This window comes from Delphinus delphis, chromosome X (genome assembly GCF_949987515.2).
Source record: "Delphinus delphis chromosome X, mDelDel1.2, whole genome shotgun sequence".
Classification (NCBI taxonomy): Eukaryota; Metazoa; Chordata; class Mammalia; order Artiodactyla; family Delphinidae; genus Delphinus; species Delphinus delphis.
The window spans coordinates 36,725,067-36,869,245 of NC_082704.1; the positions used below are offsets into that span (position 1 = coordinate 36,725,067).

At 41.8% G+C, this 144,179-nt stretch overlaps 4 protein-coding genes, 1 long non-coding RNA gene and 1 pseudogene across 8 annotated transcripts; 2 read left to right on the forward strand and 4 right to left on the reverse strand.

Annotated features, from left to right (window-relative positions):
• Nucleotides 1–5,769: 5,769 nt before the first annotated feature.
• On the forward strand, nt 5,770–56,457 carry MORC4 (MORC family CW-type zinc finger 4). 3 transcript variants are annotated; one of them, XM_060003068.1, is made up of 17 exons: nt 5,770–6,099; nt 6,218–6,290; nt 12,279–12,411; nt 17,980–18,197; nt 18,951–19,098; nt 21,390–21,522; nt 21,857–21,985; nt 24,700–24,819; nt 26,228–26,328; nt 35,125–35,223; nt 38,931–39,059; nt 40,985–41,053; nt 41,450–41,501; nt 42,885–43,060; nt 53,939–54,632; nt 54,937–55,220; nt 55,554–56,457. In XM_060003068.1, the coding sequence occupies exons 1-17, from the start codon at nt 5,998–6,000 to the stop codon at nt 55,705–55,707; spliced, it is 2,814 nt and encodes a 937-aa protein (XP_059859051.1). In that variant the 5' UTR covers nt 5,770–5,997; the 3' UTR covers nt 55,708–56,457. The 3 variants fall into 3 exon arrangements, with proteins under 3 accessions (XP_059859051.1, XP_059859052.1, XP_059859053.1); XM_060003069.1 differs by having other exon boundaries at nt 54,937–55,182; XM_060003070.1 differs by lacking the exons at nt 17,980–18,197; nt 18,951–19,098.
• Nucleotides 56,458–61,480: 5,023 nt separating this feature from the next.
• LOC132419040 (uncharacterized) lies at nt 61,481–66,705 on the reverse strand. The gene is made up of 3 exons (XR_009518068.1): nt 66,445–66,705; nt 65,675–65,887; nt 61,481–63,471 (listed from the first exon to the last, which is right to left on the reverse strand). It is a non-coding gene; the product is annotated as an uncharacterized lncRNA (long non-coding RNA).
• Nucleotides 66,706–68,778: 2,073 nt separating this feature from the next.
• Nucleotides 68,779–72,394, reverse strand: CLDN2 (claudin 2). Of its 2 annotated transcripts, none has more exons than XM_060001835.1 (2): nt 72,206–72,394; nt 68,779–70,345 (listed from the first exon to the last, which is right to left on the reverse strand). In XM_060001835.1, exon 2 carries the CDS (start codon nt 70,161–70,163, stop codon nt 69,471–69,473), a length of 693 nt encoding a protein of 230 aa, XP_059857818.1. In that variant the 5' UTR covers nt 70,164–70,345; nt 72,206–72,394; the 3' UTR covers nt 68,779–69,470. The 2 variants fall into 2 exon arrangements, with proteins under 2 accessions (XP_059857818.1, XP_059857817.1); XM_060001834.1 differs by having other exon boundaries at nt 72,169–72,394.
• Nucleotides 72,395–92,692: 20,298 nt separating this feature from the next.
• RIPPLY1 (ripply transcriptional repressor 1) lies at nt 92,693–95,246 on the forward strand. Its single transcript, XM_060001999.1, has 4 exons — nt 92,693–92,835; nt 93,707–93,782; nt 94,398–94,462; nt 95,000–95,246. Exons 1-4 carry the CDS (start codon nt 92,693–92,695, stop codon nt 95,244–95,246), a joined length of 531 nt encoding a protein of 176 aa, XP_059857982.1.
• A 17,519-nt stretch (nt 95,247–112,765) lies between these two features.
• Nucleotides 112,766–132,252, reverse strand: TBC1D8B (TBC1 domain family member 8B). Its single transcript, XM_060002434.1, has 11 exons — nt 131,183–132,252; nt 129,956–130,241; nt 128,877–129,006; nt 128,240–128,338; nt 124,358–124,426; nt 123,938–124,178; nt 123,092–123,157; nt 121,117–121,200; nt 119,585–119,641; nt 118,131–118,228; nt 112,766–116,306 (listed from the first exon to the last, which is right to left on the reverse strand). Exons 1-11 carry the CDS (start codon nt 131,295–131,297, stop codon nt 115,911–115,913), a joined length of 1,641 nt encoding a protein of 546 aa, XP_059858417.1. The 5' UTR covers nt 131,298–132,252; the 3' UTR covers nt 112,766–115,910.
• An 891-nt stretch (nt 132,253–133,143) lies between these two features.
• Nucleotides 133,144–134,221, reverse strand: LOC132419042 (cytochrome c-like; annotated as a pseudogene).
• Nucleotides 134,222–144,179: the final 9,958 nt, after the last annotated feature.

Here is a 144,179-nt window from a genome sequence, read left to right on the forward strand (position 1 = left end):
GTGGAGCCACAGTGATGGAATTTGTACAGATTCCTTTGCTGCTTCTGCTTATCGCTGTACAGTGGCAGCAAGGCCCAAAGGAGACCAAACCCTGGTCTTTCAACAGTTCCCTGGGCCCCTCCGGATCGCGCCTCTGTCTTGGGGAGCTGGAGAGGGGCTGAGAGAGGCCTCTGACCCCAGTTAACAATCAGGGGGCCAAGTACTTGGGAAGACACAAAGCTTTTGTTTAAATATCAAATCCCCCAAGTAGTAAACAGGCCAATACTTAGGGCAGCGTTCACAATGCCCCACAGCAAGCGAGACAGATGGACCACAGGCCTTACAAGAAGGCCAGGAAATGGGCATTTTTAGAAGTTCCAAGACTTGAGCCAAATAAGAGCGAGGGCCAAACAAGGCTTTCACAAGCGTTGTGCTGGGCTGAGAGGGAGAAATGGCAGCAGGTCACTGTGCAAGGAAGATTACGGATGCTCGGTCCGGACAGAAGGGTGCTGGTTAAAACCTCACCAGAACGGACATTTATTTATTTATTTTTAACATCTTTATTGGAGTATAATTGCTTTACAATGGTATGTTAGTTTCTGCTGTATAACAAAGTGAATCAGTTATACATATATCCCCATATCTCTTCCCTCTTGCATCTCCCTCCCTCCCACCCTCCCTATCCCACCCCTGTAGGTGGTCACAAAGCACGGAGCTGATCTCCCTGTGCTATTCGACTGCTTCCCACTAGCTCTCTGTTTTACATTTGGTAATGTGTATATGTCCTTGCCACTCTCTCACTTTGTCCCAGCTTACCCTTCCCCCTCCCTGTGTCCTCAAGTCCATTCTCTAGTAGGTATGCATCTTTATTCCTGTCCTGCCCCTAGGTTCTTCATGACCATTTTTTTTTTAGATTCCATATATGTGTGTTAGCATACAGTATTTGTTTTTCTCTTTCTGACTTACTTCACTCTGTATGACAGACTCTAGGTCCATCCACCTGACTACAAATAACTCAATTTCGTTTCTTTTTATGGCTGAGTAATATTCCATTGTATATATGTGCCACATCTTCTTTATCCATTCATCTGTCAATGGACACTTAGGTTGTTTCCATCTCCGGGCTACTGTAAATAGAGCTGCAATGAACATTTTGGTACATGACTCTTTTTGAATTATGGTTTTCTCAGGGTATATACCCAGTAGTGGGATTGCTGGGTCGTATGGTAGTTCTCTCTGTAGTTTTTTAAGGAACCTCCATACTGTTCTCCATAGTAGCTGTATCAATTCACATTCCCACCAGCAGTGCAAGAGGGTTCACTTTTCTCCACACCCTCTCCAGCATTTATTGTTTGTAGATTTTTTGATGAAGGCCACAGAATGGACACTTATTGTCCCTGCTCATTTATCCTTCCCCTAGGATGCCACGTCCTACTTATGGTTTCCATAACTGCACTTCAGGCTCCTTGGGCTTCTCCACCAACTTCTCCACCAACCTCTCTGCCGACCTTGCACTCATTATGATAATTGCACCCACCTGACTTCTGATGGTTACGCTCAGCCATAGGGTCTCTGTCTTTTCAGAGCTCTACAATGACCACTGCCATAGTGAGCCTACTGTCATGGCCTCTCCTCTGGACAGGCTGAACCTACAGAGGAGAACCACCACTGAATTTCTTAGTGGTGCCAGTAGCCCTCTCAGCCGCATGCTTCTCAGAGCCGTGGTAAATGGTGTATCCTGTGCCTTTCTGTTTGCGTTTTGCAGTCTTTTCAGTATGTCCACTCCAATATGCTCACTTCTGAATCCTTTCATCCCTTATTCCACTATTTCCATAGCAATGCTGGCATTTCGACCTCACTTAGTGTGGATCATCATGTTTTCTATACCTGTAGGAGCTGTCCTAGTAGTGAGTTTGCACCACCTCTTGTGGTCCTTGCCAGGGTATTAAATCCTATTTTCCAGGGGAGTGTTCCTACATTGATAAACTCTCCTCTTCCAACTTTATAGTCTAGCTCCCTTGATCAAGCGATCTCAGAATCCAATGTTATGTGTACTTTTCTAGGTCCTGCCGATCTATGCAGGCTAGGCCATGCAGCTCCTGGGGGCATAGTTACTTTCCTCCCTTATCAAGCCTAGCATGTTCATGCTATGCCTTAACCCTTGTTATAGGCCTAGTGGCCAAAGGGGAAGTGAAGGTACATTTTGTCTTGTGGTGAAGAAGCTCTGCATCATCTCCAAGTAAGGGGTGGGGAGACTATTAGTAGGGAAGTCAGGCCAATTCTACAGGCTCAGAGGGTTCAGGGAAATCTGGGGATTCAAGATTTTTGTGGCATCCATCTAGATATCCCCAAACTGTATGTCAGGGTCCTATGCTTTCCCAGGAAGCATCCTGACTTTGGCACAGCAAACCTGTCTCCATTGGGAATTTAATCTTCTTTGGAGCTCAATAACCACCAAATTCAATTGGTCTTATAGCTACTCTTTCGCCCTGTTTCTCAAATACTTGATATATCACACCAGATCATATGTTCCCCTTCTACCAGTATACCAACCCAATTCACCACCCGGTGAAAGTCTTAACAGTAATAGGACTGCCACCTTGTGGCAGGGGGCTATCTGTGATCCACCTACCCCTCTGTGATGCGGTCCTCCTTGCCAACTGGGCAGTGAACGATCTAGCTCCCAAATCCCATCTAAGTGCTGACTTTCCCGGATAACACCCAGTTTCAAGTGTCGTAATTTGAGTTCCCCAGGAAGCCAACTCTATGACAGAATGTAGCATGCAAGAAGCCTATTAAGAGATGTCTTTTGGAATAACACCTGTGGAAGGAGCAGTCCTGGGCAGAGGGGAAAGTTGGGCTGCACCGTAGGCCTAACAGCAGCCTCTGCCAGCCCCACAGAGAGATCTGGAGTTACAATGACCCTTCCGAATTATCCCAAGTTGAGCTGAGATGGTCAAGCCTCTATAGTCTTTCTCTGGTCAGTCACTGCTGTGCGCTGCCCCAGAAAACTTTGTGACCTTGAGTGAGGCAACTCTCTGTACCTGCGGCAATCCCTGAAGGGGCTAACAGAGGCAGCTTTCCAACAGTGCTCTCTGCACCTCAGGCAAAAAGTCCTTTATTGAAATGGGCGATGGGCTGGCACATCACAGTATCCAACACAGGCACCAACTCTTTAAGAACTGTCAATTAAAAGTAAAGAATTAAGCATTTATCCTGCCCTTCCTATGGGAATTGTATTTCAGAGTAACCAAATAGCCATGGTTGATGAGGAGAAATTCTGTACAGAGGGGTACAGTTAATAAATTACAAGAAATGATGAGATTAGTTTATCATTGTTTTGCAGCCCTAATAAAATATTTTTTTCAGGCAATGAACATCAATTGATGAAACTACAAAGTAAAAGATCGATGGGAAACTTTATAATGGACCGTTCAAGCTGCCTCTGCTTGAACCCACTCATCAATCTGAACACCACTGACTGTTAGACAGTCTGTACTTTCTGATGTGTTGCAATAGGAAGTACATAACACCATCTCTGAGCATTCCTGTTTTAAAAAACTTTGTACTGGAATCTACTGAAGGCTTTAGAGCCAACTTCTGGTTTATAGTTATGTCAACTTTATTCCTCTAATGAGAGGAGCAACCTAAGTAACAACAAAAATAAGTAAACAGACAAATGATTATGTAGGACATTCAACAGTACAAGGGACTTGATTTCTTCAACAACTCAATAGAATGAAGGAAAAAAAAGAGGGGAGACTGTTTTAGATTAAAGTAGATTTAAGACACATAACCAAGTACAATGTGTGCCTCTTGTTTGGATCTAGATTTAAACAAACCAAATGTAAAAAGACATTTTTTGAGATAATTGAGGAAATCAGACTATGGCTGGGTATTAGAGAACATCAAAGAACTGTTATGAATTTTGTTTAGTGCAAAAGTGGCATTGTGGCTGTATATCTTAGAAATGTCCATATTTTTAGAGGACTATGAAGTATATAGGGTAAAATGACATGCTGTTTGAAATTTGCTCTAAAATACAGAAATAAAAAAATAAAAGAATATATAAAGCAGATAGAGAAAAGCCCTGATAGTTTTTTAAAATTTTTTAATTGAAATATAGTTGATTTACAATGTTGTGTTAGTTTCAGGTGTACAGCAAAGTGATTCAGTTTTTGAATTTGAGTAATAAGTACCTGGGAATTCATTTTATCATTCTTTGTACTTTTGGGTATTTAAAAAAAATTTAAGACGCCAAAAAAAAAAAAAAGACAAATTCAAAGGACCCAATGGGGGAAATAATGCTCAAAGGGTATAAATATACAATAAACATTTGAGAAGATATTCAACTACACTGAAAGGGAAATGCAAATTAGAACAATAAGGAGATAGTATTTTTTTATATTTATTTATTTATTTATTTTTTGCGGTACACGGGCCTCTCACTGCTGTGGCCTCTCCCGTTGTGGAGCACAGGCTCCGGACGCGCAGGCTCAGCAGCCATGGCTCACGGGCCCAGCCGCTCCGCGGCATGTGGGATCTTCCCGGACCGGGGCGCGAACCCATGTCCCCTGCATCGGCAGGCAGACTCTCAACCACTGCGCCACCAGGGAAGCCCGAGATAGTATTTTTTATTCAAAAGATTGACAGAAAGTTGAAAGATCAAAGCTATGTAGTGCTATGAATGTGGCAAAATCGCTAACTGCTTCTGGGAGGGCAAGTTGCCTCCATCTTACAGTATTCGTTAAGAGTAAATCACACACATGCTATTAGACACAACAATATTCTGTAGAAATAATTGCACCAGAAATTCATGATCTGTACATGAGGATGTCTGAGGCAGCACTTTTTTCATTGGCCAAAAATAAATAAATGGAAAACAATATGAAATATCACAAAGGAATGGTCAAATAATGGTTCATCTGTACCAGGGAACATTATATTTAAAAAATAAATAAAAATCTCTTCTCTGTAATCAAAGTGTATGTTTAATAGTACAAAAACTAGAAAATACAAACAAGAAAAAAAAAGGGAAAATATTCATAATTCCAGACCTGGAGATATCATCTTGAAATATATCATTTCAGGTGTTTCTCATTGTAGGGTGTGTGTGTGTGTGTGTGTGTGTGTCCACATATGTATGTATAAATGTACTTGTTTTTCCAATAAAAAAGGTATCACGTTACACAATATGTGGTGACCTGTTTCCTTAATTCCCTCATGAATATTTTCCACATGAATAAATTTTCATCCACAAATACGGCCTTTAAGAACTGCATAGTATTCCATTTTATGGAAACTGCATAACCTAACCCATTCCCTACTTTGGGGTATTTAAGTGCATTCCAATTTCTCCTTTATAAACAGCCTCCCTGCGCGCTTGCAAAGCTTTGAAGTGGATTTGCCAATTGCCTTCTGGAAAGTTCTGGCTGTTTCTGGAGGCATTTGAGGCAAAATAGTCCGAATGCTTGCCCATCACGCGAGCTTGCTATCTCCCCAGATAGCAAAACTATAGTCTTTAGAACTTGTAAGACTTGTCTTATCCTGCCCGTTAGTCATACCGCCGAACTGGGACTCTGTTCCAGAAATCCCTGCACCCTCTCCCTCCCCTCGCCTCATTCCCGCCCCTCCCCACGCGTCCGCCCCCTCCCCCCCGCTTTCCCGCTCGGCGGCCTGGCCTATGGCAAACGCCAAGAATTAATTAGGGGCGGGGATCAAGGAGCGGCTGTCAGGAGGTCGCCATATTTCTGTACGGCCCCGCGGCCGGCCCAGCAGTCGCGGGTCGGGAGAGGTGCTGACAGGGCGGGGCCACCGCGCGGCGCTGCCGGCCTCACCCCTCCCGTCCCGGACAGGTGGCTGGAGCGCGCCCCGCCTCCGCCAGCTGCGGGTGGGAGCGAGCGAGGGCCAGTCCCGGACGGCCGCCGCCAGCTGCGAGCGGGAGCGAGCGAGGGCCAGTCCGGGACGGCCGGGCGAGGAGTCCGGCGGCGGCGAACGAGTATCGTGGCGGCCAAAAAAATGCTCCTGTACCGAGGGGCCCCCGCGGGCCCTGGCGCGCCGGGCAGCGCGCTGGCCCGGCCGGGCGGCGGCCCGCAGGCCTTTGGGATCCGCCTGAGTACGGTAGGTCGGGGGCCCGAGGGGGCGGACGCGCGCGCGGGTCCTGGGGCTGCGGGGGGCGCGCGGGGAGGGCCCGGCGGGCCGAGGCCTCACGCGGGACTGGACCTTCTCTCGCCCCCAGATGAGCCCCCGCTACCTACAGAGCAACTCCAGCAGCCACACGCGACCCTTCAGTGCCATCGCGGAGCTGCTAGGTGAGTGGCGAGGGCGGGCCTGGCCGCGATCGCCCGAGGCAGCGGTGCCAACGTGGTGCCGCGGACGCAAGAGGAATGTGCGGAGCCGCGCGGGGCGGGCGGGGGTTGGGGTGGGGGCGTCGGGACCCGCCCCGGCTCCGTCGCCAGGGACGAGGTTCCGCGGATTAAGCTGAAGAAACAAGGTGTGTCCTAAGAGTTAGGACTCCAGTGTGGTTTTTCTCTCTGGCTCGTGATGTTCCGGGCACTTTAGGATAGCGTAGTTAATAATCAAAAGGAGATGCATAAAAATATCGGGCCCTGAGGCAGCTGGGCTCCACGGGGGCCGGCGACAGACGGAGGACGCCAAGCTAGCAAAGGGGCATGAAGAAAGGTCTGGAAGACGGAGTTATTTAACTTTTGGGACCAGAGAGTCTGGGAATGATGGGACATCTCTTAGGAGATGACACGAGTGCATTTGGCTCCCTGCGACTGCGGAGGGCTGGGTCCGCGGTCCACGAGCGCCCTCACACCGCTGGAATGAATACTGAGCACTTAACCTCTCGCTCCACCGATGTTTGCTTTTAAAGCGTTTTCAGTTGATCCCTTGAAGCCAAGTACACCAGCTTTTGCAGCAGTGTGCTAAATACTGTGTGGAAAGCAAAGAAGAAAAACATTCCTGGACAAAATGCAGCACATTGCAAATGTTTCAAAAGCTGAAATTAGGGAGAGATGTTTATGGGGCAAGATAGCACAGAACAAAATCTTGAAAATGGTTTCAAAGCTCCCCAGATGAGCCCCAGTTACAACTTAAGCAATCGCTGTGACCATGCAGTGTGGATTGCCTTGGGCGAGAAGTCAGTGGGCAGCAGGAGGAGATGGTCAGGAGAGTGATTTGGAAGGGTGATGGGGAGCTTTGATGATTAGTTTGACCATAACACAGAATGCTCACAATATGTATGTTCATTAGAAGGTGAAAGGGGAAAAGTGACATTGGCACGTTTTGAATCCTGGAGAACAGGGACTATATTTTTAAGGTTTTGCACCATGCCTTGAGGGAAACTCATAGTGGAATGCGATATAAGTGCATGCAACTTACAAAAAAGAGGAAAAAGTAACAATTTGCTTAGTGGGAAATGAGAGACAGAAATGTGTTGTTCCCTCACAGTGGCACTGTGCAAAACCATATGCACTTATGCTGTACTGTGTACTGAACTTTATGGGTGATTTAAAAAGTGTTCCATTTGTAATTTTGAATATATATGATTTTTGCCTTAAGTATTAACTTAACCTAATTCTAGCCTGAGCTGACCCGTATAAGTGCAAGTATACACGTGTATTATATATCAATACATACGCACACATCCCTGCACACATACATACAAACACAGAGATTTTAAAACCAAATCACAACTATTTGTGGTCATGTTAATAATAGGGAAAAGGGAGAGCAAAGTGTTAACAGGTAATCCGAAGCTTTCATTTTAGGTTTTCCTTCATAGTTTTCTCCTCCACTTATGCATTAATTTTCTGGTGAACCATTCATTCGATAAATATTTATTGAGCACTCACTGTGGGCAAGGCCACTGTGGTGGGTACAAAAATGAATACAACATAGGTTCATCTTCTAGTAGGGGAGACAAAACATGTACAGAAGGTTTATTCTTTGTATAACTGCAAGATAAAAAGTGATATATCAGCAAAGATAGACACATTGGGTGCTGTGGAAGTTCAGAGGAAGGAGGGATGACTTCCAGCTTACCAGGAAGAGGAGGTTTAGGAAAGGCTTTGGAGAAGAGGTGACATTTGAGCTGAGATTTGAAGGATTGGGACATGTGGATATGGGTGTGGGGAGGGGAGGGCATTCCAGGCAAAAGGAACAACTGCATGAACAAAGGCATGAAGAATACTGAGTAGTTGAGTTTAATTGGAGCATGGAGTTCATGAATAGTCAAAGCTATAGGTCCTTAGAGAGTTTACATAGAGCTTTCATAAATACATTTTTAACTATACCTTTTGGGGTAGACAGCATCATCATCATTATTATCATCCTGCAGATAAGAATACAGAGGCTCAGAGAATTTAATTGACTTTTCCAAGATTGTGTGTTTAGTAAGTGGCAGACCCAGGACTCAAACACAGACATTTTTACTCCAAGTACCAAGCGGGGAATGAAGTTAGGAAGGTGGGCTGGGACCGAAATGTGACTGGGAGGCTTGGGTATTTGAGCTTTTAATCTGAAGTTTTCTGAGCAAGGGAATGTCATGATCAGAACTGTGCTTCAGGAAAGTTAATCTTGCAGCGTTGTATAAGATGAATTGGAGAAAAGAGAGACGTGGCTTTGAAAGACGAGGTAGGAGGTTATCGAAATAATCCAGATGAGAGGGAATAAACTCTGTAAACTAAGAAAGTGTCAATGGGAATAGTAATATTCAATAGCAAGGTGTAAGAGAGCCTAAGGATGTATAGGGTAAGAGAGAGGGAGCACAAAAAAATGACTGAAATTTCAAACTTGTGGTCATTTGAATGCTGACACTGTGTGTGTGTGTGTGTGTGTGTGTGTGTGTGTGTGAGAGAGAGAGAGAGAGAGAGAGAGAGAGAGAGAGGGAGGGAAAACAGGAAGAAGAATAGCCTTGTATCAGAAGATGATGACTTTAATTTTAGACAAGAACAGTTTTAGATACTTGCAGGATGTCTGTAGGGCTGCAGCTTGGCCCTGACAACCTTACAGGATCCTCATAGGCTATTCCGCTGCAACAGGAGGGCATGGGAGGAAGCGCTGCGTCAAAGCCATCTCCCACTCGCCATCCTGTCTCTCCAAGGATTCTGTCATGGGACACTTTCTCATTGCTTCCTGGGTTATGATGAGCTATGAAGCTTCAGTTACAATGCTATTTTAGAAGATCAGGGGTCAGATGGTTAGGGGATAAGATAGAGTCCCTGGGGTCTGGTTTCTCATGCTCTTGCCTAAGTGGTGGGTGAGGGAAGTTAGAGTTCTCCCACTGAGGGTAGCATGGGCCAGGTTACAAGAGATAAGACTACTGGGATCTGGTAGCACATGAGGTTGTGTGGGCCAGGTTAGGGAATAAAGACATCCCAGGACCTGGTAGTGTAGCTCTTGTTACCAAGTCCAAGCTCGCTCTGCTCGCCGCACAACAGGCCAGTGAATCAGGAGACGAGGTGTTGAGACAAGGAATATGACTTTATTCGGAAAGCCGGCCGACCGAGAAGATGGTGGACTAGGGTGTCAAAAGAACCATCTTATCAGGGTTTGGATGCCAGTATCTTTTATAGAACAGAAGGGGGGAGGAGATGAGGAGGTAAAGTGAAAAGGCCATAGGTTTTGCAAATATCCTCTAGAATGGCCAGTCTCGGGCAAGGGATGTGTTAATTTCTTCTTTCTTGCAGCCATCCACAGGTGGACTGGGTCAGGATGCTTCCCTGAACAAAGGCACTTTGGTTTAACATTCAGGCAGAGAGGCAGGATTCCCCAGGCAGCCCATTGTGTATAGACAGTATCCTTTTAGTGAACAAAAGCAGTGGAAAGCAAAGGTTAAAGTAAAAGAAACAGATCCAACATGTAGTCAGATTTGGGTCTTCCCTGTTACCCTCTCACCTCAGTGGTGGGCCAAGGGAGAGGAATAGGGGTTCTCTCACTGCCCTACCTGTTCACAGGCTAGATGGGCTGGGCCATGGGAGAAGATAGATTCCCTAGGATTTGATAGCATATGCTACGTGTTGATAAATTTTTGGAAGGTTAAAAGAGGTAAGATTGAAGCCAGCCACCGGATTGGTGCCTTATTATTATAAGTTCATTTATTGAGGCCAATCTGTTATTATTACAATTTCATTTGTTGAGGCCAAGTGAAAGGCCACTTAAAACTGAAAGTAAGTGCAAAGCTGTGCTTACTGCTGCTGGCCTGTCTGCTGATCTCTCTTTCCCTGCTGCTTCAGCTGACCCTGGCCTCTGGCATGCCACCCCCATACTCCACCCGCTTCCAGCCAAGGAGATAAAAGGTCTAGCTGCTCCTGGCCGTTACCTTGTAACTCCTGAAATGCCTGTATTAAAACTCTTTGGTATGTTTCTGTAAAAAAATACCTAGTAAAGTTTGGGTGAAATTTACAGTAAAAAGGGAAAAAATAAAAGTGATTTTTTGGTGAGAGGCCTGCAAGCTGGTTCATTGAATGTACAGTTTTATAAATGCAGAATTGGAATTGATATGTATTATATGTTTGAATTGTGAATGTTCATTGAGTGTTAGAAAAAAATTCCTCTATGTCCAAAGTTTCCAAAGTAGAAATGATGTCCTGTTGGTTGACAAGTTAAAGGTATCAGTCTCAATGGCCTTGGCTTTCTTCCAGTAGGAGTGATTGATAGGTTCTAAAACAATTCAGGGCCTGCTTGCCAAGTAGTTTCTTGGAACAATGTAGGCAGCTTCACAATGCTGAATCCTTCTGTCAGTTAAAGAAAAAAAAACCTGCTGCCTCTTATTACAAAGTAAAACACTGTATTTCTGATAAAGCCACTATCGCATGTCAGACTTAAAATTCCTGCCAGAAGTTGACCCACTCGATTTACCACGTGCCACAAGGCTTGGCACCACCTAGTCCTTAAAGATTGACTATATCAGACCTTTTAACCCCCTTCTGGGGCTATCGGTGATGCCTTTCTGCTGTTAAGACTTTTTGGTGACAGCTTTATCAGTGACTCTGGCAACACCATTGTGGCCCTTGAAATTAATCTGTCTTGTTTTATTTGATGGACATTCCACACATTTAAGTGGTTGTAACTGATACTGTTAATCGTGTTATAAAAACTGATATTTTGAATATGTGCGATACTTCTCTTGCTTGTAAGGGATGTTCCCAGTAGAGAAATGCCATGATCTGAACATTGGTAGTGGGACGAGTACACAACCAGAACCCTACCCGGATCCCTCAGCCCAGCCACATGGTATTAGTAAATCAGTGTAGGATCCCAGGGAAAGGGGAACAGGTGGAAGGGAAGGTCTTTGTCTTGATTAAACAGCTAGTAAAGACAGGAGTGCTTAAGGAACCTATCCAACAGATTGCACAGACTGCCCTCCCACTTGGGCCAGTGAGCCCTAATGAGACTTTTGTACCACATGTGTTAGTGACTGACAATTATGTAAACTGGCACCTGTGGCAAAAAGATGTGGCTATTAGACAATGGCACCCCCTGGGGTTGTAGACATGGCACATATGTTAGAATATGGCTATATTGGATGTTTTTGGAGTCTTAAATAATTAACCTATTGTGAAGACCTAACTCAGAAAGAATCATGAAACTTTCTGTATTTATATTTCCTACTCTAATTCTATGTTCTCCATTTAATGAGGGTAAACAGCCTCACCTTCAGGACTATTACAGAGTGCCTAAGCAGAATCACTCCTCTAAGCATGCTTACTACGATCATTGGGATTTAGGCAGGCAGTTAGTGTTTTGGTTTTTAACCTGTAACTCTTTCAGTGCCTCTTAGGCTATAAACAAGGATGGTGATAATATCTGTGTTCTTCAATGGAGGAGGTGATGTAAAAAGAAAGTAAAAGATAAAATCTTCACAATAAACTCTAACGCGTGTGGTATGTATCTATTTGTACCAAAGCTGCAGGTTCAACTCTTCTCCATAATCACCCCTTACTGTATACGTTTGTGAGCAGTAAAGTGGCTGAAAAGACAAGAAGGGATAAGACGAAAATGGAGCAAAATGCTTGGTATATGGAGGAGTTATTTTTCCCACAATCTCTGAAGTTTGAAGAGAGAAAGCAGATTGCACATCAGTCATCATATGAAATCTAGAAATCAGCTTCATAAACCCATCTGCCATCATACCTATTTTTCCCTATACCATTAATGCTCCCTGCTCCCTTCTGGGACATTCACATGAAGGGAATAAAGGACAGTTTCTATGCCTTAGGGGCACTGAACTAGAGCTTTTAATAGAATATTAGAAAAAGAGATCTGATATCACAGATTTCTACCTTTTGCAGATAATGCTGTAGATCCAGATGTATCCGCCAGGACGGTCTTCATAGATGTTGAGGAGGTCAAGAATAAATCTTGTTTGACCTTTACTGACGATGGATGTGGGATGACACCTCATAAACTACACCGAATGCTCAGGTAAAGATGTCTTCATTCTTTTTCTCTTGTCTTGAGTTCATGAACTCTATTTAAGGCTTAATAATTTTCCTTTCCCTTTATTCATTCAACAAATATTTATTGAGCTGCTGTTATGTGCCAGGACACAGGTTATGAAATAATCACTCTTCTTGCCCTCACAGAACTTAGAGTCTAGCTGGCAATTCAGACAGTCAAGCAATAATCATAACAAAAAATGATAGAAAAGTATAGGATGCAATGAGATAACTCATCAGGGGAGCCCAGTCTGATCCAGGAGGTCAGGCAAAGCCTCTTAGATTAAGTGATATTTAAGCTGAGATCTAAGGGGTGAGTAGTAGAATTCAATGAGGTAAAGAAGCAGGGGGGCAAGGGATGAGAGTCCCCGCAAAAAGAACAGCATGGGTAAAAACCTGGAGGTCTTCACTGGTCTAAGACCTTTGCAAACTTATATTAACTTAAATTCACTCTTAGTTCAGGAGTATTGGCGTTGGAACAATTTATGGATTGAACCATGAACATGCCTGGGTATAATCAAGCCCCACGAAAGATAAATAGAGGACATCATACACATAATCTTTGAAAGTTTTGCAGTAGAATTACAAGGTTAGGAAATTCTCTTTTCTAACTGCTGAAGCTGGTGATAACAGATTTCTCTTGCCACTGTCAGTTCATTTAATTACTTTAAAAGGTTTGTAGTTAAGAATGTAAGTTTGTACTTTATCATCTTCACATATCACTCAGTAAAAGATGAGTGTTTCCTCAACTCCTTCCTTCTCTCTTCCTTTTTTTAGCAGATGAGGTTGATTACTCTCCATGAGGCTTCCTGAACTAGCGTGTGAAGCATGAGTACCAGTGGAGGGGTTCTGTGGAGGAGGGAAAGGGCTCTGAACTATAAAAACGGAAAAAATTCATTTGGTTGTAGTTCTCTTTGAAGGTATTCTAATTCTATAACCCTGTTTGTAGGGAAATCCCTTTGATCCACCAAAGAAAAGAAGTGAAATTTGGACATAACCAATTATAAATTTGGTTATGTTTTACCACTCAGCAATCTGTGTACCTTACGTCTCAGATCCTTATAATTAGAAGAATATCTGAGGAAAGCTTCTAGAAGTGAGATAAGAATGCGGCCAGTATGTTGATGAAGGTATGGAGTTGGCCCTATTTTTAAACTTATAGCCTCACTTTTATCTCCTAAAATTAATATTTTATATAAAGAAAAAGAGGATTTTAGATGGGATGGAACCAAAATATTTATGTGTCTAATTCTGTATATACTAGTTTTTTTTTCTAAAATCACTTATCCTCTTATTGGTTCCTTCCCCCCACACCTTATCCCGGTGACATGGGTGTCAAATACTGGGCCCGACAAATCTTACTACCTTCTATTTTGTCTGTAGAACTACATCTGTGAGATTTGGTGCTTACAATTACAAGGCAAGAGGAAGGAGGAGGATGGTTTCAAAATAATTGCAGCAACTTTTGTTCCAGATTCTTTCAACAAATTTTTACTGAGCACTTTTGTGAGAGTCACTGGAGATAAAGTGGTGAACCAGACAGACATGATCCTTATTGCCAAGGGGCTGGCAGTTTAATGAGAAAGATATAAAATAATTGACTAGTAATACAACTACATAGGTTATTCCACTAGTGGTAAGTGCTATGAAGGAAGAGTATAGTTTCTATGAGGGTATATAGCCGAGGGATCTAATCTAGTCTGTGGAATCATAAAAGGCTACCATGCAGCTCGGTGCTTTGTGACCACCTAGAGGGGTGGGATAGGGAGGGTGGGAGGGAGACGTAAGAAGGGGGGGATATGGGGATATAGGTATATGTATAGCTGATCCACTTCTTTATAAAGCAGAAACTAACACACCACTGTAAAGCAATTATACTCCAATAAAGATGTTTAAAAAAAAAAAGGCTATCATGAAGAAATGACATTTGAGTTCAGATACGAAGGATGTTTTGGTCCCAAAAATCAGGCAGGAACTACAGCAGCCATAGGGTTTTTTGGCATTATCATGCCAAATATGTTTCCCACTAATTTAAGCTGGGCCGTTGTTCCTCATATTTGAAAATTAATTTCAGAGAATTTTTAAAAATTTTGTTGAAGTATAGTTGATTTATAATGTGTTAATTTCTGCTGTACAGCAAAGTGACTCAGTTATACATATATATATATATATATATATATATATATATATATATATTCTTTTTCATATTCTTTTCCATGATGGTTTATCACAGGGTATTGATATAGTTCCCTGTGCTATACAGTAGGACCTTGTTGTCCATCCATTCTATATATAATAGTTTGCATCTGCTAATCCCAAACTCCCAATACTTCCCTACCCCTCACCCCCTTGGCAGCCACAAGTCTGATCAATTTTAGAGAATTTTTAAAATGAGTCCTGGATTATGTATAGTTATATGTGTTGGATTTTATTTCTGATCATATCTTAAAATAAACTTGAATCTGTTAGAAGGTCCCATTTATTTAAAAGAGATTATTTAGTCCAATTCTAACTTCCAGCCAGGGATTCCACTTACCACAATTTGTTTTAAAATAGTTGAACTTTAGAGGTAACTTTGAAAATTATTATTAAGTATATTAATTTTTCTGTTTGTGGTTTGGAGGCATATTATTTTTGTATTTGGAAAAAAATAATAGGTAACTATGCAAAATTATTAAGCCTACAGAAATTCTATTTGACCTGTAACATTTGTTATAATCTTATTCACATTTTCCAACTTTTTATGCTACTCTTATATTTTCAGGCTAATAAAATAGTTATGTAACTGAAACAACAGTTTCTCCCATAAATGCAGAATCCCATGAAAATCAAGTTAAAAAGAAAAAGCCTATCATTAAATTTCTGTAAGGTCCATAATTAATTCTCTTTAGCTTAGGGGGATAGGGTGTGAACCAACTAGTCTATATATTCAGCTGCCTTTTTCAGCAAGTTGGAAAAGGTCAAGGATTAAAAGCAGCCACAGATCCATGGATTGAAGGTATTTGCTACCTCTGATCAGAAGTGCATTTCCTAGTAGGTCTGTTCTTCTAAAACAACAGCCAGAGAATAACAGTGTGCTTAGCATTCTTTCATTATTTTATACGACATATTACATCACCAGTATATTTAGGGAGCAGCAGTACCTGCCCTTGTATGTCCATGAATTTGCTAAGGTTTTTTTTTCATGGATCAGAGTCCCAATTTAAATTTACCCCTCTAGATTCTAGAATCGTGACATTTTAAGGAACTTGGGAGCAAGCTGCTATTTTCCTGGATTCCACTCAAGGAGCCCCCTTGGTGTGTAAACACCGTTATCTATTACACGAGAGGATAGAATAGGACTTACTTAATGAAGAGAAACCACCTGTCTAACCAAACTATATAAGATACGTTCCTACCATTCTGTTATTTATTGTGAAGGCTTTTATATTAGGTAGTTATTTGATTGGTATCTGGCATCTATTCTGCGATTTTCAGTTAAATAGAATACCTAATATGGGAATGCAAGTGGAATAAAAGAACACACGGGAAGAGTTAAGGGTAACATAACAACACCAACATACTGAGCTTCCAGCTCCTCTCATCTCATTATTCTCATCCTTTTCCATTTCTGGTTCTGGCCCTGCCCCACTACTTATCTTCTCAACCTTATATAGTCATTTAGTCTCCCCAAACCATAACACAATGAAAGTTTATAGTTACAAAGGAAAAAAGAGACGCTAGATGGCAAAACAGGCCAGAAAGGTAAGGAAATTAAGGGAGTAATATAGTCTCCCTATTCTCACCACTTCTCCTTGAGCACCTAATTGAAGCTTTGGTGGCATTAGAGTAGGTTTAAGTCCAAATAACCTTATAGATCCATTTCACATGGTAGGTAACATTACTGTTTATGAAGAGCCCTGAGTTTTAGATATGACATTAGATCTCAAGTAGAGGTAGAGGATAGCACATGACAATTCTCAGAATGACTTCTAGAGTTAGTTTAAAATTAAAGTTTGAATACTACTTTATAAGTTGTAATATATTGTACATACAGTGTATCATTTAACCCTCCTAACGACCCTATCGTTTTTAGGTAATTCTTCCACAGGAGGAAAAGGAATGCCTGAATCTTACCAACTTCTTTAAGTTTACTTCCTGGAATGCTAAGACCCATAGACTGCAGAAGCCCAATGCTCTTTTGGTATTTTCAAAGGAACTACTCTCCTAGAAATTACCTTTTTATGTGGTAGGATTTATTTGTTGGATACACAAAGCTCCTATAAAGTGTCTGCTCTAGAGGGACACAGTGATGTTATCGTTTAACACTTTGAAATAGAAAATTAAAAGGTGGTCCCCCTTCCTCAGGAAGTGAACACAAACCCTGGCCTCCAGGAAGTTGAAATCAGGCACCTCAACCCAATTAAAAGAATAAGAGCCAAGGCCAAGCTGCTCAGCCATGGCAGGTAGAACATCTATTTTATTGATGTTGGAGAAGCATCTAATCTGTAATATACGAAATCTTTCCTTAGACTGTAAAACATGCGGGCAAGAACCATGTCTCTTTTACTAACAGTTGTGTCTCCAGTGCTTAGCATGATGCACAGCACATAGTAGGTACTCAGTAAATATTTATTGAATGAATGGTAGTGTACAACATTGTAAACTTAGTCCATCTAGAGAGAACTAATCCTTAAAAAATTAGTTTCATTTGTAATGAGAGAAGATACATGAAGATAATAATCATTTTCTAGATGTCATATCTTTAATTTTTTTTTGGTTCGGTCATTTTGTTGTGTGTTTGAATGGAAAATATAAGAAAGGGAAAGGATCTGGCTCCCAGATTAAGCTGATCATAAGGGGCTACAGAGATTGTTGAGGTGGCTCGGTGAAAGGCCCTTAATAAAACAAGGGAGACTTTATACTGCAGCTGTTTGCTGATATTCACAGGCAGAACTACCTATTTTTATCCCTTGGCCACATTCCAATGAACTGTCCCAGCAGATGGAGCAGAGGGTAAGAACTGGAAGTGTTATCCTTTGAGTGAATAGTTGAAATTGTCAAGATATATAACCTCTGACTTTCAGATTTCTAGAGAGTGATATGACCAGGTTAGGGATGCCTAGCCTAGTACCTCTAACTAGTGCTAGTGCCAGTTATCTGGTACTCTTGTTACCCTCTCTAGGGTGTACTCTGAGATAACCACCCTTTTCATCTTCCCCTAACTTTACTATTAGCAATCACAGCTATTTTATCTAGACAAGAAAGGCAGCTGCCCCATGGCCTTCTCCAGCTCTCTCTGTGAATGAAAAGAGGCCGCCTTTACGTTTTATAAAGTGTGACTCTAATGTAGCGGAAGCGTTTATGTACACACAGACCACACAGGAAAATCGGTCCCATTACCCTGTAGTTATTTCCTATGTTTTTAACTTAATAATTTTGCCCAGAAATACCGAAAGGAAGAAAAAAGGAAGGACTTTTCATAAGTGTTCTTCATTTGAAAGCCAGACATTCTGCCTACCTATCTTAGGATGCTTTTTACCTTTCTGATTTCTTTTTTCTTGTATAATTACAGCTTTGGCTTTACAGACAAAGTAATAAAGAAGAGCCAGTGTCCCATCGGGGTCTTTGGTAATGGTTTCAAGTCAGGCTCCATGCGACTAGGAAAGGACGCTCTCGTCTTCACCAAGAATGGGGGTACTCTCACTGTTGGACTCCTATCACAGACCTATCTGGAATGTGTCCAGGCCCAAGCAGTTATTGTACCAATTGTTCCATTCAACCAGCAAAACAATATCCTTTCTGGAAATGGAAAATGTTAGTTAAAAATTAGTCCTATCTGACTATTCTGATAGAAACCTCTTTCTACAGGTCGAATCCAGCTATCAAAAGTTTTCATATTTAAAGAGGTATTCAGGTGTCTTAAATTTAACTGGAATTTCACCCTATTAAATATTTTTTAAATAAATGGATCATTGACAGAATCTTAGAATTATATTGCAGTTTTCACTGTTAGGCGATTTGATCTATATACTATCTCCCCACTCCCACCACTCCTGTGGTAAAGTTCCCTAGGGCCTTCTCTTTTCTTTCCCCCTAAGGGTAGTTACATTTGCGTCACTCTCCTAGAAACATACTATTTATCAGCTTATCTGACAGCTGAATAGCTCACTTTTCTATACCTGGACAAGCTATTATTTCTGTTAGACACCAGGTGTCTTTACGCAGGCAGTATAGCAATAAAGTTTGAACTCATTGCTTCCAAAGAGTTGAAAAATTCAGCCTTTGAACTATTTCTTAAGTATAGGACTGTCTTAATTTATATTATATCTTTGAAGCTATATTCTGCAGGCGTAACTGATTTTGGTTTTTGTCTCTACAACCTTTCTGCATTTCCCCCCTTTCCTTTCTTCTGTAGCAGTAACACCCATGCTTTATATCTATATGTCTATATTTTGTCTAAACTGGCAACCCAAAAGGCAGATCTTCCTGACTGATAGCATCCTCTTAAGATATTAATTTTTCTTTGACTATACTTGGTTTTACAAAAAATGATTATTACTGAGGATTCCTTGCCCAGCCTAGAAGCCATCTTGAACTATTCAATTTTCAACAGTGAAAATGACCTGCTGTCCCAGTTTGATGCCATCCCAGGCAAAAAAGGCACTCGTGTTCTCATTTGGAACATCCGCAGGTATAGTATTCCAAGAGTGATAGATTCTAATAAGCAAAAGCAGTATGATGAAGCATATTTTAATAAATCGCTCTAGAGAAACAGAGTAGATAAATTTTGATACATGTTTGTATATCATTGCAAACCTATCCTTAACTTTCTTAGAACCACAGCTCTGTTTGAGACAGTGCTTCTTATTGGTAAAACGTGGAGCTTGATAAGGTGGAGACCTACATACATATCCTGAAGCTATTACCATCAAGACAGTTCAACATTATTCTAAAATCTTCAGAATCCATTATAAATATCTATTTTATATTCACGGACACTGTTTTGAGATAGGCCGATGGTAGTTATTTTACCTATTTGCAGTGAAAATGAAGTAAGAGAAGGAGAAATTAGGGTAACAAAGCACAACACAATCTTTAAATAATAAGGACCTCTGTATAAATAATAAGGACCTCTGTATTACTGTTTTCAGAGTAGCTGGATTAGAAGTGGAAAAATCTTCAAAGCAGATACATTTGAACTATAATGAAGCTGGCTTCAGGTTATGTATTTAGAGCTAATAAAATAACCTAGAAATACTTTGGGGTATGTCATTTGTTTAACTTTCCCATGTTAAATGGAACACAGTGTCCACTGAAACCTAAAAATCTTTAATATAAAATAGAGGTGTTACTCTTATGTTTAATAGAACAGAGGAGCAGATATATTCATTCTTCTTTTTTCTCCATAGGTCAAGTATTTTGCCTCATTTCTTAGTTGGGTAAAACTTAGATAAAAACCATGCTGGTTTATATAGAAAGTACTTTCCATTAAAAAGAAAAAAAGTAAGGTAATTTACATCTTCCTGTGTCCTACTGCGAAAACCTCAAGTAATATAATTTATATTATAAAGGATCATTTTCATGAGCCATTTCCAATGATTTAAATACAATAAGCAGACTTTTTCTTTGCATATTGTTTCTCAGTTATATGGTACTAGGTGTTATATAAATAAAGGATTCTGTGGTCCAAGAACTTTGGAAAAAGCTGGCTTAAACAAAGCTTACCATGTTGCTTTATTGCAGGACTTCTCCGAGGCTTTAATATGCTAATATTATTTCAAAATACATTGAAAACGTTTAAGAGAGCAATGTAGAATGCAATGTTTCCCAATTTCAGAAAAAATGTTTCTCCAGACCTCCTTTCCTTGGATGGTGAATGGTGAGCACCAGAGAGGACAGGGAATCTCCTCAGAGTACATGCGTTAGAGTGGGGTGGGGTAGCAAGAGTCAGGATTATCCTGCAAAATACAGGATATACTATTATAGTGACATGAGCTTTAGACAGGATACGTATCATAGTGGCTCTGGTTCAGCCCTGAAAAAGGAGCTACATTTTCAACACAGCAGCTCTGAGCTTCTGAAACCTCCAGTATGTGGGAGGTATCCCTAGAGCTTGAGGTGGCTCTGGGAGCCAGGAATTGTTTCTCAATTTTATTTGATTATACAGGCTTTATTTATCTCTTTATTTCTTATTTAAGAGTATCTTGGGGGACTGCTGTCCCACAGAACAAATTTGGGGGACCATTGTTCTGATATGTATTTTTTCTCTGTAACCTATCATTTGTTTTGCATTTTTTCCAGTAACAAAGATAGGTCTTGCCTTTTTTCCCTGGCAGTTTTTAGTGATGTAGCCCAGGGTCTTGGAATGGACCATATTTAGGTGACCCAAAGGGATTATGAGAAGAAGAAATGGTCCTAAGGAAAACAATATGAGTACTATTATATTTAAATGATAATTCTAGAAGACTAACAAGTATATGCTGTTCCTGTCGCAACCTTTTTTTGTCCTTCTAAGAAATAGAATTAGATCTGGGGAAATCTTAGTAGTCCTTATACTATTGCTAAAGTTAGAAAGAGTAGGTTTTGATTCATCTGTCTATTCATTTGGGGGAAATGATGTTGAATGACCTACCGAACAATACCCAGAAAGTTGAGATCTGTTTTCAGATCCTGCCTTGAGGATAGCTGGCATCCATTTGATTTATCGGATCACAGACATTCCCACCTTCCTTTTTTTTCTTTCCTTCTGTGCTTTGTATCACATCTCTATGAAACTTAGTAGATTTTTTTAGGCTGGAAAGGCCCTTAAATATTGTGTGATCTTCAAAGCAAGTAATGTGTAGTTCCTTTGAATTGGTAGTCAGGGAAAGAAATAGGTATCTGAGTTTTGGCTCATGTTGTTTCTTTTCTCTTGGGTTCCTAGTGCTTTTTTGTCCTTTGGAGCCAGTTTTTGTTAGATTGGTACTTGTCTCTTTTACCCAGAAATAAAGATGGAAAGTCTGAGTTGGACTTTGATACAGATCAGTATGATATCCTGGTATCAGACTTTGGCACAGAAGAAAAAGAGACTGGTGGCATTACCTCTGAGCTGCCAGAAACAGAGTATTCTTTACGGGTGAGTAAGAGTGGTTTTTCTTCAACAATGAGAGGTAAGATATCCTGTAACATGAAAATATTATAATACAAGATCTCACTTTAGTTATATAAAGATGACAACCTTTTGACCCTATGCTAGGATTCCTTTTCACTGTCTCCACTGAAACAATGTAGCTAATATAGTCAGCAGCACTTAGTGTGGTAGTTGATTTAGAATAACAAGGTATAGAAACTGAGTCAAGTATTTGCCCAGATTAGATCTCAGTTGCTAGCAGAGTCAGTAGATGGTAGCAACAGGGATGTCAGTAGAATTGGCAATATTGTGTAATAACTTTCCCTTCACTGTTCCATAGGCATTTTGTGGCATTCTATATATGAAGCCACGAATGAAAATTTTTCTGCGTCAAAAGAAGGTGACTACCCAGATGATTGCCAAGAGCCTGGCCAATGTAGGATATGATATATATAAACCTACCTTCACAGTATCCTTACAACTACATGAAGCTGACCTCTTTGTTTCAGGATTAGATTTCCAAGTTGGCACAGAAAAACAGAAACCTTTCCTTTTCCAATTCAAAAATATGTGTTATAGTACAAACCCTATTTTAGGTATCTAAGGAGGTATTTCTTGAATGCCAATCTGTGTGCCAATTTTGTCAGAAATCAACTAGAAATTATTAAAATAATACAGTATCCTGAGACTTTAGAGATTCTGGTTCAGTAGATTCTGAAATCTCTTTTTTTAATAAGAAATATTTATTTATTTAAATGAATAGCTAGGTTTGAGAATCTCTGCTATAAGGAATGATTCACACTGTTTGGTTTGTACTGGAATTTTGTTATATATATATTACATTGATTGAAATAAGCAAAATGTTGACTAGAACTTGTTCATCTTTTGGACATACTATGATTTTTGCTGTAACAAGTCCAGACTTATGTTGATAAAAGTTAGGAGATTGGAAATTAAAAGTTGATTTTCTAGGGTGAGATAAATCTTCAACAGATTTGACATGGATTTCTTGGTACTTCTCATATTGACAGCCACTCAGAGAAGTAATTACTCATTTTCACTTCTACCCTCCACCCCACCCCATTGCCCTGGGAATGGATTTCAGGCACTTGAGGAAATCTTAAGATGAGCTTTGGAAATTAGGTCCATCTTTGTTGATGGATTTTGGGGTCAAAAACGTCTTTGAAAGGGTGAGAGTTCATAAGCAGTTATGAAGAATTGCTCTTGTAATTTATTCTCTAGTAATAAGCTCAGCTCTTGGCCCAAGAAACATGTTCACACTCTGTTTGCTTTATCAAAGTCATTATCTAGCTTACTTTGTCTTTATTCCCCTGACCAAAAATTAGAAAATGCCATTCCCTTTTAAATAGCCATATGGTTGTTACTCATAAGCAGATTGATTTTCTCCTTTTGAAGAACACAACCCTTGTCTACTGTGAAAGTTTTTTTTAAAGCCCTAAACAAACCTAACTTAACAAAGCCAGAGCTAACATTGTTAGCATCTGTAGGTAAATTAGTTATAATATCACTGTATGTAGCTAGGATCTTAGTGCCATAGTTTTAACAGAGCCAGTCTAAAGTGTCTTTCAACTACTGTCTCAGGATATACCACATTTCTACCTCCAGCTTCTTTCTTCTGTGGGTTTCTACCAGGGTACCTCCTATGCATGCATTCTGTATGTACCTGAGCTCTTCTCAACCTCCCTTCCCATTAAACTGGTTACCTTTCCCTATTAGAATTTGGGCTAAACGAATTCACTCTAGGCATGAGTAAAATGAAACTTCTAATAAAATTTCCCCTAAAGTCACTGAGGGAAAAGATTACTGATGCTGACTTATTTATTCCTCAGTTCAGTTAGCAAAGGCGTCTGCTCTCCTCTTGTCCTTTCTCCTTATTCTAATTTGGGGAATCTCCTACCCCAGTGTACTTCCACCCCATAATTTAGAATTTAAAAGTATACAACAGAAAGAATTTGACTATCTTTATCTTTAAAATGTTAACTTTATGGTGTAGAATTTTGGGTTTTTGTTTGGGGCAGTTTTGCCCTGTTTTGTTTTTTCATTGGAATAGGGTCTTATTTGAGATTTGATTTGAGCTTCTGGAGCCCAGAACATTATATGTTCTGAGCCAAACATTACTGAGTTATGTACCCACTCGTATTATGTCTTCATATCATACCTGACCCACTTGTCACATGGATTTGATGCAGGTAGCTTGTTACTTAGAGGGGGTAATGGAGATCAGTTTTTGGAAAAGTAACAAAAATAAGTTTTCATTTAACTCATTTGGACATGAAGATTTCTTAGTATTTGTTTTAATGAAAATCTCAGTTTCTCTATCTCCTTTATCTTTCTCATTCTATTACCTTGGTTTTTAAATCAAATAGGAGTTGCTAAAAACTCATAAATTATTCATGTTTTATGTATAATACTTAGTTCTCTTTGTTTCATTTATCCAAGCTTGTTAACGTCTTCCCATGAAATATATTACAACAGGACTATTTATTGTCCTTTACCTTTAAAAGTGGTTTTGTTCTTCATGGTTTTGCTTTCATTGTGTTTTGTATGATTAGCCGGACTTACCTTATTGCATGTAATTGTGTGAATCTGTGTTGTACCATGTATCTTACCTAGCAGCAAGTTAAGCAGTTAGCAAGTGTTAAGAAACGTTTTGTGATTTATGAATTTTTAGATCACTGATGGTATTTTGATATATTTTCTTATAGTCTTTTCCATGTATACATTTATAGTATATATTTTTAGATGAAACTTGTTGTTCTGAACATTTCCTAATGTTCCCAAATACTTTTCAAAGACATAATTTTAAGAGCTGCACAACAGACCATGTGGATACACCAACATTTATTTAGTCATTCCCTTATTGTCAAACATCTAAATTATTTATGTTTTTTTAGCCATTACAAATCACTGATAAATTTCTGTAACTCATAAACCTTTATGGTCTTCTCTGACTGTTTCTGTAGGATAAATTCCTGAAAGAGAATTACTTGTTCAAAGGTTAAGAATATTTTTAAAGCTGTTGCTACCGATTTTTAAAATGCCTTCTAGAAAGGTTATACCGGTTTACATACAATGGTGTTTGATGTGTTTTGCTGTAATATAGTGCAAAATTTTGTGTGCTAAAGCTCCTGGTGTTTGTCTCCTTAATGATTTTCTTCTCAGAATAAGCAGGTGAAAATAACTTTTGGGTTCTCTTGCAAGAATAATAACCAGTTTGGAGTAATGATGTATCATAACAACCGCCTCATAAAGTCTTTTGAGAAGGTGGGATGCCAGGTGAAGGTGAGTAGTTAATGCTTCTCTGTCATAGAGGCTGAAAAGAGTAGGAAAAGGATTTAAATTTTGCAAAAGGGATAGACTAATGAATGGCTTTTTACTCATCTTGAGATAGTTGTTAAATCTGATCCTAGAATTCTATGTTACCAGTGAGCTGTCTTATGTTCAAAAGCTCTTTCTACTTCTCATTCTTCATAGATGTCAATCAACCCAGGAGTTTTACTGAAGGCATTTTCTAGGTAGCTGTTAATAAGAGGTAGAATTAGAGCACCAGCAACTCTGCCATGCGTATAAGTTTATTAATGTTTGAGGTAGCTCTTTCCATTTTCTTGGGGAGACAGTAAGGCATCGTGGAAGATGTATAAAATGTAGTGGTTTATGACCAGGATTTGAGGCCTGGCTCTTCCACCTAAAAGCCATGTAATCCTGGCTACATTGTTTAATTTCTCTGAGGCTCAATTTCCTTACCTGTAAAATGGAAACAACGATAGTAATTTTACTTGCTCTGCCTACCTTACAACTTGCAGGGTTGAGAGATTTAAATGGGATAAATTATGCAAAAGTACTCTATAACTGAACTATACAAATATTACCATCATCTTAAAATTTTGATGACAACTTAAAGTAGTAATATCTGCAAGTATCCCATTCATTCCTATTTTACAGATGAGATTGCTAAAGCACAAAGAATGATAAACTGCTTTATATTACACAGTAGGACAAAGTTACATATGACCCAGGAGAGCTAGTTTTCAGCCTATATTGCTTTTCATTGTTATATCATCTTTATACAACTTGTTTGTTTGCCAGTCTAATTACACTCCGACTCAGCTCCTTCCATTAAAGTATACAAAAATGATTTTAAATCCAAAAATCTCTTGTATCAACTTGTAATTAATAATACTGCAAGTCTGACTCTCTTTAGCAGTTGTTTGGTGGCATACATATATAAAAATGGTTTATTTTAATGGAGTGTGATTTATATAGCATCCTTAATTTTTTTTCAGATGGAGTTTGGTTTTAGTTCCCTAGAACAGAAGTATATAACCTTGATTTTTTTTTTAGCATTGTCATTCTTTGTTCAAGTGAAATCTTCTGGCAGTCCCATAATATAAAACAGATGAAAGTGGAGGTAGTGTGGGTGAAGTAGAGATGGCTATTAATCCCTGGAAAATCCTAGGAAATCTATGGATCACAGTTTGAAAATCTCTGCCCTGTAATTTGCCAGAGGTTCCAGTTCATTGTAATACTTGCAGTCTATTGGCGTACATTCTCAGTGTTTCTCTAGATATTACTGGCCTCTCCTTGCCCGTGAACGTTATGTAACCTTTCTATTATTGTTTAGAATCAAAAGGAAGTGCCTCCAGGCAGTCAACAGTAATGTAAGTGTTGAAATTAATATTTTTCTTGTAAGCCAACTCATGGAGAAGGTGTGGGAGTAATTGGAGTCATTGAGTGCAATTTCTTAAAACCTGCCTACAACAAACAAGACTTTGAGTACACCAAGGAGTACCGGTGAGTCACTCCCAACCTGAGGTGTTTCTGATGGTTTGTTCAGATATGATTCTATTCTCTGAAACCTCTAAAATCATCTCTAAAAGCCAGCCACATAAGTTAACTGAGAATCCTTTCAAATCTATTTTCCAAGATTAGAGATAAAAGGATTTGATTTTTAAATTAAAAGCTTACTGATACATGATGTATGGAGCCCAACTGAAGTAAACCTTAACTTTAAAAATTAGGGAAAGAGCATAGGGGTTATTTAGTAAAATACTTTGGTGAAACAAAGAGCCTTGGAATTGATCTTAATGAAAAGAGATGAGTGGATCTGAAGTTATTGAATATGTTGTGGGGAAAGCAGCAGTTTGAAGTTTGTTCCGAAAGATTTCCTTGAAGCCAGTGAACAGATTGAGAGGAAAGTATTGGAGCAGCAGGAAAAACGTGTGTTTTTCCGGAAGCATCTAGATTTAATAGGTAAGACCAATAAAGAATCAGAAAGGAACTTGACATTGAGGCTGAACCAGTAAGGATATTTTTAGGAGGCAAAGAAGGGAGTTGTTAAAGCCAGGATATAATAGTTTGTTTTAAAACTTGTGGGGAGGGATGGATCATACATTCCTTCTTTCATCAAGTATTGTGAGATATCTCCTCTGTGCCAGGTATTAGGGACATAAGAATGAAAGTTAAGAATCCTTGATGCCTATGAACAAATGGGATGAGATATATGTAAATAAGAAACTTAAATACCTATAGAATAATTGCTTTAATGGGGGATGTATGCCAAATGGGAAGAAGCTTTAAATATGCCTAAAGGGATTCACAGAGCAGAATATGTTTGAGCTTAAACTTCAAGGAAAAATTGGAGTTCGCTAGGTGGATGAAGAGGGGGAGGACATTCTAAGCACAGGGAAGTATTTGAAATGGCAAAGGGTGTTCTGGGAGGATGGAGAAAGAAGGCATGAGGACATTTGGTGTCATTTTTCTGGAAATCTCAGTAGCAAATCTTTTCTTAGAGTGGGGGAAAAGTATTTCCCCAAATCTCTTTTTTTTGGTGTCCAAAACTGTAATAAAATTAGTTGAATGTTGTGCCTTAATTTATATGAAACCATAAGAATTTTAGGTTTAGTATTTGACAGAGAACTATTTGGATGACAACCCCAGATTAATTTCAAGGTAATTGGTTCTTGGTCACTCGGGCTGCTCAATGATTATAATAACTACCTGCCCTTAGTTTAAGTAAAATGGTCTTTTAAATATGAGTCTGGCACATAATGGAGATCTTTGACTAGGACTTGAGTCACAAGAGTGAAAGTTTAGGAATGACATCAGTTTGACAAAAGTCTCAGAGCCAAGTCATTCTATTTCTCTTGAGTGAAAGGAATAGAGAATTTCTGGTGATTAACCAAATAGTTAAGATTTGTGAAATCCAAATGTTAGATATTAAAAATTATGTAACATCCTCTTAAGCCATCTCCACCACCCCCCAATCTAGCTTTTAAAGTTTAGAGGTATTAGATGCTTGGTTTGTGATGTTTCGTTTCAGTATGATGGGTTTGAGGTGATGGCAGGGGAACCAAATGGAGGTATTCTATAGAGAGTAGGTTTATTCAGCTAAACATATGGGACTTCTGGCTTAAGTAGCTTAATATCTGCTACACATTTTATTAAAAACAGAAAACTAGTATACTGTCCTGCATACAGAGTCTTCTGAGGGTAATAAGTGTGCATAACTCATCCCAATTCTGGCAGCATTTCCCTTTTTACTCAATTTATTTTATGTTAAATGAAAAAAGTCTTTAGTTAAAATATAAGGGAATTTGAGAGGGCGATTAGAGAAGGTTGTCTGCTATCACAAACTCATCCTAAGAGTATTTATTATACATTTCAAAACCGCTATAAGAGATACCAGCCATCATACTGCTGGAATGTCTACAAATAAATCATTTGTAATATCACTTTTAATAGTTGTAGATATCAGATTTCAGCTACAACTATCAGGGCTCAAACTTATAACATTTTTAGAGTGAATTTCAGCTGAAGAAATGCAGTCAATGCATACTAAGTGAACACCTCACTGGTACATGGCACAGTGGCTAGATTTTGTGGAGTTTTCCAGAGAAATTCGAGACATGGTTGCTGTCTTTGAGGAGCTCACAGTGTAATTGTAATGACGGATTGTCACAGACACGAAACAGTTTAGAGAGCAATAAACTTGCTCTTTGATCAATCAAAACTAAGTGGTATGGTATAGGAAGCATTCCCTGGTAGAACAGATAGGGAAGGTTTTAGGTAGAAGGTATGACTTGAGATTTGCTTAAAGGATACAGGTTTAGAAAAGGGAGGGAAGGGAATTCCAGGATGGAATTATAGCGTGAGCTAAGTGACAGCAACTCAGAGTGGGAAGAATATGAGGAGTGGGGATAAGGGGATGTAAGTAGAGTGAAGGGGAGTGAAGTCAGATGGATAGAGTATGGCCCTGTCCTAGGGCAGGGGTTGGCAAATTTTTCTGTGAAGGGGCAGGAAATAAATATTTTAAGCTTTGTGGGCCGTATGGTCTCTGTCACTACTACTCAATTCTGCTGTAGTAGGAAAGCAGCCGTAGACAATAAGTAAAGGAATGAACGGTGTCTGTGTCCAATACAATTTTGTTTACGAAAACAGGCAGTGGCCCGGATTTGCCCTACAGGCTGTAGTTTGCTGACCCCTGTCCTGGAGCCACAGTTCCCAAACTGTGTGCCAAGGTGCACATAATGAACTCACAGAGGAGCCACAGGATGTTTAAAATTTTCGAGGGGAATACAGTGATATTGACTCTTGCCTATAAGCAATAGAAATTGTTTTCTGTTGCTGTCGTAACAAATTACCACAAACTTAGTGCCTTAAGACAACACTGGTACATTGTCTTCGAGTTCTGTAGGTTAGAAGTCCATCATAGATCTCACTGGGTTAAGATCAAGGTGTTGGCAAGGCTGCATTTATTTCTGGAGGCTCTAAGGGAGAATCTGTTTCCTTGGCTTTTCCAACTTTTAGAGGCTGCCAGTACTCCTTGGCCCATGGCCCTCTTCCTCCATCCATATTCAAAGCCGTCAGTGGTGGGTTGGGTCATCACATCATAACACTCTGATGACCTTGCTTCTGTCATCACTCTCCTTCTCTGATTCTGACTCTTCTGCCTCACTCTTCCACTTTTAAGGACCCTTAATGATTATGTTGGTAATTCAAGGTAATCTCCCTATCTTAAGTTCAGCTGATGAGTAACCTTAATTCCATCTGCAACCTGATTTCCCCCTTGACATGTAATCTAATATATTCATAGGTTTCAGGGATTAGAACATAGACATCTTTGGAGGACCATTTTTCTGCTACTACAGTCTGCCCTCTGGCCCCTTAAGATCCACTTACATCACACATGCAAAATACATTTACCCCATCCCAACATCCCCAAAAGTCTCAACTCCTACAGCAGCTCAGTCTAAACTCTTAATGTCATCAGCTCAGAACGCCCAAATCTTCTCATCTAAACCAGGTATGGATGATACTCTGGGTCTGATGCATCTTGAGGTAAAATTCCTCTCCATCTGCAGATGTGTGTCTTTTTTTTTTTTTTTTTGTATTTACTCCCAAAATATAATGGTGGGACAGGCATAGGATACCAGTTATAGATGTTCCAGTTCAAACAGGGAGAAAAAATGAAGGAAAAAGGAATCACAGATTCCAAGCAATTTCCATGCTAACTCCATTAAATTTCAAGGCCTGGGAATACTCTTCTGGGGCTTTCAGCTCCACCCTCTGGATTTAAGGCTCTGTTCTCTGTCCTCATGGCTCCACCCACAGACTCATTTTTCCTTTTTTTTGAAAGGTAGCATGCATGTATTTGTAGCTGAGTAGTTTCATCAGCCTGTTTCTTAACTCTCGAGTTTTGGGGGTCTAAATGCCTTCTTTCATTTATACTCTCTCTGTCCCTTTCAGTCCAATCTAGCAGTTTTGTCCTTGTATACCATTCTCAAGAACCTTGTGGGTCTCAAGTATGTATCATGGATATTCACTCCATCAGACAAGCGACTCTTGACATGTCTTTCCTAGATAATCCTATTTCTGTTCTTGGCTTCTGCTGAGATGGTGGTGGAGATCTGATTCACGTGTTTAATCTTTTCAGAGAGCTTTTTGTGTGACTGAATACTTTGACCTTTTGATCTTCCTGAGATATTAGCGAAAGGTTGTCCAGCCACTGCCTTGGCTTTTTCTCTAGAGCATCTTTCTAAATTTTAGCATCTTTTGCAGTCTGGATAAACTGAGAATTTCCAAAATCATTAAGTCCTGGTTCCATTTTGTTCAACAGTTCTTCCCTTAATTTATTTCTTTCCTCTCACATTTTATATAAGCAGCAAGCAACCACCAGGCCACACTTTCAACAGCCTGCTTGGAAGTCTCCTCAGCTAAATTTCCAATTTTATCATTTACAAGTTCTGCTTTCCACCTAACTGTGGGACACAATTCTGCTAAGCTTTCTGCCAGTATGTAACGGGGATCACCTTCCCTCAAGTTTTCCAATAACATGTTCCTCATTTCCTTCTGAGCCTTCACCAGCCACAATTTTAACATCCATAATTCTACTAACAGTCTGTTCACAATGATTTAGATATACTCTGAGGAAATTTGTGTTTTCTCGACCATGCTCTGCCCTTCTGAGCCCTCACCAGTGGGGTGTTTAACATCCATATTTGTACTAACAACAGTCTATTCAAGGCAATCAGGCAATTTCTGTAATGCTCCTCCAATTCTTCCACCCTCTGCCCACTGTCCAATTCTAAAGCCACTTCCACATTTTTAGGTATTTGTTATGGTAGCACCCCACTTTCAGGTAAAAAATGTTTACATTCCTCTTGATTATATCATATCTTTGTGAATCTGGGTTTTTTATGATTGCTGTGATAAAAAGCAAGTATTACCAAAAATCAATGTTGAATAAGAAATGAGGGAAGTTGTGTCCAGTTTGACTCCAAGGTTTGAGTAGTTGTACAATATCCAACAGGCGTACCCATTCCATTATAAGTAATTGTGGCTATTTAAGATTGAAACAGAAATATTTTTAAAATATATACATATATTTTTCAAATGGACCCTAAATTTTAGTACATAAATAGTTATTAAGTTGTTTCGACATAACCGTTTAATAGTAATTGGAACCAGTACATATTTCTTTAGACCTAAGGGTGCCATGAAAAACTTGGGACACTAAAGGTACCATGAAGCGAGATAGTTTGAGAACTTCTGTCTTAGAGGGACATTGGATAGAGTAGTTGATGCTTTAGGCAATGAGAATTCATTGTGTATTCTTAAGTAGAGGGGTGACTTGAAACAATTCTATCTTAAGAATATAGTACATTACACTTATATACTGCTTTATGGCTTATAAAGTGCTCTACATGAATTATATCAGTTGATAAATCTGGAAAGAGGGTGCAGGATAGATTGAAAGAAGGATTATATGTTATTTGAGTAATCTAGGTGTGGGGTGAAGGTGTGAAATAAGAGTAGCTGTGAGAAAGGAAGTATGTGACAGATACTGAAAAAAAAGATCAAAAAGTTTGGTGAGGGCTTCCCTGGTGGTGCAGTGGTTGAGAATCTGCCTGCCAATGCAGGGGACACGGGTTCGAGCCCTGGTCTGGGAAGATCCCACATGCCGTGGAGCAACTAAGCCCGTGAGCCATGGCCACTGAGCCTGCGCTCTGGAGCCTGTGCTCCGCAACAAGAGAAGGACGCGACAGTGAGAGGCCCGCGCACCGCGATGAAGAGTGGACCCCGCTCACTGCAACTAGAGAAAGCCCTCGCACAGAAACGAAGACCCAACACAGCCAAAAATAAATAAATAAATTTATTTTAAAAATTGATGATAAATTAATAATGGGATAAGGGAAATAAAAGAGAGGAAAGTATCAAAGATCACTTCAAAGCCTCAAATTTAGTAGACTGGCATATTGACAGGATCGTTGATAGAATAATGAGGTTGGGGAAAGGAACAGTTTTGTGTAGTGGCAATGGTGGAAATTAGATTGTACGGGATTAAGACAGGAGAATGAAGAGGAGATAGTGGGTATAGACCACATACCAGGATTGGGGAAGTAAAAGGAAAGAGATTACTGGAACAGTGGAGTCAAGCCAGGTTTTTGCAAGAAGGAATGGGGTTTCAAAATACATGAGAATGGTGTCTTGATTGAGGTGGTGGTTACATGACTGTATGCATTTGTTAAAACCGATAGAACTACATGTTAAAAAGATAAATTTTACTCTATGTAAATTTCACCTCAATATTTTTTGCCCGAGTACATGAGAACAGAGATTTATTTTTATTTTTTAAATTGAGATATAATTCACGTGCCATAAATGTCACCATTTAAAAATGTATACTTTAGTGATTTTAGTATATTCACAAAGTTGTACAACCATCACCACTATCTAATTCCAAAACATTTTCTTCACCTCAGAAAGAAGCACCTTGTCCATTAGAAGTCACTCCCCATTTCCCCTCCTCTCCAACCCCTGGTAACCACATAATCTGCTTCCTTTAGTTTTCAATTTTTTTGTGTGGTAAAATACACATAACATAAAATTTACCATCTTAACCATTTTTAAGTGTACAGTTCGGTGGTATTAAGTACATACATATTGTTATGCAACCGTCACCACCATCCAACTCCAGAACTCTTTTCATCTAGCAAAACTGAAATTCTGTACCTATTAAACAATAACTCCTCATTCCCACCTCCTCCTATCCCCTGGCAACCACCATTCTACTTTCTGTCTCTATGAATTTGACTACTCTAAGTACCTCATAAAAGTGAAATTATACAGTATTTGTCTTTTTGTGACTGGCTTATTTCACTTAATGTAATGTCCTCAAGTTTCATCTATGATGTACATATGTCAGAATATCCTTCCTTTTTTAAGGCTGAATAATATTCTATTGTATGTATATACTACAGTTTGCTTATCCATTCATTTATCAGTGAACACTTGGATTGCTTCACCATTTTAGCTCTTGTGATTTATAGTCTATTTTGTCTGATATTTGTATAGCTACCCTTGCTCTCTTTTGGTTACTATTTACATGGAATATCCTTTCACTTTCACCCTATTTGTGTCTTTGTATCTAAAGTTAGTCTCCTGTAGACAGCATATATTTAGGTCATTTTTTAAAATTTTACCCATCACTCTGTGTCTTTTGATTGGAGAGTTTAATCCATTTACATTTAAAGCAATTACTGATAAGAAAGGACTACTGTCATTTTGCTATTTGTTTTCTATATGCCTTATAGATATTTTGTCCTTCATTTGCTGTATTACTATCTTCTTTTATGTTTAGCTGATTTTTTTTGTAGTGAAACATTTAAATTCTTCTCATTTCCTTTTGTGTATATTTTATAGCTATTTCCCTTGTGGTTACCATGGGATTACATTATCCTGTGATCAGGAGCAGCAAACAGAGATCAGAGCACAGATCCCCAATATTTGGAGGACAAGGTCTTTTTTGCCTACCCTGGCTCCTGCAAGCTGGTCTTGAAATGTGTGCACAGCTGCCTGTCACAGGGCTGGGGTAGGAGATGGGTAGCTAAGAGCTGAAATTTGCCAATCTATCATCCAAGCATTCCCCTGGAAATTACAAGTCTTCAGTAGACTCTTGAGTTCCAAATAGTTACATTAGACAGATTCTGCCAGTGTAATTGTTGTCTAGATGGGAAGGCAGATTCCTGGTGCTTCCTACTCCATCACCTTTCCAGAATCCCATGTAATCTTTTTTAAAAAGTAGATTTAAAGTAAAATTTTAAGAGAAAACAAGAAATAGTTCTTCATCTGTGACTTTAGGGAAGGATATAAACATAGAGGTAGGAACATTGGTAGGTTGGAGGGGACTAAGGGTTTATAGGGGAACTCATATATGATTTAATCTTCTCTGTGTAGTCAGAATATAATTTAATATGAGTAAGGTGGAGTTAAGGAAGAATTCCTCTTAAGGAGAGAAGAGGTCTACAAAACCTTTGGGGAATTATCCGGGGAGTCAAGAGATCTAAACACTAAATTTGTAGTGTTTCAGGTGTATACAGCTCTACATTAAGTTGTAATCCTGGGTTGTAGAATTAAATAGGAATTAGTCACTAGAAATTGGCAGTTTTTAAAAGTAAAATTCAGGTTTTCTACACATTATATTGTTTAACCCTGGGTCTGCTGTTGTTCATTTGGGAAGAGAGATAAAGGAGAAAGGGCAAGAGCCATAATTGGGGCATAGCCTCCACTAACAGCTATAGAGTAGAAGGTTGAAGGGGACTTTGTTGCCTGTTGTTGCTATAACTGCTGTGATCAGCATTTAGACAAAGAAGAACCATATAGACATTTTTAAGTTAGTGTTTGATTTGTAATAGATAGGGTGCAGTATTTGATCCTCTGCCTTTCAACTTGGTCCTCAATTGTTTACCTGTAGTCATCTGACAATTGAATAACTCCCCAACAACTTATCTGCAATTTAGTCTTCTATCATTGTCTCTAATGTCAGCTCCCCTCACCATGATTCTAAAATTTGGAGAACACAGTACTTTTTAGGACTTGTGACCATCTTACCTTTTCAACTGACTTCGTCATTTTGACATGTAATTTACAAAGGCAGTACATTCCCATCCTAGTTTCTGAAAGTGTAGATGTTCAGACCTATCCTGAATATTCTAAATTGCTGGTTTCTGTTAAATGGGAGCATCTTAAAGATTGCAGAATTATTCAACAGATTCTCAACATTGACATGTTTCTTTCTTTTTCTTTCAGGTTGACAATAAATGCCCTTGCCCAGAAGCTCAATGCTTATTGGAAGGAAAAGACCTCCCAAGAGAATTTTGAGACCTCAGCCATAGTCAGGCCAATACCGTGAGTAGTAAATTTAGAATATAAAAGTATTAGGGGTAATGTCTATGGAGCAAATGGAAGGAATGGGATAAGATGGTGCTTTTCACATAAGGAAGTTTAATTAACTAAAAATAGGAAATCACAGGTACTAATTTCATCATTCTCTAGACCTCTTCATTCTGGTTTGACACTTCTGTGATTTGGATCATAAATATGAAGAGTTTAGTACTGTCAGTTTATCCTGCAGGCAGCATGATATAGTAGAAGATGATGACCATTTAAATCAGCCACTCCTGGGTTGAAAATCTAGATCTTTTTCTTCTTTTTTATTTAATAAACAACTTGAAACTTTTATTGTATCAATATAATATCTAATGTATTACAATTGCTTTAAGGTTATAAGTTCTATAAATATTATGAATATTACTTAAAACCCTAAATAACTCACTAGTGTATTCTCTACTTTCAAATAATTAGGCAAAAATCATGAAATTAAATCATGGATAAATGTCTGTTAGTCTTTGTTTTTAGATTTTATTGAAGTATAGTTGATTTTAAATGTTGTGTTAATCTCTTCTGTACAGCAAAGTGACTGAGTTATACATATGTATATTCTTTTTCATATTCTTTTCCATTATGGTTTGTTACAAGACATTGAATATAGTTCCCTGTACTATACAGTAGGACCTTGTTGTTTATCCATCCTATACATAGTAGTTTGCCTCTGGTAATCCCAAACTCCCATTCTTTCCCTCCCCTACTCACTCCCCCTTGGCAACCACAAGTCTATTAGATCTGCTTCTTAATAGTTGGTTGAGCTTAGGTTAAGTAAGTCACTTCACCTCTCTGAATATATTAAGTTAGATGACATAACCTTTTTTGCACAGTACCTGGCATATAGTAGGCATTCCGGCGTTCAGAAATACTAGCCAATTTCCCTTCTCTTTATTACTAGCGAACATTGTTGGAACTGTACCAAGAAATTTGAGACTAGAAGTAGAGAACCCAGGATGTCAGAAAAAGATGTAGAATTTATTGAATCTAAGAGAGGAGATTACACACAGAATGGTGGATCAGGATGAAATGCCTTAGTAGGCCAGGAAAGGAGCATAATATAGAGGATAGGATGCGTAACAACATGTATACAGTCAATTATACCATCAAGACAAAGATTAGAGGTTCATTTTGGGGTAGGCACCCATGTTTTTTTAAAAATGGAAGTAATCAGGGCTTCCCTGGTGGCGCAGTGGTTGATAGTCCGCCTGCCGATGCAGGGGACACGGGTTCGTGCCCCGGTCCGGGAAGATCCCACATGCCGCGGAGCGGCTGGGCCCGTGAGCCATGGCTGCTGAGCCTGCGCGTCTGGAGCCTGTGCTCCGCAACGGGAGAGGCCACAGCAGTGAGAGGCCCGCGTACCACCAAAAAAAAAAAAAAAAAAAAAAAGGAAATAATCAGACAAATGTTTGATATAAAATTTTGTTTTAAATGCAACATGATTGCTGTATGAATATCACTATATCTTATTCTAAAGATCTCTACTCCTGTCCAACATCCATGGTTTTCAAAGAAATGCAAATTGAGATGCCTTTTTTTGCCTTTTAAATAAGCAGTGATTAATGCAGTGAAACAGATGTTCATATATTGCTGGAGTGTGTTTATGTATGTTATACAACCTTTTCTGTAGGCAGAATGATGATTATCTATTGAGTACTTACATGCCGGACACTGGTCTAAGTTCTTTACATGTATTTATTTAATCATCACAACAACCCTATGAGATAGACAGATGATATTATTACTTCTTTACAAATGTAGACACTGATACACTGAGAGCTTAAGTAACTTGTTCAAGATTGGATAAGTAAAAAGTGGTAGATCCACTTATGTTCAAATATAGGCAATCAGGCCCCCAAACCCAGGTTCTCAACCACGACACTCTTCTGGGAGGATGCAATGAGAATATGGCATAGCCCCTTCAACTACCTACTTATTGCAAGCACAAGCTAAAAGTCTCTCCTATCTGCCTGGATGGGAGGATCTACCATGGTCTGCATGTAACCTGAGGGAGGGATTTACCGTCTCTAATGCTTGTCCCCAAGGGAGTAATATTGGCACGCTTCTGCACGAGACTCTTCTGTGTGTGTGCACGTAAAACCAAAGCTACTGTGACCTTTCCTCTCCCCTTCCACTACGGCTGAAACTCCTTTCTCTGGCTCTAAATAAAACGGTGACTGTACAGAAATATTTAGACACCAGAGGTCAGGCCTGAGCTTAGAGTTTAGAGGTTGCAAGGCTGGAGCAGCCTGTAGCTAGGAGATAGGAAGCTATATATCCAAGAATATGTATGAATTCTCTTTGTTAAAAACAGTTTTGAACAAGAAGAGGGCATTGTATTTGAGTAGTAGACTTATGGGCACCTTTTACTTCTTTTTTATATCTTTCTGTATTTTCTATATGAGCTTATATTGCTTTTATAACTAGAAAAAAAGCACCATTTAAAATAGATAAGAAAAATATTGAACTAAGGCATAAAAGAATCATACCACTCTATTGAAATGTCTAGTATACTAAAGAGCAGTGTAAATGTAACATACACAAAATCTTTTAGTCTAAATTACATGTTTTTCAAATTGGCCCTAGGTGTCCCTCTACCCTCTTTCTGTCTTTTCTCCAGCCTTCGCCTTTCCCACCCTGGTCTGCCTTTCACATATTAGATGCTGACTACTTCTATTATATAATGATCATCTCCTCTTACAGAGAAACAAATTTACTCTAAGGTGTAGGTGACTGGGTTACACTTCCTAGAGGAGATGGGAATGGGCATGTGTTTTAAGAGTAGAACTCTGGAAGAATTTTCTCTTCATAACTTAACCCAGTTGTTGAACTGGAGCCACCATTTCTAGTTACGAAATTTAATCAAATTTATGTTACTTTTTTTTTTTTTTTTTTTGCCGTACATGGGCCTCTCACTGTTGTGGCCTCTTCCGTTGTGGAGCACAGGCTCCGGACGCGCAGGCTCAGCGGCCATGGCTCACGGGCCCAGCCGCTCCGCGGCATGTGGGATCCTCCCGGACCGGGGCACGAACCCGTGTCCCCTGCATCAGCAGGCGGACTCTCAACCACTGCGCCACCAGGGAAACCCAAATTTATGTTACTTTTTAAGGTTAACTTTGGGAATATCAACCTAATATTGATTTTGATTTAAGTATGAACAAAGACTTCTTGAAAGGAAAATAAAAAAGGGAGGACTAGGGAGCCTGCAGGGAAAAGGGGGAGTCATTTTAATGACGGTGCTTCAATGACTCTCACAAATGCATTTCAAATCTATCACGGGATTGGATAGAAGCAAATAAAATGATTCTATCGATCTTATTTTTTAGTAATATTGTAATATATATAAAACTTTTTGCTGATTAATAAATTTTAAAGTTATCCTTTTGTTTGCTTAAGGATAAGATTCCAAGGTAAGTACTATGGACCTCTGTAATATGGTAGCTCACCATGTTAAAACTTGCTACTAGTTTTCATATCCATATCTGGTCTAGTCCTGTCATTATTTTATCTGTGAAGTTTAAGATATATACATTTTAGACACCTGGACGATAACATTTCTAACACATTTCATATATAAAATCATGCTCTTTCATTTTTAGGTTATGCTTTTCTAATGTAAGACAGAGTACAGAGCTAGGATATACACAGTCATACTTCTGTTTTCCTTCATTCAGGAAGATTCCTGACCAGACATGGGTACAGTGTGATGAGTGTCTTAAATGGAGGAAGCTTCCTGGCAAGGTTGATCCATCTACATTACCTGCAAGATGGTTTTGTTACTATAATTCCCATCCAAAGTACAGGTAAGGTTAAGACTCAGTATTATGTCAGAGAGAACTCCTGATTTGTCTCTGTATCCTAAAACACTTTTCATCTCAAGTCCACACTCTTCACCCTGGCATTCAAGCCCCTATGCTAACTGGTCCCACTCTACCTATTCATTGTATCTTAACACAAACCTTCTGCTTTAGCAGGCCTGTGGCTTCACTCTTCCCCACACATGCCATACGTATTCCCATCTCCATGACTTGATACTGTCATTCCACTTGCTTACAGTGACTTTCTGTATTCCATCTGCCTATCTAAATCATATCCGTCTGGTAAGCTTAAGTATTTTGTGTGATACTTCTCCAGTTGACAGTAGTTTACAGTTATTTTACTCTGGCTTCCTGTGGTATTTAATTCTTCACATTTGTTCACGTACTGTTTGAATTTTTTGGATGTTTTTCATATATATATACTTGGGCCCTTCAAGAGATTATAAATTATTTGAGAACAAGGGATTTACATTTCAGGTTGAGTTGACAGTTTTCTTCATATGCTTCCTATACTTGCATCTGTTGTAGTACCTATTGTACATTCAATGCAGGTTGTTTACATGTTTGTCTTTCTAATATACCATGTGTTTCTTGAAGCAGCTAACATCTAGATAGTGCCTGTCATATCCATGGGTATTCATTTCAATTTAACAAATATTTTTTATATGACTTAGTCACATATGTTGATAATAACTCAGTTTGCTTCAGTTCAGCTGTGACTTTCTTAACTTTTTTCTGCAGAATAAATGCTGATAGAAAAAAGGTACTAAACCAGAGTATGCTTTTTAGAAAAAAATTTTTTAAATGGAGGAAATTAAATAAACAAAGTCCAGGTCTGTAATGAGCAAGCATTTCCCCGTAGTCTCCAGGTGTGCCTAAGTACCTCCTAGGGTTGTGTGATTAAAATGTAGGACTGAGGGCTTCCCTGGTGGCGCAGTGGTTGAGAGTCCGCCTGCCGATGCAGGGGACACAGGTTCGTGCCCCGGTCCGGGAAGATCCCACATGCCGCGGAGCGGCTGGGCCCGTAAGCCATGGCCACTGGGCCTGCACATCCGGAGCCTGTGCTCCGCAACGGGAGAGGCCACAACAGTGAGAGGCCCGCGTACCGCAAAAAAAAAAAAAAAGAAAGTAGGCCTGAGTGCTTAGAAGTCTCATTTTTGAATCCTGTATATGCTATCAGTCTATACTTAGTCCAGGAGACATAGCCTTCCAGGACACTTTGTGCCCTAATAAAATGGGTATAACATAGGGTTTCCAATTATTATTAATTTTTGTTTATTTCTAGGATTGCTTTTGTCCATTGAGTACATTTTCTAGTACTCCTTTCAGCTTTTACTCCTAAAATTCTCTTCCTCGTGCTTTACATCTAGTCTTTTCATTTATAGAATTCTCTTTTTTGTCTCTTTGCTGGTCTCTGTTCTGTCCCTTTTACAATGTCAGCTCCTAGTCTCTTCTTGCTGCTCTCTATCATAGCCTCTGATTTTCCTCTTCAGGTATCATCACATAGTCTAGGGATGCTCCTGCTTCTAGATGGCACCTTGGGAATTACTTTCTTAGTACACGAGGCAAAAGACCTCGGTTCTAGTCTCAGCAATATTCTCTTTGTATGGAACCTCAAGCAAGTCTCTCTTGTGCTTGAACTTCACTGTGTAGAACTAGAGATTATGCTTCAGTACTTTGAGTGTCTTGGGAGAATGGTGATATATACACCAAAAATAATAATATGATATGCCTTGAAAAGAGAATTGCTACATGTTATCCTGCACACAGGTTTTGTAATGTGGGTGGAATCTGAACTCTGTAATGTTAGAGGGGGGTTAACCTGCCTTGTCATAGTCGTGAGGAAAGTTAAGGGTAACAGTGAAGGGCACATTTTGTTTCTGAAAGATGATTTCTTCTCTGTACTGCAGGAGGTGCTCTGTTCCAGAGGAACAAGAACTCATTGATGAAGACCTGTACTTGAGCAAAGCTAAGAAACAGTTGAGTATACCCGAGGTGGTGCTCTATATCGTACGGTAGAGGAGCCTGACCCTTCCTAATAGGACAGGGGAATTTTGAGAAGAGAGATGATTTTTTTTAAATGATTTCCCTATTCACCTCTCTGGTCTTCCAGTTCTTTATTCTTTCTAGTCATCTCCTGTATGTCTCAACTAGTGATTGACTTTACCCTCTCTCCCTCTTCCCCCCACCTTTTGATAGGGCATTTGAAATCCCTCTTCAGTAGCAGAGTTCAGGAAGGAACACTTAGTTACTCAACAAGGCTCACACTATTTCTAGTTTAGAAGGAACATTATAACCTAAGTCTATAATTGGTAATCCATTTCAGACTGAGAAATTTCATGAGTGAACTAAATATCCCTTTTATCTTCTCCTAGAGATCAAACTGTTGAGAAGAAGAAGGTACCAGTGGAAAGTGAGAGCCACCAGGTGAGAGACAGTCCACCCTCTTGCTTTTCTTACACAAAATTTTCCCCAACAGAGGACATAGGTTGAAGGAAGCAGCACTCTTGAAAGCTGCATAGCAATAACAAACCAGTTGTTCTGGTGGTCTTTTTTTTCACTGGATCTTTTGATTTTGCTTTGATCTGCTGTTACTGATGTTCAGATCACCAAAAATAGAAAAGCCAAATCATTTATTGTCCAGATTTGGATTCAGTACTGATTCTGGACAGTGTGAATATCACATTCGGTGTCACAGAATATTCAGGGTTATGTTCCATCCTCATACAGGCTGCTCCTGTTGAGTGTCTGGTTTTCCTCAGTCTCCTTTCTTCCAGGATTCAGGGGTGATTCCTTTCTCCTTCCTCTTGGGAAGAAGGGGTGGTTCTTTGTGCCCCTCCCCATCCCTGCTTTCAGGCTGGCTGGCTTTATAAAGACTCTGCTGTTTTGAATTTTCAGGAGCACTGTCTCTCGGACATGGTTGCCCAGCTCCGGACGCTGAAGGGTGCAATAAGGTTGGCCGTCCTTTCAGGGACACTCCTTTCCTGACAGCCACCATAGCACCCATATATCTTCCCCACCCAACCTTGCCTTTCTGCATGATTTTCCTCTTGACCCTCTTTCCCAGAGATACCTGCTAGTAGCATGTTAGATTCACCTTCCTCCCACTCAGTCAGGGTAGGTCAGACTGGTGAGGATAGAGGCAATTAAATACTAATTCTTCCTCTGATAGCCTTCCAAGACCCAGGTGTATTAATAAACAGGTTGCATACCCTCATGTCTTGGCTTAATAGTCTGATCTAGAGATTGGGAGATTTCCTGGGACCGCCCTGTCCTCATTCAGTTTACCTCCCCTTTATACTCCTTCACCTTCATCATTCATACTATCTTCATAAGCTGGCTCTCCCACAAGATCCCAGATGCATGTCTCTGTGTGTGTGCAATACGAATATATATTAGTCTCTCGCATGCATTTCTCCAAGACCAGCACAGACCCTTGCTGCAGTGCTTATTCCCTTCATCCCTTCCCTCATCAGAGAGCTCAGAGGAGTGAAAACCCAGCCTTAAACTGGGTCACGAGAGAGAATTAGACAGTGACTAGGGGGCCTGGGTTTGTGTTGCGGATGGGATGACTCTAGGAGCCAATAAGTGAGTTGGGGAGGTCTGTTGGTGTCCAGTTGATAAGGTTATAACTGAACGTGCCTGGGGTCAGTGTTCTAGTGTACATTACTGCGCGCTGTTTGTTTTGTGTAGGAAACAGTTTGTTTTTATTTGGCCAAGTGTTCTTTCCTAGCATCAGAAGGATTGACTCATCCTTTGGTATTTAGTTTGAAATTGGGATTTTTTATGAGTTCTTTCTTTCTTTGCTAGGTATTCACTAATCCACTCAAGATCCCTTCTATTCAAGATATGGACGACTTGAATAATAAGACGATTGAATATGAGGGAATTGATAGCCCTAGCCGGCTTTCATCTGTTGGAGAAGAAAGCAGAACACCTTCTCTTCAACTTAAGCCTCTGGATTCCAGTGTTTTTCAGTTTTCCAGGTGGGTAAAAAAACAGACTCTCTTCAGTAATAAGCCTCAGGGTTTTTTTTCCTATAAAATAAATTGGTATGGTTATAATGTTTATGTTTTTCCTAAGGCCTGGCATGGAATTCAGAAGGAGAAACACCATTTTGGGTTGATAGAATTGCATGTTGCATGTATCCCCCATTTTTCAGCATTATAACTGTCATGTCAAGTTTGTCGATCTTTTTTTTTTTTTTACTTTTTGGAGGTGATCATCATCTGACAAATGCTCTTTTATGGATTATGTATTCACATTATGTTGGGAATTGTGTAAGTGAAATAATGGACATGAAAACCCTTTGAAAAGCATAATGTACTATACAAATGTAAGGTAACATTACATAGATAAGCATTATTTCTTTCCTTAAGTTTAGGAATATTGAAATCCTGTGCAGCCCCGTAGGCCTAGCACATGTTGGCCACATATAAAAATAAGTATCAGAAGTTTGTGCCATTAGGTAAGCCTTCTAGTTCATTGTTTCCTAGGGTAAATTTTTAGTATAAGTTTAGTCTTAGGATTTACTTGTTCATCTTCTAGCACCTTATCAATATTATTTTGTTAGTCTTTACAACAGAAATTTTCTTAAACATCAGGAATATTTGAAGCACTAAAAGGTATGACTGCCCCTATGCTTCCATGAGACTGGAACTCAGGACTGCTATTTATGACTTGCTTTCTCCTCGCCACTGTGCTTCTCACTTCGGGCAGGGCCAAGCCATAGGGAAGGTACAGAGTTGTTCTCTAACAGTAGAAACTTCTATAGTCCTCAATAATATGACTGTTAAATAGTAGGTTGTGAAGTTTTCATTAACCCTTTTCCGTTTGGATATTTTCCTAACATACTGTAGGAAAAAAACAGTGGAATATATAATAGGGTAAAAATGATTCCTGCCCCCGCCCCTGCCAAAGTTACTGATTCCTTTCCTTCTTTCTTCTTAGGTGGGTCTTTTCAGCTTCTTATACCTAGACAAACATCTCTTTATGTGTGCAAGTCCCCTCTTCAGTGATTCTTCCACAGTTAAGCCGTGTAGATACTGAAGGAACCCCATGTCACCCCGAGCATGAACAAAAAGTCTCAAGAAGAAGTAAACTGTTAGGAGAAAAACTAGTAGAACTCTAAAGGAATTAAGTGAGAATCTGTATGAAAGCATCAAGAATAGTGCCTTGGAAGAGAGTAGGTACTCAGTAACTAATGGTTGAATCGAGTCATATTGAAGGAGCTATTTCTGAGATAGAACTATGCAACAAGGGAGTAAGAAATATAGCCTAGTCGGTCTCAGGGATTTGAGTCTAATTCTACTGTTTCCATCCACAGTTTTCCAACTCCCCTTTTTGGTTGGGAGGGGTGTACAGTAAAGTGCTGTGTTTTTTCAAAGCACATTGTTACCTCTCTACCTCGATCTCCTTGAGATGGTCATGTATCAGAATTGCCACTGGAGTATCAGGGTGTCATTGCTCTTGAAGGCTGTCCTTTTCCTACTGTGACCACTTTTCCTTTCTCTTCAGTGTTTCTTTTGGTACTGTCTAGTGAATTTTGGTAACCTGGAGGAGAAAACAAATGCTAACCTATGTATGTGTGTATTTTATGAGTGCAGTATGGCAGTACATCCATTGGGTGGCATACTTCATCAGTCTTAATTAGGATTTCTATATGAGTCTTTATAGAACTGCTGTATCCAGAGTTGGGTTTTGGCTCTGGAGGACAGGCAAAGTACTGTGACTATTTACGTGTAATTTTAATTCGAGAATAGTGTTCTTTCAAGAGATATGTGATAATCGATGCTGCTAATGTCATATATTTTATGTAAGGTCAGTAAATGATATGTCGTTTCAAGCTACACATATAGGGGGATTCAAATTTTATAGAGGAAAATTAAGGTGCCCAAGAGTTTAATAAAATATACAAGGTTTTCTGTTAAAACCATGTTAAGGGAATAATAAGTTTAGTCCAGGGTTGCAAAAGTCTCCTTCGTTATCAAAACCTGAAGCTGGTAAGGGTCCTTGGGTCATGTAGTACAGCTCTTTAACTCTAGATAAAATAAAGCCTACACCATCCAAGCATGTTTTAAAAATTTCTAGTGGAGTAGGTTATAAGACCTAGAAGGTGTTCCAGAGGTGTCATTGGAAACAGCTCTGTGAGTCTCACGAATCTAGCAAGGGGAGGGGAAGACCTGCAATAAAGAGTAAGTTTAGCTAGTATGTAAGCAAGCATAACCTTTGAGGGGAAGACAGCTTATATCTGTTAAAGGGAATAGTCCCCTTTCTGTTCATTCATTCTACATACATTTGAGTGCTTACTATATGAAAGCAGTGCTCTAAGGCAGTGATGGAATCAAAGATGAAGGAGCTTATGGTACTCAGAGTTATATATGTAAGCATCCCTGGTACATGCTAGGTTTCATATGAGTGGTATAAACTAAGGTCTAAAGTAGCCATAAGCATACAGACAAAGGTGAGAATTAGTGGCTGTAATTTATTTAGATATTTAGAGAACCTTTGAGTAAGCTATATGTCAAAGGCTAATTATTTCATGTTTTAAAAAGATAACCCAAAAAAATCCAAATTACATCGTAATGGTGGAAGGAGAGGAGGGAGACATTGTAATATAGTTAAAGGAATATTTGAAACAACAAACATGAGGTAGAAATAGAAAAACAGTTTTGCAAATGAATAAGATTGATTCAAGAGCCAGTATTAACATTTTAAAATATGATCTTTGAGAAAGACTTCCAGAATGGCAAAATGAGTAGTGTGATGAACTCTTTCACCAACAAGTACCCATTTAACTGGAAAAAAATATTAAACAAAACAAAGCAATCATTCCTAGTTCCTAGAAATTGTCCTAGGGGCATACAGCAAGTACAGAAACATTCATTCAAGAAAATCTATTAAATCTCAGAAAGAACAGCAAGAGTCTTTGGCATTCGCCTGCTCTCATCCCCCTCCAAGCTATGTAACTACTCAAGAAGCTCTAATCCAGGTAGGTGTGGTCAAGAAGTTGGGGGCTCCCTCTCTTCCTAGCTCCTAGTCTAGAGCTATGGTTTCACCTGGGGGGTTAGGCCTCTGACATTTCTCATATCCCCCAGGTCTGTCTTGCGGGAGCTCTATTCCAAGCAGAATCAAGAGGACTGGGTCTCTCTTCCCCCACCCAGCCCCCATTCAAAGCGTGGAAGCACTCACCTAGGGACAGCATGCTGACAATCCTGGACTCCTATTGCTCCAGCCCTAGCTTACTTATAGGGCAGAGTTTCATGCCAGAAGGAGCAAGCCAAAAACCATCCCAGCACCCATTTGTAAAGAAAAGTTTTCCCTCTTAGAGAGTGGACCACTCACTGTCCCTGCCATCAGCTCTTGCACAGTGGCACAGAGGTTCTGCTTAGGGAGAACTGACTTTGTGTGGAACAGATCATGAAGAATTCCATTCCTAAGGGCATTGTCACAAACAATGGAAATCTTAGTGGCGAACAATTAAAAGGGCACTCGAAGCTCCTTGATGCAAGTTACAACAAGCAAAATGGCTGCATAATCATAAGTTTGGTAACAGAGAGAATCAAGCAAAAAGATAGCCAAGAAGAGCACTCCTGGGATCATAGTCAACCCTGGCGGTTAGGAAGGCTGTGCATAAGCACAAGACCGCACTCATTCAGGACACAAGGTGGACTTGAATGCAGTCCCCAAGCCTCACACAGATCAAACAACAGAGAGCAGGAGCCTCACTGGTAGTAGGGACTTAAGCACAACCTCTAATCAACCACTGGATGAACAGTAAGCTACTCTGACCCAGGGGTCAGAGGTGATTGGAGAGGGAAAATCCAAGCTACTACTACCTGGCTGAATGTGGGGTAGAAACATGAATTCCTTGAACTGTGATAGCAGCCTCCAAGCCACACATATATCCAGTGGTAAAGGGTAAAAATCTAACTGGCTAAGAGGGCTTAATTATAACCTTTGGCCTATGCTGACTCAGGGTAACTCCTAGATTGCCAGGTAAAAGATAAAAATCAAGAATAAATCTGAGCAGAATACTCAGCATACTACTGGGGAAACAAATTTCATAGAGTCACTTCAGCCAAGTCACTGAGAAAACAACCCAGCAAACAGTGGCGACAACCACTCAGGGAAGTGGGAGTTGCTATACTGTTATTATCTAAAATATCAATTGTCAACAAAAAATTATGAGACATGCAAAGAAACAGGAAAGTGTGACCTGTACATAGGGGTAGGGGGAAAGCAGGTAATAGAAACTGCTCCTAAAGAGACCCAGATGTTGGATTTAGCAAACAAACACTTCAAAGCAGCCATTATAAATATGTTCAGAGAACTAAAGGAGACCATGTTTCATCAAGTGCAGAATATTAATAAAGGGACAGAATTTATTTTTTGAAAGAACCAAATGGAAATTCTTGAGGTGAAACGTGTAATAACTAATGTGAACATTTCACTAAAGGGACTCAGCAGCACATTAGGGTTGGCAGGAGAATCAGCAAACTTGAAGATACAGCAATTATAGATTATGCTGTCTGAAGAATAGAGAGAAAAAAGAATGAAGAAAAATGAAAAGAGCCTCAGAAAAATGTAGGACACCATTAAGTGCACCAACATATGCAAATTAGGAGTACAAGAAGAAGAGGAGAGGGAGGAAAAGAGGTATAAAAAATATTCAAAGAAATAATGGCTGAAAACTTTCCAAATTTGATGAAAAACATTAATTTACACATCCAAGAAGCTCAAGTAACTCAAAATAGGATAAGTGCAAAGGTATTTACAGCTATGCAGTGAAAATATTGAAAGCCAAAGACAAAGAGAATATCTTGAAAGCAGGAAGAGAAAAATATTCATCATGTAAAAGAGAACCCCAGTAAGATTAACATCTGGCTTCTCATCAGAAACAATGGAAACCAGGAGGCAGTGGGATGACATATTCATAGTACTTAAAGAAAGACTTAACCGGGAATCATAAATCCAGTAAAACTATTTTTAGAAAATGAAGGTGAAATAAGTATATTCTTATGTAAACAAAAGCTGATGGAATGTGTTTGTAGCAAAGCTGCATACGAGAAATACTAAAAAGAGTTCTTCACCTTGAAAGCAAGTGACACCAAATAGTAATTCAAATTTGCATGAAAAAACAGAGTACTGGCAGTGGTAACTGTAATTAATTGTAAAAGACAATACAGTGGCATATTTCTTCCTCTTTCTGTTCTTAACTGATTTAAAGAATAATTGCATAAACAATGTGTATATATTTGTATATAATTTTATATATGAATATAATTTTATTGTTGGGCTTGTCTATAGATGTAAAATATTTGCCGATAACAGCATAAAAGAAGTGGGTGGGAGCAAAGCTGTATTAGAGTAAGGAATTAACACCAGATGGTAACTCAGATCCACAGTAAGAAGTGAAGAAAATTAAAAATGGAAAAAGAAGGTTGATTTAACAAACTCTATAAATATTATAAATATGTCCTTGCTCCACTTTCTTCTCTTAGCTTCCTCAAAAGGCATAACATTACATAAAGTAATAGTTGTAGTAATGTATTGTTAGATTCATAAATGTTAAACTAGAAAATATCCACAAAACATGAAAAGAGGAAAAGTAGAGGAAGAAAGAAACAAAGAAGGCATGACACATACAGAAAACAGAAAGCTAAATAGCGGACGTCAATTCTGACATAACAGTAAAAACGTTAAATGTGACCAGATTAAACAATCCAACCAAAAGATGGAGATTATCCAATTGGATTTTTTTAACATACACAAATTTAGTATCTATACACTTTAATTCAGAGATACAAATAGGTTGAAAATAAAAAGATGAAAAAAGATGTACCATATAAATAGCAACCATAAGAGAGCTAGAGTGGCTATACTAGTATCAGGAAGAATAATAGACTTTAAACAGAAAATGTTACTAGATATAAAGAGGGACATTTCATATTGATAAAGTCCATTAGGAAGATATAAAAATTATACCCATATATGGACCTAACAACAGAACCCCCAAAATGCATGAAGCAAAAGCAGACAGAATTGAAGGGAGAAACAGATAATTTAGCAATAATAGTTGGAAACTTTAATATCCCACTTTCACCATAATTCGAAAAGAGACATGTACCACAATGTTCATTGCAGCACTGTTTACAATAGCCAGGACATGGAAGCAACCTAAGTGTCCATCGACAGATGAATGGGTAAAGAAGATGCGGCACATATATACAATGGAATATTACTCAGCCATAAAAAGAAATGAAATTGAGCTATTCGTAGTGAGGTGGATGGACCTAGAGTCTGTCATACAGAGTGAAGTAAGTCAGAAAGAGAAAGACAAATATCATATGCTAACACATATGTATGGAATCTAAAAAAAAAAAAGGTTCTGATGAACTGAGGGGTAGGACAGGAATAAAGATGCAGATGTAGAGAATGGACTTGAGGACACGGGGAAAGGGGAAGGGGAAGCTGGGACGAAGTGAGAGTAGCATTGACATATATACACTACCAAAGGTAAAATAGATAGCTAGTGGGAGGCAGCCGCATAGCACAGGGAGATCAGCTCGGTGCTTTGTGACCACCTTAGAGGGGTGGGATAGAGAGGGTGGGAGGGAGACACAAGAGGGAGGAGATACGGGGATATATGTATACGTATAGCTGATTCAGTTTGTTATACAGCAGAAACTAACACACCATTGTAAAGCAATTATACTCCAATAAAGATGTAAAAAGATATATCTCACTTTCAGTAATGGGTAGAAGATCAACAAGGAAGTAAAACAGTTGAAGAATGCTATAAACCAACTGGACCTGACAGATATGTGCAGAACACTTCACCCCCAAACAGCATAATACATATTCTTCTCAAGTGCATATGGAATATTCTCCAGGATAGACCATATGTTAGACCATAAAACAAGCCTCAACAAATTTAAAAGGATTGACATCATACAAAGGATGTTCTCCAACCACAGTGGAATTAAATTAAAAATCAACAACAGAAGGAAATTTGGGAAATTCACAAATATGTAGAAATTAAATAACACTCCAAAATAACAAATGAGTAAAAGAAGAAGTCACAAGGGAAATTAGAAAACATCTTAAGATGAAAATGAAAATAAAATATACAAAAAATTATGGATTGAAGCTAATAAGGTATTCAGAGGGAAAATTATATTTGTAAATGCTTATATTAAAATTGAAGAAATATCTCAAATTGGTAACAAACTTCCGCCTTAAGAAACTACAAAAATGAGAGCAAGCTAAACCCAAATCAAGGAGAAAGAAGGAAATAAAGATCAGAATGGAAATGAAATAGAGAATAGAAAAACAATAGGGAAAATCAGTGAAACCAAAAGTTGGCTCTTTGAAAGGAACAACAAACATTAAAACAATTAATAAAATAATTCTATTTATAGTAGATTCAAAAATAGAATCTTTGGGAACAAATTTAACAGAAATTAAAGCTAGACTTGTACACTGAAAACTACAAAATACTGTTAAACGAGATTAAAGAAGACCTAAACCAATGGAAAGACATTTCATGTTTGTGTATCAGCAGATTTAATGTTGTTAAGATGGCAGTACTCCCGAAATTGAGTACTCAATGCAATCCCTATCAAAATATCAGCTGACTTCTCTGCAGACAGCCAATGGAGGAATATGACTGAAAGAAAAAGGAAAATAAGAAGAAACTATGTAGTTGGAAAATAATTCCTGCTATGTAAACTCTAAATTAATCTCTACTGAATCAGTGAATACAGGTCTGGAATAAGATTTGATTCCTAGAGGGAAGAACCAGGAGTATTTACAGAACCAGTAAGTAAAATCCACTCACTGTCTCTCATTAACATAATAGTTCCTTTTTTGATTGCCTTTTATTTGCAAAATTTTGTTCCCTCATCTCCATGTAGCAAGTTAGTTAAACTACCTTCTGTTAAGGAGTTTATACTTTAGTGGGAAACCTGCAATACACACACACACACACACACACACACACACACACACACACGCACACATGCACACACACACACACAGTAGAAAGTAATATATATTATACAGAGAGTGCTAAAGTGCTATAGGAATTCAGAAGTGGCATTTGAACTGGACTTAAGACCTGCAGTGTTGAGGAGGAGAAGTGTATTCCTTTCAAAAGAAGCAGCCCGAGAATTTGTGGGGCATTCTGTTTGGCTGGTATTTTTGAAGGGAAGTAGTGAGAAATAAAGCTAGGGCCAATTATATCCCAGCTCTGCCACTCACTAGCTACATGACCTTCGGAAAGTTATTTAATCTCTCTAGGCCTGAGCATCCTCTTTTTAAAATGAAGATAAAAATACCTCCTCCCTCAGGGTTATTGGGAGAATTGGGTGAGACCATACACATTAAGAGCTGTCTGGCACAGAGTAAGTGCTCAGTAAATGGTTCCTGTGTTTTGGAAGGGAAAAGCTTGAATACCAAGCTAAGACATCTGAGCTTTTCTGTTGTGGGGAACAATAACTAAAGATTGCAAATAGGGAGGTGACATAATCAGAGCAATGCCTTAGGAAGATTAACTTGGCAGTGGGTGATCTGGAGGTGTGACAAGGGGAGACTGGAGGAGGCCATTGCAAGAGTCCAAGAGAGGTAATGAGAACTTGAACTTGGGTATTGATAGTGGTAGAACTATATAAAATTACTGAGAGTTTGTTGGTGTCATAACACAAATAGGAAACATGGGAGAGGGAGCAGGTTTGAAGGTGAAGGTGAAAGGTCAGTTTTATATATACTGAGTGAGATATCAGTGAGACCTCCAGAAAGAAATGTGTAACAGGCAGTTTGAAATTCAGTACTGGAGATCAAGGCTGGGAAAATGACTTGGAAGTTATCTTCCAGAAGTTAGAGCCAAAAGATTGTATGAGATTACCAAAGAAAAAAAATGTAGGGGGACGTCCCTGGTGGTCCAGCGGTTAAGACTCCGCGCTCCCAATGCAGGGGGCCCGGGTTCAATCCCTGGTCAGGGAACTAGATCCCACATGCATGCCACAACTAAGAGTTCGCATGCCACAACGAAGACCCAGCACAGCCAAATGAATGAATGATTAAATAATTAAATGGTTAAATAATTAAATAAATAAAAAGAAAAATGCAGGGATAGAAGAGAGGATAATTAAAGACAGAATCCTTAGAGATGGGAAAATGAAGAGAAGGCAGATAATTTGACTTTAATTGCCTTTCATAAAACTTTGTTGTTGCTATCTAGTATCATGTACCCTTCCTTTATACCTGCAAACTGCTTGTTTTACTATCATCCTCATTACCACCGCTAAATGGACCGCCTAGAGTGGCCCTACGCATGTTTAAAGATGGATACATTCGTTCTTACATAGCCCCTAAGTCCTTTGCTTTCCCCCTAAGGCCGACACAACAAGATCTATTAAGATGACAGACCAGTTTTATTTCTGGGTGAACACCAGTTTTGAAGAACATTCAGGGCATTCTAAGAAGCTAAGGTTTGAGATGTCTTAACAGATATTCTCAGAAATTACAGAGAAATACAAGCAGCCTTGAGATATGGTGGCCAGTAATGTGCCTGGCTCTTTTCTCATTGGAAAAAAATTTTTTTAATTAATTAATTTATTTATTTTTGGCTGTGTTGGGTCTTTGTTGCTGCGTGCGGGCTTTCTCTAGTCGTGGCGAGCAGGGGCTACTCTTATTGTGGTGCGTGGGCTTCTCATTGTGGTGGCTTCTCTTGTTGTGGAGCACGGGCTCTAGGCGAGCGGGCTTCAGTAGTTGTTGCTCGTGGGCTCAGTAGTTGTGGCTCGTGGGCTGTAGAGCGCAGGCTCAGTAGCTGTGGCGCACGGGCTTAGTTGCTCCGCGGCACGTGGGATCTTCCCGGACCAGGGCTTGAACCCGTGTCCCCTGCATTGGCGGGCGGATTCTCAACCACTGCGCCACCTGGGAAGCCCTCTCACTGAGAATTTGAAAGTTAATTTTCACCTTGAAATTTCTTGGTTTTCTGGAGAGAGAGCACAAGAGTTATAAGGATAAAAATGGGGGTCCCATGGTGCTGCATGATATAAACTTGCATATGGATTTCGTTGGCATCAGTTTTCTTGGTAGTTCCTTCAACCGTTAGTATAATATAGCAGCTACAAATAGAAGGTGATTTGAGGTCACTGTCCTGGGCTTTCCTGAAGAACTGAGGGAGTGCCTGTTTGCCCTGACAAAGGGGAATTCTTTTGCCCTAAGTGGGGAATGACTTGAATTGGCCGATTCAGTTTCTTTGTTTCTGACTAGGGCCCTGTGTTTTAATTAACTTTTACAAGTGGATAATGGGCAATAGCCACAATCCAGTTGGCTGGCAAAGGCATTGTGTATTGTTCCATAGCAGTATAAAAAATGTGCATAAGTCATTGATACTGGAAGGTCTTTGTGACACTAACGATCTGGCTCGGTCTCCTCTGCTTACTCCACTAGGCTTTTTATGACCTTTTTTCCCATTCTCGTGTTAGGGGATTTTGAATGTGTATTTTTTTTTGTTTTTCTTCCTTTACTTGCCGTTCGGAAGCTTCTAAGTCAGGCTAGCTTCAATCCTATTTTCAGAAATCTTACCAAGGTCAGCCTGGTCCTGTTATATCCAGATGCTGACTCTTCGTACCTTTCAATTTACTCTGTCTCTTAAGACACATTGCTGTCTCAGCAAATTGCATAAGTGAAGGGTTTGGGGTTTGGAGGTAAAGACATATTCCTAATCTGAAATGATCTGTGAATAACAGCTAGAGTCAGTTTTAATATGGGAAATTTGAAGAGGGGCTCCATAGGATAAGAATATACTTAGCTTGTATTGTGACAGCTTAAAATTTAATTTTCTCTTCTTGCAGTAAGTACAAATGGATCCTAGGTGAGGAACCTGTGGAGAAACGAAGAAGGCTCCAGAATGAGATGACAACACCTCCTCTAGATTATTCTATGCCTGGCCCTTACAGGAGGGTAGAGGCAGCAGTTGCCTACCCAGAAGGGGAGAACAGCCATGATAAATCGAGTTCTGAGAGAAGCACACCACCATACCTTTCCCCAGAATACCCCGAAGCAATGAAGAATACCAGTCAGAGTAGGGAGGTCTCAGTTCTGTATGCAGGGGCCCAAGACCAGCACCAGGGCTCCCTGCTCCCTGAAGAATTAGAAGATCAGATGCCAAGATTGGTGGCAGAAGAATCTAACAGAGGCAGCACACACCTAAGCAAGGAGGAAGTAAGCAAGGGACCTTTTGTAGCTGTTGTCGGTGTTGCAAAAGGTGTTAGAGATTCAGGAGCTCCCATTCAGCTGATCCCTTTTAACAGAGAGGAGCTTGCTGAGAGGAGGAAAGCAGTTGAATCCTGGAACCCGGTGCCTTACTCTTCTGTGGCCTCTGCTGCAACTCCTGCTGCAGCTGTTGTGGAGAAAGGAAGAGGCTCTGAGGAGAGCGGAGGTCGTCATACACCAAAGATGAAGAACCAAAGAGAGCTAGAGGAACTGAAGAGAACCACAGAAAAGTTGGAACGTGTTTTGGCAGAAAGGAATATGTTCCAGCAAAAGGTTAGAGTAACACCTTACCACTAGGAATGAGAGGCCATTGTAACCAAGGAACCAGAGAGATGGAACTCCAATGATCTCATGTTCTGTGGCCTTTAAACAGAATAAGCCATTGAATGATCCTGTGGTATATCTCAGATTGAGTGAACCCTAATGGGCTTCCCTCCTATATTTGGGGTTTGAAAAGGTCCATAGTAGAATATGTTTAGAGAAATCACAGGGTGAATATATTCAGGAAAATTTGGGGCACTCTCTTTAGCTTTCACTAGTATGTGGGGTCATTGAATTTCTGTTTCTTGGACTGCAGGTGGAGGAGCTGGAACAGGAGAGGAATCACTGGCATTCTGAATTCAAGAAAGTCCAACATGAATTGGTGACCTATAGTACCCAGGAGACAGAAGGCTTGTACTGGAGCAAGAAACACATGGGCTATCGCCAAGCTGAGTTCCAGATTCTGAAAGCTGAGCTGGAAAGAACCAAAGAGGAAAAGCAGGAACTAAAAGAGAAACTGAAGGAGACAGAGACACACCTGGAAGTTCTGCAGAAGGCTCAGGTCTCCTACCGGACCCCAGAGGGAGATGACCTAGAAAGGTTAATTACTAGGGTTTAGTAATCAGCTTGTGAGTGCTAATGGGAAGCCTCCCTTAGGACCCCTCCCGCCCCCCCCCCCCCGCCCCATTACTGGTCATAGATAAGGGAAGAAGCCTTAATTAATTCCTAGGCCACCAAGGATTGAGCAATCGCTTCTTAGAGAGCTGCAGCCAACCTCCCAGTGCTTGGTGGCATTGTGCTTTCTTCTTTCTTTCTAGCTAATGGAAACGTAATTGTTGAGAAATGTAGGCCTGTTTTGAAGGAGCTTCATTTTGTTCTGTTGGCTAACGACTTCATGTCATCTCTTCTCCTGTCCCTCACTCCATCATACAGGGCTTTGGCAAAGCTTACGCGGCTGCGTATCCACGTCAGCTATCTCCTTACCTCTGTCCTCCCTCACTTGGAGCTTCGTGAGATCGGGTTTGACTCAGAACAAGTGGATGGGATCCTGTATACGGTGCTGGAGGCAAATCACATACTGGATTGAGCACCAGATACTCTATATCCCCTTTTCTACCCTATTCTTTCCTCCCTCCCTCTCAACACCTCTCTCTCTCTCTCTCTCTCTCTCTCTCTCTCTCCCTCTCTCTCTCTCTCTCTCTCTCTCTCTCTCTCTTTCTCTCTCTCACTCTCTCTCTCTCTCACCCTTATGCCTTACGTGGAGAATCTTTGAGTAAATCCTGGCTCTTAATCAGTCTGCTTCTTATTCAGTCTTGGTGTGGAGAAAGAGGCTAGTTAAATAGGCTTTCAAGAGTTCCAGGAATGGAAAAGCAGTAGTCACCAAACCAGGTGACCGGAAAGCTTTAACTTTCATGACTCAGATACTTGGCCAATTTCATATCCTTTCTGAAATGATTTGTATTCATTTAGGTTAAATCAGTCAGCAGATATTGGGTCCAATGTACCAGGTGTTTGGGTTCAAGTGAAGAAGTATAACTCATGGTTTCAGCCTTCAAGGATCTAACAATCTAGCTGGAAACACAAGACATACACCAGGTTAACTGACTTGTACAGTGAGTGGTACAAACATGATAGAGAAGTTCTGGGGGAGGAAGGTCAAGGAAGGCATCACATCAGAAATGGGAGCTAAACTAAGGTTTGTTTAAAGAATGGGCATAACAGCACAGTTAACAACGGTTGTTCTTTACATGGTAGGACTATGGTTGATATTTTTTTTCTTCTTCCTATCTTCCTGCCTTTCCAAATTTTCTATAATAAACCTGTTATTCTTCTTACATTGGAAAAATAAATCGTTTTTTTAAAAAAATGAGTAGGCTTGGATTTAGATATCAAATGAAAGACTGTGTGAAAATATAAGGTAATTTTTATATTTATAATTTATGTTGTATTTAGCATTACCTCTGGAAGAATAACATGAAAGAAAGCATGGAAAAAGCTGGAATGTAAAAAATGTGTCTGGTAGGAGTGATGGGTTAATGTAAAGGGAACTAAGGTTAAATCATGACCCACCTACCCACCTGCCTCTGTGGTATTTGCATTTTAATGAGGAATTCTTGAAAAAGAAATCTTCAAGGCTCAACATTTTTAAATGTGTATCAGCACAACTATGGGATTTAAGGTAGTGGTGGGGGAGGTATTTTAGAGCAGCGAGATCTATTTGATATCCCTCAGAATGCACCTCCTACCTACTCTTCAGGCTAGTGCTGATGAGGGGTAGATCTTACATTATCAGAAATAGTAAAACTTACACTCTTTTAAAAGTAGACATTTTATTTATTCATTTCTTTATAGTATTTATATAGTGCATACTCTCCGGAGAGTTCAAGGTACTCTTCAAAAGGCTTTGACCAATGAACACATAAAAATATACCAGCAGTGAAAAATAGGAAGTAATGGAGAAAAGGGAGGAGGTGGGATCAAGCAGTCGCAAAAGGATTAGCTAGTCCGGAGGGATGTTTTGGGTGGTCGTTTTATTTCTCCTCTGCAGAGTTACTTCAGAAGACTCTCCCAAACTTACTTGAACTTTTTAAAAAGGAGGCCCATCGTAGATATTCCAGTGGGACTGCAAGGGAGTAACGGGGAGGCTAGAGCCACGCTTCACCAGTAGAATGAGTGCTGAGAGATAGCCCCGCCCCCTTCCCTCACCTCTCTGCTGGCTCTTGCCTGCCATGTGATGAACTCTCACGTCAGACAGACCATGATACGGAAGGCCCTGGTTGTCTAAATGTAAGTTTACTGAGAGAAGGCGGGTAGCACATTCAGCCATTCTCTCTGGGATACTTGTTCTCCAGATGAGAGCTATGAAACGGTGGGACTTTGCACAGATAGGGACAACGTGGAGGGGAGGGTGGTTCCGGGGGAAATTCAGAGCATTGGAGATTCAGCCTGAGAGAGATGATGTGGGCGGGGCGGGTGCTGGGTCAGCGGTGGAGCAGAGTAGGAAGGAGGTCAGGCAGTTGGGCTTCAAAATGAGCAAAGGGGAAACAGTTTAACTCAACTCTACTTGTGCTTACTCTCAGCCCATTTCCTAGTCTGTGGCCTCAACCCCAAAGTGCTCCTTCCAGCGAGAGTTAGCTGTGCGAGTTCATTCCCTGCAGTACCAGAGCTACCTCTCTGTTACCTGTTTACAGTGAAACCTTACCAGCGCGAGGTCCCTTTAAGCAAAGTTAAATGCAGCAGTGGAGCAATTGAAAAGTGTCACCCAGCCTTAGCAGAGGTTATGACGTAGCGTGGAGGCAAAAGAAAAAAAAAGTTGGGTGCCTCGTTCTGGCTATCCTGTTAGGTTAACATAATCATAATTCTCCTTCAGTTTTTCATTTCCACAGTCAACACTTAGGTCCTTACTACCTCATGCCTTCCTAATTGAAAGATTCCTAGCTGGCCTCCCTTGTCTCCAATTCTCGTTCATTTAGTCTACTCTACTCTCTGTCACTAAATTGCTTTTAATGACCTCATCAAGTTAGGCCTCTGCTCAACGACTTGCCAGCGCTTTCAGTTGTCCGCCGAGTACAGTACGAATTCCCATCTGGCTTCAACCCTGCTCTCTAGACTCTTCCAACATTCCAAATGCCAACCGTGTTCCATCCAAACTGAACTAGTTTTCAGTTTCTGAACCTGCCTTGAGATTTTCTCCTTTTCCATCTTTGCCGTGTTCCATCCCCTTTGCCTGGAATATTTTCCTTCATTATCCTTCCTTTGGCTCTAAAATCACTTTTTTCCTGAAAATTCCTCCGATTAACCTAGCCAGGTACGACATTTTCTTTGAACATGCAAGTTTTGTGTCACTTAGGCTCTTATCACAAGTGTCCTTATCCTGTGCTCCCCATTAGAAAGCTCCACATTCAAATAAATTCAACTGCCTACTTGACATGTACACTTCTATGTCTCACAGACATTTCAAATAAAACATGTTAAAAAACAGTGACACACACACCCTGGAACTGTTCCTTCCCCCAGTTTTACTCATTTTATAAAATGGCACCTCCACCCACCCAGTTGCTTAAGCTAGAAACCTGGAAGTCATCCTTAATTTTCCTCTTCTAGTCCCACACATCCAGTCTGTCAGAAAGTCGGTCAATTCTGTCTTCAAAGTGTATCTTGACTCCACTCATTTTTATCACATCTACCTTAGTCCAAACTACCATCATCTCCCATAGATAATTGCAACTCCTAACTGGTTCCTTGTTTCCGCTCTTGTTCCCACGATTGTCTTATCACTACAGCCAGAGTGATTTTTTTTTAAGAAGTACACATCAGAACATGTGACTCCCCGCTTAACGCCCTTCCACTACTTCTCATTGCACTTAGAATAAGATCCACACTCCTTACTATGTCCTACAAGAGCCCTGCCTGTTTCTTCTACTTAGTCTCCTGCAACTCTTCTTCATATCTCGCTTTTCCCCTTGCTCACTGTGCTTTTCCCACAGAAATAGTTCAGGCTCTTACTTAAATAGAGACTTTCCCCATACTGTTTCCTCTCTTGGAATGCTGTGTGTCCAGTCTTGGCATGGTGGACTCTTCCTCATCCTTCAGGCCTTAGTGTTACCAACTTTTCTCAGACAGGCCTTCCCCAGCAGCCATTTTTCTCCATCTACCCAATTCTATCACTTTTTCCTGTTTTGTTGAATCCATAGCACTTCTCACAATTTGCAGTCACATATTTGGCCGTTTAATTTCATGTATTCAACAGATATTTATTGGGTACCTACTGTGTGCTGTGTGATATACAGTGGAGAACACAACACGCGGTTTCTGTCTTCCCTCACTTCCATGAGGGGAAGGGCCACGCCTGTTTTTTCCAATCACTGTACCCCAGAGCTTATCATGGTACCTGGTATATAGGAGATGATCAATGGTTGTTACTGAACAAGTTAATGATGGAAACTGTGTTTTGTTCATATCTGCATCTCCCTCAAGAGCCTGAAACAGTGCCTCGTTTGTAGAAGGGGTTGGATAAATACAGTATGAGTGAGGTAGATAACAATCCTGGGCATTAAATTCTGAAAATGAAAGCCTGAGACAGTAAGTGCTACAGGTTATGGGAGGCCTAATGTTTCTCTTTAGCTGATCTTTGATTTGGATAATTAGAAAGGCTATCAAGGAGAAAGGGAGTATGGGTGACAAATATTTGAATATTGTCACAAGGAGGCTCCCTAGATTTCAATTTTAAAATACTGAAAATTACAGAATGTAATCAGAAGAAGTTTATAGAGACCAGATCTTGAGAATGAGAACTCAAAGGGAAAAAAATTCTGAGGAATCTTCTGCTCATTTTCCCAAGAGCAGTGATAGTTTATTTCAAGGGAAGAAAGAGGAGCTATCCTCTTTCAAAGGACAGACAGAACACACCTCAAGGAAATACAGTCATACCTCGTTACCTCGTTTTATTGCGCTTTGCAGATGTTGCGATTTTTTTTTTTCTTACAAATTGAAGGTTTGTGGCAACCCTGTGTGGAGCAAGTCTATCAGTGTCATTTTTCCAACAGCATTTGCTCACATCATGTCTCTGTGTCACATTTTGGTAGTTCTCATGACATTTCAAACTTTTTCACTGTTATTTTATTTGTTACGGTGATCTGTGATCAACAATCTTTGCTGTTCCTCACTGAAGGCTAAGATGATGGTTAGCATTTCTTATTAATAAAGTTTTTTAATTAAGTATTTTTAATTAAGGTATGTACATTGTTTTGTTAGACCTAATGCTATTTCACACTTAATAGACTACAGTATAGTGGAAACATAAGTTTATATGCCCTGGGAAACCAAAAAATTCCTGTGACTCTCTTTATTGAGATATTTACTTTATTGCAGTGATCTGGAATTGAACCTGAAATATCTATGAGGTATACCTGTAAGTTCCCCACACAAGTTAGCAAATCAGTACAAGTACAGTCAACCCACCAAATCTGTGAGTTCTGCATCCACGAATTCAACAAACCATAGATTAAAAATAGATTTTTTTAAAAATCCAGAAATTTCCAACAAGCAAAACTTCAATTTGCCTCATTCAGGCAACTGTTTACATAGCATTTACATTGTATTTACAACTATTTACATGGCATTTACATTGAATTAGGTATTATAAACTGGAGATGATTTAAAGTATACGGGAGGATGTGTATAGATTTTATGCAAATTGAACACCATTTTATCTAAGGGACTTGAGCATCCTTGGATTTTGGTGTCCGATGGGGATCCTGGAACCCATCCACCACAGATACAAAGGGACAACTGTATGTACATGCTTGTTGGATGAACACATGGGCACCTACCAGAGGACTAGATCAGAGACTTTGAGGCCCCAGGGGACAGGAAGATTTGCTTGCCCAAGTCCAGTGACTGCAAATAATCTGGGGTAACAATTTAGAGAGAGGGGCTTAATTGGCAGGCTCTCAGTTCCCAAGAGTAATCTCCAGATAGAACATGTTTCAGAGTTCTGTACTATGCATTAAAACCTCTTTCTGTAGTATTGTGTTAGGAGTAAAGCACTGGGGTATGCCCAGGAAAGCTAGGGGTGAGCTCAAGCTAAGTCAAGTGTAATTTCCCCAAAAGAATAACTTGTGCTTGGTGACAAGGACATCCCTAACTCACAAATTACCTTAGGCAGAGAGGAAATTCAGGAACCATACTTTCTGATTCCAAAGTCAGGGCACATGGTTGGATAATAAACTACACAACTGGAAACAATTGACTTAGATACTCTTGGGTATGTTAAAGCTTTAGTCATTAAGTGAGACATAAAGAGCATTCATTTTCTAATGGAAAATAAAATCTGCAAGAGTAATGTGTTTTGTTAATTGCCTCTATACCTAAACCCAAAGTTTTGATGTGAATCTCCAGAAATCCCCAACACACTTTTAGATAGTAGTTCAAATGTTTCGGTGCCACGTTCCATACATTTGCCCGTTGAGTCCTCAGGGACAGGCAAGATGACTTTAGGCAGAGGCTCAGGAAAGTGTTCACAAAGGCCTGATCTTCCAGATGGGCTATGGAAACCTGTAAGGATTGGAAAGGTGGAGGTGTGTGGGGAGGGTTTTCCAGGTGTAGGGAATAGTATAAGCAAAGTCACAAGACTGGGTGTGGGGTGAATAAGGGAACGCCCAAGAAGGTTTGAGGAATAGTGAATTATTCGATTTGGAGCATAAGGAACAGAATGGACCAAGGGCTTGGAATGCCAGCAAGAGCGGGGGCTGCCCTAAATCTGTTTAACAACGGAGCCTCCGTAGGATATGAATTAGGAAAGTGGCTAATGGAATCTCCCCACTTGTTGAGTTTGGGAAATTAAGCCTAGTTTGCAGTTCCCCTGGACTAAGCTTTTCTCTAGCAGTGGGACGTGATGGGTTATGATTCTGTTCCACCTCAGATTTTTACAAATCTGGATGAAGGTCAAAGAGCCATCACCACCCCTTTCCTCTCCAACTTCTCAAGTCTGTTTTGCCCCTGGCTTCTGTTAATGGAATCTGATGAGTAGAAGCCTATTCAAAATCTTCAAGGTATTCATTCAGACTTTGGGGAAGAATCTTAAGAAGTTTTGTCCTGGGAAGGAATATCCCCTTGCTAATGCAGATTCTGATCTGTGGTAGAAAATATACTTTGTCTGCCTCCTTCCCCCAAAGACACATACATTTTAGTGTGACTTTGGCACAACTTTTTAGGTCACCTATGCTTAGAATACAGTTAACCATTTGCTGAGGACCTACTATATGCCATGACCACACTGAGAGGCAGGTATAATCCCCATTTTACAGATGAGGAAACTAAAGCGTGAAGAATTGAAGTGACTCTCCGAAGACTACACAGCTAGAGTGCGGCTAACGAGCCTCCAGGCTCTTTTCCCACTATACCATACTATCTTGAAAACGATCAGTCTCGTCTTCTACCTCTTGATAAGAAAATGCTACAGCCAGCCCACACTAATAGGAATTTCCAAGGAAGAAAGTTCCACAATCCCACACAATGTTTAACTGCCCTCATGATCAGGAAATCGTTCACTCTGTAACGAATATCCCTCTAAACAACGTGGAAATTCATTTCCTCTTGACTGGGTTTTTCACTCAGGGCTGTCGCTTGGCAGCTTTCCTGATATCAAAACAGCCACCAAGATCCTATTCTTACACTCCAGGAGGTCTTGGACTTGTTGGCCTCTGCCTTTGAGTGTTCTCACTGGCTCCTTTGCACCACCCCCTCCAGACAGTGCTGAGTTGGGCAAATCTCTTTGGGAGTGAGAAAGTGACACTTGAGAACATATTGGTTTATTATTACACATGGAGGAGTAAAATTAACCACACGAGGTGCCTCTGGAATTGCCGAGGGGAAGGTGGCACCACCTTTCTCATCTTGTCTGCCTTTCTCTTGAGTCCTACCTCATCTCCATTCTTAAAGCTGTTGAACCATTTAGTTGAAGGGTGTGTGTGTTACTCAGAGAAGTCCCCTGGTCCCCCAAATTCCAGTGTCCGTAGTCTCTGAATTAGTGTTCCTTTTTTTTTTTTAACTCACTAGACTCATCTTCTCATTCTGGCTCCTTCAAGAACGAAACTGAGAAACTAGTGCAAGTTCTGGCGTTAATGGTCAATCTGTGGCTGAATGTGTGTTTCTTCCCAGAAAATATACTTGCTTTTTAATCAGGGCGTTCAGTGCCTTTAAAACCAAGGGAGCAGGATCTTCACCGTGTCATCAGATATCCTTTGTGGGGCTGCTGATCCACCTTCTTGCATCCAGTTGGGTAATTCCAGAAACAAATTCAAGTCAAGAGCGTCTTCTCTTTGTACTTTTGGTGTGACTGGCCTTTCTCCTGAGCAACGCAAACAGAACTTTGTCAAATATCACAGACTCTGAAAGTGCTATTGGAGAAAAGGGATTAACCACTGAACCGCTGGGTTGCCTGCCACACTACTCACACTCCTTTGGCATCTAGTTGCACATCCCGTTACACTCCCTAATATGTGTTTGAAAGCACGTGAGTTTTCTCAGTGTTTTCTCCACAAGGCCATGTCTGCGAAGAGAAACTTCTTCAAAGCCCTCCTGGGAAGTGACTTGTGAAGCGGTGAGAGGGTGCTGTTCTGGAGGAATGGGACTTCCAGGATAACAGAAAAGCAGCACCTGATGATTTGCCCTTGCATGGTGACTTCCTGCTTCGTCAAACCCTAAGAGACTCCTGCTTCTCTTGTGGAGAAGTGAGGCCTAGAGCAGGGAAGTGTAGGCAAGTTTTAACTAGGAAACCCTGAGCTGCAATCCTCAGGAAGGTGGTAGGTTGTGTGAGGTGGAGGGGTAGTCAGACGACAGCTTCTGTATTGCTGTGCCTGATAACAGCCTGTTAATATTTTATCAGTGATCACATCACAGCATGTGGGGAGCCACCACTTAGGGCCAAAGAGAGAGATAACCTGCTGGACTTCCTGTTTGAGGTCTCCCCTGCTCCTTCCCGTTGAGATAACAGAACTTCTCATCAAAGCTGGGAGCCGCTCGCCCGGGGAAGCGAGACCAGGCTAGGCGAAGGCCAGGCTTCAGCCAGTTGAGGAGGAGCCCATGGGCTTCCCAGCCCGGGGCCTCCATGTCCCGGAGTGGGCAGCTACAGGCATGAAAGAATACCCCGTCCGTGAGCCTAGGGCTGAGTGGGAGAGAACAGTTGTCCCTGCGAGGCCTCAGTTGGCTTCCTTTAGCACTGGGCCCCTCCTCTCTCCTCTCTCCCTTCTCCCACGTCTGTGTTTGTCCTCTGTGCCAGAGCCAAAAGGCCTCAGGTTACCTGGATGGGCACTGCCTCTGCTGCCCCCAGCAGTTTCCGGGAGCCCTGCCCAGGAGAAGGAGATGAGGGGGGAGGGGCTGAGCCCCAGTGTCAGTCTTGCCGTTAGAGCCACTTAGGGTGTCCCAGGAGCTCCTAGGTTCGCTGTGCATTGTAGCCCTGCTTCCTCCTTAGCACTGCCCTCTCCCCTATTTCTCTATTTCCCATGGCCCATCAGCTGGAGGAAGCAGTTTCTTTTGATCATCCTTCCCCCAGAAGCTCAAGTAGTTGCCAGACCCTCATTTCCTATGGGCTGGGATTTGAGGGGATTCACAAACCGTTTTTAACTAGCCCCTGACGCACCCCATCTTACGACGCCTTTTCCTTATCTCTCACAGGACAGACCATATCGCGCCTGGTACCACAGGTAGGTGTGCATGTCTTATGTCTCCCTTAGATCAACTGCAGCCTCCTACGAGGCACAGATTTTACCTTGTTCACCCTTGTCACCCTCAAAGCCTTCAGCACATTGCCTGCCACCAGGTGAGAGCGCAGTTAGTGTGGGCCGGCTGGTAGCTCGCCGGCTAGAGTGCTAGCTGAATGGCTGTTTGACTGGCTGAATGCAGGTCTCTCAGAGAGCTGGAGTTTGTCTTTCCACCAAGAAGCCAGTTTCGGCCTCCTCCTCCCCTATTAATGATCACATAGCAGTGGGTCACTAGGGCCCCCAGGGGGAGAAAATATGAGTCACGCCATTATCAGAGGAATGAGGGAGGGCAGAAACATCTCTCCTTGTGCAAGGGTCAGAACCATGAGGCCAGGGAATAAACACAATGGCCTTCACTATCCCCTGGGTCTGTGGCTAATCTAAATTACTTTATGATGGAAGGCAATGGGGTGAGCTGAAAGCTGTTCAACTTGGACCCAGACTCTGGGAAACTATCTAGAGCAAGGCTTTTCTTGCTCAACCAGCCAAAGAGAACAGTTGATCTTTATCAGGTCTGCCTTAGTTTTTCTACTTGAGGATGAACTTCTAACTCCTTCCCTAGAATCCTCCCAGATTAAAAGGAAGGAGGACCTCTCTCAGCCAGCCTCAGCCTAAGAGGAAGGGAAGCTCTGTGCCCTATTTTCCTCAAAAGCCCCTACACTGCAGTGACAGACAGGGGCAGGGGGGCAGCAGCAATCTGAAGGCAAAATCCCAGACCCGTGTTGCTGTGCGAAGAGTTTCCAAGCTTATGTTCAGACTCTGACACTCTGTGGCTTCAGGGAATTTACTCACCTCCCCGGACCTCCGTTCTGTCTCCTGTAAAAGACCTGCTTCACTGGGGGTATTTGGAGGATGCAGTGAAATCGTGGGTCTGAACGCGCTTTGGCTGCCAGGTGGTGGGTCATCAGAGCCCGTATCAGACTGCTGCCCACTCAGCACAGCACAGTCAGGAAGGCAAATCCATTTTCCAGCCTCCGTGGCCCCCAGTCAAGGACTCCGGGTTTCCTGGTACCAGAGCAGAGGCATGACCTCTTATTAAACTTCTGTCCAAAGAGCCCTTTCTCTCCACCCTCACCCCTACCTGCCACTATTCCCTCTAAATGGGCTTGGATGCTGCGGTCCTAGCGTCTGCAACAAAAAAGGCCCACCTCAGGAATGCAAGTGTAGTGCCTCTTATAACAGGCTCCTTTGCGTTGAGGCCCGCTAGGTCTGGGGACTGGGGAAGCTGAGACTTGTAGGGCTCCAATCTTGTCAGTGTAGCCACAGTTAACATGTTTAAGAATCAAGCTTGGTTAATTCCCAGTGAGGTTAGAACAGGGCCAAATCACTGGCCTCCCAAACTCCTACACCTCCAGAGGTAGAGGAACTGGAGCTAAGGTGTCATGTCTTCTTCAAATGTAAGCCTGGCATCCCTGGGATGGGACAGCTAGCTGGGCCAAGGCTGGCCCAGTGGCCAGCACAGCAGGAGGGGCAGTTCCAAGTGGTTCACTTGGTGAATTGGGTCTGTTCTCCCAGACTCCCCTCACGGGAGACCCGGAGAGCGTATGTGTCCCCGATGTTACCTTGCTGGCCACACACGTTGTTTTCCTCAGACAACGTGGGACCCCTGGCAGACTCTTCGTTTTGGCTGTGAATATTGTTGGATCGGCAATGTCCTGTTTTGGGAGTCAGGAGACTGGGGCACTAACACCAGCCGTGTGGCCCTGGGAAAATCTCTTTACTGATGTGGGCCTTAGTTTCCCCATCCGCCAAATGGAGATTTTCTGATCTATTTCACATTCCTCATAATGGTGGCTCAGAGCTGAATGGAATAAACACATGGCCTTTTTTTTTTTTTTTTTTTGCGGCACGCGGGCCTCTCACTGTTGTGGCCTCTCCCGCCGCGGAGCACAGGCTCCGGACGCGCAGGCCCAGCGACCATGGCTCACGGGCCCAGCCGCTCCGTGGCACGCGGGATCCTCCCGGACCGGGGCACGAACCCGCGTCCCCCACATCGGCAGGCGGACCCCCAACCACTGCGCCACCAGGGAAGCCCAACACATAGCCTTTTAACAAATAAATGAAACAACTGTTGTGAGACGGGAGGATCCCTGGACGTTATGAAAAGGTTAATGTTTCCCTGGGAAGAGGGAGGGTGTCCTGCTTTCTTTCTTTTTATTTTTTTTATTTTAATTTTAATTTTTAAAATTTACTTATCTTTGGCTGCGCTGGGTCTTTGTTGCTACACGTGCGCTTTCTCTAGTTGTGGGGAGCGGGGGCTACTCTTTCGTTGCGGTGCGCAGGCTTCTCATTGAAGTGGCTTCTCTTGTTGTAAAGCATGGGCTCTAGGTGTGCGGGCTCAGTAATTGTGGTTCGCAGGCTCAGTAGTTGTGGTTCGCGGGCTCTAGAGCTCAGGCTCAGTAGTTGTGGCTCCCGGGCTTAGTCGCTCCACGGCATGTGGGATCTTCCCGGACCAGGGATCGAACCCGTGTCCCCTGCGTTGGCAGGCAGATTCTTATCCACTGCGCCACCTGGGAAGCCCTGTGTCCTGCTTTCTTAACGTCTCCAGTAAAGTCTAGAATTTTCTATCCACCCAGTGGGGAGAAAGGCCAATTTCCATTCTACCCTCCCCTTCGCCCAATTCCCTCAGTCACACCTGCCCTGTCTGAATTAATTTGTATTAATAAAACAGTTACTCAATCAACAAGTGTTTATTGATCGCCTACTGTGTGCCCAGCACTCTTACAGATAGTCTTGGAAATATAGACAAGTCTGAGATATGGCCCCTACCCTCCAAGAGTTTACAATGTACTTGTGAAATCAGTTACATGCACATGGAAATATAAGTATCCATCAAAAATTGTGAATGATAAGCATCAAAGAGTGAGTTTTACACTGAGGGTTAGAGGACGGAGGGGTAGGATAGGGACGGAGTGGTCAGTGGAGGCTCAGTGAAGGAGGGGTGCCGAGCAACTTCTCCAACATGAGGAAGACTTGGCTAAGGGGAGAGGGCCTTCCCACTTAGGGCAGGAGCTTAAATATAGGCAAGAAGGTAGAACTGTGAAAGGCATGTCACAGACAGTCACTGGGCCCCTCCTGCTGGCACTGAGGTTTGGAGAGGTGTACTGGAGTTTGTCAGAAGCTGGTCATGGTCAAGCTTTCGGTTTGTTCGTGACTCCCACCCCGCCCCGCCCCCACCCCCCCAGGGGAAATGGGGCATTTTTAGACCTTGGAGCTGGAACCGGCTGCCTGGGAATCATTCTTGACTCTTCCATCTCAACTGAAATCCCAAGCAGCAGCTCAGCTATCACTCAGATGAGGGCCTTCTAGCAGCTCTACCATATCTGGTGAAGGATGGTGGAGAGAATATGAAGGTGGCTGACAGGGGGCCCATCTGGGGCTCTGGTCTGTCAGAGACTCTGCAGTGCTCTGTGGGCAGACCCCGGGGGCCTGATCTCAGCCTTTGGGCTGATTCTCCGTTAGGCCTGAAGACTCTCTGGGGGCTGCCTCTCTGGCCCAATAGAAATACCCACTGAGGTTCCCACACATGTCCACCCAGCTTCTTAGATACCCAAGTTCTTATTCTCTCTCGGGCAGCATCAAGGAGTGGTGCCTTCCTGAGTCCCCACCTGCTCCCATGCTGTCATCCCCCAGCCAAGGGCCATCTCTACAAAAACCAGTTTCCTGTTCCTAAAGAAACCATTGGGTAGGCCCTTTAACCTCGTTGTTAGCCAGGTCAAAGGGAGGCAGGGGCTTCAGTGAACGTTGGAGCTGGAGCTTCTGAGGGAGTTCCTCAGTAGAGTCAGAGTCTGCTGCCACCTTGTGCGTCCCACCACAGTTTCTTTCCTTGTGCTCTCCTCTAGCCGGGGGCTAGAGCCCTGGGCCATGATTCTGCTCTTTTTTTTTTTTTTTTTTGGTCCTCGGCTTCTTCTCCGAGGCTGCCCTCCCCGTCTCATTCTACACCCAGCTGCTCTCTGTTCCCTCCATACTGTGGGATGGCTTTATTTCGGTTCATACACAAACCAGTCTAGACACTGTGGAGTCATAACAAGAGTGGGATGGACGAGGCTCCAGGGCCCATTACTGGCCAATCAGTTTCTCTGCAGGGAGGCTTGAGAAGGAGGTTAGCGCCATGCCCACGGAACCCGCCACTTCTTCCCACCCACCCCCATCCCCCAGCAATGAGCTAAGAGCCAACCTCAGCAAGAGGAAGGGTCTTTGATCACAGAGAGGGTCAGTCAGTGGCATGTGATTAGTGGGTTTGGGGATGGATTCCCAGGTAAAGCAGAAGGTAAAGGGGAGACTCTGGGGCCTGGCCTCAGGGGGGAGTGGAGTGGAGTTGAGGGTTGGGGACTCAGGGTGGGAGATGGGGAGCCAGGATGAAGGAAACAGAAAGTCTGACTTGACAAGCATCTTGACAGTTCAGCCTGCACGCTGTCACACCAGCTCCCATTCCTGCCTTTGCTCGATCCAGTGGCCAAAGTCAGTCTATCCTCAGCAGCACCTTCTGACACGATCCAGTGGCAACGTCCCTCACCTGTGGCCCTGGGGGAGGCTGTCTACTGGTTTTCACAGACCCAGCCACCCCCGAGCTCTGGCCCCTGGTCCTTCACACATACCCTGTCAGGCTGTAGGAGTTAAACTCACTCTTGCCTTTGGGTGGTTGACCAGGCCTTGGAGAGCTCCTAGTGGCCAGGGGCTGGGCCTGGTAGGCATCGTAGTAGTTGGACCGATTTCCCCGGGGCGAGCAGGAAAAGCAGAGGATGATTCCAGCTACCAGGGAGAACAGGGAGGAAATAATGCCCAAGTAAAGAGCCTCTCCGATCTCAAATTTCATGCTGTCAGGCACCAGTGGGGAGTAGAAGTCCCGCAAGATCCCGTGAAGATTCCAGACAACAGGGATGAAGCCCAGGAGGCCTCCAAGGATGAAGAAGACTCCGCCCACCACCGCCACTCTGTCTTTGGCTCGGGACTCTTGGCAGAAGACTGTGCATCTCATGCCCACCACAGAGACAATGCAGGCCAAGGAGGAGATTGCACTGGACGTCACCATCATGGCCTGGGCAGCCTGGATGTCAGCAGGCAGGCCCAGCATGGTGCTGTAGATGTCACACTGGGTGATGCCTGTGCTGTGTGTGGCACACTCCATCCAGAGGCCCTTGGAGAAGCCGACTGCGGTCACGATGCTGGCGCCGACGTAAGAGCTTGTTCGCCAGCTGGGGAGTAGCATGGCAACCAGGGTTCCCAACAGCCCCAGCAGGCCCAGGATGTAGCCCACAAGTTGGAGGCCAAGAGAGGCCATGGCAGACCTCTCAGTAGATGCGTCTTCAGGGCCTGCTCCCTCGTCTTCTGGCTGTAGCTCTTCCTCCTTGGATCCCGGGCTCTAATCCCTCATTTCAGAGTGTCTGTGCCAGGCCGACTTCTCTCCTCCTTACAAGTGTCTGTGGGTGGCCACGGGCAGGCTCAAGAAGGCATCTAGAAGACCTAAAAAAAATCCATAAACCAGATTAAATATTGACCAGAAGCTTATGAGAAACCAGAAAATGCTGGATGCCTTTTGACCTTTGTTATCTTCTTTAGAAATAACACATGAGAAAGAAAAAAAAAAAAAACTTTGAAAGTGGAGCCAAAATGTCATCGGCTCCTGCGTAGGTACATGCTTTAGATTGGCAGCCAGACAAAGCCAGGGGCCAGACAAGTGGCTGCTTTCCGAGAAGGTGGTGATGCCATTGTCGGTTGTGGTGACCGTGTTAACTCCAGGTCAGGCTGTAGGCTGGCTCCGCCTCCAAGGCATGCTGTTTAACGCATTACCTGGCAACAGTGCTACGGGGCCCCTCAATTGCACACAGGTGCCAAACCCCAGGAGACTGGAGGAGGAGAAACAGACCCTAAGGTATAGCCTTGGACTCCAGGTTCTTAGAGGCCTCTTGAATCTCCAGCAGCCTAGAGAGCAATGGTCTAGCCCTGGGTCATCCTGCCCATGATGAAAGTTGACTCCAGGGCAGGTTGAGGCAGGCAACGAAGCATCTGTCTACACTCTCAGAGTTCAAGTCCTCCCAGCCCTGCCCAAATCCCCCTCCACAGGCTAGCCTGAGGCCTCCCACGTGTATAACACACCCAGACATTTCCTGTCTGCTCTCCTAATAGTTGTGCCACCACCCCTAGGCCTCTCGGGTGATGTGGGAGGATTCAGGATTCAGAAAAGGTTGTTCCAGGGCCCGGAGGGAGCCCTGACATTCCCTAGGCTCTTTGTTAGGGGCACTGAGACAAAGGAAAAGGTAGCTGCTCTAGAATAAGGGGACTTGGTAAGAGGCAGGCATGTGAGTCAATCCTTTAGAATCTCAGAGCTGTTCAGGATTTTGCAGTGTTCAATAAGCGTCCCCCTCTCACCGCCCCCAACACTTATCAAGGTTCAAGACACTAAAGGTCAAGGGCACATCCTTCTCTCCATCCACTACAAGGCCCTCCAACCCACTAGTTTTTCAAGCCACCACAAGCTGGCTATTCCATTTTAGCCTTCTTCAAGATTTCTCTTTCTGTAATCATCTCTTAAATGTGAGTATTCCTCAGAAATCCATCTTTTGCTCAATGTACATTCTGTCACTGAGCAAACTATCCACCCCCATGACATAACCTCCTGCCCACCCACTGGCACTCCCAAATCTGCATAGACCTTCCTCCTGAGCTTCGAGACTTCCAGAGCAATCACCTATTTAAAATGGCCACCTGGGGGCTTCCCTGGCGGCGCAGTGGTTGAGAATCCACCTGCCGATGCAAGAGACACGGGTTCGAGCCCTGGTCCGGGGAAGATCCCACATGCCGCGGAGCAACTAAGCCCGTGCGCCACGACTACTAAGCCTGCGCTCTAGAGCCCACGAGCCACAACTACTGAGCCTGCGTGCTGCAACTATTGAAGCCCACACGCCTAGAGCCCTGCTCCGCAACAAGAGAAGCCACAGCAATGAGAAGCCCGTGCACCACAACGAAGAGTAGCCCCCGCTCGCCACAACTAGAGAAAGTCCACGCACAGCAACAAAGACCCAACACAGCCAAAAATAAATACATAAATAATAAATAAATAAAATGCATTTAAAAAAATAAAATAAAATGTGCACCTGGAAATTTCACAGGCATCTCAAATTGGACATGTTCAAAAGAAGACTCATCACCTCTCCCATTGTACCCCTCCCCAAACAGTTCTTCCGTGGGTTCCCTGTGGTCACTGAGTGATACCTCTATTTATCTCCTTGCACCAGACCCAAATCCTGGAAGTGATTCTTGACACCTCTCTCACACTTACTGCTCACCTTCTACTGTCACAGTCTCACCAATTCTTGAAGATACCTCAAATCGATGTCATCCTTCTCTCCATCCCCACTGCTACCTCCACAGTCCAGGGCTTCATCATCCTCTCTCCTCTGGACTATAGCAACGGTTTCTTAACTGGTCTTATTTCCAGTCTTGCCCCCTCCAATTCGTTCTCCATGCTGTTGTTAAGGTGATCTTTCAGCACTAATCTAATCAAGTCTCTGCTCTACATACAACATTCCAGTTGGCTCCCCATCGGCTAAAGGATAAAGTCCAAAACGTGTCTGGACTCTATGACCTGTCGAACTTCATCTCTTGCCATTGCCCTCCGCATGTTCTATGCTCTTGCTGAACTAAGTTACTTTGAGTTCCTCAATCATGTCCTGTTGCCTTTTGCTTCCAAACCTGACCACAGGTTGTTCCTACTATGCAGAATGCCTGGCATTCTTTTCTCTCTGTTTAGCACCTTCTCATCCTTTAGGACTCAGATGTCTTTTACTCTAGCCTGGGTCAAGTTCCCATCCTCTGTGTTCTTATGGTATCTTGTCTTTACTTACCTCCATCATAGTAATGCTACTACTACTAATACTACTAATAAAATGGCAACACTAACATAGTGTATCCTATGTGACCATTATAAGCACTTTATACATGTTAGTTCAATCATCACAACAACGTCTTGTGGTAGGTACTAATCCCTATTGTATAAATAAGGAAACTGAGATACAGATAATACTTATTTCACTATGTTGCACTCTCCTCTTTATATCCTTATTCTTCCCCACTAGTCTGTGAGCTGCTTGAGGGCAAGGACTGTATCTTATTCACTTTGTATCTCCAGTGCCTTGCACAGTGCATTACCCACCCATTACACACCCAAAGCCAGTGTTCAAAAATGTCCTCTTAATGAGTAAATAAAAGTGATAAAGAGGTTTCAAGGACTATAAGATATAGACTTTCTAAATGAGTCAATGACACTTCAGTGTAAGAGACCAGGGCTGTGCAATTTTGGGAAAGAAGATTGAGAGAGAGGATCAGAGGAAAAGAAGGGAAATGAAGAGGGAGTGGGGAACACAGGAGAGAAAGAGAGAGAGGGAAAGAGAGAGAGAGAGGGAGAGAGAGAGACAGAGTTCCACCATTTTATAGGTTTGTGCATATGTTGACTATCTTGTCTCTTCAACCAAATTCTAAACAATTTGAGGGAAGCAATCGCATATGAAACCTCTGTTGTGCCTCCATAGCATTGGGCACGTGGTTGATAGTCAATACTACTCATCAGTGATGGACATGACAATGCCAGTGTGGATGCCAAGCAGTGCAAAGCAGGGGCAAGAAAACACTTGACGGGAGGTATGGAGGGAAATCTACTTGAATCTCATCTCTGTCACTCATCAGTGGGGACACTGCAAGTCTTTTCCAGCCATTGGTTTTCTTACTGCTAAAACGGGCACAATTCTACCTGATCATGATTGTGCATCTCTGTGGGGCCTTCAGAGCTGCTTGGAAGTCCTTCTGCTTGTCCCTGGTGAGCATCTGCTGGTGACCACTTCAAATGCCTACCACTCTCTTTGAGCTTCCTACTCTACCTATGCGGCTATCACCCTCTCCTCATCATTCTCTTTGCAGCCAAGGTTCTTAAACAAGCCATTTAATGCCGATGTCTCTACTTCTTCCCCCTCCCACTCACTGCTCAACCCTCTGAAGGCAGGCTGCTGCGGTTAGCCCTCCACTGAAAATGTTCTCACTAAGGTTACCAACAATTTCCTTGCCCCAAATTCAGTGTTCCTATCTCTGTCATCTCACCTTGTCCCTCTCCTTCATAAAACTGTCTTCTCGTTTTCTGTAACATCCCTCCCAGTTTTCCCGGCTCCTCAAAATGATTCCTCCAGGGTCTCCTCTATAACTTCCTACTTTTCTACCCACTCTATAAATCTGACTATTCCCCCACCCCAGGGTTTCAGCTAGAGTTCTCTTCTTATTCTTTACATCTTCCACGGGTGACCTCATCCACTCCATCTCTATGCCAATGACTCCTGAATCTATATAACTGGCACAGATCTCTCTTCTGAACTCAAGATGTGTGTATGCAACTGCCTTTGGAATGAGCCCATCTGAACGGTTTAATGGCACCTCAGACTCAACATTTTGCAAAGTTGAAATCATATTCACTCTTCTCTCTCCACTCCCAAACTATTCCTCACACAGTGTTCCCTATCTCAATGGGACTATCACTCATCCAGCAACCCAAGCCAGTCGTCCTTATTTCCTAACCTCTACTTGACCTATAACCAGTTATGAAGTCCTATCAGATCTACCTTCAAAATACATCTTGAATGCATCCACTTCTTTCCATCTGCACTGCCTAGACTTTGGTTCAAACCCTGTATTATCTCTGTCCAGTTGGAAATCTCATAGGCACCTCAAATTGGTCTCTCTAATTCTACTTCTGCCCCGCCCCTGCAATCAATTATCCATCCAGCAAACAAGGATCTTTCTAAAATGGAAATCGAATCATTAGTATCACCCCAGCTCTTTGCCATGCTTAAAAAATTTCAGGACCTCTTCACTGCTTTCATGATGAAGTTCAAACTCTCTAGCTCTGGAAACCAGGAAAGCCCTCCAATGTCTGACTCCTGCTTTTTGTTCCAGGCTCATCTCGCACGAATAACCTCCACCCTCATGTTTTATGCTCCAATGTGCATGCGCGCGCACACACACACACACACACACACACACACACAATCTAACCATACCTGAACATGTGTCCTTATCTGAAGTTGCCTTTCTCTGTGTCTCCAAACCCTTAAGCATGCTATTCAACCATCCAACATTTGCGTGGGTAATTGCTAGTCATCCTTCAGGACTCATCCTCTCCTTGAAACCTTCCTTTAACCACTCTTCCCACCCAAGCTGGCTTAAATACTTTCCCTTTGTACTCCCTATCCATATCTGAGCTCACCAATCTGAGGGTTGGTGAGCTGCCCTGAGGACTTGGGATGGTGACATAAGAGCCCAGCTTAGGTTTCCCATGGGAGTCGACAGTGACCCCAAGAGGAGAGCCTCTCCCCAGAGCCAATCCTGACTCGATAGGAGGAAATAGGAAAGTGGTTTGGGGCAGGGGGAAGGCAGAATTTTAAAAATGCTATTACTGAGGCTTAGAATCTCTAAAGAGTCTGACGTAGCAGAGCTGAGCAGGAGGAAGAACAAGTCTTTGGAGCTTATTCAACTGGGAGAAATGGCCCAATGGGGTCAGCTTTCAGCCAGGGTCAGGAAGGCAGGGGTGGACAAAATAGGTAGTGGTTGAGTGATGAGCCAGTCTACATTCTGCTTTGATTTGTGTGATGAGCAGTAGAGGGTTTAGAGAACCAGTCCTGGCCTGAGAACCAAGACTAACTTCTCATCTCGGTTCTGCTGGGAACCTGTTGCGGAAGTCCCCTCACTTCTCCAGGCCCTAGTTTTGATGAGAAAAATGTCTCCCAAGTTTTGAGTCTCAACTAAGGTAATGGGGACAAGAAGCCACTTTGATAAATATGGAAGACTGAACAGTTGTTATTAGAAGCAGGCAGCTTTGAAAGAAACTCCTCTCTCTGAGGGGTCCTCCTAGAAGTCAAGCCCTGGTGTCTCTGGAGGGAGAGACAGAGAACTCTAGGCCTGGCCAGCTGAACTTGTCTTCTGGGCATGAGGCCAACACACTCCATGGCCCAGGGGTTGGGCAAGAAGGCTTCATTTAGGATTCTTACTTAATCTTCCTTAGGGGAGGGATTGGAACTGCAGGAGAGGATTAGGAGGGTCAAGACTGACAGCAGCTCCTGAATTAACCCCTCCTTGCCCTGCTCTTCCCCACTTCTTGCTCCAAGAGTCTTGTGCATGGTACACTTTCTTTGAGGGTACTTTTCATATGACTCTGTGGGATCAGATAGGTGGGGTTCTCAGGTGCAAGGAAGGATCTGATGTGCTGCTCTGGTGGTGACGGAGGCCACCACAGCCCTCTTCTGTCAGCCAGTCTCATTGCTCCATCCCTTGGTCTCACAGACATCTGAGATACTTGCTTTCCTCTCCACACCTCACCCCCAGCTCCCAAGGGCTCTAGCAGGTGGCAAAGCCATTCCTTTGAAGCCCTATTTTCTGGAAAGCTTGTCCTTGGAGCAGTTCACCTCTCCTTCTGCATCAGTTGGTTGATGACAGCTCAGGGAACTACAACTGGATTGAGAGATATTCTAATTGCTTTAAAAAGAAGTTTCTTTTTGTCCTGATCATCAAAGTAAAGCACTCTCACGTTAGAATGCTGGAAAACACAGAAAGGCAGAACTTAGAAAACAGACATCACCTACAACCTCTCCAGCTATAAGTGCTGGTAATGTTTATGGTTCCAACTCCATTTTCAAAGAGGCCACTTGAAGAGAATAATGTCTCAGTCCAAAAAAAGGAATTTCTTTTTTCTTTATTGAGATGTAATGGACATATAAAATTGTATTCATTTTAGGTGTACAACATAATGATTTGATATATGTATATACTGCAAACTGATCACCACAATAAGTTTGGTTAGCATCCATCCACACAGAGCTACACATGTTTTTTCTTTTTTCTTCTGATGAGAACTCCCATCATCTACTCTCTTAGCAACTTTCAAATATACAGTACGGCATTGTTAACTATAGTCACCATGCTGGACCTTATATCCCCGAGATTTACTTATCTTATAACTGCAAGTTTGCACCTTTTGACCCCCTTCACCCATCTTACCCACCAATCCCCATCCCCATTTCTGATAACCATCTGTTCTCTGTATATATGAGCTCTTTTTTTTTTTTTTTTTTTAGATTCCACATATAAGTGAGATCCTACAGTATTTGTCTTTCTCTGTCAGACTTATTTCACTGAGCATAATGCCCTCCAGGTCCATCCACGTTGTCACAAATAGCAGGATTTTCTTCAAAGAAGGAATTTCTGCTGACAGACTTGGAGACCAGTGGGAGAGAGTTACTTAAGGGCTTAAGGGGGAGACTTTAGGACTTCACTCGGAAATCCATCTTCCGTCCTCCTCAGCTCTCCCACCACCACAGTTAAGCAGAGGGGTAAACTGTAGCTCCTTTCCTCCCATCCCTTTGTCTCAGTCCTTTTGCTCTCAAAAGCTCCATCCAGAAATTATCATCTGACTTGGAGAGTGCTTCCTCTGGCCCTGCAGTTTCAAAGACTGGAAACTTCGTGGTAGCCTTGAGGAAACAAATACTACCAACCCAAGTGCCTCCAGAATTTTCCCTCCGGTACCCTCCCCTCAGAAACCCAAGGTGGCCCAGCCTGGCTTCACCATGGGCCAAAGCGATAACAACTAGGAAGCAAGAGCCCACCTAGGTGAATTTAAAAACAAATCAGAATTGAGACACTTACGAAGCAGTTCTTTTGTAGAGCCTTGGAAGAGATGTATGGCCCTGGAGAGGAAGGAAGGGATCCTGAGGGAGGGAAGTAAGGTGCAAGGGGCCCCAGGCTGAGGTGATAAAGGATTTCTAATTGTTAGCTGCAGCTTTGCAAAATCCATGTGCAAATCTCAGCCTTGGGTCAGAGACTTATTACAGATCAGAATTAAACCCCTGGAGGCTGTGGAAGATTGAGGTACTTTAAAAAAAAAACTTTGGTGAGTTTTGTGTTTTTCCTGTCAAAAACTCCAGCTGAGCTTTTGTGAAGTGACCTCTGTGAGCCCAGGAGAGATCTTGGGGGGAGAGGGGTTTGGCCCAAGGAGGAATTCGGAACATTCCAGCTTTGGGGTGGGGAGAGGAGGGGGCTCTGTTAACCCCCATTAAGTGTTCCTGGCTAGCGGCCCTGAGGCCCAGCAGGAAGTAAGCCTCACAAACACGGCCCTGGTGAGCTAGTACCTCAGCAGCCCTGCACTGCCTACAGCCCTGCAGACTCGTCCACCCAGCTTCTTCTCCAGCGAACCCCCAGCCCTACCCCACCCCTAAGATTGAGTCCAAGGGCAGACATGTGTACTGTAGGGTCAGACTCTGGTGGCTTCAAAGCGCAGGACCTGGTCCCTACAAGGTGAGACTGAGGCAGCCATGATAATGGTGGGCCTCCCCTTTGTACCACACACAGCAGTACCACATAGACCACAGTCTATGTCACTTGAGTCTCTCCAAAGTTCTGTGGAGTGGATTGCGGCAACTGGGTTTCCTCTCCAAATGGAAAAAAAAAAAGCTTTCCTGTTGTTTTTTTTTGTGTGTGATTAGAAACATACTAGATGCGATTGCAAAGAATTCAGAAAATTGTAAAGTATAAAGAGGAAAATGGAGGTCCCCGTAATACCACAAGCAAGAGGTATAGTTTTAATCACTGTTAACATTTTGATGTACTGTAGAAGACATGACTAGAACTTTTTTTTTATAAAATGGAATCACATTATTCCCTACCATTCTATAACCTTCTATCATTTCTAAATAATATAATGATAAGACATTGACAGGGTCCATTGACATGGCCCTGTTTTCATGTCAATTAAAAAAACGGATCTGCATCGTTCTCTTACGGACGTGCTGCATTCTATCATAAGGAAATATAATTTAACCATTAACTATTAGACATTTTTGTGATTTCCATTGTTTTCACTATTATAACCTAGCATCTTTGCACATAACACTGACAAATTCCTAGGATTAGAACTGCTACGTCAAAGATTGTGAATGCTTTAAAGGCTAATACGACATATTACAGAAGTAGGGCAGCTATTACTATTTCCAGATGAGAAAGCCTGGGCCCACTGAGATGAAATGAATGACTCACCCAGCGTTTCACGTTGAGCAGGAATAGTTAGACCTGGAATCTAGGCCTCTAGATGTCTGGTTCAGTAAGCTTGCCAGTGTACCACACCGACTCCCTCCCAAGAATTCCTCATTACAAATGGTAAGGCCAGTGGCCGCTATTCACTGAACACTTTCTAGGTGTCAGGCACTGTGCTTGAGTGTTTCATGTACATCGTGTGACTGAGCTACTGCAGAGCAGAATCACGCTCTACTCCATTTTGGAAGCAATATCAAAGCAAACAGTCCGATTTGTTGCCTAGTGTGAATTCAATGAAGCAAATCAGAAATCATCCTCCTTCCCAAGGCGGCCTATAACTGTCTTGCAGGTGTGAGTGGGGTACTGATCCCCGGGCAGTGCTCCTGAGCCAGGGTCTCTCCAGGGGGCTACCCCGTGGCTGGCTGGGACAAGCTAAAAGGGCAGCCGTGCCTGAGCTCACGCCTGGGGAGTCTTTGGGCATGAAAGCAAGAAACACCGATGGCGTGGAAGGAAGAGCGGGCTAATCCTCTACCCTGCTGTGTGACCTGGGGCAAGTCTTCCTACCTTCTTTCTCCAGGCTTCACCCAGCTGACTTCCCAAGCCTGGGCTAACGTAGAGGAACACATTTTGATAAGTAGAAAATGCTGGTTGAAGCGAGGTAGAATTTGTAGTAGAGGGGGCGCCTTATCAACTCACATTGATTCTGTGTAATTGAGAGGAAAAGGCAGAATCTTAGGGGAAGGTGCCAGGGCGGATGAGGGCAGGATGTGGTTACCAGATTGGCAATCACTGAAGGACTCGGTTCTGACGCTGCGTTGCCCCAGGTCGGCACTGTCCGTTCCTGGTGGAATCATGCCAAAGACTATGACTCCTCAGCGTTAAGCCTAGGAGACTATTTAGTAATCTGCTAGGACTCCTGCTGAGGTCCAGAGAGCCTAGATAGGTGGGGGAATGGAGAAGAGTGTGAAAGAAGATAAGAAAGAAGAGAGTCTGAGAAAAGCAGTATGTGGTGAAGGAGAAGAGTCAGTGGTGAGAGAATGAAAGGAGGAAAATGAGATCTGGGAAGAGATGGCTTAGGGAAGATAGCAGAAGAGGTAGGAGCAGGGTCTTCGAGGAGGAAAGTCTAAGAGAGATCTGTATAAAGCGAGATCTTGAGGGAGAGGGAGACGATGGTGCTATGAAAAGAGGAGTCTAGAAGGAGGAATAAGAAAGATTCTAGGGGCAAAGGGGCAGCGATGAGAGGAGTGTGGGAGGAGTCAGGGGCTCAGGGCAGAGAGGATTAGAGCCAGTCCAACCCCACTATTCCACCAAACCAAGAAGTTCTCATCAAGGTCACGAATGACCCCTAACTCATCAGATCCAATGGCCACATCTCGGTCCTTAACTTCCTCGACTTCTATGCAGAATTCGACAACCGCAGTGACTTTGCCCTTCTTGAAATGTTTTCTTATCTTGGCCTCTGTGATACAACTCTCCCCTGATATTCCTCGTATCTCTCTGGCTACTACTTCATTGACTTCTCCTCCTCTGCTAGATCTTTAAATATGAGTGTTTCTCAGGAGCCTGACCTAGGACTCCTTCCCTATGCAGGACTCACTCTGCATTTCCATTCTTGGAAGTCTCATTTATCTCTTATGGTTGCAATTACCCTCTATAGTCTGATGAGTTCCAAATCATCACTTTCAGCCCAGACTTCTCTGAAATCCAGACCCCTACAAACTGAAACCTCCATTTGAATATCTCAAAAGCACCTCAAACTCAACATGTCCAAAATTGTATCCTTGACTACCTTTGAACTAAAACCAATCCTCTAACCAACAAGGACCTACTGTATAGCACAGGGAACTCTGCTCAATGTTATGTGGCAGCCTGGCTGGGAGGGGAGTCTGGGGCAGAATGGATACATATATATGTATGACTGAGTCGCTTTGCTGTGCACCTGAAACTATCACAACATTGTTAATCAGCTACACTCCAATATAAAATTAAAAGTTTAAAAAAAGACAAAAAAGAAAACCAATCCTCCCTCCGTCTTCTCCATTTGAGAAAGCCAGCTGTTTAAGCCAGAAACCCCAGAGTTAGACTTAATTTCACTCTTTGCTCTTTCTCTGACCCTCTACAGCCCATCACATCTGATCTGTAAATCCTTCCAATCCTACCTCCAACGTATGGCTCTTTCATCCGTCTACTGGTTTCCCATATAAAAATGATATGTCCATTACCATCCATTACCATCACCTCTCTCTCAAAATTTGTGGTCTCAGGACCACTTTATACTTTTAAAAACTATTTAGGAAAAAACCCAATGTCCTTCAGCTACTGAATGGATAAATAAACTATGGCACATCTGTACAATGGAATACTACTCAGCAATGAAAAAGGAATGCACTATTGATACAGGCAACCACATGGATGAGGCTCAAATGTATTATGCTGAGTGAAAGAAGACAGAGTCAAAAGACTTCTTACTGTGTGATTCCACTTATATGACATTCTTGAAATCACAAAGCTATAGGGATGGAGAACAGATTAGAGGTTGCCTGGGATTGGGGATGGGGGAAGGGGTTGACTAAAACGATGTGGCATAGGGAAGTAGTTTGGGTGTTGGAACTGTAAACGTTGTTGTATAACTCTGCACTCATGGAACTATACACCCAAAAGAGTGAATTTTATGTATCTTTTCACATTTTGTCACACAGAATATAAAACAACATGTATGTCAATTTAAAAATAAAGAAATAGGGCTTCCCTGGTGGTGCAGTGGTTGAGAGTGCGCCTGCCGATGCAGGGGACACGGGTTCATGCCCCGGTCCGGGAAGATCCCACATGCCGCGGAGCGGCTGGGCCTGTGAGCCATGGCCGCTGAGCCTGCGCGTCCGGAGCCTGTGCTCCGCACGGGAGAGGCCACAACAGTGAGAGGCCCGCGTACCGCAAAAATAAAGAAATAAAAAGTACTAGTTAAAAAAATATTAAAGACTCCAAAACGGCTCCTTTTTATGGATTCTCTCTATTGTTATTTAACATATTAGAAATTAGAATGGATAAAGTTTTTAAACTATTTTTTAATTTAAAATCACAATGATAAACCCACTGCATGTTAAAATAACATATAGGGGCATCCCTGGTGGCTCAGCGGTTAAGAATTCGCCTGCCAATGCAGGGGACACGGGTTCGACCCCTGGTCCAGGAAGATCCCACATGCCACGGAGCAGCTAAGCACAACTACTGAGCCCACGTACCACAACTACTGAAGCCCACGTGCCTAGAGCCTGTGCTCTGCAACAAAAGCCACCGCAATGAGCAGGCTGCGCACTGCAACGAAGAGTAGCCGCCACTCACCGCAACTAGAGAAAGCCCGCGCGCAGCAATGAAGGCCCAACGCAGCCAAAAATAAATGAATAAACTTTTTTAAAAATAACATATATTTATGAAAAATTACTATTTTTCAGAACAAAAAAGTTAGCAAGAAAACCGGCATTGTATTACATTTTTGCAAATCTCTTTACTATCTGGCGGAATAAAAAGCAACTGGATTCTCATACCTACTCTTGCATTCAATCTGCTGCAATACGTTGTTTTGGTTAAAAACATTGATATATGAAGAAAATCTAGCTTAACAAAGATATGTAGTTAGAAAAGGGGGTTATTTAATAGCTTTTTAGGCAGAATTCTAAGAATGATCTCCCAAATGACCCTCACCTGTGTATAAATTTCCTCTCCTTTGAGAGTGGGTGTTTACGATGTTTATCATTCCCATGATTATGTTAGTTATTTGGCAAGGAGAGATTCTCCAGGTGGGCTAATCTAATCATATGAGTCCTTTCAAAGCAGATTGCTTTCTCTGGCTAGTGACAGAAAAGGAAGTCAGAGAGACTGGATGCATGAGAAGTACTTGACATGCCATTGATGGTTTGAACATGGAAGGGACCACATGAGAAAAAAGATGGGCAGCCTCTAGGAGCAGAGACTGGCCTTTGGATGACAGCCAGCAAGGCAACAGGGACCTCAGACCTACAACCTGAAGGAACTAAATTTTTCTAACATTCTGAATGTGCTTGGAAGCACACCTTTTCCCCCCAGGGCCTCCAGATAACAGCCCAGCCCAGCCAACAACTCGACTAAGCAGAGAACTCAGGTGAAACACCCTGGACTGTGAAATAATAAATAGGTGTCATATTAAGTTGTTAAGTTTGTGGTAACTTGTTATGGCAGCAATAGAAAACGAATACACTGTGGATATTCTTCTTTGATACTACACCTAAACTTCACAAGTGGTCATTTCTTAATGTTTATTGGCGATGTTGAATCTAAAACCACATCAGTGAACCTTTTGTACTCAGTTACATTAAAATCCATTGGCTTAACTTGCACTTTGAATGGATCTATTATCCATGATTTTGTAACATCATGCGTTAGTCATTTGGAAAATATTGGTCCACCCAGTTATGCAGATTTTCCAATTGTTGACTCATTTCATGATTATACAATATAAAAACCCATATTCATTAATATCACTACTAATCTTATCAGAAATTTCCTTAGGGTATTGAGAAATTCTCAAGCTTACAGTAATAGATACAGGTTTTCCAAAATTCTACTTCTTACTTGAAAGCTTAGAGTTTATCATTGACAACAGATACTATCAATTGTTTGCCTTGCGATGACAGGCTCACTTTGATTCATTTTCAACAAAATGCTGGCCAATATCCAAGTCTGAATAACCATAGTTTTTCTGTCAGTTGTTCTTTCAAGTTAAAAAAAGAAAAAAGTTCCATGAAAAACTGGCTAGTTTAGCTTGCAATTCAATCAAACAAGTGCTTTTCCTCATGCCAACATCATACTTCAGTATGCAGTAGAAGTGCTTTATATATCCTTCCTATTTGTCACACAGACCATTAAAAACAACATGTACTCAAAGGGTTGAGATTTATTAAAAATGAATCATCTTTACTGTTCAATCAAGACATTCTTAAGTGAAACTGATATTTCTTCTACCAGGAATACATTGATGATGAAGAATAACGTGAATATAGTTTGGTGCCACCACTTTGATCCATGCTTAGGTGCTTTGACCCACTGTTGCTTTTGCTCCATCAGTGCAAATGCCAGCACAGTGAAAACTGCAAATAATGTCTCAGTATTATCAAGTAGCTTTGACTGAACCCCCTGATGGAATCTGAGGGACCCCGATGGGTCTTTGGATCATACTTTTAGGGCTGCTGGTCTAGGCCAAGGCTGGAAGGAGAGGGAAAGGAGACGTGGAGATGAAACCTTAAACATGCTTAGAAATGTTCTGTCAAATAGAGCAGACAGCTGGGAATAAAGAGGAGAGAATTTTTGGATTCAAGATAATTTCTAGCTTCCCCCTGCCCGAGGACCTCTGCTATGCAGCTCCTTACTAATAACCTGCCTTGCTCCTGAGCTGTCCCAGCCAAGTCAACAGCTACCCTCTAAAACTCCCCATCCTGCGATCTTGGATACTCTGTCTTACAATACTGACAGCGAAACCCATCCAGGCCCCTGCACCTGTCACGGCTATTTGTCACCCTACCCTAGAGCCCCAAGGCTCTGCTAGACTGAATCTGTTAGTCTTCTCAGACCAATTACCCTGTGTCAAATGGCATTCCATTCACATGGAATGAGTGCCTGCGGTGTACCCAGTCCTGTGCCGGGTGCTGATGGGAGGGAGGAGCAATGACAAAGCCACGGCCCCTCCCCCGATCACCTCAATAGGGTACCTTGCTTCACATCTGAGAAGGGAACTCAGACGATAAGGCCACGGAAGTAGGCAGATATTAAGATTTCTTGGAGGCTTCCTGGAGTAAGTGTGGGTTCAAGGAGGACCTGGAAGGGAGAGGTAGAATTTGAGACATGGGGGAGACAGAAGGCATTCCAGACCTAGGCAGGGGTAGAGATGATCATGTGCAGGGCCAATGTAGTAACAAGCCTGCTGGAAGTGAGAGGGGAAGCTGGGTGGAGTCAGAAGTGAGGCTGCAGTTATAGGGAACACTGTGAATGCCTGGCTTATTCTGTCAGTCACGGGTTGCCAATGCGATGTGTGAGCAGGACGGAAGCTGTGCTTTAGGAAGCTGAATCTGGCCAAGTATGCAGAAAACACCTGAAAGTGTGTGGGACAAAAAGAATTAATACCAATTTACCTACAGTATTTCATTCCATCCTCACTCAGGCCCTGTGAGATGGGTACTATTGTTTTCATCTCCAGGAAACTGAGGCTCAGAGAGGTTGGTTAACTTACCCAAGGCCACCTGGATGGTAAACTATACAGGAGGGATTCCAACCCAGGCCTGCTTCCAAAGCCTATGCTCTGAATAACCACAGTGGTAGAGGGGAAAAACAGAATAATTACAATAACGATAACAGCCAACATATATTGTCCTAAATATGTGTCAGGCTGGACAATCTATACACTCTTTCCTTCAATCTTCACTACAACCCTGTGAGGTAGGCGCCATTGCTATCTCATTTCACAGATGGGGAAATTGAGAAATGAGAGGCTAAGTTATTTGCCCCAGGTCACACAGCTGAGTGCTAGAGCTGGAACACACTCCCAAGTCCATCTAACTCTAAAGCCCAAGCCTTTCCACTTTAAGGTCTACTGCAAAAATATAGACGTTAGATGATAAGCACCTGAGCTAGTGTGGTACCCAAACCATTCTGTAGCAATGACTAGTGAGGGCTGAGTCCAGAGCTGTCACGAAGGAAGCACGGACAGAACTTCGGGTTGTCCCTATTTTGTAGTCGAGAGGTGGTGTCATGGACGGATCAGGCCCAGTCCCAGGGCACTGGTGATGGCTATGGTGGAGATGTGCTCAGCTTGTGACACCAGTCACCCACTTTCATTGGCCCCCTCTGCCACCCGCCTAACTCTATAGCAGCACACGGGCCTTGAAGTGGGGCACCCGGGGCAATTGCTAAATGGACCACACTCTCCACACAGCTGGCTTCTAAAATCTCAAAGAGCGCTGAAACAAAACAGACTTGAATCCCAGTCTCAGATCTGTTCCTCACTAGCTACTTGGTAAGTCACTTAATCTTCCCGTGCTTCAGTTTCCTGCGTGCCTTTAAATGGGAGGAATCATAGTACCTACCTCATAGGGTTTCCGCAAGGAGTAAATGAAATAATAAAGCAATAAAGCGCTTAGCACAGCGCCTGGCACATCGTAAGGGCTCAATACATGTTAACTATTTTTGTTGCGGTGCTGGTTATTCTTACCAGTCTGTCAGGCTCCACCTCCCAAGAAGACATCTGGCGCTAGTTACCGGTATCTGTTGTTTACTTAGGCAGGATCTGCAGGATGCCAAGACTAAAAAGAAAAGAGAAGAGAATGCACTACTGAGAACTCAGCATCGCTGCATCTTCCCCAGGCCTCAGGTCAGGCTGGGAAAGGAAGCTGGCTCAGAGAAGAGGCTGGAGAGTCTGGCCAGAGGAGCCAGGGATGGGGCTGGATGGATCTGATGGAGAAGGGAGTGACCTTCCCAGGCACCCTCCCTCCCACGCCTCCTGCCTCCTCAGCGCTCTGTTTTTCTAGGCCCCTGCCGTCCAAACGAGGAGCAAATGGGGAGCTGCGAGGGGCTCTGTCCAGAGAGCCCAGCACCACATGGGCCACAGCCCTGGCTCAAATGGCGGCCAAGAGGCAAAAAGCGCAGGGGGAGAGCTGACCCGGCAACAAACTGTTCTCCAGAGGGGACCCCCCTGTCCCAGGCACCCAAGGGGCTGGGCCCAAGACTTGGCACATTTGGGACATTTGGACTTGAGGGCAGAAGCCCCAGGCACCATTTGCTAGTTTTGCTTTGGGGACAGGCTTGGGTAGGAAGAGAATTGTCCCCTTCCCTCCTCTCTTAGAGCCGGCCCTGCCTAGCTTCTTGCGTCCACTTGGCCCCCATTCTGGGTTTTAGGCCTCCTGCCCTTAACCCCAGGGACCCTGGCTCAAGAAGCAGACGCTGGAGAGAACGAGTAAGATCTCCTTTCCCGAGGTGAGAGCAGAACCTGTTCTGGGCCTTTCAACCTGGCATTTTAGGTCCTCCTCCGGTTTCCTGCTGGCCTAGGCTCTCCCTCTCCTCTGCTCGGCCTGCTTTCTGCACCGGCCCCCAGTGGCAGGGGGTGCAGCTCAGTGCTTAAGAGCACAGAGACTACCCGAGTTCAAATCCCAGCTTTGTCACTTGTAGTTCTGTGACCTTGGGCAAGTACCTTAATCTCACCTATAAATGAGGCTAGAAATAGTATCTTCTTCACGGGGTTGTTTGTGAGACTTGAATGAATCCATGCAAAATGCTTAGAACAGGGCCTTGTACATAAATGTTTAACAAATGTTCTGTCCTCTTACTATCCACTCCTGTGCCAGGATTACATTTCCCCTTCTCTCTGCCCACATAAGCCCAGCCCCACTCAATCACCCCTCTTCCATGAGGTCTCCCTGGCATCACCTGTTCTCCTGACCCCTGTTACACTCCCCAGTGAGACTGGACCCATCTTGAGAGCAAGGACTCTGACATGAACAGCACTAGTTAAATGAGTCCCAGAATAACATCTAGGCCCTTGAGTGCAGTCAAATGTTATGACTGGGACCCACAGTAAGAAACGGATTCTAAAGCGTCATCCAGGACATGCATTTGTGTATCTTTCAATCTAGATCTAGATATTTGGCTAAAGCAACAGCTTCACAGAGCAACATATACCCTTGCCCCATGTGATTCACTTTTCTATCTGCTATTCATTCATTTTGTCAAATGCTGTCTGCAACCCACTAAATCGATTTTGAGCTCTGCCACTGGTTGTGACCCACAGTGTTCCCCGTGACAAGTGGCATACAGGGTGGGATTGAGACCTTCAGCATCTCTAAACCGTGAAATGATTACAGGTGCAAGGCATGACCTGTTTATAGAGTGGAGGTCTCTAAAGGGGAGCTGCAGTGGAGGATGGGCACTGGAGGTAGAAGGCTGCGCTTAGGCAACAAAGGGCTTCGACTGCCACACAAAAGAGATTGGACTTTTCCCATAGGCAATTGGGAATCACTGGAAGTGTTTAAGCCCAGGAAAAGCATACTCAGTCCTGTGTTATAGAAAGATCACTGGAGTGGCTGTGAGGAGGATGGATCAGAAAGGCCAAGTCGAGGATGGGGGAGCCTATCTGGAAGCTGCTTCGAGCATCCAGGTGACAGAGGACGGATGAGGCCATAATTGAAGAAACAACCAGGAGAGTGGGGAGCTCAGAGAGGACAAGCGTGAGAAATGGTGAAGACTACAACCAATGGGGCTTTTAGCTTGAGTGACTGGGCCAATATGATGCTGCTTATCGAGGCAGGTACAGAGGAAGTTTGTGGGAAACAAAACCAGTTTGGTTTTGGAATGAGTTTGAGACACCTATCAGGAAAACTTCAGGCTGGAAATATGGGTCAATTTTTCATTCGTTGAATAAACATGAATGGGACTGACATAGAGAAACTAACACTTTTATTTTGCCAAGTAGGGACATTAAAGAAATAAATTAATATCCATCATTGCCATCATTTCAAGAAAGAGAATATTTTGCCACCCCAAAATTAGGAAAGGCATAATGTCAGAATAAAAGACAATGTTTTATAATTGAATACATTGAGATTTTTGAAAAGCTCTACCTTTGATGTTTTTCCCATTTTGCTGTGACCTACTGAAAATATTACTGTGTATCAGCCTCATTTGTGGACTCTAATTGAGAACCACAGATGTGAGGACTGAGCAGAGGAAGAGAGGTCAGCAAAAGATACCCAGGGGGATGGTTCCAGAAGTAGGAGGGAAACCAGGAGAGAGTGACCAAAAGAGAAGGGAGAGCCTCAGAAATGAGGATTTGGACGACAGGGCCTTTGGCCACCCAGAGTTCAAAGAGATCATTGAACTTGGCAATTAGGAGGTCAGTGGGGACCTTTGGTAGTGCACTTTCCCTAGGAGGATGGGGGCTGAGGCCAAACTGGAGTAGGTTGAGATATAAATGGGAAGTTGGGAAAAGTATAGACTCTACTTTCAACAAATCTGAGGGTGAAGGAAAGAAAAGAGAGAGGGAAGGAGGGAGGGGAAGAGAGAGAAAGAGATGGAGAGAGAGAGAGAGAGAGCAAGTTAGGGGAGCAAGAGAACACATCTAGGGAAGGAGGGACCTTGTTCTGGGGGATGACAGAGACAGGCACTTTATAATCAGGAGGGAAAGAGCTGGAATAAAGAAGCTGAAGTTTCCTGAAGAGAAGGGCCTGGAGGAAGGCCCCAGAGAAGGAGGGTGGATGAGGCCACGGCCCCCCGGGTTGAACAGATTAGCCTTTAACGAGAGGGGCACATCGTCCCCTGAGAAGGGCGGGCTGGAGGGGAAGGAAGTTGGGGAGGCAGACCAGGTTTGGATGGGGGGCAGGGCATTGAGGTAATTCACGCTTGAAAGCCTCTGTTTTCTCAGGGAAGTGGGAGCAGAGGTTGTTCTGTGGGGAGAGGGTGGGGCGGGAACGTGGTAGGAGCTGAAGGAAGTTTGGAACGTGGCCCAGGGAATGTGGAGACTGGAGCTGGGGAGTCGACAAGGGAACATGCTTCAGGGTGGTGGAGGGGTAGCAGGCCCGGCTGAGGTTGACCAAGTCTTCCCCCCTCCCTAGGTCTTGTCTCCCTCCCTAGGCTGTCAGAACCTTGAGGCAGTGTCCGCTCCTCTTTCTAGACCATTCTCTTGCCTGGCAATGCCCAGCAGCGTCTGGCCCAGAGGAGGTACCCAGCCCTCTCGATGCTCTGGCAAAGCCATCACCGACAAAACCCAGGGGCACTGTAAGGCTGTTAGGGGAAACAGAGGTAGGATCGTAATTGCCCTGACAGGAAGTGCTTCATTTCGGTGGTCCCAGACCTTTCCTGCCCCCTTGCTGCCCACCTCACTCCTGTTGCGTGCTGAGGGCAATGGAGAACAGCCAGGCTCCCATTTTTGCCCAGCAACCCTTGTAGGCCTTAAATCCTTCAGGCTGGGGAGAGGCCCCCAAGAGGGGCCAGTGGTTTCATCTCCCACAAGCTGAATGAGATGGAGGTAATTCTTAGGAGGTAGTTAAGACAGAGCAGCTGTGTAGGGAGAAGAAAGATCCATGAACACAGGCCTGAAGGCTACCTGGGCTCTGGGAAAGGATGAGAGAGTTGGCGTGAGGGGGGGGAACTCCGAGGATTGCTGCTCAGGGGAATGAAGGGGCTGGATAGCCCCGATCATGAAAGACTGGCTGAATAAACACAAGTTCACGGTTGGTTGGGAATGAGCCCTGGGCTCTGGAGGAATAGCTACCTCATCTCCCATTCTGTCCCCGCTCCTGCCCATTTTCAGAGTCCATGGCCACCTAGAGATCAAAAAGATCCCCGGGTGTGACAATAGGTCTGCTTCTTTCTCCTTCACATACCATCTCCTTCCAGCCCAGTCTCTTCAACCTGGTTCCCTCTCAGGCGCTCATCTGAACCATTGTATTGACACAATACAAGCACATTTTCATCTTCTGGAGGCAAATTTAGCAAGAACCCTCAGAGACTAACAGAAACTCGGGCTCCCCAGCAGCCCTGCTCACTATCTCCTGCCCCACCCTCTAGATTTTCCACTCCAGGATCCAGGATCCGCGATCCAGCCTGCACTTATACAATTCAGGGGCAGAGAGCTTAGCCCAGCCCAAGGCTCCACTCATTCCGCCGCATATAATAAAGCTCTGTTTATTGAGGGCCAGTACAGTGCCAGCTCTCTGGTTTAGGTGTTGGCTGGACTGTTGCAAAGTTTTCCTTTGACTGAGCCAAAATGTGTCTCCCTGTAGCTTCTACCCATGGGCCTCAGCCCTACCTTTGAAGTCACACAGAACAAGTGTAATCTCATTGCAGTCTAATCCTCAGACATTTGAAAATGGCTGTCATTTTCCCAGGAGTTTTCTCTCCTCTGTGGATAAGCATCTCTTTCTTTCTTTCTTTTTATTTTTATGTGTCTTTACTTTTTATTACCCAAGGAGTATCAGGGCTTGCAGAATTTTTAGAAACACTCAGAAAAGCCTAAAGAAGGAAGTAAAAATCTACCATAATCTCACTCCCCGGAATGACCACTGTAACTTTCTCCTTTCTTCTAACCAGTCTCTCTCTCTCTTTTTTTTTTCCTGTATATGCTACATCTTTTTTTTTTCTTACCAAAACAGAATCATCCTCTAAGTTATATTGTACAGGTTTCTTTTTTTCACTCTTCAATATATTAACTTTTTCCCAATCCTCTACCAAGCCAATTTTAATATAAAATTGTATAACCGTTCAATGATTTATTTAACCAGCTTTCTAAAGTGAGACATTTGGCTTGTTTCCAATTTTCCTTTGCTGCAAAGAACACAGTGGGGCTGGAATTTGAAGTGGGGTGAAGGTAGTGGGTAGGTGAACAGAGAAATGAAGAGCCCTTGAATCAAATTATTCATACTATTCTAGCATCTGATTTTTTTTTTTTTTTACATTCTGTGTCGATAATTATACCTCCCAGAACATGGTTGTGAGTGCCTGCTTAGTACTCGGTTACAAGGACTTCCTCTAATTAACGTAACTGGTTTCCTATTATTGGACATTGAGGCGGTCTCTAATTTTTGACGATTACACACCCGGCTGTGACGAATATCCAAGAAGCTAAATAAATCCGCGCCGGTGCTCGACACTGAGGTTAGGAGGCATATTTTCGGACCTCTAATGCATAAGGAACCTGCCAGTAGTTGTAACTGCAAACTTTTTGGCAAAGACCCAGAAGACTGGCCGAGGCCGAGACCGTGGCTCAGCGGCTGGGCTTGCCCGGGGTCAGTACCCATTTATCCAGCCCCCGTCGCAGAGCGTTCAGGCTGATGGTGCCCTTTGGGACCACAGGGCTCGCATCCTTCTCTCACACGTGAGGGAGCCAAGGCCCCGGGGCCAGGGATGGTCAGCAGCTTTGCACCCTGGCGCCCCGACTGGAAGCTGAGCTCTGAGATCCGGATTCTGACCTGGAAACCCTAGAAATGCCACCCGCGCTCCTTTCCTGGACCACTGACTGCTGAGGCTGGAGAGGGGATTCAGGCACTTTTGCAAATGAACTGACCAGTAAACAGGAGGGCGTGGAAAGACTTGAGGTTCACCCCCCACCCCCGCAGGCATCCGGACACGTCCTACCCACAACCTCCTTTTTTTCCTTAACCCCGGTGATATGCTTAATGGAAGTCACCCCGTATCAGGTCCACCTGGCAACTCCATTTGGGGTCTGAGCTGAAATAACATGAGTCCCTCACTCGCCTTAGCCGGATCAGCTGTTCCTTCTCACTGGGAACCAGCTTTGCTAAAGGCCTGTCTACCCTGCCCTCTGCGCCTGAGAACTTTCTGTGGTTTCTAACGAGCTTCCCTCCTTCCCTCCCCACCCCTCAGGCCTTGCTACTGCCTGGGGAATTTGCACAAACGGTGTGCGATTTGCCCCTTTTGTGTTTTCCTTTCTCACTTGGAGGTAAAGAGAACCCCTTGCCCCCCACTGACTCTCTGTTTACTCAACTGGGAGAGATTTCACACCCAGCGACACAGTTCTCCCTCCCTGAGCCCCTTTTCCTATATCTTCATTCCCCTCCCCTCCCCTACCCGTCAGGGAGCCCATCCTTGCACGGCCCTGAATAATTTATGAGTCCAGGCAGGCCTTATAAAAGGGTCTCCCAGGAAAAGCCAAAAGAGTGCGGGAGATTCTGAGAAATAGGAGGACCCCACAGCCTGCCTGGCCGTGACACCCTAAGGATGGACCCTGCTGCTCGCGCCCCAGCCCCGGCCCTAGCCCCGGCCTCAGCCCCAGCCCTAGCACAAGGCCCCCTGGCGCTCCCTGGCCTGGGAAACCCATCGCCCCTTCTCTCCTCTAGACAAGAAGTAGACAGAAGTGAACGGTAAGTGGAACTTGGCCCTTGGCAATTTGAACTCAGTCTTAGTGGGGTTCCTGGGAGAGGAAAGGAAATGAGATGTCCAGGGCACCCCTGTTCTCTGTGCCCCCTCCCCATCTCAGGCGCCAATATCTCAACTGGCTCTTCATGTCACTAATCCTTCCGGCTGGCAGGAGGGGACTTGGGGACAGTGGGCATTGCCAAAGCTGAAAGCCAAGCAGCCAGGCCCTCATGGGCCAAGTCGCCCAGTCCACCGAGGGGCAAAGGGGGAGATTGCCATGAAATGTGGGTTGAACATGACCTAGGCTGCAGAGAGGGGAAAGAGGTCCAAAGTCCCCAGAGGTCTGTGACTGAAGGACCGTCTCTTTCCTAACCACCCCATAAGATTTCCATTTGCTCTTTTCCTACCTTTGGCAGGAAAAGATAGTGGGGAAGCAGTGGACCCAGAAATATTTTTGGCCCCTTTCCCCAGCCCAGGAAGAGGGTAGAACTGTGAGCTCTACTTCCTGGAGCAGGGGCAAGATAGTTTTCACCCACCCCTCATTCATTCCTCCAAACATTTACCGTTCACCAAACATTTACAGAAACACCTACCGTGTACCAGGCATTACGCTAGGTGTTGGGGATTCAGATATGATTGAACATAAATCTGCCCTTAAGAAGCTCTAAGGCGAGTAAACAGATAATCACCGAACAGTGTGATAACACTGTGGAAGCAGAGAGGAGGGGCATCTGTCCTGACCTGGACTCAGGGTCCTTAAGAAATGCTTCCTGAAGGAGATGGAGTCCGAGCCACATCTTTGGCAGGCCTCTTTTGTTATCTCAGGGAGCCCCGTCTCTTCTCCCTCCACCAGCTGATCTCTCCCCTTTGTCCTAGAGGAGCTTGTCTTTGGAGACCCTGGCTCTCCTCTACAAATGACCTCCCAAGGCAGGTGAGGAAACCTGTGGATTTGGTGAGTTTGAGCCCCTGTTCCATGTGTTCGTGCACACACACATGACCACGTTCAGGCACACTGAACTGGTCCCTTCCCAGAGAGCCCCCGACCTCTGTCCAGGGCTGCAGTCCCCGGAAAGCACCTTCCCAGCCTTGCCCACTTTTGATTCCCACAACAGCTCTGGGAGGAAGGCGGAGCTGAGGTTTCTGGGTAATTTAGAAGATGAAGAGCCTGAGGTCCAGAGTGCGGGAGGGATGAGGGCAGGCTCCACAGCACGTCCGCGGTGCAGCTGGCACTAGCGTCCCGGTCTCCTGGCACCCAACCCCGGTGCTCTCGCCCACCTCCACTCCGCCCCTGCGTCTTGTCTGCTCCAATAGGACTCTGTCCCCTGGACGGTCTCCAAACAGGTGTTAGAACAGGGGCAGGAAAGCAAACAACCCCCTGGACTCTGTCCACTTGTTGTTCAGCTAGAACCAGGACAGACCCCCTTACTGGGGGGGTGGGGACTGGACCCCAGAGATGTCTGAGGTCTCTTCTAGACCATCTTACCTACAGGTTGCTGACCCCTGATACGGAAGAGGCAGTTATCTGGCCATGCACTTTGAGCCACATGCTAGCTTTTGCTTTGGACAGGCTGCCGGTGGGGCAACAGGTGCCGAGGTCACCAAGGTTGACTCTGAGTTCCATCACCCTGTCAGGTAAGCTTCTGGCACCAGACTTGGAACTTGACATAGATCCATTTGCCCTTTGAATCCTCACAACAGCCCTGTGAGGCAGGAGGAGGGAGGCACTGCTATGATCACTATTTCATAGACCAGGAAACAGAAGCCCAGAGAGGTTAAGGGACTTGGCCAAGGTTGCCTTCCCTGGGGTCATTGTCAATGACCCCTAAGTCCCTATGGAGGGGTCAGTGAAGAAAGCCTTAGTAGGAGATGGAGGACACAGGGCTAGAGAATGCTTGGCTGGAGGCCTTCAGAGGTGGGCGGTGGGATCAGTGTCAGGACTGATACATGCCGGGGCTGGGGCTCCCCACAGCTATGAGCTATGGACCTTCCTGTCTGGAGCCATTTTGTAACAATCCAGAAGGTTCTGTTACAAAGCACCCTTTCTTCTTTTCCCTCTCATCCCATTACTGCAGGTAGAAGGGGTTTACGGGCTGGCTTCCTTCTTGGCCCTACTGACCCCTCTGCACATATGCGCCCTAAGCGGGGGCCGTGTTTCTCCTCTGTCCACAGGCTCTTCTGGCCTAAATCCCGTTCCTTTGACTACCTGTACAGCGATGGGGAGATTTTACTGCAGAACTTCCCTGTCCAGGCAACCATCAACCTCTATGAGGACTCAGCCAGCGAGGAGGAGGAGGACAAAGAAGAGGAGGAGGAAGCAGATGAAAAAGGGCCAGAAGGGTGTGTGAAGGCGCCAGGGCCAGCGCCGCACAGGGCCTCAGCTCCCTCTCCCTCCCTGCTCCTGACCTGTCCCAACTGAGCCAGTCAGAGTCTAATTGGGGTCCGGTATGCCTGGCAAGGCTTCAGGGCATCGATTAGCCAGGAATCTCCAGGCACAGCTCTCTGGATTGAAAGTTGGGTCCTCAAGACACCGGCTCACCCTGGCTATACTCAACAGGCCTGCGAGCCCAGGCCTCTGGCATCTCACTGGGTTGCTGTTGTGTTGCCAGTGAGAGCGTCCTAGGAAGCCTAGGGGAAGGAAGACTTGCTTTCTGAAGCCCCCAGGGAGCAGATGAGGACAGAGCATTGCCACGCAGAGGGGAACTGTCACTCTTCAGGGCTTTTTGACTCCCCAGCCTTCTACGTGGCCACATACTCCTGTCTCCCCATGGAAAGCCTGACTTCTGGCTTCACCTCCATGGATACGATACCAACACCAGATGCAAGCACAGCTGGGGTGCCTTTCTGATGGAACTTGCAGGAAAGGAAGGGGACATCGAAAAACTCAACTTGTTTTGGGGACCTCCCCCCTTTTGGCCCTTGTCTACTGGGGTCTGTGTGTTGGCATGAGATGAATCAGGAGAAAAATAAACTAGATGATGTTTACCTTTTTTCCTGGAACTGGACTGATTTCTTAACTGAACTCTGCCCGCGTTGTGAACCCCTGGGGAGAGGGTCAGACACCAGCTCAAGGCCACTTCATTGCTCTACCTGAGGTCAGTTGACAGATCCTTCTTCATGGGAATGTACCGCGGGAGGCCCAACATGGAGCCAGGCCCTCTTCGTCAGCTTGTGCAATCAGGCTTGATTAAACCTCAAAGACAGCTTGGAAAGGGAACAAAAAGGCCCCCAGAGGGCAGCTTAAATGTCGGAAGCAGGGCTGGGGCTGGGAGAAGAGGTGAGAGGTGCAGCCTTGGTTATGAGCCTGTGCCTGTGGGGAGGGGCCTTGGGAGGCTACTAAGTCCTATTCAATTTTACCTTAAGTCCCTTGGTATCTGCCACAGCTCAGGCCCTCAGGCCCACCCCTGCCCCAATCAGCCTTCCTTTTCCCTCTGCAATTCATCCTCTACACTGGCCACCAGATCAGACCACGTTGTGCCCCCTCCTTAAAGCCCTATCATGGCTTTTCATTGCCTCACCAACAGTTGGACTTTTTTTTTTTAAATCACAGGTCCTCTTGAGAATCCATAGCTTCTCTACTCAGACATTCACAAATCAAGTCCTCAACTTGATATTCTAGGCCTTTCAATTACCTGGTTCTTGCCTATCTCTTCAGATTCCTATCTCAACACTCGAAGCTCATGCTGCCTGTCTTTGAATGTGTCATGCTTTATAATCCCTCTGTGGCTTTAATCCTCTGTCTGGAATGCTTTTCCACTTTTGTATCTGATAAGCTCTCATGCATGCAACAGGACTAGCTCAGACACGTCTCCTGTGAGAAGCCTCCCCAGACCCCCAAGCCCAGGCTGGGTGTCCCCATCATTCAGTACCTCATCTACCATAGCATCTACCTCCCTTTCTGTGCAGTGAGATGGGACTGTGTTTGATATCCCTACGCGACTTCTTTGCACAGCACACTGCCTGGCACAAGGGAGGTGCCCAGGAAATGTTGAAGGAAAAAGATTCTCATGTCTTCCTAAAGCAGTTCTTGGTAGAACGAGCTCTGTCCCCCCACTTGCTGGCTTCCCGTATCTTTGCTGAGCTACGGACAGGACAGGGTAGCATTATCTGATTCAGTAGCGAAACGCTGGCCATCTCTCTTTCTCTCCTCTCTCAGCTTAAGACAGGCTGCTTCAGTTCTGAGCCCTCACTGGGACTTCCCTGAATTGGACACAGCCTTAAACAGGCCACCAAACTCACACACTGGTGCCGCCTATTGGTCAGAATTTAACCTTGTTCCTTAATTAAGGCTGCCAGGCAGTTGACCTTTGATCACTTTCATTCCTTTAGGCCATTCTGTTTCTGCTTGCAGGTAAAGTGGAATTTACCATGTGCTAGCTGTATGACCTTGGGCAAGTTACTTATCCACTCTGAACCCCTCTCCTCATCTGTAAAATGGGGAAAGTCATGATACTTCCTCTCAGGGTTGTTGGAAGGATTCAGTGAGATAATATATGCAAAGTAATTAGCACAACTCCTGGCACATAGTAAAAGCAAATAATAAGTGGTAGTATTCATAGTAATCATAGTTGTAGTAGTGGTTATTATTAATTTTATAACAGAAATGAATTAGTAGGCTAGAGTCAGCTAATGACTGGTTTTTGTTCAACTAACGACTGATTTATCGGTCATCTCCACCTGAGCTCCTTGGCACCATTTGATGGTTTACCAGTCACAGCATCTTTGTAGTGTTTGTCCCCCATTAAACAAACAAAAAAAGAAACAGAGGCCAAATGTGGCTTCAACTTATTTTTTGTGCTTCAGCAGGAACACCCTTCTTTTGAATTGAATGCAGAAAGCCAACATACCAACCAAATAAAGATGGCGCTGCCCTGGCCGGAGCCACAATGGCAGACACAGAATTCCTACCTTGGGTGGCGGGATGAATTGGGGGATTGGGATTGACATATATGCACTAAAAGGTATAAAATAGGTAACTAATAAGAACCTACTGTATAAAAAACAAATTTAAAAAATAAAAAAGAATTCCTACCTTGGTGTCCTCTCTCTGTAAACGAACTCTCTCCACCCCCTTTCTGTGAGGCACCTTCAGAGATCCCTAGATTGTGAGGAAGACTATTTGGAAACCACTATCCTAAGGGTTAAACCAAGATTGATTTGAAGTCAAAGAGGGATTAGTATTTTAACATGTCCACATGTCCAGCGTTCCGTTTAAAATCCTTGTTTTGTGTCCTAAGCTCCCAGCATTTCATTTCATTTGAGCATTTCATATCTCAGAAATTGCTCGAGTCCTTGTACCATAGGTAGTAGAGGTTTAAAATCCTTGGAATCCCAATATCCTTGGTTTTAGGGTATTATATAGCATAGAATTACAAATCCTTAAATCCCCAGTGGCTTAAACACCCTAAAACCCTTGGAGCAGTAATTCTTAACTCAGAATGAGCTCTTCTGACTTCCCCCCCTCCCCTGTACTGCGCATGTGCCTTGGTCAGTGGTAGCCATTTTGTTTCATTTTCCTCCCAGTCCCCTGCCCTGAAATGGCTTCCAATCCTCTTCCCCAGATATGGTTGCTAAGTGATTGGAATTCACCGTTCTGACTAATCAGAGCCCAGTGTGAATTACCTTGTTATGGGTGTATCCAGTCCTTGTAGCAACTTCAGATCCAGTGCACAAACTCAGGGGGAAAAATAATCTTTGCAAAACTGAGTCCTTCCTCTGGCTTCACCCTAGCTGGCCCATCCTAGTGCCCCATACTTCCTCATCCCAGCACTGCTGCCTCCCGTTTCCCCCACCCCATAGCAACGGAAAGAGGGCGAATCGGTTGAGTGTGAGACTTCATTTGAGCTGGGCCTTGAAGAATGGGCTCAGGTAGAGATGGAGAGAGAAAACTTTCCAGAAAGAGGCAGCAGTATAAATTCCTTCATTAAACAAATATTTATTGAGCACCTACTCTGTGCCAGGCATTAATATTGTAGTGATTAATAACATGGGCTTTGGAGGCAGATGTACCTGGGTTCAAATACCATATCTGCCACTGTTGGTTCTCTCCATAGACCCACTCCCCTCAGGTGTCAAGGTCAGCTCTGTGCTCTCAACCCTCTCACCTCCATCTCTGTCGTCCCTGATTATAACACACACACACACACACACACACACACACACACACACACACGCTGCACATGCTCATGAAAAGAGTTGCCTATTTTCTCCCCTTTCTCTGGGCAAGGAAGGTCGCCTCCCCGACCCCAGTGGTTGTTACCAACCCCCTCCTCTCTCCCCTCCCCACAGACTGTACCTGTGTGGTTATCTAGTGGGCAGTTTGTCTCCTCTCCGCTCCAGGCCCCTGCTGTAAAATGGTGGTGAATCCTCCCGAACAAAGTTGTTAGGTGGCCTGAGTTCACTGATTGGACCTATCGGGGGCCTGGTGTTGGTTACTATGTTTTGGGTTTACTCCCCAGCTGGCAAGTCCTGTAGCAACCTCCAGGCAAGCACACAAACCCAGGTAGAAAACCTGGCAAAGAGCGAGTCCTCAGGAAGTGGTAGCCACACCCTCTGCCAGGCACTCACTGCTCACATTACCCCCATGATCTCCTACAGTACTATGATCGCAACAATCCTCGGAGAGCGACACCGTTATTATGCCCCTTTATGAAGGAGAAAACTAAGAGTTAGGTTTTTGTCCCTGGGTTTGTGTGTTTGCATGGAGGTTACTAGGAGCATGGCCCCTTCTAAGTGCCAGGCCCTTTACATTATTACCTCATTTAATCCTTACAACAACCCTGAGACATAAGTACTATTATTATCCCCATTTTATAGATGAGAAAACTGAGGTCCAGAGAGGTAAAGGAATCTGCTCGAGGTTGCACCATGAATCAGTGGCTAAGCCAAGATTGGAGAGATTACAGCATTTGCCCAGGTTACACCAGTGATAAGCAGCAGGACCAGTACTCAGGTCTGTCTCACTCCAGAGCCCCAGGGCTTTCAGGAGTTGGAATCTACAGGGCTTGGTGAAGGATTAAATTTGTGGGAGGGCAGGAAAGAAAAGGTTTCAATTCCAGCTGGAGGGAAGTGACTCAGACATTAGGAACAATTCTGGGCCATGAAGAGCTGAGGGCCCCTGAAAGGTGTCACCGAGGGAGGGATATTTGGGGGCCTCCTGCTGGGCAGTGGCAGCCTTTCACGCAGCCTGGGCTCTTTGGGGCACAGGGCTACCAGAGGCCAGGGGCGGATGAGGGACTTCTGTTCCCGCCCCTCAGCGCTGTGCAGCCTCTGTGTGTGGACCGGGCCCTGGCTGGGTGAGCTTCCTTCTGGCTGAAGGGTCTGGGCCCAGAAGGAGAAACTACCAGCGGTCCAGCTCTCCAGAGATGCGCCAGGCACTGAGTCGGCACCACACATGCTTTATCCCGATCAAGGCTCATCAAATCCCAGCACGGTCGGGGTGCTATCCTCATGCCTACAGATAGGAAATGGGGGCTCAGAGAGGTCAGGAAGTGGGGCAGCTGGGGGAGACCCGGGACTGTGTAGCTACAGAGTGCTGGCTCTTAACCACTTGGCTCCTGCTACCTTTCTATTCATCCCCCTTGAGAGTCTCATAAGGGCAGGCTGCTCACCTGGTCTGTGGCCTACATGGAAGAGAAGCACATAAACTGTCATGCAAAGGCATTTCTAGCCCCATCATTGGGGACATCTGGGGCTTGGGGCCAAGTGTGAAAAGGGGTTGAGGGAGAACCCATGAACAACCTGGAGTCGGGCTCTGGGTTCTTCCAGAAGTCTTCCACCCCTGGGAGAGAACGGCCAGCTCCCACAAGTCCCTAAGCAATTCAACCGCTGTCCATTAACAGCAGGGGAGGCAGCGCCCCCTAGTGGTTGAGCTCTAAACTGAGCCTGGACCGACAGCACCGGGCAAGGGATAGGAGGCCCACGCACCTTCTATGGCTAGCAATTTAGTGCCCGGTGGTTATAGGAACAGGCTCTGGAGTCACACTACACCTGGGTTTCAAATACTGGTTTTTTCTAGCTAAATGATGACGGCCAAAATAGCAAATTAGTCTGTAAGCCTCAGTTCCTTCATCTATAAGATAGGGATGATAATAATACTAATTTAACAGGGTAATTGTATGGATTAAATGAGACAATACATGTAAAACACTTAGCAGAGTACTTGGCACATTACAGATATGAGAGAATACATCTGTGTGTGTGGTGCGTGTGTATATATATATCTAATGTGTGCATATATATAATCATTTTCCTTTTTTGACAGATGCTGTCATTTCAGTAATTACATCTTTGACTCCTCTTGACTTCCCCTGGTGCCTCCAAGCCTGCTGTCTTGCCGAGGGAAGTGCTGTCAACACTTACCTAAGGCTTGTGGGCGAGACATGGGCTAAGACACTTGCTTTTCTCCAGGGATACTTTCAAGTACCTTGGACTGTACATCTTTGTCCTTCACTATCCTGTGAATGTTAGTAAGCTTGTTTTACACACATGCTGGGCTCTTTCTGCACTTCAGAGCAGCTTGGCTTCCATGATCTCATTTGAGTCTCTTACTACGCTCCATGAGATATTCCCATTTTTCAACGAGGAAATTGAATATGGTGGGAAGAGAAGTGATTGGCTCAGGGTTGCACGGCAAGTCAGTACAGGAGCCAAGACTGGACCCCCGAATCTTATGCTGAGTCCAGGGTTTTTCCACCAACGCTTGCAATCGTCCAGGGCCTTGAGCTCCGGCTAAACGGGACGTGTCTATAACCCAGGGTACAGCTTTATTGTTTGGTAGCCACATCACTGCACTCTGACAACAGGTTTCCTGCTTCTACTGAGGCCAGGGTATCTCCAATAAACTGTCAAACTATGTTATTTTCCTAAAAGAAATGACAGCAAGTTACTAGGACTGGTGACCCAAGATAACCACATCTCCAACACATACCAATAATACAATTAAATGTCAGATGACAGATTTGAGGAGAGATGAACATTATCTCCCCAGCCAAGCTGTGGGCACTGCTGAGAAATTAACTGCTGTCCTGTACTCACAGCCAACTTGATTTAGCCACTCATCTCATGTTGGACAGAGCCATCAGGGGCTCAGAAGGGCAACTCTGCCCTGAGTCAGTACAAAGATTGGGAGGTGTTGATATGTGTCATCAGCGTGGGTCCCAATGGCAGCACCTGTGTGCAGGCACTAAGGGAAGCAGTATGATAATAGCTTTTGGTGTCGTTTGACATGACTCTGGGGGGTAGAGAATGCATGCCCGAGTGTCAGTACCGGAGGCAGGGCTCCTCTCATTCTGAGACACTGGCAGCAGCACAAGCCCTACTGGGATAACAGATCATTGAGCCCAAAGACCTCCTCCTCAGGCCCTATGTTACTTGGAAACCCTGGCAAGCTTGTTTCTGCTATGAGGGGAATCTTGTTACTTCCTCCTGGAGCATTGGATCTCTGAGTGGCACTGAATTTGTTTCTGCTGTCACTTGCTCCTCACTCTGTCATTACCATGGCAACCTGAAAGGGAGGCAGCATCAAAATCAACTCCTCCACAACAGACATGTGTGGAACAGCAAGTGTACTCTCTCTCATATTAGGGAAAGGGAACTTTTTTGTGTGTGTGTGTGGTACACGGGCCTCTCACTGTTGTGACCTCTCCTGTTGCGGAGCACAGGCTCCTGACGCGCAGGCTCAGCGGCCATGGCTCAAGGGCCCAGCCGCTCCGTGGCATGTGGGATCCTCCCGGACTGGGGCACGAACCCGTGTCCCCTGCATCGGCAGGCGGACTCTCAACCACTACGCCACCAGGGAAGCCCAGGAAAGGGAACATTTTTAACCCTCTCACCACACTTCAGTCTTGGTCCATGGCAGAGAGAAAAGTTTTTCACCTACAATTCCGGTGTTTGATATACCTCTTTCTTAGATCTTCCTGCATAAGAGCTGCTAATCTGATTGAGATCAATCATTAGGGTACCAGGGAGCATGGTCATCACAGTGAAAAGTGATATACATCTGTGACCATATTGTTGGGTCCACCCGCTCTGGATGATTGGCACAGGCCACATTTGTTCTGAAGACCTAGCTTCTCAGATTCGGAGAAGGAGTAGCTTAAGTTGTGTTTTCCAATCCATTTGTTAAACCAGAGAAACCTACAACAGAAAGAGAGAAAGAGGGGAGGAGGGGTTACCTAGTGTATGCTGAATTCTCGATTCAAGCCTTTATTAATAAATGACACTTTGCTTGCTGTTTTAATCGTTCTGTGCTTTCTCAGTGGAAAGCCTTGAAGAGAAGCAGGGTGAGTGGTGGGATTCAGCCATGAAATCTCCTCCTTCAACCCACAACACCTAGGAAGGTTTGCCAAGGGCCAGAGTCTTGTCCTAGCCCATGTCTATGCTGGACAGAGAGGGTGTACTTGTTCCATTTCCTCACCTTCCCCTGAGGTCCTCTGAGGACCTGGGGAGCAACTTCAATTTAAATTCAAATTTCATATTGAGCTTCTAGTTGTGTGTAGCTCTTTCATGGACACCCAGGAGTGACGGGACTATGTCATGAAATTATGAGCCTGGGAGTAGGGGCTTTGCCTTGGGCTAACAGTGAGAATATCCCCTGCTTAAACTGATCCATGGAAACTTGTTTAATTATCAAGCACTTTTGGAAAACTGATGACAATTTCCATACGTAAGAAAAGTTTACAATAAAAATCCCTTATTTGTAAACTTATCAGATTTTATTAATGGCTAGTAGTTTCTGAGGTAGGGGCAGTGTTGTGGAAAGGAAAGAGCAGCAGAATCAGGAGACTTGACTCAGGTACTTGTTCAGGTTCTGTAATATGTTGGACTATTGACTAAGTGTCCTCATCTCTAAAATGGGGACAGTCCTTAGCCTATCAACCTCTTTAGGTTTGCTGGATATGAGGTTTGAGTGAATAGTTAGATGATGAAGTCAGTCTGAAAATTGTAAAATGTTATATAGAGTTGCATTTTAATAAGCACTGTGAAAGAAACTTCAGCATAATAATCTGCCTTTCAAAATGCAGGCATAGGGGCTTCCCTGGTAGCACAGTGGTTGAGAGTCCGCCTGCCGATGCAGGGGACACGGGTTCGTGCCCTGGTCCGGGAGGATCCCACATGCCGCGGAGCGGCTGGGCCCGTGAGCTATGGCCGCTGAGCCTGCACGTCCGGAGCCTGTGCTCTGCAACAGGAAAGGCCACGACGGTGTGAGGCCCACGTACAGCAAAAAAAAAAAAAAAAAAAAAAAAAAAAGCAGGCATAAGCCCCAGACATTTCTGAGAGAAACCCTTGGAGATCTGGCATAAAAGCAGTTCAGGTAAATTACTTGAGGAACTGAAGCTCGTGGCTTCACTCCTAGAGGTAGCTGAAATATTTCCATTTTTCTGTCTGCCCAACTTTCCTGGATACTCCATTTCCTAATCAACTTGGGGAAGCTGTCCAAGAGGCTCTGTGTACAAAACTGTGCATATTGGAGCAGTAGCTTTGCTCGAATTGCTGGGGGTGGTGACGTTTGGTAGCTGCCATTGGCAATAGCTTACAAAATCCTCAATTCATGCTATTTCTCCAAAGCTAAGCTGCCTTCACGTATGAGTATAATGAACATATTATGCCATTCCAAACGTACTCAGCATGTTAGCAAAATGAATTCTTTTTCTAGAAACCACCTTAAGGACTCACGCTATTCAAATTCCAAAAAGATACTGGAAATTTTAAAAAGTGCTCTAAAATAGTGGAAAAACTTACAAATAGTCTATAAAAGAATTACCGCAGGCACAAGAGCAACAGTAAAAATGGTAGAAGACATCCCAACTGACCAAAACGTTTGCTGAATGAAACATAAAAAGTAAGATTAAAGGAGAGTAATGGGGGGCTTCCCTGGTGGCGCAGTGGTTGAGAGTCCGCCTGCCGATGCAGGGGACACGGGTTTGTGCCCCGGTCTGGGAAGATCCCACATACCGCGGAGCGGCTGGGCCCGTGAGCCATGGCCGCTGAGCCTGCGCGTCCGGAGCCTGTGCTCCGCAACGGGAGAGGCCACAACAGTGAGAGGCCCGCGTACCGCAAAAAAAAAAAAAAAAAAAAAAAAAAAAAAAAAAAGGAGAGTAATGGGAATAAAAATAAAATTATTAAAAGTACCACAGGGAGAGTCATATACGAAGACTGTGGACTCGTGGAAGGACAGGAACTCGAGGGATCAGCTTCAAGAGTAAGTGAGGAAAAAGACAGGAGCAGTGAGATGGCAGATGGCCATGTGCTCCTTGATACGGACTTTCTCTCCTATAACCTCACAAATCTTGAGGGAAAATACAAAAATCATCATGTACTACTTATTGTATTTTGATTTCTTTTAGAAGACAGTGAGAAGGGTGGAGTTTTTGGCCAGGTTCTGATTAGAGGCACCAGAAAGCCTGTGTGCGTTTAGAAGCAGAAAATGATTCAGAGAAACACAAGAAAATAGAGACAAAATCACAGAAAGAACTCTGGATTTCCTGTGATCCTGGAATTGGGGTTCAAGGCAAATATGCCAAATCTTTGATGAGGTAGATATGGTAGCTTTGTATTCAACTCCATTCTACCCTCATCCTAGTGTGTCACGCAGTTGATAGAAAGTATATAAAGACACACACACTCACACATACACACTTTCCAGATTTCCTTGCAGCTGAGATTCTGAATATGATTTAGGTGCAGCTAATCAGATGCACAGGCATGAGATTTGGAAGGTGTAACACGGCTTTTGCTTCATTTCTGCTGCCAAGCATAGCGGTTGAGATGTTTAGTTATTCTGCAGGAGGGTTAGCAGAAGTCCCACGGTCCAGTCATTAAATACATGGGAGTCAAGAGGCAGTGCATGTGGCATCCATTTTGCTGGTGCAGGTTGTACTATATGTGGCATGTTTCTGGAGCTGGTGGCAGTAGTCATGGCTTCCAGATTGTGGCAATAGTGACATGGCTCTGGAGCCAGAAATTTCTTGACTGTATGGAGAGATAGCAGCACTCTTTGATGGCTTGGTTTTGTGATGTGGCCTTGAGAATCATTTTTAAAATTAATTAATTAATTTATTTATTTTTGGCTGCGTTGAGTCTTTGTTGCTGCACTCGGGTTTTCTCTAGTTGCGGCGAGCGGGGGCTACTCTTTGTTGTGGTGCACGGGCTTCTCATTGCCATGGCTTCTCTTGTTGTGGAGCACAGGCTCCAGGCTCACGGGCTTCAGTAGTAGTGGCACGCGGACTCAGTAGTTGTGGCATGGGGGCTCAGTAGTTGTGGTGCACGGGCCTAGTTGCTCCGCGGCATGGGGGATCTTACCGGACTAGGGCTCGAACCCGTGTCCCCTGCATTGGCAGGAGGATTCTTAACCACTGTGCCACCAAGGAAGTCCCAAGAATCGTTCTTGAAGGCTCAACATAGCATCTGTTTCTTCAGCCCTCCTAAATATAATTCTATACCTATTGATACCCTGTAATAAATTGCTTCCTCTTTAAACTAGCTAGAGTGGCTTCTGCTCTCTGAAACTGAACCATGACCAATGAAGGATGTAGTACCAGGAGTGCTCAGAGGCGATAGTGTTTTAAGAAAATGGGGGGACTTCCCTGGTGGCGCAGTGGTTAAGAATTTGCCTGCCAATGCAGGGGACAATTGTTCGAGCCCTGGTCCAGGAAGATCCCACATGCTGCAGAGCAACTAAGCCCGTGCGCCACAACTACTGAGCATGCGCTCTAGAGCCTGCGAGCCATAACTACTGAAGCCCGCGCATCTAGAGCCCGTGCTCGGCAACAAGAGAAGCCACCACAATGAGAAGTCCGCACACTGTAACGAAGAGTAGCCCCGCTCGCCGCAACTAGAGAAAGCCTGTGTGCAGCAACAAAGACCCAACACAGCCAATAAATAAATAAAAAATTATTTTAAAAAAAAGAAAAGAAAATGCAGAACTGGAATTGATTAGATAGCCTGATTGGATTTGAAAGCAGTGATAATTCTGTTAGTATTAGAAGATGAGATGCTGGTAGTTCATGACACGTAATGGCAAACCAATCAGATCATCACTGGTGGGCATCTACAATGAAGTGCCTATTGAACGCAAGGCTTGATGGTCCAAGTAGCTGCTACTACAGATTATTTGGGCACTAATGATGAACTCAAGAACTGTGGAGTGGGATAACTTCTAACTGTGCTGTAGAGGTTTGAAAAAAGAAAATGGCAGAAAATGGCAATCTTAGGATTTAAATTCCCAGCTCAAGAAACAGAGGACAGTAAGTTTGTATTCTCTTATCTCTTGTTGACAAAGACCCCAGACCGGTTGGAACCAGAAGGTTGATGATGCTCACTCCCACTTACCTGACCACCAACCAATCAGAGGAATGTCCACGAGCTGCTCATGCCATCTTTGAACCATTACTATAAAACTTCTCATTACCCCCTCCAGGTCAGGACAGACAGTTTTGAGGGCATTAGCCCCTTGTGGCCCCCTTTGCCTGGCAAAGCAATAAAGCTATTCTTTTCTACTTTACCCAAAACTCTATCTCCAAGAATTCAGTGTAGGGGTACAGAGGCCAGATGCGGCTTCACATAGCTGAAAATTAGAGTCTTATCCTATGGGTTTTTGAATTGCAATATACGTTGAACTCACAGCCTTTCCAGGTGTCACTTTTGGGAAAGTAAGGGCATTTGTTTGGCCAGATGAGACCTCCTAGAATAGAAATGAGGATGTTTGGGTGAATTCAGATAACTCTAAGTACTTCACCAATGAGACTTCTTTGCACTAGAAGCATCCCTAGTTTGATGAGGCTGGTCCTGCCTTACCTGAACACCCTCAGGTTACTTGCAAGGGAATGCCAATTTTCCTCACGTACCATGCCTACCACCTCTCGTGGCTTCCAGACCTATAACTAGAGTTAGAACACAGTATGCTCCAAGGATACAAATATAAGTCTGAACTGGAAGGAGGAAATTGCAAAATTTTGCTAACTTATAATGGCAGAAATTTGGAGAATATGTGTGGGAATGTATTTTAAGGATACTATACCTTGGAGGAAGGAATGTAATTTTAGATTGGACCAAATATATCAACATCTGAATACTTACCAGAGGTTCTGGATTCAATTACTAGCTTGCCCAATTGGCAGTGGTTCTATTTGCTTGGTTGATTGAAGCCACAGCTGAAAATTAGCCCATAGTAAATGAAGTTGATATGCCAGATATCCTTGGTATAATGTAGAGGAAGTTCTCCAAAGGCTTAAGGAAATATAAACATTGGAATACATTTATGATATATGATCCACTCACCTACGTCCTAACCATGTCCCCCAATAGGACCTAGGGGATGTTCTCTTCCCCAAGACATTGAAAAATACACTCATGAAAGGAGCCTTATCACTCTTGGAACATGCTACAGTGGTAGTCTTGAGTAGGCCAGAGATAGAGATGAGAGATGCTGCCACTGAAAGTAATTTGCTAATTTCAATGAGAATAATGGGATCTTAGAATAGCAAAGAACAAGCGGCAGCACTTAATGACCAGAGATGGGGTGAGCATGGTGAACATGACAGAAGCATGGTCAGAGAAGTAATCTGAATGTTTTTGACCTGCAGAGAAATTTGGTAATGGCTAATTGTTCTTCAGATACTTTAGATGGAAATAGATGAGCAACCTACTAATTCCTACTTGATCCGCGTAGCCGAAACAGTTCTCTCTGGTGAATAAAGATCTAATTTGAGTTATTATGATGGAGATTCATGGCCTCTTGAAGCCGAATCCTGCCTCTGTACCCTGACACTGAATTAAATCTCGGACAGAGTTTTGGGTGAAGTAGAAAAGAATAGCTTTATTGCTTTGCCAGGCAAAGGGGGCCACAGCGGGCTAATGCCCTCAAACTGTGTGTCCCCGACCTGGAGCGGGTACTGAGAAGTTTTATAGTAATGGTTCAAAGAGGGCGTGATCAGCTCGTGGACATGCTTCTGATTGGTTGGTGGTGAAGTAAGTGGTCGTCAGCATCATCAACCTTCTGGTTCCAGCTGGTCTGGGGTCTACGTGCGTGTGGGCAACATACAGTTAACTTCTCCCACCTAGTGGTGGTTTCAGTATCTGCAAAACAGGTCAAAGATATTGTAATATATGTCCCTCAAGGGGGAACCAGGACCCTGCCCCAAGGCTGCACTATTGTTTCTCTTGACTGTTCCTTCCTTGTCTCCGCGTCCCCTTCCTTCCCTGATTAGCAACTGTTTGAACCTGCTCCCTGGAACCCAGGGAAGGTCATGGAGGCCGAATGAAGCCTATTTCCTGTAATCAAGAAATGGGGGACACAGGAAGGCTTTTGTGTGCCCAGGAGCCCCACAGGGTCCTGCTCGATATGAGTCTCACCTATTTGCAGATATGAGTCAGTTCACACACCCAGAGGCCCTGGAAGGGAAAGCCAGGTACCCTTGAGGAAGGACTCAGCAATACCATAAGCATGTGTTGTAGATTTTCTTCCTAGATTTCCTTTATCTTTCTAGCCAGAGGGGCCTGTGGTCATTTACCAGGGTAGCCATGCACTGGGCAACTGGAAACACTCATACTTCTCAGTCTTTTGGACACTGACTATGAGTTCACATTCATCCAGGACCAGTGTTGGGGGCAGCGGGAGAGTTTAGAACACAACGGTCATCCATTGGTTGGAGTCAGGGCTCATGGAGTTAAGAAATATAATTTTACCCTGAATCCATCTACAATGGGTCCAGTGGATCTGCAAGTACATCATATGGTTCTTAGTTTATGAATGAATATTTGAAATAGCAATACCCAGCCACTGGCAGACCTACCCCTTTTGCTCCCTGACCGGTGTAATAAGGGCTATTTATGGTAGGAAGGGCCAGGTAGAATTCACTGTATCTGTTAATACTGTATCCCTGGGGAAATCACACAGATGAGTGCCCGCCAAAGATTTGAAGGATGTGTGTGTGTGTATGTGAGGTGGGAGGTGGTTTCTAGTACATCCTCATTTAACTTGCCTGTTTGGCCTGTGCAAAAGGTATGCAGGTCTTGGAGAATGATAGTTGATAATCAAAATTTAATAATTAATGCCAAACATGACTTTTTTAAAAGCTAGATAAATCGTAAGAAACTGCAGAACATTGGCAACACCAAGATCTTAAAAGCAGCCATAAAGAAAAGACATTACCCTCAAAGGAAGACAAACAGAATTAGAGGCTAGGAAATCTACTGCTTGGTGCTTTTGGGATGGCGGAAAAGGTATAGTTCTGATGACAGAAATGGAAGCTGCAGTATAATGTGAGATTAAGGATAAAATGCCCTTCTGCCAGTGATTGGAAGCCCAGGAATGCAGCTACCAGGATAATTTGCTTACCTGACCTCGAGGGATTCAGTGCTACAGGGCTCCTGGTGTCACATGTATCAATCTTACTTTAGATAGCCAATGAAATAGATTCTGGCTGGCAAAAGCAGAAAAAGACTTTATTGAACTGTTGGGGCTCAAAGATGCACTAAGAAGCTCCCCCCTCAAAAAAAGGGGGGATGAAGTCTGGGCATCCACAAGCACCTTAAGTCCTACTTCGGAACCAGAGTGTTGATGTGGAGATGCCACCACTGCCACCAGAATGTATTCTCCATGTTCCCTCCTGCTTTGCTATAGATTGAGAAATTCAGGCAGAAGCATCTGATTAACCAGTCCTTGGTCACATGGCTACAAGGGGCAGGGATTCTGGGAAAGCAAACATCTGGTCTTTTATATGTTGGGCAGAAAACTGATGAGTGGTTGTTAGGGGTGGGGAGAGAGTGGTGACTATGAAGGGATGGACCGTATGAGGGAGTTTTATGGGGTGAGGGAATTCTAATTGTGCTCTGTATTCTAATTGTGCTGATGGTCACAGGAATACATACCTGCCTTAAAAATTCATAGAATTGTACACCAAAAAGTAGTTAATTTATTGTATACTTTAAATAAATAAAACACAACTATGGTCTGATGACCAGTTGCAGAAATGAGGACTGCAGTAGCTACCCATAGTTTCTGCCTTTCTCTTTTAGGTACATAATTATATAGAGTAATCAATTTATTTCCCTACTTCTCCTCTACTATTTTATATAAGGTGAGTTGATAGTAGTTAACTTTTTGCAGTCCACACGTTACAGGATATCAAGATGGGACTGAGATTGAATTAGGAGGAGTGGACATTACCCATCGATGGATCCAAGTGACCAACAGAAACTTGGATTTTCCCTTAGGAGAGAAGATTACTGCATTTTTGTTGGTATGAGGGAGATTTACGTTATGACAGGCAGCAGCATACCACTGATGCTATTAGTTCTTATGTAGAAGTATGGGAAGAAGGGTGTGCTGCGTGGGAAAAGAGGTGAATAACATAGATGCTTGTGGTGGGCAGACTCTACAACGCACCCCCTACAACCCCTGCCTCCTGATGCTCATGCCCTGTGTAATCCTCCCCCCTTGAAAGTGCATGGGACCTGTGACTTGCCTTTAACCAACAGAATATGGCAAAGGGGATATGTCACTACTGTGAGACTATATTATTATTTTTTTAAACGTCTTTATTGGAGTATAATTGCTTTACAATGGTGTGTTAGTTTCTGCTTTATAACAAAGTGAATCAGCTATACATATACATATATCCCCATATCTCCTCCCTTTTGCATCTCCCTCCCTCCCACCCTCCCTATCCCACCCCTCTAGGTGGTCACAAAGCACAGAGCTGATGTCCCTGTGCTATGCGGCTGCTTCCCACTAGCTATTTTACATTTGGTAGTGTATGTATATCCATGCCACTCTCTCACTTCATCCCAGCTTACCCTTCCCCCTCCCCGTGTCCTCAAGTCCATTCTCTACATCGGCGTCATTATTCCTGTCCTGCCCCTAGGTTCTTATTATGTAAGACGCTACCTTGCTAGCAGACTTGCTTTAGAAACTCTCCTTGCTAGACTGATGAAGTAAGTGGCCATTTGAGGGCAGCCCACACGGCAAGGTTGGGCAGCCTGAAGAAGTTGAGGGCAGTTGCTGGGAGCTGAGTAAAGCCTCTAGGAGCTGAGGGTGGCCTCCAGGAGACCACCTACAAGAAGCTGGGGCCTCCAGACCTATAACCATATGGAAATGATTTCTGTCAATAGCCTGAGTGAGCTTGGAAGTGGATTCTTCCCCAGTTAAGCCTCTACATGAGAACCAGCTTGGCTGACACCTTGGTTTTGCAGCCTTATGAGATCCTAAGCAGAGGACCCAGCTAAGCTGAGCCCAGAGGCCTGACGCATTGAAATGGTGAGATAATGTGTGTTGTGATAATTTGTTACACAGCAAGAGAAAGCAAATATAGTGCTCGATGTCCATTCCAGCCTCTTAGTATGCCTTCCTGTACTGCAGGGGCTAAAAAGCTATGAGTACATTTCCCAGATTCCCTTGCAACTAAAATTCTGGAGATATTACAGGCCAATGAGATGCACACTCGTGAGACTTAAATGGCAGAAGGAAGGTGGAGGCTAAGTTTCTGCCATTTCTGCCGGTGAACATGGTTGTTCAGATGTTTGGTTGTTCTATTGCAATTTAGCCACTAGCTTGTGGGTGCTGAGAGGCAGGACGCTTGGCATCCATTTTGCTGGTATAAATCATAGCAGGTGGAGCGTGGTTCTGGAAGTAGCAGCTGTAGTGCTGGCTTTTCATCATGGAGTAGGAAGCAGCAGTTTCCTAACAGCAGAAGAATTAGCAACTCCCTTGGTGGCCTGGTTCTGTGGTATAGTTTTGGAAATTGTTCTTGAAAGCTCAATTTAGAGTCAGTCCTCTTGATAATTCTGTAAGCCACTTAATATCTGGTAATAAATCTTTTCCTGCCTAAACTAATGAGAATTAATTCTGTTCTCTGCAACTGAAACTTAACTAATATAGGAGGGAAGTCCTCAAGTGATAACTGAGTTAAGTATCTATAAAAGTACATCATAATAAATAATAGTAAGATCTTTAAGTAAGCCATTCTTCATATTTATTTAACAGATTTTTAACATTTTTTTATAAAGACCAGTAAAGCCACCTTAACAATTTAATGCATAAGGTATAATGCACTAGTTCAGTGTGACACAACTACATAAGATTTTAAACATTAAGAACAACCCATTTGCTTAACAAGGTAGCAACTACAAAACTATGTGTTCAGCTTATGTCTCCTGCAGACTCATAAAATAAATGTTCGTCTTTTTAACTTGCATTTATAATCTTTCTGCAATTCAGAAATCTTTAGGTATTCAATTTTAATTAATCTAGGCTAAAATACAATACTAAGTAATCTTCAATATTCTGGTTTAAAAATCACCAAATATTAATAACGTATGTTCTTAAGAAAGTATTTTTTTGTAAATACAATTGACAAAATGTTCAACAAAGTATGTGCAATAGTGCCTTTGTATATAAGCATAGAGCCTTGTGTCTTTATAGAGCTACTGTAGTGTAATTTAACAATCATTGCTTAATAGCAGGTGTGTGATAGTTCACATATAAACTATTAACTAAACTCTAAAATTTGGACATGTTTCAGGCAAGTAGTTTCTGAGAAAAGGCACAGATGTTTATTTACCAACCATCTCTTTAAGTGGTAATTTCCTTGAGAAGACAAAGTTGACAAAATAATTTTCAAGACACTACTAGTAAGTGTTTGGCCAAGCTCAATTTACAAAATTTTCAAAGGGTCAACTTGAAAATTCTTGAATATCTCTGAAAATAACATATCCTGTGGTGATGAAGCCCTCTGTGTTAGGCTTTGTTCACATTGGATTCTTGCCAAAGGCTGACTATACTAATTCTTTTCCAGAAAGGGAGACTTCTTGGGTTGTCCTAAAGGATATCTGCCCTTTCATTGTTTCAAATCTGAAAAGTCAAAAGGCTTAAAACCAAAGTCTTTTGTGAAGAAAGAAGCTTCAGTGGATGACTTCTCCCCACAATTTCCTAAATCAACTGATTAATAAATTGTTCTGATCAGAAACAGCACAGAAGATTGGATAGGTGTGTTTTTTTCTTTAAAGTGCTAACAAAGCCCATTATCTCTAAATGAACTTTCATTGTAATGACTGAAATATAAGCAGCATAAAGTATATAGAAATTACACATCTAAATCAAATAGATTACAGCTTTTTAGATAGATGCCAAAATTCTATACATTATCTTAACAATCATTATGCACAAGTACAGGCATACCTTGGATGTTGCAGGTTTGGTTCCAGATCACTTCGATGAAAGCAAATATTGCAATAAAGCGAGTCACATGAATTTTTTGTTTTCCCAGGGCGTACAAAACTTACGTTTACACTATAGTGTAGTCTATTAAGTGTGCAATAGCATTATGTCTAAAATAATGATGTACATACTTTAATTAAACATTTTATTGCTAAAAAATGCTAACCATCACCTAGGCCTTCAGTGAGTCCTGTTAGTAACATCAAAGATCACTGATCATTTAACTCTTTTGTCATTTACAGACAGTAAATGGGTGCACTCTGATGCTTTTGCAAAAATGTTCCTATAAAAGGGTTTCATCTTCAAGGAATTCATGGAAAAGACTGACAAGTACAGGTTTCTGGTAACTGACTATACTGCTGAACTGAATAAATAAGCATTTTCAGAACTCTAGTGGAAAACTGATGAATTCATAAAAATGCTAGCAAAAGATCAAGATGAAAAAAAAAATTAATTACATGGGATTGAGTGAACTGATGAGGATGATTATAATTTTTGTGACTTTCTGTTTGAATAAAAAAAAAACCCACAAGGAAAAAAAAAAGACCACTGATCACAGATCACCATGACAAACATAATAATAATGAAAAAGTTCCAAATATTGCGAGAATTACCAAAATGTGACACAGAGATGCAAAGTGAGCAAATGTTGTTGGAAAAATGGCACTGATAGACTTGCTCAACGCAGGGTTGTCACAAGCCTTCATTTTCAGTAAAACTGTAGTATCTGTGGGAATTCCCTGGCAGCCCAGTGGTTAGGACTCTGCGCTTTCACTGCCGAGGGCCTGGGTTCAATCCCTGCAGGCAACTAAAATCCTGCAAGCTGCAGCAGCCAAAAAAACCCAAAAACCAAAAACCAAAAAAATGTAGTATCTATGAAGCGCAATAAAGTGAAGCACAATAAAATGAGGTATGCCTATATACTTTACGAACTTGCCAGACTAATACAATAATTCAGTCTATCTAATGTAACTTAAAATATGACTGGTGAAAATCCAAAATCTAAAACTAGAACCAAAGCAGTCTCAAGCTACTCTGAGACAAATGCCACAAAGAGCAGTGCTCGGAATTTCAAGTAATTTCTCAGTCTAATGAGAGACCTGTACACAGTTAATTGTACTGTTTATTAACCCTTCTGAATTGGCTGGCTTTAACCAGCTCAAATCCAAATCCAAAATCGTTTTTCCTTGTATCGGCCCAGAGTTTTGAGTTCTTTATTTTTATCAGCAACAGAGCTACAAGTGTGTCAGCAGCTTCTGAACTGCTCAGGTAGGGAGAAGATAGAATTCATTAAAAAGCCATTTATTATTAGAAGACTGAATGAGATTAACTTTAAAAAGTTAATATTATTTCAGTTAGATAACGTGAAAATGAGGTTCCCATATGGTAATCTTCTAGATAATTAAGGCTACAGATCTAAGAGCCTGCTTTTCTAAAGCATTCTAATAGGACTGAGGCAATTTGGAAAGTAGGATTTATCAATATGATGTGTCAGCATCACTAACACTCAAACATAACACCACATTTTCAAAAATCATCAGTAATTCATATGTAAATAGCAGCACAAACTAGTAATTTCCTTGCTAAAAGTGATATGGTGGTGCCCTCTGGTGGTAAAATTTAGCATTTAGCATACGCCCCCTGATATTGCATACCTTGTGAAATATAAAAAGTATATTTGTATTAGAGAATATCAAAATTAGACACCACCACAAAGGAATGAATCATTGTGCTTCCAAATATCTTCTTTTTAACCTTCAAATACATTGGTAACAAGAAAATCCCTGATCCCTACTCCTAGAAATCAAGCTGATGCCTATGAGAATCTTGGTAAATGTCTATAATAAGCAATTCCTGTTAAAAGATTTACTTCCTGGTTCTAGAACTTAACTGAGAGGTTTTTGCATTTTCTAGTTTGGCTTTTAGATCTATGGGTTTCTCAAAAAACTTCACCAATGCTGGTTCATTCAACAAAGAGGCGAGAATCTGTTCAAATGCAAATGACCACTGAGGTTCTTCCCTGAGAGAGGAGGGATCTTTCTCTAAGTGGCTCTCTGTTTGCCCCTCACTGGGTCCTCCAGAAGCACAGACTGCACCAGACAATCCTTTGGTTGATGACGCAGGGTTATGGAGTTTCCTTCCAACTTCTTCCATCCTGAGCAAAAGGCTGGTTACAACAGCAATGGCTTGATATAATGACTCTTCTTCAGGGTCCCCGTGAAATAAGTTATATAGTGTCTTTGAAAACTGAATAAATTGTGACTAGAAGACACAAGTTAGAAATATCACATTTGATATTAGACTTAGCAAATATCAGGAGAACTTAGAAGTGAATAGTCTTCTATTTAGAATTTGTACCATATAACCTTCACCACAGAAGTTATAAGAACTGATGATTAATCCACAAATAAATCTTGATTCTAGAAAGATGGGTATGAACCATGAAAGAAAATTCCACTTAAGACTTCTCATCTGTTGCCTAATAACAGTAAATTATATACATATATTATATATACAATAATTCTTGGACAGTATCTGCCAGCATTCCATCAATGTTAGGTGGTACTTTTAATTAGGCAAAGTCCCATATTTCCTTACATGTAAATCATTCATTCATTAACCAATCTTAATGAACAGATTAAGAATGAGTTCCCCTTGATCTCCCCAAAGGGCTAGAGTAGGCAGCTCAACTAGGATGACTTAAATATAAGGAAGAATGTTTTGGGACCTATCTAGTAGTACAAGGTAGCTCTAAGGAGCCCATTTGGACATGTTTCTCTTTAAAGGCTAAGGTGGGGCCCAAGTAAAGAAATAACCTGGATTGTCTGCTAATTGCCTCTAGATAATTCATAGACATTCCTAGAAGATGTTTGTCAATTAAAAAAGAAACTATTCCAACACAAAAGTCCTATAAGTCAATCATGCTACCAGAAAAGTTTATATGTAAATAAAAAGCAAACAAAAAAGATAAACTTCATAAAAATGTATTGTACCATACTTTAAGTTTTCTCTTTCTTTCTTAGTCTGTAATACTGTTTATTTATTAAAAATTTAGAATAAATATATCATGATTAATTTTAAAAAGTACTTATTTAACTATCAAATTACCTAGTCCACTGAGAAAAACTACACTATTTCATATTTCTCATTTTGGTAAAGTTCTGGGAATCCTCAGTATCTATACCAAAAGATTTAACAATTTTTTTTAATTTATTTTTTGGCCATGCCATATGGCATGCGGGATCTCAGTTCCCCGATCAGGGATCAAACCTGTGCCCCCTGCACTGGGAACGCAGAGTCTTAACCACTGGACTGCCAGGGAAGTCCCTATGCCAACAGATTTTAATTAAAAAATATAAGAACATATAATGACTGAATAGTGTGTAAGAAAGAGATGGATTTAGAATTGTGTCAATAGGGCTTCCCTGGTGGCGCAGTGGTTGAAAGTCCGCCTGCTGATGCAGGGGACACGGGTTCGTGCCCCGGTCCAGGAAGATCCCACAGGCCGCGGAGCGGCTGGGCCCGTGAGCCATGGCCGCTGAAGCCTGCGCGTCTGGAGCCTGTGCACAGCAACGGGAGAGGCCACAATAGTGAGAGGCCCGCGTATCGCAAAAAAAAAAAAAAAAAAAAATAGAATTGTGTCAATAGTAGTCATTAATACTGTCTGAGCAGGTTTAAGATGATTAGGAACTAGGGTGTGACCTATTTTAATTATTATTCCCACTACCTAGCATTGGGCATGTCATCTAGTAGGCACTAAGAAATGTTTACTGAATAAGTGAACATTTCTAATAAAGCGGGAAATAAAAAACACTGAAATATATGTTATACACACATCTTTTCTATAGGTACAAATGTCACAGCAGAGGACTGTGATGAAACTCTAGATGCATTTAAATGTTTACAGCAGAAAATCATTTAAAAATTTACTCCCACTCTTCTATACTCATTTGAAACTTACAGAGATGATGCATAGATTATTTATTTTTGTAATAGCATGTTAGCTATTTTAGATTTGGATACACCCACATTCATTTATACAAAAACACACAAGTAAACTAGAATTTTTCTTTGAAAATACTATACCTGATTCATTCTTGGTAAATCCTTAATGTTTTCTTCTTTTTTCAAAAGCTCCTCTTGCCATTGACTTAGATATGCTTGAATGTCAACTTTTTCTTTTCCTCAATGAGGGGAATAAAACCATTTCATAATGAACAGCCCATTATATTTTCCCAAATCCCCAAAAGAACAATTTTGATTGAAAGATATTTCATTGAGATATAAGATTCCACATTTTTTACTCCAGAAATTGATCTGACTATACTTTTTATTTCACTCACTGGCTCTCAAAATACATTCTCCACTTCCGTTAAACTAAAACTTTTACTTTGGAAAGGTTGGGGACTAGAGGAAGAAGGATGCCTTTTAGATTAAACAGTACATGATGTAAATTTCATGTAGATGTTCTCATGCATACCACTAAGTTTAAAATAGCTTCTATATGATGTTCTTAGCATGCAGTTACCATAGCATACTATGGTGACTCTTTTTCAAAAATTCAAAACAGTACTTATTCATTCATTCCTTTGAAGAGTTTAATCACAATGATATTAATGGGACTTTATTAATAATTATTTAGATCTCTTAGAAAACTAGGATATACTGAACAACCTGGCAAAGTTATCATATTTAAGCAGATCTTCAGCAATTATTTTTTAACTAAATGTTACTCAAAAACATAAAAAGAATGATGGACCTTTGGAGAACAATTTGACAACCTCTATCAAAATATTAAATGTACATATTCTTTGTTATCCAGCATTCTCATACCTCTATGAATTTATCCTATCCTAAAGAAATATGTGCAAAAGTATTATAAAATGTAAGTATAAAAATGTTTGTTGGAGAATAGTTTGCAATATAATTAATTGGAAACAACCTAAATGTTCATCAATATTGAGCTAGTTACTGAAATAAATGATGGTACAACCAAACAGTGGAATACTCTGCACCCATTAAAAGGAATAAGATAGATCCAAATGTACTGACATGAAAAGATGTCCATGATATACTACAAAATCAAAAAAGCAAATTGTACAACAATATTTATGAAATGTTTCTTTTTTAAAAGAGAGATGTCTATATTTGTTTATACATTGAAACAGGTCTGGAAAGAATACAGACCAAAATGTTTTCACATTTACTTCAGGGTGGGGTTGGGTGAGGGTATGAGGATTTCTGTACCATTTAAATTCCTTTTATAAGGATTATCTATTACTTATGTAATTAAAATTAATATTTTCAAATAATAAAATTAAATAAATACAGGTCATTTACAGTTGTATTTTCTATAACTTCTGAGACTTAAGTATCAAGAGAAGAAGAAGAAATTGTTAAACTAAAACAAAGGAACTGAAAAAGCTCTCAGGACAAATCAATCAATAGACTTTAAAAGGAATCCACGTTTCCCCTTTGTGTAGTTAACCCTATTTACAAAAACAATAATTTAAACTAAATGATACTCCTAGATCATATACCTTTTTCAGGGCTGTTTTTTGCTGACTCTGCTTCCTTCTCCTTTGCAGGCTTGGAAACTAGAGGAAAAGAGGACAATTGCATTTTGTAAAATATTTAACAAATACCTTTTGAAAGTAAAATAATATTTTATATAAAGACTTATAAGCACACTTTATGTTCTTCAATTCATCAAACCAATTATAGCTAACCTGACCTCCTATCATTAGATGGCAAAGTATTCAAGAACTTTAAAAAGAACACTGGGGAAAAATCCATATAAAAAATCTCAGGGCTTCCCTGGTGGCGCAGTGCTTGGGAGTCCACCTGCTGATGCAGAGGACATGGGTTCGTGCCCCGGTCCGGGAAGATCCCACATGCCACGGAGCGGCTGGGCCCGTGAGCCATGGCCGCTGAGCCTGCACTCCGCAACGGGAGAGGCCACAACAGTGAGAGGCCCGCGTACCGCAAAAAACAAACAAACAAAAATCTTAGAAGGAAGTATACCAAATATTAAGTATTTATTTCTGGGTGGTATGTGGTATTTTCTTCCTTGTGATTTTCTTCGAATTAAATTGTATTACTTCTTTTATTAGGGAAAAAACACACACACACCGGAAGTCAAAAGACTGAGCTACTAGTCCTGATTGTGGTAAAACCTCATTGAAAACTCTTACACGAGTCACTTCTCCTTTCTTGGCCTCAGTGCCCTCTATATAATTAAGGGACTTGACTAGATGATTTGTAAGGTCACTTCAAACACTAACATACAGTAACATAAACATATATTAATAAGAACTTATCCCTCTTTAAGACATTCATATTTATGAAAAAGAAGCAAAAGACACAAAAATTAGCTCATAACCCTTCCAAATTATGTCTTGGAGACAGACTCATCCCGGTCTCCTACACCTACAGTGATTTATGATAAGTATTCACTGTTTGAATAATAGCTATGACCTTCAATCATCAAAGATTCTATTGTCTTCATCGCATTTTAACAAGGCATAAAAAATGGTTGGATACCTTTTAGAAATTTCTGCTACAGAAGTAGAAACAAAATGCATTTTCTTTCTAATTCTCCAGTAAATAAGAAATTCCATAAATCAAAACCCAAAATGTAGTTTAGTTAATCAGTCAAATATTTATAGAGTACTTACCATGCATTTAGGACTGTACTAAGTGTTATGGAGCACAAAAGAAGTATAAGGTATAATTAACCCAAATTTTACTAGTGGTAGCTGGGTAAAGAATGTTTAAGCCAGAAAGACCTCTGGGTGACTAATAATCAAAACAGATAAATTTATTTATTTATTTAGGCTGTGCCAGCTCTTACTTGCAGCATGCAGGCTCTTAGTTGTAGCATGTAGACTTCTTAGTTGCAGCATGCGGACCTCCTAGTTGTGGCATGCAGACTCTTAGTTGCAGCATGCATGCGGGATCTAGTTCCCTGACCAGGGATTGAACCTGGGTCCCCTGCATTGGAAGCAGGGAGTCTCACCCACTGGACCACCAGGGAAGTCCCAAAACAGATAAATTTAAAACAGATATTTACCATGGAGCTGACTGAAATAAAGTAATTCTTCCTTGGAAAGTTCATCTCCCTTTGAAGGGTCCTTATACTTCACTTCAGTATAAGCTGAAAACAGATAACCCAAATCACATTTATAACAATGAGGGACAGAAACGAGTCCTATAATAGATCAATTAAATCTGGGGGCAGAGAATCAAACAAAGGGTCCCTGTCAAAAAAAGACATACGTGAAGAAATGTGGAAGTAGTATTACTCTACCGTATAGCAAATAACAAGAAGTACTTGATCACTTTGAGTTCTATTATTTTTCCAAATTTCTTGCTTTTTAATAGTTTTCCAAGAGCCACTACAAGTTGAAATTTAAAAATATGGGTTAATTGGATATACTCCAATATAAAATAAAAAGTTTTAAAAAATGTTTAAAAAATCTGGCACTTGGGAATCTCTGAAAACGTGACCTCAGTCATTTAAAAACGTCTTTAATAAGAAGGAAAACACGAAGTTGAGTGCTCTAACAGATACACAGTGTTTTTTCTATTTTTGATCCTTCTATTGAAAGCGTACTCATTCCATGGCAATATTAGACATTCTAATTTGACTTGACAATGTAAAGTCCTTCATAGTTATTATTTGGTTTGTCTTTTGTTTTAAATGCTGTGATTGTGACTTGAGTTTGTGAAGGGTTAAAGATGGCTTTTAGATTTCTGGTCTGGTAAAGAATGGTTCCCAGCTATCCTGGGAAGGCTCTAAAAGATCTTAGGTGTAGCTTTAGACAAATTATGAGGTACTTTTTTGTGTGTGTGTGTGAATCACCCTATCTAAGCTAAAAGGTACTTTTGCAATGTTCCTTTAAAGTCTAAGACTGGTTTCCCAATTATGGATCAGGCCTGGAAAAGGCTGCCTCTTAAGGTCAGAGGGAAATACTTAAGTAAAGTGGAATGATGTGGTAACATTAAGGCAGTATGGTAGAATAGAAAGAAACCTGTGCTTTGGAGTCAGACTTCAGTTTGAATCTCAGCTAACCAATTTATTAGCTATGTGATCTTCAGCAAATTTAATCTTTCCCTTAGTTTCCGTATCATCAAAATTGGAAGGATAATACCACCTTTCAAGGATATCATGAGAACTAAATAAAAGACTGCACGTAAAGCAAACACCTCGACAGAGCAAGTGCTCAATAAATGGTAGCTTTTATTTTGCTTCCTTTTTTTAAAAAAAAATATTTATTTTTAGCTGCATTGGGTCTTCGTTGCTGTGCACGGGCTTTCTCTAGTTGTGGTGAGCAGGGGCTACTCTTCGTTGCGGTGTGTGGGCTTCTCATTGCGGTGGCTTCTCTTGTTGCAGAGCACGGGCTCTAGAGCACAGGGTCAGTAGCTGTGGCACGCGGGCTCAGTAGTTGTGGCTCACGGGCTCTAGAACGCAGGCTCAGTAGTTGTGGCACATGGGCTTAGTTGCTCCACGGCATGTGGGATCTTCCTGGACCAGGGCTCAAACCCGTGTCCCCTGCATTGGCGGGAGGATTCTTAACCACTGTGCCACCAGGGAAGCCCTATTTTGCTTCCTTTTCCAAATGTTTAATATCCCTGTTGCCTGGTCTCATTTTTCTGAATAATTTGTAGTATTTCACAAGTTTAGCAGTTTGTCTAAAGTTAAATTCAACTCTCTAATAACAACAACAACAATAAAAATTCAACATTATGACAATATTCAAATGATAGATAGTTCCTACACACAAACTACTTATCATTAAATTGATTGAACACTAACAGGAAGGAAACTTGTGAACCCATCTGTTGCACAGAAACTTTTCCATAGATGTCAGTGTAACTATATATCAGCAAAAATATTGCTAATATGATCCATAGGCCACAATGAAGCAATGACCTTATATCATATGCAAAATTACGTTATTTGTTAAAATGGAATGATATCTGTAATTATACTTGTTAAAATGGAGTCAACTCCTATATATCACTAACAACTGTTAAATTCTTACCTGGAGGAATATGCAGCTTAAAAAGCACCTTAAGCTTCTCAGTAAAACTTCCATTGTACATTATGTCTGTTCAATAAAATTAAATTGCAAATAATCACAGCCAAAGAACATTCAATCAATTCCAGCAACACAGATTAATTAAGACACAGATACTAGCCAGGAATTAGGATTCAGAAACCTTCTGTTACTTAAACTAACTGTTAAACAACTACCCAGTAGGCCAGATTCTCTCCTTGAAGTATATAAGCAAAATACCCTTTATCAGAGGGATAAATAAAATGCTCTTCTGCTGAACTCTTTCCCCCAATCCCAATCTAAAATTTACTTTTTCTTTTGAATGAGGCCTTATGCTTCATCTGAGGAGAGAACTCCTCTTCAAGGGGCAATCCCTGATAAGAAAGCATGCTAGGTTGTCTGGAAAAGCAAAGGAATGATATAACCAGTGGACTATCTACAGGCACAAACTGTTCATTGAATATTTCTCTACCCCTTTTCTAGGCTATGTGGTTGGATTTTTACTGAGGGAGAACGTCCTCCTGAAGAATCCATGTGCCTGAAGGTGGGAAAATCAGGACATTCTCTTCCTTCATTAAATCATCCACATCTAACAGCTTGTTTTTCTGGGAGGGTTGGGGCAAAATGAGATGAATATATTTAGACTTAGCAAAAAACAAAGAAAATGGTCCAGTTATTGCTAAAGTTGGAGACAATGTAAATCTGATAAAAAAATCTGATATCAGGCTGATAAAACCTGACTAAATTGGCAATGATAGGCAGTACTAAGTATTTCTAGGGGTACCTTTATTTTTTTGCTTTAAAAAAGAAGATTATTGGACATCATCCTACCAATTGCAGAGGAGAATTCTTTGAAGTTTATAAGGCAGTCGGAGTTTTCATCCAACAATCTGAATGTCCATAAAGCTAGTGAGTCTCTGTTTGCAGAATGAGCCCAGGGACTCAACAAGTGATACAACACTCTGAACTGCTGGCAGTCAATCTGATACTGTTCCAAATATGGCAGACTAGGATCATGGTGCTTCAATACTGGAGAACTCAAACACCAATAGTAAGAAAAAAACAACTCTCTCTATTTAAGAAATGGGAAAAAAAAAAAAAAAGCAAAGTCATTATATCAGAAAAAGTAACTTTATAAGATTTTTTTCTTTTAAACATGTCTACTAAAGTAATTAAAGATAAAATAGTTGAACAGTTGTGGTAAAATTCTGCTAAGAATATTATTTTTCATTTAAAGAAGGAAAACAGTACCTTAAAGATGACATAAAGTTCATCCAATTCATGAAGGCTCAATTTCACATCTTGTGATACAACACGCAACTTTAAAAGGATTAAAAGCAATTTAGAATTTAACACTTCAGCATAGAAATTCTCTTTGAATCAATTTAGAAATCTCCCTCTGCCAGAATAAAATATATTTTTTTAACTTTTTAAAGGAATAACAAAGTAAATGTACATATTTTCCCTTTTAAAAAGTTGTACAGAGACTATAGCTCAATTCTATTCTGATATGTAATTTGACCTTCATCTTTTCATATCCAGAGATAACTGCCAAAGGACAGCCACTTAATGTCTATAAATATAAGCAACAATATTCTATAGTTTTTTTCCATATATTCCTGTCTTGCTATATAAGCAATCTGTCAAGTCACCATATGGGGTTGTCATTAAACACTTCAAAGTCACTGGGAGATGTACATTCCCTCTCTGTGCCAAAAAACGTAATCTATCCCAGAGCATAGAAAAATATGATTTGTTCCAAAATCCATTCTATGACGTGAGCACAATTCTAATATGAAAACTAAAGTTAGCACACACACACTGTAAGCCAATGTCACTTTAACACAGATATAAAGAACCAAGCTAAACTATTTAGGAAAATTATCAAAGCAGAATATTAAAAGAATAATACAACACGAACAAATAGGACTCATTTCAAGAATCCAACAGAAGTCTAATATTAGAAATTCTTTAATGTACTTTACTACATTAATAAATATAACCTCAAGATATGGAAAAGTTATTTGATCAAAGTTAACATTCAATATAGATTTTTTTTTAAATGTCCCAAATCCCTTAACCTAGAAACTGAATGAAACTCCTTAATTTGCTAAAAGGCATCCTTCAAAAATCAACAGCAAATATCATACTTAATAATAAAATACCAGAGGCACTTCTATTAAATTCCAGAATGAGACAAGGAAGGCTACTTCCACTGCTATTATTTAATACTTCTCTGAAGGTCCTACCCACTACAATAACACTAAAAAACTGAAAACAGGTATATATATTAGGAAGCGCCAAAACTCTAAGACTAGAAATGATATGCTTGTCTATTCAGAAATTCAACTGAAAAAAATTAGAATTAATGAGAGTCAGTAACACAGCCACTTAAAAAAGCAACATGTGCAAATCAATGGCTTTTACATATACTATAATAAACAAATTAGAAAATGTAAAGAAAAAAGATCTCATTCATATTAGTAACAAAACCATAAAATATATAGGAGTAGACAAACCCAACAAGAAATGTGTAAGATCTATATGATGAAAACAATAAATGCTTACTAAAGGACATTTAAAAAGACATCATTAAAATGGATATTAAAAAGGAATATTAAAAGCCTTACCAGATTTCAAAATGGACTATAAAGCCACAATAATTAAAACAGTGTGGGGCTTCCCTGGTGGCGCAGTGGTTAAGAATCCACCTGCTAAGGCAGGGGACATGGGTTTGAGCCCTGGCCTGGGAAGATCCCACATGCCACAGAGCAACTAAGCCCGTGCGCCACAACTACTGAGCCTGCGTGACACAACTACTGAAGCCCACGTGCCTAGAGCCTGTGCTCCGCAACAAGAGAAGCCACCGCAATGAGAAGCCCACCCACCACAAGGAAGAGTAGCCCCCACTCACCGAAACTAGAGAAAGCCCTCATGCAACAACAAAGAGCCAACGCAGCCAAAAATAAATAAATAAATAAAATAAATTAAAAAAAAAAAGAAACAGTTACAGAAAAAAAAGAAACTACAGAAATAAACCCATATTAGCATATGAAAAAGGCAGAGTAGAGTACAGTAACAATGGAGGATTCAATAAATGGTATTCAAATAATGGGCTATTTCAGTTGGAAAAAAATACCATTAGAGTCCTATATCACACTATAAACAAAATATATACTTTACGTGTATTCAAGATCTAAATGTTAAAAAAAAACACAAGGCTTCCCTGGTGGCACAGTGGTTAGGAATCTGCCTGCCAATGCGGGGGACACAGGTTCAAGCCCCGGTCTGGGAAGATCCCACATGCCGCAGAGCAACTAAGCCCATGCGCCACAACTACTGAGCCTGCGCCCTAAAGCCCGCAAGCCACAACTACTGAAGCCCGTGTGCCTAGAGCCTGTGCTCCACAACAAGAGAAGCCACCGCAGTGAGAAGCCCATGCACTGCAACGAAGAGTAGCCCCTGCTCAAAGCAACTAGAGAAAGCCCGCGCGCAGCAACAAACACCCAACACAGCCAAAAATAAGTAAATAAATTAATTTTTAAAAAAACAAAGCAATACCAGTACTATAAGCCAATATGAGAAAGTATGTTTATAAATTATATAATTTTATATGGGGAAGGCCTTGCTAAGTTTGACATGAAACACACACAATATGTAAAAAAAGAAGAGATTTGACTACATAAAATTTTGAAAGTTATATACTCTGAAATACATCATAATACATCATAAAAATTAAAGAAACAACAAGATTGGGGGAAATGTTAGCCACAAATATAATTGACAAAGAATTAATACCACTAATATTTTTTAAATGTGACGCTAGTGGGAGTGTGGGGAAAAAGGCATTCTTACACACTGTTGGTGGGATTATAATTTGATACAAATCTTTTAGAGGATAATTTAGCAGGACCTGTCAATGTTTAAATACTCTTACAAATGTGTAAGATTAGATATACAGTTGACCCTTGAACAACTCGGGGGTTAAGGGTGCTGACCTTCCACACAGTCAAAAATCTGCATATACTTTACAGTTGGCCCTTCATATCCATGGTTCCACATCTGCAGATTCAACCAACCATGGATCTTGTAGTACTGTAGTACATGTTTATTGAAAACAATCCACATGTACGTGAACCTGTGCAGTTCAAACCCATGTTGTTTATATAAGGTATTACTTGCAAAAGCGAAAAAACATTAAAATGAAAGAGAGAGGGAGACCTACTAAATGGAGACCTACTATTCAGTGCATTAAGAGAAGCGAGGTATGCAATAATATGCAATGACCATGATATAGCTCTGAGTGAAAAAAGTTGCAGAACAAAGTAACTGGTATGATCTCATTTGAAAAGCTATATTGTCCCCCTCCCCCCCACCACATACACATTTATGTCTATAGATATTTAGAAAAAAGATCTGGAAGGATACATGCCAAATCATTTTAATGTTAGTTACTCCTGGGGTAGGAAACTTCTACTTTTTTACATTTCTATAATGTTTGAATTATTCACAATGAGCATGTATTCAGAAATGTTAATTTTCCCAGATTTGTACCTCTGAGGACTTAACCTTTAAGCAAGTAGGTTTACAAAAACAATACATGATCATGATAAAAGCTCAAACAGCACAGAAGGATTCATACAGCAAAGTAAAACACTCTCTCTTCCAACCAGAAATCTATTAATTCCACTCACCAGAAGCAACCAATATTAACAGCTTCTAATGCAGTCATCCAAATACTAAAAAGGAGGACTTAAAACACACTGTTTATTCCTTTTTCACTTTATCTTGGGTATCCAAGGATAATAATACATATTAGCAGCCTAGAGTACTATGTAGGTCAGCTGTTCTTATTGATGAAGCACATCACAAATATGTTATGCTTAAATGCCTACATCATAGCATTCAATATTAAAGGTCACATAACACAAAACATGTTGGAAAACCAATGCTTCAACCAGAAGAAAATCACTTATTTCCTCTCAAAAAATTTACAGTAAGCTAAGCTGTGGCAAGAATCTAGCTCAAATGTATAGTTATTTTATTTTCTTAACATGAAATGATAATTTTTAAATGAAGTTCAGGAAAAAAATGTTACTCAAATTGGTCTTCCCCCATTGGGTGGATACTCACCACATTCTGCTTTGTTGTTTCCTCTAGGGTCTGTATCACATACAACCTATTTCGACAGCGCATGCTGTATATATCTTCATAGCGAATACTCCCATATTTCTGCAAAAAATATGATTTCAGTGGATACTCATTCATAATAAATATCCACTTTTCTTACAATTGAATTTCATCAGATTCAATTCTCAGAGGCCTTGGTTCTATTCCTAGCTATTTTCCCAACTTCTTCAGTGATTATGCAAATTTTCACCTCCCACGTTTCAGTTTTTCTGTATATTCACAGGAGAGGATTCCATCTACTATGGGTCTAGACTAAGTACAAGAACACTGGTAAAATTCTTAGTCTCTAAGAAGAGAATATTTTTCACCTTTTTATGCAGCGATAGATATTTAAAAGTGGTCATTATTTGTAAAACTATGTGAATAGTTTCATTTAATGAAAAGCAAACTGAAGCAGAGGAAGCTATATAACGTAGGAACAGTTCATAGAACTCATTTTTAAAGTGAAATCAGATTTTACATTACTGCATCTTTACACGTATTATTATCTTACTCTTAATATACCACTAGAGATATAACTATAGTATCTATCATTTTAAATATGCTATGTAATTATATTTATGGTATAAGAAAAACTTACCTCATTTGACTCTCTAATCAAATCTGTAATATCCACTCTAATATGACTGCTTTTTTCATCACTTACATTTGAACCCTGCTGCACACTTGAAGGCAACGGGCTATCCTTATTAGTGACATTGTCAAAGAACCTATCCAAAAGTGACAGTAATACAAGAATCAGTAGAAGTAAAATACAGAGAAAATGACAGCTAATTTCTCCCTAGTTCGAGATTAATTTCTACCGAGAGGACAAGAGACAGTCTTATGAGGGAGGAGAATTTGAAGATGGTTGGGAATTAGGAGGACATGGGAGTGGGAAATGGGATGGTGATGAAATGACTTCAGAGGTGGGGAGGAGAGCATGGGGAAGCAGATAGGCTCAGAGAGTTCTCAGAAAATACCACATGGCCCAGTAAGGGTGGAATATACGGTATGTAGAGGCACGTGAGGAGAAATAATTTAAGAAAGATACATTGAGGCCTTAACATTGAGAGTTCTAAATACCAGAGTGAGGTGTTTATACTTTATTCTTTATAAATAAATGGGATTTGATGCACCATTACAAGTTACCCAAATATTCATATATTCATTCATTTAACATATACTGTGTATACACAAACACACACACATACCCCACACATGTGTTTCAATACAAAATAGAATTCACAGAAAAGGCACAAGGAAAATAAAGCTCAGCTTACCTGATTGAAACCACTTGAAAACCAGAACAATTTCCCCCCACTGGACATTTAATATTATCAACCACCTCCCCCACCTCAAATTACTCTAACACACTTTATAGCTCGAACTGGGACTATGAAAGTCCCAGCATACCGAATCAACCATATTAGATGTTAGTGTAAATGTGTATATAACCTAGTGGTTTACTTCAAAGTGACTGACTTACTTTTGTTATATTCTATTTAGAAACAGAGGAGTGGACTTTAGGCCTAGCGTTTTCATTCAACCAGCTTTGTGACTTTGGGCAAATTATTTAAAGTTTCTAGGGCTCAGTTTCCTCATCTATAAAATAAGGGGTTTGAACAACGTAAGCTCTAAGGGGCTCTCCAGATTTAAATGTTATGATTCTCACAGTACCTGTTTAAAGCTGTCACAGCTTCAGCATCATCTTTACATGCCAGAAGTTTGTCTAAATTATAGTCAAGTATTGCCAATCCCAGTTGTAAAATGGCCTTTATTCCATCATAGAAGAAACAGTCCACCACATTCACTGCACTTTCAATAGGTAGCACACTAATAAAAAGTGTGAGGAACCATGAGAGAGAAACTGAGGAAAAGAATGTCATATCAGTCATATGTTCAGTCAGCTGGGGAAGGTGATCTCTGATAAGTTCTTCAAAGACTGCCTGATCCACCAAGGCACCTGGAGAACATAAAAAGAAATTTTAAAATGAACACCTTTCAAAAGGACTTGTTTCCAATACCTTCCCACTTCTATTAGTAGGCTGATATTATCTCATTTCTCTTCCTTAAATTATGAACTTCTTCAGTGCCTTTCCTATATTTCATGCATCTCTTTATCTGCTAGCAGTATCATGCATCAAGAAGCACTTGAGAAACTCAATTCATATTCATTGGAACAGTTATTTATGGAATCTTTATTATGTGCAGAAACCTGTAATAGGTACTATAAGAGATACATCAATTAATTAAATGGTCTCATCTTCAAAGCGTTTAATCTCTAATAGAACTTGCAATAAATAGACAAATAATTATAACACAAGACAATACAGTCAACGACCTAGCCATGACACCGAAGGCTTATGAGGGTACAAAGGAGACCACCTATGGTTTTAAGGTAGGGGATCATGGATCTACAAATATTTGATGACTGAAGAAAATATTATATAAGTAACAAACTAAGAACTTGATCCTTCTTTCAAAGCTTGAATATATCTATACAATTCATAAAAATGTGGAGATTTTAAGCTGATTAAAATCTCTCTCACATAAAGAGACTATTAAAATTTTTCCAGTAGCTCCAGATGCTTCAGATTACCACTGTTTTAGTAATACAGAGATAGTAAACTTAAAACTTCTATTTTATATGGAAACAGACCAGGCACTTTATTTTTAAAAAGCAACGTATTAAATAATACGTTTTTCCAATCATATGTTCAGTGCAAAAAGCTCTTCTCTTGAGCATGTCAGTGAATGTGACATTTGATATTGCTTGCATTTTGTATATTTTGCAACTTAATTATCAGTTCTTCCATTTGATAGGTAACTGGATAGACAAGAGGCCTATAAAATGTTTAGAAAAGAAATATGTGTTCGTATATGTATATGTGTTTTGTTTTTTACCAATGATTCGACGATTAAAATAATCAGGTAACATTCGTTCACATACAGCAACCAGAAGCCAAAAAGCTTCTTCCTCTTTTGCATACAGAAGCAATACTGAAGTCAAAATGTTCATTGCCTAAAATTCATAGAAAAATAAAAAATAAATACTGTTGGGGTAATAATTACATTTCTTATTCAAACATAGTAATTTTCAGCAATAACAACAACTATGAGAGTAATCATAATGGAAACATGAGAACTCTGAGCCAGTCCAAAGCAAAACAAGGTGAAGTCACACTAACGTTTGCTAATCAGTTATTTTACACGGTACATTCAAGGAAAATGAAGCAATAATATCATGAACATAGCATACAATAAGTAAAACCTCTCTAAATTTAGACTAATTTCAATGAGTAAAAAATATTAATTATCGCCAAGTCTTAAAAAAAAACACTACATACTTTCAAGGACATACTAACATTGGAGAAACAAACTTCATCTGTATTTTCAACTACGTACAGGAGAACATCCCTTAGATGTCAATCATCCTCAGCTGTGTCTAAAACTACATCTTTCCTCTATTAAATAGGATTCTCTTCTTTGCTACCTTAATTTTGATCACGCTAGAAACCCTTTATCTGCCACATCCAATTTGTCTTCACATCCTAGAGTTTCTTCTTATAAAATGTTTTTTTATTTTTATTTTTATTTATTTATTTATTTGGCTGCACCACGCAGCATGCAGGATCTTAGTTCCCCGACCAGGGATTGAACCTGTGCCCCCTGCAGTGGGAGCACAGAGCCCTAACCACTGGACTGCCAGGGAATTCCTAAAATGACTTTTAGATTTTCTTTATCCTCTCCATTCCCACTACCACCCTAACGTTCTCCTTCTAATCTATCTTCCATACAAATGTCAGATCACTACATTTATATAACATTTGGCCATAGCCCTTATTATAAAGTTAATAAACCCATAATGTATAGAATCTGGGAAGAATGGAAAGGTGTGAAGAAAATTAAATCTCCTGTATCTTACCTACCTAGAGATCACCACCATTAACAAGTTGATGTACTTTTTTTGTGTTTGTATTTCCTTCCTTTTTCCCCTTCTAAAATTTAGACCAAACTGTATATTAAAGTTTGATTTTTCACTTAACATTATATTATACATTTTCAATGCCATTAAATAAGTCTTCTAAAACAGTATTTTTAATGACTGTAAAAAATCTATTAAGTTGAATATACTATAAATTATTTAGCTATTCTATTATTGAACATTTAGGTTGATTTCAACTCTTCACTATTATATATAACAATGCAATGAATATCTCTGTATATAAATCTTCATCCAAGTGGTTTACTATTTTCTCAGTAAAGATACATAGAAATTAAATTATTTGGTCAATGAATATTATTATTTTTGTGGTATGTGTGTAAGAAGTACTAAATATTCTCTATTTGATGCTATACATAAACCACACTAAAATGCCTTTCATTAAGTAAAAGGCAATATTTTAGATAGATAGAGAATTTTAATTAAATTGGCATAGTTAAGCCCAAAAAGAGAAAGTGGACATTGCCAGTGTATCTTCAGCCCTTGCCTTAACAGGCGAATGAACACAACTTGAAACACAGGTGAATCCTGCTGTTCTATGAGACAGTGAAAAGATCTTCTCAATATTTAAATATATTAATATAAACAGTTATATAAATCTAAATATAAAACCAATCTCCTATAGGGTTTGAGAAGGCATTCACTATATGCCTGAAAAGTTTAACATTTCTTATTCAAGTTTAATCATCTCTTTAGAAGGGGAAAAGAGTGATAGTACTTGTTGAACCGGAATCACTACCAAAAATCAAAAAGCTGACCATATTCTTTTTTTAAAAATAATCAACATGCCATTTAGGTGCATATATATATATTTTTTAACAGCAATTTATTTATTTATTTTTAAAATTTTATTTATTTATTTATTTTTGGCTGTGTTGCGTCTTCGTTGCTGCGTGCAGGCTTCTTCTGGTTGTGGTGAGCGGAAGCTACTCTTCATTACGGTGCACAAGTTTCTCATTGCGGTGGCTTCTCTTGCTGCGGAGCACGGGCTCTAGGCGCACGGGCTCAGTAGTTGTGGCTTGCGGGCTCTAGAGAGCAGGCTCAGTAGTTGTGGCGCATGGGCTTAGTTGCTCCGTGGCATGTGGGATCTTCCCGGATCAGGGCTCGAACCCGTGTCCCCTGCCATGGCAGGCAGATTCTTAACCACTGTGCCTCCAGGGAAGTCCAAGCTGATCATATTCTTTTAGCCACAAACCAATCTTATTTAAATCAGGACAGAAATATTACCTCAGCCATTCATGATCTGAATTGCAGTGTATGAGATCAATTTAAATATGGTACACATAAAAAATCATGAGACATTTGTTTCGTAATAAATATGGCAGTGGCCAACTACTACTCATTAGTAGCTTTTTTGAGATAAGCTATCAAGTCTGCCCTTTCTCCCTTCTTCTTAAACCCAGTGAAGATCATTTTTGTTCCAGGGATGTACTTCTTGGGATTCCCCAAATACTCCATCAGCATCTCCTCTCCCCAGGTGATGCCTTTGTTCTTGTTGGCATCTGTGTAAGAGAATCTGAAAGTCTGACCTGTCTTTCACCCAAACAGACCATGGAGATTTGGCCCAGTCTTGTGCTTGCCTCCCTTTTCCACAGTATGGCACTGAGCACACTTCTGAACAAAAATCTTCTTGCCCTTCTCAACATCACCCATTTTTAAATCGTTCTTTCTCCGTGCACAACTAAGAGGTTCCCCTGAATATTATTATTAAACGACTTGATATTACTGCCAAATTGTATTCCAGAAATTGACTGTACCAATTTGTTTTTCTGACCTATAGCATTTGAATGTTTACTTCCCTGCTCCTTTGCCAATACTAAGAATTGTAATAATTAAAATTGCTTTTGCTGATTTGATAGTGAAAATGGTATCTCATGGTTTGAATTTGAGTTTCTTTGATATTGAACTTCCTTTTCTAAACTTTATTATCAATCTGTATTTTTTTCTGTGATTCATCTTTTCATGTCCATTCTTTTTTTTTTTTTTTTTTTTTGCGGTACGCGGGCCTCTCACTGTTGTGGCCTCTCCTGTTGCGGAGCACAGGCTCCGGACGCACAGGCTCAGCAGCCATGGCTGACGGGCCCAGCCGCTCCGCGGCATGTGGGATCCCCGCAGACCGGGGCATGAACCCGCATCCCCTGCATCGGCAGGTGGACTCTCAACCACTGCGCCACCAGGGAAGCCCCCATTATTCATTTTTATAATTCAACACTTTTCTTATAGGTTTTTATATTAAGTATGTCAATCCTTTGTCAGATCTGGTACAATATTTGACTTCAAGTTCAGTTTTTACTCCATCACTTTCCTGTTCAAGAAGCCATAATGGGAGGAGCATCAGTGAAAATGGCAGAGTAAGGCTTTCCGAAAATGCTTTCCTCTATAAAAGCAACAAGAACACTAGCAAAAATCATCAAAATCAATTTTTCAGAGCTCTGAAAATGCACCAAAAGCTTACAGCAATTCAGGAAGCCTTTACTTAATGAAATGGTTGAATCTCAGTAAAAACAGTGAGCTCTGTGGCATTTTAAATCGTCCAAGTCCCATTCCTCCTCAGCTTTACAAAAGCCTGAAAAACCAACACTCAGCAATCATGGTGAAAAGCAGCACCTAGCAGCCATGGGAGGAAACAGAATGGGGCTGGAGCGCCTTCACAGTCCCATTCCCAGAGATCTGTCATTATTTGACCCGTCTGGTCATTCCCTGGAAAACCGCACTCATAAGGCTGTCTTTATTTGACCTGACACAGAGCTCACCCAAGGCAAACAGCCTTTCCTTGAAAAAATGTTCCTTGAAAAAATCAGAAGCAGTTGTTGAACATGCATCTGCCTGAGGCAGTGGATAACAACTGGGCCAAACAATAGGCTAATAAAGGGTTAAAATAAAAAGCTGGGGAATGGGATATCCAAAAGGGGCTTTGGAACGCTCTAACTTATTCCTGGGAATCTAGAAGGCAAAGTGCATGATATGGCTTCATGCCTGCCCAGAGCTGTATGCATGCTCATGATAGAACAGAAAAAGCCCTAAGCTCTTACCTCTGGCTAATCTTGAGGCTCTGCACAAACAGGAAGTGATAGAGAATAGAAAAAAAATAAGGAAAACTCAACAAAACCAAAAGTTGGTTCTTTGAAAAGATTAAAAAACCTGAAACACATGTAGGTAGTCTAACCAAAAAGATAAAAAACAGAAAGATACAGAGAGACAGAGAGAGAGAAAGAGAGAGAGACTCAAATTAAAATCAGGAAATAGAGAACATTACTACCAACCTTAACAAAAATAAAAAGGATTACAAGGGAATACAATGAACAACTATATGCTAACAATTAGACAACCTAGATAAAATGGACAATTTCCTAGAAAAACCACCAAGACCAACTCAAGAAGAAACAGAAAAATCTGAACAGACTTATTATAAGTAAAGAGACTGAATTAATAATGAAAAAACTTCCTTCAAAGAAAACTCTAGAAACAGATGGCTTCACTGGCCAATTCTACCACAATTTAAAGAAGTATTAACACCAATCCTTCATTAACTCTTCAAAAAATAGGCATGGAAGAAACACTACCTAGCTCATTCTTTGACACCCTGACACTAAAACCAGACAAAGACATCAAAAGAAAACTATTATCAATACATTTTATGAATATAAATGCAAAAATCCCAAACAAAATACTAGAAAACTGAACTAACATATAAAAAGGATTACACATCATGACCCAGTAAGATTTATCCCGGGGATACAAGAGTGGTAAAACATGAAAGTCCACAAGGGGAGGACCTTCAAGATGGCGGAGGAGTAGGACGTGGAGATCACCTTCCTCCTTACAAATACATCAAAAATACATCTACATGTGGAACAACTCCTACAGAACACCTACTGAATGCTGGCAGAAGACCTCAGACTTCCCAAAAGGCAAGAAACTCCCCACAAACCTGGGTAGGGCAAAAGAAAAAACAGAGACAAAAGAATAGGGATGGGGCTTGCCTGGTGGCGCAGTGGTTGAGAGTCCGCCTGCCGATGCAGGGGACACGGGTTCATGCCCCAGTCCGGGAAGATCCCACATGCCGCGGAGCGGATAGGCCCGTGAGCCATGGCTGCTAGGCCTGCACGTCCAGAGCCTGTGCTCCACAACGGGAGAGGCCACATCAGTGAGAGGCCCGCGTACAGCAAAAGCAAAAAAAAAAAACCACTTAAAGCTGGTTCTTTGAGAAGATAAACAAAATTGATAAACCATTAGCCAGAGTCATCAAGAAAAAAGGGAAAACACTCAAATCAACAGAAATAGAAATGAAAAAGGAGAAGTAACAACTGACCCTGCAGAAATACAGAGGATCATGAGAGATTACTACAAGCAACTCTATGCCAATAAAGTGGACAACCTGGAAGAAATGGACAAATTCTTAGAAAAGCACAACCTTCCGAGACTGAACCAGGAAGAAATAGAAAACATAAACAGACCAATCACAAGCACTGAAATTGAAACTGTGATTAAAACTCTTCCAACAAACAAAAGCCCAGGACCAGATGGCTTCACAGGCGAATTCTATCAAACATTTACAGAAGAGCTAACACCTATCTTTCTCAAACTCTTCCAAAATATAGCAGAGGGAGGAACACTCCCAAACTCATTCTATGAGGCCACCATCACCCTGATACCAAAACCAGACAAAGATGTCAAGAAAAAAGAAAACTACAGGCCAATATCACTGATGAATATTGATGCAAAAATCCTCAACAAAATACTAGTAAACAGAATCCAACGGAACACTAAAAGGATCATACACCATGAGCAAGTGGGGTTTATCCCAGGAATGCAAGGATTCTTCAATATATGCAAATCAATCAATGTGATACATCATATTAACAAACTGAAGGATAAAAACCATATGATCATCTCAATAGATGCAGAAAAAGCTTTTGACAAAATTCAACACCCATTTATGATAAAAACCCTCCAGAAAGTAGGCATAGAGGGAACTTACCTCAACATAATAAAGGCCATATATGACAAACCCACAGCCAACATCATTCTCAATGGTGAAAAAGTGAAATCATTTCCACTAAGATCAGGAAAAAGACGAGGCTTCCCACTCTCACCACTGTTATTCAAAATAGTTTTGGAAGTTTTAGCCACAGAAATCAGAGAAGAAGAATAAAAGGAATCCAAATCAGAAAAGAAGTAAAACTGTCACTGTTTGCAGATGACATGACACTATACATAGTGAATCCTAAAGATGCCACCAGAAAACTACTAGAGCTAATCAATGAATTTGGTAAAGTTGTGGGATACAAAATTAATGCACAGAAATCTCTCGCATTCCTCCTATACACTAACAACGAAAGACCAGAAAGAGAAATTAAGGAAACACTCCCATTCACCATTGCAACAAAAAGAAAAAAATACCTAGGAAGAAACCTACCTAAGGAGACAAAAGACCTATATGCAGAAAACTATAAGACACTGATGAAAGAAATTAAAGATGACACAAACAGATAGAGAGATATACCATGTTCCTGGATTGGAATAATCAATATGGTGAAAATGACTATACTACCCAAAGCAATCTACAGATTCAATGCAATCTCTATCAAACCACCAACGGCACTTTTCACAGAACTGGAAAAACAATTTCACAATTTGTATGGAAACACAAAAGACCCCAACTAGCCAAAGCAATCTTGAGAACGAAAAACGGAGCTGGAGGAATCAGGCTCCTTGACTGCAGACTATACTACAAAGCTACAGTAATCAAGACAGTATGGTACTGGCACAAAAATAGAAATATATATCAATGGAACAGGATAGAAAGCACAGAGATAAACCCCCACACATATGGTCACCTTGTCTTTGATAAAGGAGACAAGAATGTACAATGGAGAAAAGACAGTCTCTTCAATAAGTGGTGCTGGGAAAACTGGACAGCTACATATAAAAGAATGAAATTAGAACATTCCCTAAAACCATACACAAGAAGAAAAATAAACTCAAAATAGATTAAAGACCTAAATGTAAGGCCAGACACTATAAAACTTAGAGGAAAACATAGGCAGAACATTCTATGACATAAATCACAGCAAGATCCTTTTTGACCCACCTCCTAGAGAAATAAAAACAAAAATAAACAAATGGGACCTAATGAAACTTAAAAGCTTTTGCACAGCAAAGGAAACCATAAACAAGATGAAAAGACAACCCTCAGAATGGGAGAAAATATTTGCAAACGAAGCAACTGAGAAGGATTAATGTCCAAAATATACAAGCAGCTCATGCAGCTCAATATCAAAAAAACAAACAACCCAATCCAATAATGGGCAGAAGACCTAAATAGACATTTCTCATAAGAAGATATACAGATTGCCAACAAACAGATGAAAGGATGCTCAACATCACTAATCATTAGAGAAATGCAAATCAAAACTACAATGAGGTATCACCTCACACCAGTCAGAGTGGTCACCATCAAAAAAATCCACAAACAATAAATGCTAGGGAGGGTGTGGTAAAAAGGGAACCCTCTCACACTGTTGGTGGGAATGTAAATTGATACAGCCACTATGGAGAACAGTATGGAGGTTCCTTAAAAAACTAAAAATAAAACTACCAAACAACCCAGCTATCTCACTACTGGGCATATACCCTGAGAAAACCATAATTCACAAAGAGTCATGTACCACAATGTTCACTTCAGCACTATTTACAATAACCAGGACATGGAAGCGACTTAAGTGTCCATCAACAGATGAATGGATAAAGAATATGTGGCACATATATACAAGGGAATATTACTCAGCCATAAAAAGAAACAAAATCGAGTTTTTTGTAGTGACGTGGATGGACCTAGAGTCTGTCATGCAGAGTGAAGCAAGGCAGAAAGATAAAAACAAATACTGTAGGCTAACACATATATATGGAATCTAAAGAAAAACAAAAAAAACCAGTTCTGATGAACCTAGGGGCAGGACAGGAATAAAGACACCGATTTAGAGAACAGACTTGAGGACACAGTGAGGGGGATGGGTAAGCTGGGACAAAGTGAGAGAGTAGCATTACATATATACACTACCAAATGTAAAATAGATAGCTAGTGGGAAGCAGCTGCATAGCACAGGGAGATCAGCTCGGTGCTTTGTGACCACCTAGAGGGGTGGGATAGGGAGGGTGGGAGGGAGGGAGAAGCAAGAGGGAAGAGATATGGGAACATATGTATATGTATAACTGATTCACTTTGTTATAAAGCAGAAACTAACACACCATTGTAAAGCAACTGTACTCCAATAAAGATGTTAGAAAAAAAAACCAAGACACAAAAAGGACAAATATTATATGATTCCACTTAAATTAGGTACCTGTAATAGGCAAATTCATAGAGATAATAGGTAGAGTAGAGATTAACAGGGCCTGGGAGAAGAGGAATGGGGAGTTGCTTTATGGGTAGAGAATTTTTGCTTGAGATGATGAAAAAGTTCTGGAAATAGCCAGTGGTGATAGCTACACAATGTTGTAAATGTACTTAATGCCACTGCATTTTTACTTATAAAGTGATTAAAATATGTATATTTTATCACAATTTTTTTAATATTAATAAGAGGCCTAAGAAAGAATATTTTTTTTGGACAAAGCAATTATTCTTGCAAGAAATTGTCCTAAGGAAAATACAAGGAGGTATGTAAGGATTTAGTCACAAGGATGTTTTGTTAAGAGTAGTTTTACAAAACAAAACGAGACAACATAAAACAAAAATAAAGAATACAATTTTCTTTTTTTGGCCACAACACGTGGCTTGTAGGATCTTAGTTCTCCAACCAGGGATTGAACCCGGGCCCTCAGCAGTGAAAGTGTGGAGTCCTGACCACTGGACAACCAGGGAATTCACAAGAATACAATTTTAATGTCCCCAAACAAGCCATTGATGAAATATACTATGATGTATAACAGAGTGCCATAGAGAAATTTAGGAAAGAACTATGTTCTTTTTAAGAACACTTAATTACATGGAAAGACTAAGAGGAAATACTGAAAAATGTTAGTGGTGGTTATTTCTGGGTAGTGGGATTATAGATGATTTTTCTTTTCTTTTATGTAATTTTTATGTTCTAAATTTATTACAATAAATATGCACTTTTAATAAACTAAAAAAAAAGTCAGCAAAAGTAATACACAATGTAAAAAATTAAAAAACGGAAACCTCAATTAAAGAGTTGGGAGACCAGAAGGGGGCGCTCTTGTACCCTGCAACTACAGCAGAGACCAACAGGCAGAAAAAAGACTCTTCTTTCCTGGCAAGGCCAATGAAAAGCCATGGACTCTTAGTTTACTATAGCCCTTCCAACTTCCTTTTCTTCTCTATAAAAGTGTTCTCCTCCCCTTGCCATTGGGGGACTTGCCCATGGCTCGCCATGGTTGTAGACCCCAAATTGCAATTCTCTGCTCATCCTGAATAAATCCATCTTTGCTGAAGAAATATCTGGTGGTCTATTTGTTTCAGGTCAACAATGATATTACTAAAATAAAGGGAAAAAATCACATGATTATCTCGATAGACACAGAAAAATTACTTAACAAAATCCACCACCCTTTCATGATAAAAACACTCAACAAACTAGCAATATAAGGGAACTTCCTCAACATGATAAAAAGAATCTATAAAACGCCCACAGTTAACCTCATACTTAATGATGAAAGACCGATTGCTTCCCCTTAAGGTAAATAACAAGACAAGAATATGCATTCTCACCACTTCTCTTCAACACTGTACTGAAGGTTATAGCCAGGTCAATCAGGCAATAAAAAGAAGAAAAAAAGGCATCCAGGTTGGAATGGAAGAAGTAAAAAATATCACTATTCAGATTCCATGATCTTGTATATAGAAAATTCTAAATAAGGAATCCACAAAAAAAATCTACTAGAACTAATAAGCTTAGCAAGATTGCAGGATACAAGATCAATATATACAAAAATCAATTGTATTTCTATACACTGGCATTGAGCAATCCAAAAATAAAATCAAGAAAACAATTCTGTTTACTGTAATGTCAAAAAGAATAAAAAACTCAGAAATAAAATTAACAAAGGAAGTAAAGTCTTGCACATAGGGAACTATGAAACAACCTTGAATGAAATTTTAAAAGAATTAAATAAATGGAAAAGAAAAACATCCTGTGTTCGTGTATTAGAAGATTTAATATTGTTAATATACAATATCCCCCAAGTTGATCTACAGATTCAATGCAATGACTAAGAAAATTCCAGCTGGATTTTTCTTCTTTATCCAGAAATTGACAACAGATCCTAAAATTCATATGGAAATGCAAGAGACCTAAAAAGCCAAAACAATTTTGGAAAAAAAAAGTTAAAGGACTCACAGTTCCCAATTTCAAAACTTACTACACAGCTGTAGTAAAAAAGACAGGGTGATACTGGCATGAGAACAGAAACATAAGTCAATAGAATAGAATTGTGAGTCAAGAAATAAACCCTAGGGCTTCCCTGGTGGTGCAGTGGTTGAGAGTCTGCCTGCTAATGCAGGGGACACGGGTTCGAGCCCTGGTCTGGGAGGATCCCACATGCCGCAGAGCAACTAGGCCCATGAGCCACAACTGCTGAGCCTGCACGTCTGGAGCCTGTGCTCCGCAACAAGAGAGGCCACAACAGTGAGAGGCCCGCGCACCGCGATGAAGAGTGGCCGCAACTAGAGAAAGCCCTCGCACAGAAACGAAGACCAACACAGCAAAAATTAATTAATTAATTAATAAACTCCTACCCCCAACATCTTCTAAAAAAAAGAAAAGAAAAAGAAATAAACCCTAACATTTATAGTCAAGTGATTTTCAGCAAGGGTGCCAAGACAATTCAATGAGTCAAAGATTGCTTTTTTTTCAACAAATGGCACTGGGACAACTGGCTATCCACAAGTAAAAGAATGAAGCTGAACCTTTTCCATACACCACACACAAAAACTAAGACAAAATGGTCAAGAAACCTAAATTTAAGCATTAAAACTATAAAACCCTTAGAAGAAAACATAGGACTAAATCTTCTTGACCTTGGATTAGGCACTGGCTTCTTAGATATGACATCAAAAGCACACACAACAAACGAAAAACATACAAAAACAAATATTAAAACTTTTGTGCTTCAAAGAACACCATCAAGAAAGTGAAAAACTGGGCTTCCCTGGTGGCGCAGTGGTTGACAGTCTGCCTGCCGATGCAGGGGACATGGGTTCGTGCCCCGGTCCGGGAAGATCCCACATGCCGCAGAGCGGCTAGGCCGGTGAGCCATGGCCACTGAGCCTGCGCGTCCAGAGCCTGTGCTCCGCAACGGGAGAGGCCACAGCAGTGAGAGGCCCGTGTACCACAAAAAAGAAAGTAAAAAAACAATCCACAGAACAGGAGAAAAATTTTGCAAATACTATATCTGATAAAGGATTAGTATCCAAAATATATAAAGAACCATTACAACTCAACAGTAACAAGATAAATAATCCAATTTTTAAAATGGGCAAAGGATTTGAATAGACATTTCTCCTAAGAAGATATACAAATGGCCCATAAGCATGTTAGGGAAATGCAAATCAAAACCACAACGAGATACCACTTCACATTCACTAGGATGGCTATAATCAAAAAGAGAGATAATAACAAGTGTCACCGAGGATGTGGAGAAATTGGAACCATCACACACATTGCTGGTGGGAATGTAAAATGGTACGGTCTCTTTTTAAAATAGTTTGGCATTGCCCCAAAATGTTAAAGTTACATAAAGTTACCACATAACTCAGCAATTCCACTTCTAGCTAAATACCCAAAAGAATGAAAAAACACATCCACACAAAAAATTGTACACGAATATCCATGGCAACATTATTCACAATAGCAAAAATGTGGAAACAACCCAAAATGCCTACCAACTGTTAAACAAAATGTTGTATATCCATACCATGGACTATTATTCAGCCATAGCAAGGAATGAAGTATTGTACTAATACATGCTACAACATGGGTGGACCTTGAAAACAATATGCTAAATGAAATCAGGCAGACACAAAAGACCACATATTGTATCACTCCATTTAGATAAAATATCCATAACAGGCAAATCCATAGAAACAGAAAAGTAGATTAGTGATTGCCTAGGGTTGGGAGTAGGAAGAAATGGGGAGTAACTACTAATGGATGTGGGGCTTCCTTCTGGGGTGATGAAAGTGTTATGGAGGTTAAGACTGTGATGATGGTTGCATGGCTTTGTGAATATACTAAAAAACACTAATGGGTGAAGTTTCTGGTATGTGAATTCTATCTCTAGATAGATGAAAGGAAAAAGGAATGAAAAAAGGAAAGGAAGGAAGAAAAGAAGGAAGAAGATAGATCAGATAGATGGAAGGAAGGGAGGGAAGGATGGAAGAAGAAAAGATAAACAAAGCCAGTCAGCCAGCCATGAGTCAGTATGGCTCACCTGAGTTTTTGGTCAAAAGCAACAAAACCTGCTTATCATATTAAATTCAAACTTCTCCCAAGCTTGAAAGATTCACCATGATCTTGCCTCACACAAACTTATTTACTTCTTGATTCCAGCACGAACCTAGCCAGTCTGATCTCCATGGCAGGCTTATTTTCACCTGAATGGTATTGCTTACAGTGTTACCTAACTCTGAATAACTTTCCTCTGGCCCTCCATGTTTCTAATTTTGCTTTCATTTTTTAAAGTCAAAAATCAAGTGTTGCCTACTTTGAAGCTGCCTTTAAACTACCACATATAGATAACATTATAGGCTGAGTGTAAGCTCTTTGAGAAAAGAAGCATTATGCTTCTTTATTACCTTTCAGAGATCCTAAAACATGCTAAATACTGGTCATTCAGATGATCCACTCACTTAAATTGCTTTTCAAAAATACCTCT

Excerpts from the sequence above, each read along its gene's own strand:
- MORC4 (XM_060003068.1), top strand. The coding sequence starts at position 5,998 with ATGCTCCTGTACCGAGGGGCCCCCGCGGGCCCTGGCGCGCCGGGCAGC. Across the intron at positions 35,224-38,930 it reads GCCATAGTCAGGCCAATACC|GAAGATTCCTGACCAGACAT; the intron begins GTGAGTAGTAAA and ends TCCTTCATTCAG. Across the intron at positions 55,221-55,553 it reads GAGGGAGATGACCTAGAAAG|GGCTTTGGCAAAGCTTACGC; the intron begins GTTAATTACTAG and ends TCCATCATACAG.
- CLDN2 (XM_060001835.1), bottom strand. The coding sequence starts at position 70,163 with ATGGCCTCTCTTGGCCTCCAACTTGTGGGCTACATCCTGGGCCTGCTG.
- RIPPLY1 (XM_060001999.1), top strand. The coding sequence starts at position 92,693 with ATGGACCCTGCTGCTCGCGCCCCAGCCCCGGCCCTAGCCCCGGCCTCA. Across the intron at positions 92,836-93,706 it reads GAAGTAGACAGAAGTGAACG|AGGAGCTTGTCTTTGGAGAC; the intron begins GTAAGTGGAACT and ends CCTTTGTCCTAG. Across the intron at positions 93,783-94,397 it reads TGAGGAAACCTGTGGATTTG|GCTGCCGGTGGGGCAACAGG; the intron begins GTGAGTTTGAGC and ends TGCTTTGGACAG.
- TBC1D8B (XM_060002434.1), bottom strand. The coding sequence starts at position 131,297 with ATGAACATTTTGACTTCAGTATTGCTTCTGTATGCAAAAGAGGAAGAA. Across the intron at positions 123,158-123,937 it reads AGAATTCTCCTCTGCAATTG|ACATAATGTACAATGGAAGT; the intron begins GTAGGATGATGT and ends TTTATTGAACAG. Across the intron at positions 118,229-119,584 it reads AAAAAACAGCCCTGAAAAAG|GAAAAGAAAAAGTTGACATT; the intron begins GTATATGATCTA and ends CCCCTCATTGAG.